The sequence below is a fragment of the Salmo salar genome, chromosome ssa01 (genome assembly GCF_905237065.1).
Source record: "Salmo salar chromosome ssa01, Ssal_v3.1, whole genome shotgun sequence".
Classification (NCBI taxonomy): domain Eukaryota; kingdom Metazoa; phylum Chordata; class Actinopteri; order Salmoniformes; family Salmonidae; genus Salmo; species Salmo salar.
The window spans coordinates 142,463,099-142,573,153 of NC_059442.1; the positions used below are offsets into that span (position 1 = coordinate 142,463,099).

General features: G+C 42.8%; 7 protein-coding genes across 18 annotated transcripts; 2 read left to right on the forward strand and 5 right to left on the reverse strand.

Annotated features, from left to right (window-relative positions):
* Window positions 1-2,228: 2,228 nt before the first annotated feature.
* LOC106566842 (paired box protein Pax-8) lies at window positions 2,229-15,303 on the forward strand. Of its 5 annotated transcripts, none has more exons than XM_014135312.2 (12): window positions 2,245-2,465; window positions 7,027-7,155; window positions 7,959-8,124; window positions 8,366-8,563; window positions 8,770-8,846; window positions 9,207-9,332; window positions 9,521-9,690; window positions 9,883-10,003; window positions 10,612-10,848; window positions 11,296-11,397; window positions 13,142-13,228; window positions 14,172-15,303. In XM_014135312.2, the coding sequence occupies exons 2-12, from the start codon at window positions 7,086-7,088 to the stop codon at window positions 14,240-14,242; spliced, it is 1,425 nt and encodes a 474-aa protein (XP_013990787.1). In that variant the 5' UTR covers window positions 2,245-2,465; window positions 7,027-7,085; the 3' UTR covers window positions 14,243-15,303. The 5 variants fall into 5 exon arrangements, with proteins under 5 accessions (XP_013990824.1, XP_013990787.1, XP_045547272.1 ...); XM_014135331.2 differs by lacking the exon at window positions 7,027-7,155 and adding an exon at window positions 2,906-3,073 and having other exon boundaries at window positions 2,251-2,465; XM_045691306.1 differs by lacking the exon at window positions 2,245-2,465 and adding an exon at window positions 2,906-3,073.
* A 12,665-nt stretch (window positions 15,304-27,968) lies between these two features.
* Window positions 27,969-47,813, reverse strand: LOC106566806 (PH and SEC7 domain-containing protein). 5 transcript variants are annotated; one of them, XM_014135251.2, is made up of 17 exons: window positions 47,778-47,813; window positions 47,053-47,193; window positions 46,812-46,960; window positions 45,711-45,804; window positions 43,163-43,720; window positions 42,765-42,843; window positions 32,916-34,359; window positions 32,657-32,737; window positions 32,356-32,527; window positions 32,134-32,223; window positions 31,973-32,016; window positions 31,581-31,753; window positions 31,312-31,382; window positions 31,038-31,183; window positions 30,635-30,779; window positions 30,211-30,357; window positions 27,969-30,097 (listed from the first exon to the last, which is right to left on the reverse strand). In XM_014135251.2, the coding sequence occupies exons 5-17, from the start codon at window positions 43,697-43,699 to the stop codon at window positions 29,813-29,815; spliced, it is 3,414 nt and encodes a 1,137-aa protein (XP_013990726.2). In that variant the 5' UTR covers window positions 43,700-43,720; window positions 45,711-45,804; window positions 46,812-46,960; window positions 47,053-47,193; window positions 47,778-47,813; the 3' UTR covers window positions 27,969-29,812. The 5 variants fall into 5 exon arrangements, with proteins under 5 accessions (XP_013990726.2, XP_013990699.2, XP_013990708.2 ...); XM_014135224.2 differs by having other exon boundaries at window positions 43,163-43,854; window positions 47,778-47,812; XM_014135233.2 differs by lacking the exons at window positions 45,711-45,804; window positions 46,812-46,960; window positions 47,053-47,193; window positions 47,778-47,813 and adding an exon at window positions 45,111-45,619 and having other exon boundaries at window positions 43,163-43,854.
* Window positions 47,814-47,882: 69 nt separating this feature from the next.
* LOC106566797 (zinc finger protein 664) lies at window positions 47,883-50,733 on the forward strand. 2 transcript variants are annotated; one of them, XM_014135211.2, is made up of 2 exons: window positions 47,883-47,978; window positions 48,489-50,733. In XM_014135211.2, the coding sequence occupies exon 2, from the start codon at window positions 48,635-48,637 to the stop codon at window positions 50,072-50,074; it is 1,440 nt and encodes a 479-aa protein (XP_013990686.1). In that variant the 5' UTR covers window positions 47,883-47,978; window positions 48,489-48,634; the 3' UTR covers window positions 50,075-50,733. The 2 variants fall into 2 exon arrangements, with proteins under 2 accessions (XP_013990686.1, XP_013990677.2); XM_014135202.2 differs by having other exon boundaries at window positions 47,920-48,238.
* On the reverse strand, window positions 50,727-52,210 carry hcar2 (hydroxycarboxylic acid receptor 2-). Its single transcript, XM_045691339.1, has one exon. The coding sequence runs from the start codon at window positions 52,172-52,174 to the stop codon at window positions 51,281-51,283; it is 894 nt and encodes a 297-aa protein (XP_045547295.1). The 5' UTR covers window positions 52,175-52,210; the 3' UTR covers window positions 50,727-51,280.
* A 3,400-nt stretch (window positions 52,211-55,610) lies between these two features.
* LOC106566787 (suppressor APC domain-containing protein 2) lies at window positions 55,611-84,453 on the reverse strand. Of its 2 annotated transcripts, none has more exons than XM_014135188.2 (6): window positions 83,409-84,453; window positions 63,472-63,602; window positions 60,248-60,394; window positions 59,452-59,556; window positions 59,030-59,146; window positions 55,611-58,754 (listed from the first exon to the last, which is right to left on the reverse strand). In XM_014135188.2, the coding sequence occupies exons 1-6, from the start codon at window positions 84,217-84,219 to the stop codon at window positions 58,626-58,628; spliced, it is 1,440 nt and encodes a 479-aa protein (XP_013990663.1). In that variant the 5' UTR covers window positions 84,220-84,453; the 3' UTR covers window positions 55,611-58,625. The 2 variants fall into 2 exon arrangements, with proteins under 2 accessions (XP_013990663.1, XP_013990653.1); XM_014135178.2 differs by having other exon boundaries at window positions 59,030-59,149.
* A 5,627-nt stretch (window positions 84,454-90,080) lies between these two features.
* Window positions 90,081-91,724, reverse strand: tmem141 (transmembrane protein 141). Its single transcript, XM_014135169.2, has 5 exons — window positions 91,497-91,724; window positions 91,146-91,212; window positions 90,943-91,026; window positions 90,683-90,790; window positions 90,081-90,515 (listed from the first exon to the last, which is right to left on the reverse strand). Exons 1-5 carry the CDS (start codon window positions 91,548-91,550, stop codon window positions 90,448-90,450), a joined length of 381 nt encoding a protein of 126 aa, XP_013990644.1. The 5' UTR covers window positions 91,551-91,724; the 3' UTR covers window positions 90,081-90,447.
* A 15,433-nt stretch (window positions 91,725-107,157) lies between these two features.
* On the reverse strand, window positions 107,158-110,025 carry zmynd19 (zinc finger, MYND-type containing 19). Of its 2 annotated transcripts, none has more exons than XM_014135159.2 (6): window positions 109,581-110,025; window positions 108,467-108,526; window positions 108,207-108,313; window positions 107,904-108,044; window positions 107,559-107,739; window positions 107,158-107,356 (listed from the first exon to the last, which is right to left on the reverse strand). In XM_014135159.2, exons 1-6 carry the CDS (start codon window positions 109,629-109,631, stop codon window positions 107,213-107,215), a joined length of 684 nt encoding a protein of 227 aa, XP_013990634.1. In that variant the 5' UTR covers window positions 109,632-110,025; the 3' UTR covers window positions 107,158-107,212. The 2 variants fall into 2 exon arrangements, with proteins under 2 accessions (XP_013990634.1, XP_045547326.1); XM_045691370.1 differs by lacking the exon at window positions 109,581-110,025 and adding an exon at window positions 109,496-109,519.
* Window positions 110,026-110,055: the final 30 nt, after the last annotated feature.

The window sequence follows — 110,055 nt, forward strand, 5'->3', positions numbered from 1 at the left end:
ACATAACAAAACCCCTGAAATTAAACATTATTACAATTTACACCTCTGATCTAGATACCCATCTAGAAGTTTTAATCCCCTGTTAAACTCTCGATAACCTCTGTCTCCCCTCTTTCTTTCTCTCCATCTCTCCCCTCCCCAGGCAATTGCCCTTCGCGCTCTCTCTCTCCACTTTATAGAGGAATTCTCTACTTCCATCTAATGTTATGTTTCGCTTTAGTCCCTCGACAGTTTTTTTTATTTCAAAACACTCGCCCTTTTGTCCCGGAGCGGCACTGATGTAATGGTATTTACATTGCACCGCGGGCCGGGGAAGATGGAGAATGACTTCAGCAATTGTAGCCTAACGAGATAAGGAATTGAGGTGCATTGACCAATGATGTTAAATTGTTTGGGGCGCACAAGGGTCCCCTTCTTCTATCTTCCTTGCCTATAGGTCGTAGTCTAATCTCGCAACTAACAGGCCTAGGTCAATCCAAGTTTCTATTAGATTGTTTTGAAGGAAATATTCTTGCTGCGACCATATTTGTTCTGTTTCCAACCGATTTCCATGGCAAAATGTTGCATTTTTGACTACTCAATTTTGCCATGTTTTCACCTGGCAAAATTGTAAAACAACTGTAAATTGGTGCCACGAGCCATATGGTTAAATAGCCCGTACTTTCTGCTGGGCAGACGACACTGTGGCCATGTTAGGCGACATGGGGCCATAAACGAGAGTCATTAGTGGTGTTGTGTTTGTTTTACAAGCTCATGAGAACAACATTAACAGTGTTGGAACGCAGAGGGACACCGAGACCCTGTTGCGAAGAACCACGCGCATATTTCATGGAGCGCACCCACTTCGATTAAGTGGTGAATGGGTAAAATAAACTAAGGCATTCAATACACACAATCAGAACGCGTTGGCTATATATCATAACCAACATGTTTAAAATAGAACAGACGTGGGATTTTCAGACGTACTGTCTGAACAATGTAAATTAGATAGGCACTTTAACTGGTTTGACCCTAAAGAACTGTCTATAGACTAGTATTACGTAAGAGACCGTCTGCAATTAGAAATGGCATTTACAGCGCTTCTTGATGGTAACTGAAGAGACGAACAGGATGGCTTTGCTCAGGAGCTTAGAGGGATAGAACACACTCCATGTAACACTGTCTGACCTACAACGACAAACAACCACAGAAAGCAATCTAAGGGCAAGTGGGTGAAAGGTAATAGAATAATGTCATCTCATATCAAGTACCGAGCGGTTGTTTTTTGGCTGAAGGTGGCGATAATGTAGAAGATTGGACTATATTGTATGGGATTTACCTTTGCATCTACCAATGTGTAACAACTGAATAAAAACATTCATAATGTGGTTATAATGTAATAATTATTATAATAATAATAGGCAAATAGTAATAAAAACACAATTGAAAAAGGCTATTCTAACAAAGACAATAAGCAATTATATTGAAACAGACATGTTGGCTACTAATGTGTAAAAAGTAATAATGCAAGCAAAATGATTATGGGCAACCAGAACCTATTTGATCCATATTTAATTGGTTGAAAGTTGTGTAAAAAGTAATAAAATACGAACAATAGCCTATGCAACCTTTTATTTGATCCATTATTTTGTCATCCCAATTTAATTCTGTCTCCTGAAACGAAATAATAAACTAGCCTAGATATACTTCAATTATGACTGTAAGTAGGTCTATGTAATACACTATATCTGATGTACTTAAACGTTATGATTTAAACATCTTCAATATATAGGCCATACACCCATGTCCCTGACATGGTATAGGCCTATTTAGTCATCATTTTATCACTCAAATAAGGGGACATAGGCCTATACCTGTTGTGTGATAGCAGAAATTGTGACAGATCACAACAAATCAAATAGGACCTACCAAATTGTGTGTGAAAACGGTGTACTCCAAATGAACCTGAATTCACAGACCCCCGGAAATCGTGTCACATCTTGTACACAATCTAATCAAAGCGAAGCTGTCGCTGGGGGTGAATGAAAACAAACCCGCTCCTTGACGAGTGTTTCCGTAAACGTTGCTGTTTTGCTCAGTCAGTGTGCTGTGTTGGGTGGAATGCCACTCAAACCACAAAATCAGTCATCCATGTGGCTTTGGGAAGGGTGACACCCTCTTTTCAAATAGCCACACCTCATCCTTCGTTCTACTGCACCCCGCTCGACTCCATCATCCAATGGCCGCGGCGCACCGTCTCCACTGCGCGCCTCGGAGAGCATCTGTTGGATAAAACCTCGCACAGAATTAGTAGCAGATCCTAAACAGTTACACCACCTCTTGACTGTTGAGAGAGCATCATAACAGACGCTTTATCAACGATTGACTCGGATCTCCCCAGCCGAGGTTACATTTCCTCCAGTGTGGTCTAGCATTGGATAATAATATAAGGATATCTGCCCGGACCTTTTTTCTGCAAGGCGAAGGTAATTCTTTGCACCAATTATGTGCTTTAGGTTGTAAAAGCAATGTTCAAAAGGCTATTCATGTGATACATCACTGTGTTAGCAAATGTGAATGGTTGTTAAAATATTTAACAAATGGTTGTAAATGTGTAGCTTAACAATGAGCCGTGTATTGGTTGATCGTTTAGCTAGTCTACGGAGTCAGGTTAGATTCGCTGAGTAATGTGAGAGAGTAGTCCCAACAAATATCTAACGGAGTATAGGCTACGATAAGCAGTGAAAAGTGTTTTTTGGTTTGGTTTATTACAGACCTATATATTTTTTTTTTAATATAACGAACGGGGACGGAAGACTCAACTTAAAACTGCAACGCGGGCAATAATATAGGCACACTAAAGAAACACAACATCACTATATATTCATAAGAAACCCATATTAACTATTACAATATCCTCTTGCAGAGCATTTAAGAGTGCACTCAGGAACACATTCATGCCAAGCGATGCCCCACATGGACTAAAAACATCTAATTAACTGGGAGAGAGAGAGAGCGCGTGGGACCCTCTTACATTTGGCAAGGACACCCAACGACCAAGACCTCAGAGATATGTCCAACAACACCGGACGAGGTAAAACACACGAGCTGAGACCCCCTTCCCTCGTATTGCTATATATAGTATTTTGGCCGGTAAAGAGAAGATATCATTCATACATATGAAATATGTAATTGTCAAAGCAAGAAAAATAATGTAATACAGGCATGACTAAATATTTTGGAGGCTGTAGCCTATAAAGACCTAGACAGAAATCAGCCGTCAAAAGTTTATGCTCAACGGAATAAGTTCCTGTCAATATTTTCCAGTTAAGTTTCAGCAGGAATATTTAACATTATTCATGGGGAATTCTAATGGCATGAAAACGAACTGCTTTTCAAGTGATTGGGTGATTAGGTTGATAATAAACTGGATTTGTGTTGGCTTACGGCTGCCTTGAATTACGAAACCTTTAAATATTGTTTGTTGTTTCTTTCTAATAAATGTACATTATTCATGTTGAGTAAGGACTTCATGAACAGAAACAGACTGTTTTGTAGGAATATATTTTACAGAACCCATTAGAATGGTTTCTACAATTATCCCCTGGCTGTTTATACAGTAATTGGTCTCTATGCATGAAAGTAGAGATTGGAAGGCCGATAACTTCAATCAATGAAAGCCATAAGGATCACTAATTGAATAATGTGCACCTGTCCTTATAGGCCTACATTGTTTTTAGATTTATTTTCCTTCATTTCAGGGTCTTTGTAAAAGTTATGTCCATTAATGAACGTAACATTAGGCCTATACGAAAACAAACTATCAGTGATTGACCAACAATTCTGAACTTTGAGCATGGTGTTATAATTCGTGTGTGTGTTCATTATACAGAAAGCCAGGGTGAACTAATAGATTTCCCTTCTCTCGTGGAGGGGTTGGGAAGTTAATTGGACGTTAGTTTAGCTGTCAGATATAGATTTGGGCCAATCCGTGGTCATTGTCACTTCAATCGAGTTAATGATGGAATCGTGGGGAGCTGAATGGTATGGCTTGTTTACGTTTCACCCGGTCTACCCCGCGGCATAAATTATGACACCCTCTTGTCGCTTCAGACGCGCCATCTTCTTTCATGTTATCATAGCACCCTCTGTCAGGGGTTACAATAACCGTTCAGAAGTTATATTTCCGCATTGCACCTCAATTGTTTTTTGGTTTATGGATCTAATCAAATTACGTGACATACAAAGGTGACATAATACATATTGTTTCAAATTGTTGGGAGTATAGGATAGTCAATAGTCAACCAAGGTATCAAATGTAGGCTCGATCTCTACATTAGTGGTTGATAAATAATTGTAGCTTATGGCCTGTGAGCGCAGGAGCAAACACCTGCTTATGTGAAACATAGTCTTCATTTCTTGTGTTATCAGTAATTGTAATGGAAATCAAGCAATGTTGGACAAATCACTGACAAACGATCTTATTTTGAATTTAGACTAAATAATGGGTAAGGCTAATCTTGGCCAGTGTGGTCACACATCGATTCCATAACCTAATGGTGAGTTAGTGGGATATAGCTTACAAAACCAAAGGGTATAGGAACAAAACAGTGTGACAGAAATGCTGCATTATTGAAGTTCTTATGGAACCAACATGGTTTTCATGAAAGTGAGAGGTTCTGCAATATTTCGTGTATATTCTATTTAATATAAGCAACAACAAAACACTTATGGCAGATATTTCCTCAGGCGTTTTGACGGCACCTTATGTTACATTGTAGAGTATGTTCTTGTAAACATGCACCCAAAACGGTAGGCCTATAATAGGCCTATAACATTAGGCTTATTTCCGTATAATTCAAATCAAACCAAATCAAAAATCGAATTGTGTTGGTAGCGTACACATATTTAGCTGATGTTATTGCGGGTGTAGCGAAATGATTGTGTTCCTAGCTCCAACAGTGCAGTAATATCTAACAATATACAACAATACACACGAATCTAAAAAGTAAAATAATGGAATTAAGAAAAATAAAAATATTAGGAGGAGTCGGGAGTATGTATATATATATATATGGCCATCACACATACATATAGATTCGTGTGTATTGTTGTGTATATATATATATATATATTGTATATATTGTATGTGTGATGGGATGTATAGACATTATGAGCAGTATATGGATAGAATATGTAGTATATCTGAAGAAAAGTGTATGTACAGTTGGCTCAGTTAGTAGAGCATGGGGCTTACAACGCCAGGGTTATGGGTTCAATTTCCACCGGGCACCAACACGAAAAATGTACGACAATGTATGAACTCACTACTGCTAAATTACAAAAAATGTAAAATTATTAACTGCACTACAGTATATACATATGAAGTGTGTGAAACATGATTTAAAGTGACCAGTGTTCCATGACTATGTAGCCTCAAAGGTGCTACACAGTGACAAATATGAGGTCTAGAACCAATAAAATAGTACATTTTACAGAGGATTATAAATTCGAATCCATTTTGATGGGGAAACCCATAAAGATGAATTATTTCAAGGGAAACAACCTAAAGAAGAAGTTATGGCATATCTATAAATGGCGCATACATGGAGACCATATCGGCTTATAATTGTGCAATTAGAATAAAAAGTCAGTATGAGGGATGTGTGTGTGTATGTGTGACAGAAAAGAGAGACGAGAGAGTGTGCGCGCGCGCGCGCGTGTATATGCGTGTGTTTATTCCCTTGGGGTTGCTTGGCTTTAATATCCTGCAGGTTGGTGAAGCTTGGCGGGGAGATTTTTACACACTCCGCTAGCACCGTTAATGGTGCTCCTGTTCCCCACCCAGCCTCGTCCGGACTCCGTTTGATGTGGAAATGAAAGCTGGGAAAGGGCTGAGAAAAGAGCCAGGGGAAGTAAGCTGCTGAATGGGTTAAATTAAAAGCAATGGGATTCTTACAAAGTCATTGATGCAGTCCATAGAAAGACAGAGTAGCTGCTGGCAACTTTCAAAATGCAATGGCAAACCTCTCCACAGCTGCATTTCCAAGTCCTCACATAAAGGATAAGTCGATTTTTGTATTTATTTTTTAACGTTAAAATGGCCAACTATACCTAGAACATGTAGCCTATTCCCTGGTGCAGGCCTATGGTATTATGTTCAGCCTGGACACAAGGGAATAAATGTTCTTCTTCAAATGAATATGCGCATTATCCTGAGCGCATAAGTGGTGAAACATGAGAGTTGTATAGGCCTAGGCCAAATAGGAATCACTATTTCATTAAATCCCTATAGTTCAAATACAGACAAATCTCCCATATAACCTACATCACCCTATATTGTCTTTAGAATACTAACCTTATTATACCAACCGACTACCGACAGCCGCCCAGCGATGTGGCTAGATGAGAAGCCTATAGCATTTGTGTGGGGTGAATCAAGTTATTGAAAGCCTATTTGAGCGATATTTGACCTAAACAGTCATTGGAAATGGTCGACTTGCTCACAATGTAAATGTGTCTAATATATAAATAACGAATGGTTAACATTTCTTTTGCGTAATTGTAGTTTTTTTTTTTCAATGGACTCTAAATGTGTTATACATGTCAATCAAAGAGCTGGTTTCACATTGAACTTTGCTGTGTAGGAGGAGCCCGTTGACCTCGCATACATACAACAATTTCAAACGAATAATTAACCAAATCGTAGAAAAACAAACTCCAAAACATAACAAGATGACAAATAATTTACCGTGTTATTTAGACTATAGAATTGTAGCCTAGACAGTATCACTTCAGGGTATGTTGAAATCGAAATTATGGCAATAGGGGATCATTGTGCATGTGAGCTGTTTTTCCACGTCGCGTGCCAGAATATGCCTAAATTATGCCATTTTATAGGCCCCAAACTTCTGACAAAAATAATACATCTAAATCTATCCGCATTATAACGTTTAATGTGACATTAATTTATATCAAAGTTAGGATAAACTTACTTTCTCTGCGAGGAATGACTACCCTGCTCTCGCTGCCTTGTGTGTCCCATAGGAAACCCAAACCCGGAGAGAGGAATCTAGAGGTCAGAACCAGGATTGAGAACATCTAGAATGTGGAAGACATACACAGAGCTGTCTAGACCAGAAGCTGTCAAATTTCTAGCTAGATCCGACTTAATTGGTCAGTTACCCTCTTTTACCACTCTTTTTAAAACAACAATGAATTATGCATGGTACATTTACAAAATATGTTCTGATGTGCATCATTCACATCGCTGAAGTCATCCTTTTTATATAGCCCTACTGAGCTGTATACCCGGGTTAGGGTTACTTATATTTTGATTAACTGTTTTATGATCCAACGTTCATATCAATTATATGTAAACTTGAACTCGCCAGACATGCTTGTCTCCTCTCCTCAACATAAAAAAACGAACTTAAATTAACTTTATTGAAAACAATGCTTTTTAACAAATTCCAGGAAATAAATGGAAATTTTTTGGTTCATGACATCCACAATTTTGTGAAGAAATTAGATAAATAATATATTGTCCTTCACTCATTCTTGTTTACTTTGTGCTGAATTTTCCCAACAGGTTCAATTACATCTTCTCTTACAAATCCAAATGACCCACTTTTTTTATCCTATTTTTTAATGCATTCTGAAAATATTTTTGCCAATAGACACCTAAATAATATTTTATTTATTTCATGAATTAATCTATTTTGTTCTACCTGACTGTAGTATGTTATAGTCCTATCTATGTAAGAACGTTAGGTGCTAAGTCCTGTTTCAGACCAAACAGATAGCCTGAAGAGAAGTAAAACCAGCTCAGAACCCGTTTCAGTCAGTCAGTCAGCCCTCCCTGTGTGTGTGTGTGTATCTTCTGTATGAGGTAGTGCTGAGTGTGGGTGGTAGCGTGGGTGGCAGTGGGCTCAGGTTCCAGGACATTTATGTATGTTTCATCCCCCCTCCTCCCCCAGGTCATGGGGGTCTTAATCAACTAGGCGGAATGTTTGTGAACGGCCGTCCGCTTCCGGAGGTGATCCGGCAGCGCATCGTGGACATGGCCCACCAGGGCGTGCGTCCCTGTGACATCTCCCGCCAGCTCCGTGTCAGCCACGGCTGTGTCAGCAAGATCCTGGGACGGTGAGCACCTCATAGCACCTTTACACCTTTACACAATGGAGTTATACTGTTTATGGCCCTCCATTGTGTTCTCAAGACACTTAGACCAAGAACCACGGTCTCCCATTATTTAAACATTCTGGGTTCACTATACAGTATGGAATTGGTACCGTAAACACTTATTTTTGTTCAATCAAAATGATGACCATCCACATTCACTATATTGCTCTCTTATGTAGCAAACCTCTCTGTCCTTTTCCAGCTACTACGAGACTGGCAGCATCAAGCCAGGTGTGATTGGGGGCTCCAAGCCCAAGGTGGCCACTCCTAAGGTGGTTGATAAAATAGCAGATTACAAACGCCAGAACCCCACCATGTTTGCCTGGGAGATCAGAGACAGGCTGCTGGCAGAGGGGGTGTGTGACAGCGACACAGTGCCCAGCGTCAGCTCCATCAACAGGTACTGACTAACCTCTACATTATGCTATGTGTAAACCAATACATATCACAGAGCGGACCTTTAAAATAACAATTGTGATCTCTTTAGTAATGTAAGACAAGTGTTTAGAAATGAACTAGGCAGAAGAAAAAGAGTTTTCACTGTTCACCCACTGAAGTGGTTCAATTGATTTTACACTGTTCTCTAATCCCGGCTCTTTATTCCAGAATAATTCGAACCAAGGTGCAGCAGCCATTCAATCTGCCTCTGGATGGCAAAGGCCTAAGCCCAGGACACATACTCAGTGAGTTTCTACACAGACACACGTACACACACACACACACACACACACACACACACACACACACACACACACACACACACACACACACACACACACACACACACACACACACACACACACACACACACACACACACACACACACACACTCACATCCACCCTTGTGATTAACAAAGCGCTAACACTCCCCCCACTCTAAGCACAGACACACGCCTTCACTAAGGTCCAGCATTATGATCTGATCATGCAGTATTAAGCCTAAAGAAACTCCATGCTTAATGGTCCGTAAGATTAAGCGCTAATGGTCAATGATAATATTGGAGTAATAATGGTCCGTTTCCCTTGTCTGTCTGTCTGTCAGTCCCCAGTTCAGCCGTCACTCCCCCTGAGTCACCCCAGTCCGACTCCCTGGGCTCCACCTACTCCATCAGTGGCCTGTTGGGGATACCACAACCCAGCCAGGAGGGCAAGAGGAGCCATGACGACAGTAAGTACCCTCAAATTCTCCTGCAATCCCAAATTCTCCTTTCACATTTTAAGATTATTTTATTCAATTACATTCAATAAGATTCACTCTCCCAATTGAATGAGACCTCCCCACAAACTCAAATAGATTCAGCAGCTTCTCAATATGATACTCTCTCTCTCTCTCTCTCTCTCTCTCTCTCTCTCTAGGTGACCAGGAGAGCTGTAGACACAGTGTGGACTCTCAGGGCAGCGGGGGCGTTCCTAGAAAGCAACTGAGACCAGAGCACTTCCCACCGCAGCACCTGGACTGTGGCTTCGACCACCACCACTATCCCCCAGACTCCTTCAGTTCTGCTGCAGCTAGCAAGACCGAGCAGGTACAATAGCCAACATGGCACATTGGCACTGAGAGCTGGTGGATCCTGATTTACTCCACTCCCAAAATTACTCTCTCTATCCCTCTCTTTGTCTTTCTTTAACTTTGTCATTTCTTATTCTCTCCCTCTCTCTCTTTCACACATGCAACACACACTTACAGACAAATAGTTAATCCGATCTATCCTCCACAGACTGTGTACCCTCTCTCGCTCATCAATGGCAGTCTAGAAGACGGGAAGACCAGCCTCTCAACATCGAGTGCTGCTATTGGTCGGAATCTGGCAGCGCACCAGGGCTACACTGTGGTGGCAGGTAAAACTCTTACGATGGATGCTGCCTTCTCACCCTGCACAAATATCAGTTTAAAGATGAAACCGAGGGCAAGCTGAACACGCTGACACATGGGAGCATTGTTTCCCATCAGCATATCTGAAGACCCAATTCACAAAGACAGTTATGTTGAATGTAATAATGCATTCATAATCTGTGAATGTAAAAACAGTCTGTTTAGGCGTGTATACTGTAAACTCTATCAAGTGCGGTTGTCATCAATCTGATTATAGATCTTGGTTTCCGACTGAGCTATCATAGCAGGTGATGTTTATCTCTGCAGTGCAGCCACATTTTAGCTTGCCGTGCCTACTGATGCGTTGTGCAATTAATTTGGCGTATTATCAGGAGCTGCCCAAAGCACCCTTTCAAGTTTAATTTAAAACAGATGTACAAGATGTGCTGTATGTCTATCCGCAGCGCAGTTCGCAAACACATCAAACACGATGTAGTACCCATTCACTCATCATTCATTTCAATCAGCTAACAGGCTATTGCTGCTGTGTATTTGTTAGTCCATTCATATCAGTTAATTCCATTTTATTTCATTTTCTCACCCATCCACCCAACCACTGGCCGTGCCACCTCAGACCCCCTACAGCCCCTCCCACTTTGTCTGAAACAGGAAATGTCCCCAGAGGTGACCAGCACAAGCCCCTCTCCAAATGTGGTGACCAACTCAGCTTTTCTGGAGCTGCAATCGCTGCAAGCCCCTGTGTCTATCAGTAGCAGCTGCAGCAGCTCCAACCATTTCCCCCATGCCTTCAACTCATTCTCCCATCATGCACCAGTGTACAGCCAGTTCAGCAGCCAGTCTCTCATAGCAGGTAATGAAGCATTCATCTCACCCATTGCCACTCCCTGTAGGGGGTTCATATGGACAGTATACCGGTAGACTATACTCTCTTATCATGTCACCTGCCACAACACACCAAACCCCATGTGCAGTACTGTACAGGAACATCAATTGCTGTATATGATGGTAGAATATGGGAGTCCCATAGGGCGGCGCACAACTGGCCCAGAGTCGTCCGGGTAAGGGTTTGGCCGGGGCAGGCCGTCATTGTAAATAAGAATTTGTTCTTAACTGACTTGCCTAGTTAAAGAAAGGTTAAATAAATAAATAATAAAAAAATATGGTGGAAGGGTAACTGGCATGATTTCATGTACATGACATATATTCTTTTGGGGCCCACATTTTTATTTGTTTTTCATGTGTATTTCCACCTCCTGAGAAGAGCTGACATTGTGTGTTTTGTTCTTCTCTGTTTCAGGAAGGGACATGGTTAGCTCCACTCTCCCCGGCTACCCTCCTCACATCCCCTCCAGTGGCCAGACAGGCTACTCAACCTCCGCCATCACTGGCATGGTAGCAGGTAAGACTCCCATCCATTGACATTCACACTGAGACAGGCTATGTCATCCTCAGATGGGGTTTCAGAGAAATAAATGAATGATGTCTCTCCTTTCAGTTGAGCTTACTTAAAGTCCAATGCAGCCCTTTTTATCTCAATATCAAATCATTTTTGGTTAACAATTAAGTACCATATTGTGATTGTTTTAGCAAAGAGCAATTTCTTAAGCCATAATTTTGCTAGGACCGTCTGGGAGTGGTTTGAGTGGGGAGGAGAAAACAGAAAATAAGCTGTTATTGGCAGAGAGGTTTGGAACTTTCTTTCTTATGGGTCTGTTAACTAATTTACCGCCTGGTGATGCCACCATGGAAGGCCAAAACTCCATCCCACCAAAACAGGCTGACATGACAGGCAGTCTTTTCAAACAGCTCTTACACTAAAAGGGAATTCATTTCACAGTATTATTCCAATCTCATATATATATAACACAGGAAATCATGTTTTTGACTGCACTGGGCCCTTAAATGCAGTTCACAGTTTTATTTGTGACCCAAACATGATCCCATCTGGGTTTTCCCTTTGGGGAAAGCTGAAACTGAATATGCTAGGAGGACAAAGCACCACTGAGAAGAATGTAGACAAAAAAACAAAACATTGTTTTGGGGCAAGGCAGTGACCAAAACCAACGTTAAAAAAGCAAGGATGGGAGTGAGAGAGGGAGAGATAAGTGCTGGGAGGGAGGATTGGAGATTAACAGGAAGGCATGGTGGTTAATAAGTAGCCTGCTCGGCTGGTGAACTGCACGGCGGTGCAGCCAGGGCCCAGGGGGTACAGGGAACAGGCTGGGGGTTCCGCCCTGCTGCCCGCACCCCCACGCCGCCCCTCTGACCACACATCGCCATGGGAACCAGGGGCCCCACCAGACGGGGAGAGGGTGGGGGGCCACAGGGTGGCAGAGTGGGCCCGGGTGAGAGGGGGAGAGAGAGCACTTTGTGGTGTGTGTGTGTGTGTGTGTGTGTGTGTGTGTGTGTGTGTGTGTGTGTGTGTGTGTGTGTGTGTGTGTGTGTGTGTGTGTGTGTGTGTGTGTGTGTGTGTGTGTGTGTATGTGCCTTTTTTATTTGAAGTCTGCCCTTCGAAGCGCGAAATGAGAGGGTCTGATTTATTATTTTTCTGGTGGGCTCGCTGTGAGGAAGCGTTCATACACAATTACTCACAGAAAGGGGGGGTCTGGGGGGGAGCGGAGGGATTCAATCCAGCCAACATAATTACCAATTAGATATTGGAATGTAAAAAAAAAGAAGAATAAGAAAAGAGGACAGAGAGAAAGGTAGAAAGGCTGAAGCAGGAAGTGAGGGATAGAGAGGAGAGGAGGGCATTTTGAGGGACAGGGAGGGGAGGGTTAAATGCTATAGAGAGGATGTGGAGACTAGCCACACGCATCAATGAGTCGAGGGATTTTACCCCCAGCCATTCACCTGGCTCATAGATTAATGGTTTACAAGCTACCCTAACCGTTGGTGAATTATGAGCTAAATCTCAGCAGATGCTGGCAAGAGGACAAACACCCTCAAATGAAGGCAAAATAAAACTTTGAGGAAGTCGTGTCTTTTTAAGAAATATAATGCAAAATATTGTCTAGACTGTAATTTAATTTTGTCTATAGGCTACAAGTACGTGTGTAAATTTCTTACCGAATGATGTCGGTTACTGTATATATGTCTCAATGTACATCTGATGTATGTGTTGTTTTTTCCCTGTCCTACAGGTGCAGACTACTCTGGCCAGACCTACACTCACTCCCCCTACACCTCCTACAGTGAAGCTTGGAGATTCACCAACTCCAGCATTTTGGGTGAGTCACAGTCAGTCCGGCACAGTGGTGTTCTATGTTCACACCTTTCATAAGTATTAGAAGCATGTACTGTAGTCAGTGTTGTTTGTGTACTGGAACGATGTATGATTCCACACAGGACCGTACTGTTTATAAAGCTGATGTTATGATTGGATCGAACGTGATCTTCATGAACAAATACAAAATGAAAGTGTTCAGAATATACCTCACGGATCAGACTGAATTGTTGTAAATAAAAGTTCCAGCTTCCAATTAAAATGTTTGTTTAAAGCTTCCCTTTGAAATGCTGAATACAATCCATTCATGTCATGTCAAGTTTATACTTTAAACCTTATTCAATTGCTTTGAATCTAAGATACAATGAATGAACCCAGAGTATCAATGGGAAATTCGCAAATACATATCGTCACTCCAACCAGGAAATCATGTACAGCCAAACTTTTGGTTTCAGTCACATCACATGTATCATGATTTCCCGTAGTCCCCATGGAAACTAGTCACCCAATTACCAGGAGGTCGGCTTCAAACCACTGCCGCCCATTGGTGTACAGTAACTCTCTTGGAGCTGACTAGCCTGAGAACTCGTGTCACCTTGACCCAGCTGATTTCACCAGTTATTAACGACAAAGGGGAAAATAAACAGTATTAATGCTTGTGTGTTGTAAATGCTTAATTCTATGCATAACGCAAAACATTCTGTGACATTTCTTCCATCAAGTAGCAGACCCATCCTTAAAAGAGAGATTGCAAAACAGGCAGCTTTATTCATGGGACAAACTATCCAAGCAGGGCAGATTTCCATCTGAACCATCTGCTATTGTCATGTGGTGGATGGGATAAAGAAAGCCTGCTTTACATTGCATTGTCCCTCCTAACACCATCAAAGCCAAGCTAAAAAACAAACCACAATAGTAAACTCCTTTATGTCTGTCGCCCCCTGCAGGTTCACCCTATTACTATAGCTCGGCCTCCCGCACCGCTCCACCATCCACTGCAGCCTACGACCATCTCTAGCTCCCATGGACCAACCCTCATCAAGAGGACTGGTAATGGGGACCAATAGGCAAATGCAGCAAGGGATAGGAAGCTATGATGAGAATTGGACTGTCTCCCAATAATGGACAGGGAAGTAAAAATATTGAAGGGACTTTGGACACTTTTAATGGCAACACTGGACCAGCAGTGCTTGAGCATGAACTCATGGACAATACCTTCTCATGGCTAACTAATGAATTATTTATTTGTTTTTAATGACAGCCTCATCCAGGATGACTTTACACGTTTACACATGACATTCTAAACACTGTAATAGATTTGGGCAACTGATTTTCAATGACTTTTTCAGTGGCAGCGCCCTGAATCCTGCATCATGTATACATCGCTCTAAAGCTGTTTCACCAAAGACTTTATTTTTAGCACATTTTACAACTCTGACATGCATTTTTGACTTCATGGTGACATCATAGGATGTATTGTGGTGTCACAGTGCAGTAACTGCTTTTATGTGAAGTTAGGCCTAAAATTGCATCAAGTTTACAACAGTTTTATACAATACACATGTCCCTTTTTGCATTATAGGGTATGTTTTTCAGGATTCTCTGTGTTAAATTCAAAATTCAGCCTATTTGAGCTCACCACCCAGCAAAACCTTCCAGATCTTAAATGTAACGCAGTGCCATTAGTTTAAATGAGGAGTACAGTCACACATGGTATCATTAACATAGCAAAATGTCCTCATGTCTTTGTCAAAGAAAATGTGCTACATGAATTGAACTGTCTGGGTTACGCTACTCTTGTTTGGCAATATGTATATGTAGTAAATTGCAAACTGCTCTTAAGAAAAAAATTCAATTTTATCATGAGGATGATTTGGGGGTGAATATCACGGGGATTAATGACTCATGAAAGATTTGGCGTTTTTTTCTTCAATGATATTTCGAGTTTGTTGTAATGCTGATGTTTCGTAAGAACTGTGACTAAACACTTTTTTTCTTATACTGTTATTAATATTATTGAAGATGTAAATACGGAATTTCTAAAGAATTATTTTAATAAAATAAAGCATGACAAAGTGATTCTGCCTTACATATTTTTTGGACATCTTACTAAATCAAGTCAAAACTCCTATTGTGTAATAATCACAAAAGTAGAATATTATGTAGGCTTATGTCACACATGCAGAATTTCGAACTTGTTCCAATTCTGTGGGGTCTAGTATCAGTGAAAATCTTTAGGTGTAAAATAGGTGAAGGCCGTTTAGCCTACAGTCAAAATAGTTGTTCTGCTATAAAATGATCAACACATTATCCGACCATATCTTACTACTGCACAGTCACACTACTTTACTGTGTCCTATTTGTGCTGTTAAATTGTCCACAAAGACAGTAGACCTACTTTGTTGCCATGGATGTAGGACGTAGGGTTCCCATTGTGCACAATAAATACTGTACATAGTGAATTAAATAGTTATAACAGAATACCTTATCATTGTCATCATTATTATTATTATTATTATTATTATTATTATTATTAGTAGTAGTAGTATTAGGGCCTATACGGTTCTACTGCAAAACTCTTAAATGTTACCTATTTTCTGCAACTCAGCAATTTACTTGAAACGTAAGAGGACGAAAGCAATGATCCTGAACACACGCACATCTGTTTCATTTATTATTTTATTTTCTGCATCATGTAGTTTTATTTGCAATTATTTCTCCCCTCTTTGCGGCCTCATTATTATACCCCGGTAACGAGGCCATGGTTCGGCGGTGCCACAGCCCACCTGGACCCACCATCACAGCACATGCCGCGGGACTTGACGGATTGCCTCTCCGCCGTGGATACAGCCAATACGAAATACCAAACCACACCCCACGATGTTGGAGAGTAGACCCATACATAAGGCTATCTCTGGAAAAATTGTATTTTTGTTTCAAAAGGGACCCAATCCCGTTTTGTCTCGAATTGTATTATTTTTAATGTTAGGCTAGGGATCAATTCGTTACTGACTTGATTTTTCCTAGCCCTACTGTTTTATATTCAAATTCATCAGTGAGTTTCCGCGCTATTAACCCTTGAATGTGAGCTGTCGAATGTAATAGGCTACATGCCACATACAGGGCCTTCAGAAAGTATTCACACCTTTTGACTTATTCCACATTTTGTTGTGTTACAGCCTGAATTCAAAATTGATTAAACATATATTTTTTCTCACCCACCTACACACATTACCCCACAAGCATTTCGCTACACCCGCAATAACATCTGCTAATCATGTGTAGGTGACCAATAAAATGTGATTTGATTTGAATGACAAAGTGAAAACATGTTTTATGAAATGTTTGCAATTTTTTGTATTCACACCCGAGTCAATAACTTGTAGAAGCACCTTTGGCTGCAATTACAGCTGTGAGTCTTTCCAGGGTAAGTCTCTAAGAGGTTTCCACATCTGGATTGTGCAACATTTGGCCGTTATTCTTTTCAAAATGCTTCAAGCTCTGTCAAATTGGTTGTTGATCATTGCTACACAACCATTTTCAGGTCTTGCCATTGAATTTTAAGTATAATTAAGTTAAAACTAACTCGGCCACTCAGCAACATTCACTGTCTTCTTGGTAAAAAACTCCAGTGTAGATTTAGCCTTGTGTTTTAGGTTATTGTCCTGCTGAAAGGGGAATTCATCTCCTAGTGTCTGGTGGAAAGCAGACTGAACCAGGTTTTCCTCTAGGATTTTGCCTGTACTTAGCTCCATTCCATTTATTTTTTTATACTGGAAAAATGGAGAGTTGTATTGGATTTGACCCAAACATAACACTTTGTATTCAGGACTAAAAGTGAAATGCTTTGATATTTTTTTTTGCTGTATTACTTTATTGCCTTGTTGCAGACAGGATGCATGTTTTGGAATATTTGTATTCTGTACAGGCTTTCTTCTTTCACTATGTCAATTAGGTTAGTGTGGAGTAACTACAATGTTGTGGATCCATCCTCAGTTTTCTCCTATCACAGCCATTAATCTATGTAACTTTTAAAGTCACCATTGGCCTCATGGTGAAATCCCTGAGTGGTTTCCTTCTTCTCTGGCAACTGAATTAAGAAGGACGCCCGTGTCTTTGTAGAGACTAAGTGTATTGATACACCATCCAAAGTGTAACTAATAACTTGCTCAAAGGGATCATCAATGTCATTTTTTTTTTACCCATCTACCAATAGGTGCCCTCCTTTGCAAGGCATTGGAAACCCTCCCTGGTCTTAGTGGTTGAATCTGTGTTTGAAATTCACTGCTCAACTGAGGGTGGTAGCTTACTTCAGAATAAAGATTCATACATTATAGAATTACAGACTGAAATAGCATTTTGTTTAATTTACTTTAGTTTTACCATAGTTTACTTTAGTTTTACCATAGTTTACTTTAGTTTTACCATAGTTTACTTTAGTTTTACCATAGTTTACTTTAGTTTTACCATAGCACATTTTTTGTTATGTAGGCCTAGTGGTTTTGTTTTACGATATTAATTTATTTCAATACATGTGTTGTTTTTCTTTTGAACATAGGCCTAGGCTACTATACGCCCTTCAAAAACTGAGTGTATCATGGCCTTAATTTACCACTAAAAGAACCATCAAAAATCAAATAAACCTAAGGCTAAGCTGCCTTTTTAAAAATGGTTTTAAGCACACAATATCAATGATAACTGGCAAGCAATACAATGTAATCAGGGCAGTACTCAGCAACTGATGAAGATGAGTCATGACATCTCTTTATTTACTGTATACTCTGTCTCTCTCGCTCCCCTCTCTCTCTCTCCCGCCCTCTCTCATCCCCCCCTCCCTCATTGTATTTACAATTGTGTTTGTTCTTCACTGGGTGCCGATTTTTTTTGTGACAACAGGTCACAAATCTTGCTGCTGTGATGACACACTGTGCTATTTCACCCAATAGATATGGGAGTTTATCGAAATTGGGTTTGTTTTTTAATTCTTTGTGGGTCTGTGTAATCTGAGGGAAATATGTGTCTCTAATATGGTCATACATTTGGCAGGAGGTTAGGAAGTGCAGCTCAGTTTCCATCTCATTTTGTGGGCAGTGTGCACATAGCCTGTCTTCTCTTGAGAGCCAGGTCTGCCTATAGCAGCCTTTCTCAATCGCAATACTATGCTCACTGAGTCTGTACATAGTTAAAGCTTTCCTTAAGTATGGGTCAGTCACATTGGTCAGTTATTCTGCAGCTGTGTACTCTCTGTTTAGGGCCAAATAGCATTCTAGTTTGCTCAGTTTTTTTGTTAATTCTTTCCAATGTGTCAAGTAATTATCTTTTTGATTTTTCATGATTTGGTTGGGTCTAATTGTGTTGCTGTCCTGGGGCTCTGTGTTTGTGTTTGTGAACAGAGCCCCAGGACCAGCTTTCTTAGGGGACTCTTCTCCAGGTTCATCTCTCTGTAGGTGATGGATTTTTTGTGGAAGGTTTGGGAATCACTTCCTTTTAGGTGGTTGTAGAATTTAACGTCCCTTTTCTGGATTTTGATCATTAGCGGGTATCGGCCTGCATTTTTGGGTGTTTTACAATGTACACAGAGGATATTTTTGCTGAATTCTGCATGCAGTCTCAATTTGGTGTTTGTCCCATTTTGTGAATTCTTGGTTGGTGAGCGGACCTCAGACCTCACAACCATAAAGGGCAATGGGTTCTATAACTGATTCAAGTATTTTTTGGTATGTTGAATTTTATGTTCCTTTTGATGGCATAGAAGGCCCTTCTTGCCTTGTCTCTCAGATAGTTCACAGCTTTGTGGAAGTTACCTGTGGCGCTGATGTTAAGGCCGAAGTATGTATAGTTTTTTGTGTGCTCTAGGGCAAAGGTGGAATTTGTATTTGTGGTTCTGGCAACTGGACCTTTTTTGGAACACCATTGTTTTTGGCTTACTGAGATTTACTGTCAGGGCCCAGGTCTGACAGTATCTGTGCAGAATATCTAGCTGCTGCTGTAGGCCCTCCTTGGTTGGGGACAGAAGCACCAGATCATCAGCAAACACTACACATTTTACTTCAAATTCTAGTAGGGTGAGGCCGGGTGCTGCAGTCTGTTCTAGTGCCCTCGCCAATTCGTTGATATATATGTTGAAGAGGGTGGGGCTTAAGCTGCATCCCTGTCTCATCCCATGGCCCTGTGGAAAGAAATGTGTTTTTTGCCAATTTTAACCACACACTTGTTGTTTGTGTACATGGATTTTATAATGTCCTATGTTTTTCCCCCAACACCACTTTCCATCAATTTATATAGCAGACCATCATGCCAAATTGAGTCAAAAGCTTTTTTTGAAATCAACAAAGCATGAGAAGACTTTGCCTTTGTTTTGGTTTGTTTGTCAATTATGGTGTGCGTGGTGAATACGTGGTCTGTCGTATTGTAATTTGGTCAAAAGCCAATTTAACATTTTCTCAGTACATTGTTTTCACTGAGGAAATGTACGTGTCTGCTGTTAATGATAATGCAGAGGATTTTCCCAAGGTTGCTGTTGACGCATATCTCATGGTAGTTATTGAGGTCAAATTTGTCTCCACTTTTGTGGATTGGGGTGATCAGTCCTTGGTTCCAAATGTTGGGGAAGATGCCAGAGCTAAGGATCATGTTTAAGTATAGCCAATTGGAATTTGTGGTCTGTATATTTTATAATTTCATTGAGGATACCATCAACACCCCAGGCCTTTTGGGCTGGAGGAGTTTTATTTTTTCCTGTAGTAAATTGAATGTAATTGGAAAATCCAGTGGGTTCTGGTAGTCTTTAATAGTTGATTCTAAGATTTGTATTTGATCATGTATATGTTTTTGCCTTTTGTTCTTTGTTGTAGGGCCAAAACGATTAGAGAAGTGGTTTACCCATACATCTCTGTTTTGGATAGATAACCCTTTGTGTTGTTGTTTGTTTAGTGTTTTCCAATTTTCCCAGAAGTGGTTAGAGTCTATGGATTCTTCAATTACTTTGAGCTGATTTCTGACGTGCTGTTCCTTCTTTTTCTGTAGTGTATTTCTGTATTGTTTTGGTGATTCACCATAGTGAAGGCGTAGGCTCAGGTTTTCTGTGTCTCTGTGTTTTTGGTTGGATTGTCACGTCCTGACCAGTGAGAAGGGTCATTTTGCCATAGTAGAATGGTCAGGGCGTGGCAGGGGGGTTGTTTTGTGTGTTTTGGGGTTGGTTTGTTTCTAGGGGAATTGGTTCTAGTTTTCTGTTTCTATGTTTCATTTTCCATGTGTGGCCGAGTATGGTTTCCAATCAGAGGCAGGTGTCTTTCGTTGTCTCTGATTGGAAGCCATACTTAGGCAGCCTGTTTTCCTTTGGGTTTTGTGGGTGTTTGTTTTCCATTTAGTTGCTGTACCTGACGGAGCTGTTGGTCGTTTGTTTATTTTGTTTAAGTGTTCTCATATAATAAATTAAGTATGAGCACTATCCACGCTGCGCCTTGGTCTAATCCTTTCGACGCCTGTGACATGGATAGGTTTCTCAATATCTTTCTTAGGTTTTTGCATTCTTCATCAAACCATTTGTCATTGTTGTTAATTTTCTTCGGTTTTCTGTTTGCCATTTTTAGAATTGATAGGGAAGCTGAGAGGTCAAATATACTGTTTAGGTTTTCTACTGCCAAGTTTACACCTTCACTATTACAGTAAAAAAAAAAAAAAAATGTAAATGTAAACGTTTTGTCCAGAAACTAGTCTAAAAGGGATTGAATTGTTCTTGTCTAATTGTTTTTGGGTATGTATCCACACTACTTTCCTTCCATCTATAGCATTTCTTAATATTATTCAGTTCCTTTGGCTTTGATGCCTCATGATTGAGTATTGCTCTGTTCATGTAGACTGTGATGTTGCTGTGATCTGATAGAGGTGTCAGTGGGCTGATTGTGAATGCTCTGAGAGACTCTGGGTAGAGGTCAGTGATAAAGTTGTCTACAGTACTATTGCCAAGACATGAGTTAACGTAGGAGTCCCTTCGAAGCCTACCATTGACTATGTACATACCCAGCGTGCAGTTTTTCTCTCTCTCTCTCTCTCTCTCTCTCTCTCTCTCTCTCTCTCTCTCTCTGTCTCTCTCTCTCTCTCTCTCTCTCTCTCTCTCTCTCTCTCTCTCTCTCTTCACACCTCTCTATCCTATGTCCAAGCTGCAACCCTCACGCTCACTCCCTTTCTCTACAGTCTGTCCTGTCCTGTCTACTTTTGACAATGCTCCCTTCTCCATTGTTGTTGAAGTGGGATGCCACTCTAACATCAATCGAATGGAACACAGTTTTTTCAGTTTCCTTTGCAGGCACACAGAAACACACATCACATCCAGAGACACAGAAGAGCTTTAAAGTATGTCCCCTCTGTTTTTTTAACAGCAGCAAAATGAGGCAATCCCCCAAAGCATCAAATTCAAATTCCAAAGCCTCCACATACAACCAGCTGATGGACTGCCAAGGAAATAATAACAGCAACTGTTAAACATTAACAATCGTACAGCCAAAGAGTCGAAAACAACATAATACTGCCACAAACAACTACAACACAAATACTTAATCTCTCTCTCCCTCCCTCTCTCCCCTTTTCTTTCTCTCTCTCTCTCCCCCTTCTTTCTCTCTCTCTCTCTCTCTCTCTCCCTCCCTCTCTCCCCCTTCTTTCTCGCTCTCTCTCTCTCTCTCTCCCTCTCCCTCTGTCCCTCTGTCCCCCTTCTCTCTCTCTCTCTCTCTCTCTCTCTCTCTCTCTCTCTCTCTCACACACACACACACACACACACACACACACACACACACACACACACACACACACACACACACACACACACACACACACACATCCTCCCCATCCCAATCCTGGTTCTGGGCGACAGTGGGCCTATTAGTGTTGAGGTTTTGGGCCACAGTGCTTCTAGTAATGAGCCCGGCAGCACAATACAGGCACCCGGCCGGAACAGCTGAGGGGAGACAAAGCCAGCAGGATGGGGAGAGCGCTGGGGGCTTGGGGTAACTACATTTAACACAGAGAGGGACAGAGTGGTGTGTGTGTGTGTTTGTGTGGTGTGTGCAGTGCATGTGTGTGGTGCATGTGTGTGTAGCCATTACTGGGACAAACTAAGAGACAGATAGGGGCCCCTGGAGGAGCTGCTGACAAAAAGGCAGTGCAGAGCGGAGTGTGTGGCAATCAGTGGAATGACGGGTCAGAGTTGTCCCGCGCCAGTCAACTGGAAACTTCACCACTTATCTCTGGGCCTGAGACATTGGTGAACCAACTCAGACTCGCAAATAAGCATTGTGCACAAGACAATATTTGTCTGCCTAAATGAAACACAGGCTGCTGTTGTTTTAAACTGTGAATGGCGAGGCTGCAAGGTTGCGCTGAGGGTCTCTTGTCTGCCGGACGCCTTTGTGAGGACAGGCTTTGTGGCTTGGAGAAAAGCACTTAACCCAGACTGTGTGAGTGAACACATCACCTTAATACATTGATTTGGATGGCGCTGCGTTCATTAATGTGAGCCCTGTTGGTCTGTTACATAAAGGTTCCTCCTCTTTCAAACCAACGTGAATAATTGGAACTATTTAAAATGAGCTCATTGTCCTGGAATGACATTTTTATACCAATTCTGAATGGTCTCTATGATGTCACCATTGGCATATTTCCTCTTTGTCAGAATCAACCTAAGAAAAGCTTATGTGATTACTAATCAACAGATTTTAATAAGAGTTTTACTTTCAATTAAACACATGAAAACAGTTCTGCTCCCTCAAACATTTATAATGAACACCATCAGCAACTTTAAGGATCTCATCGGTCCATTAAACCATATAAGGACTTAAAACAATTGCAGTGGTCAAACAGACGGTCTCTGTGAGCCTGTGGTAGATCGGAGGGGAAAGACAGGTGCCCTCTGTTTGACTGGCCTATTAGCACACAGCCCTGAGGGCAGGAAGCACTATTGACTGGAGACATCAAGAGAAACGCACCTTTCAAAGCACACACCTTCCGGACCCAAACACACATGCACCTATATACACCCACCTGGATAAAATCTGCCAGGTATCAGGTACTGCCCCGAGGGAGAGTCCTGAACTCTGGACATGGGGACAGAGTCAACCAAGACCAACACTGCTCTCTCTATCAGACGCTTCAAAACATACCTTCCTCACACTCAACATGTCATTTTCTATAAAGTATCATGAATAACACCAAGATTAAACCCCATCACAACTACTGGTTAAAGATCAGTCAAGCTTAGATTGAAAAGAAAAATACAGTCAACATATATTCAGTGTTGGTCCTGCCTTCCCAGATGAAGAGCTCTAACGGCAGCGTACTGCTGCCTCTAAACGCTATGTATCGTTATGTTTGTCTGCAGCTAGTGTGTCTGAGAAGCACTGAATCCCTGCCCAGGGAGTGTTGTCACAGGCAGGAGTGTGTGGAAGTGGAGAGGGCAAAGTTAGGTCATGCATTGAAATGCCCTTAAGCCAGGCACTTTACTTTAACTGTTCCAGTGAGAGAATCCACGGGTACAAAGGCTTACATTCTAAAGGGTATGGAGGAAAGAGTAGAACATCGAAGTGTTATTCATGTTAGGACTGGGTCTGCTTAGCATATAAAATAAATATGTCTGGTTTGTGAGTCTAAAGGGGTAGAAACAACATATAGAGTGTTGTCTAGGAATAAGAAAAGGATAGATGTAGCTAGTGTTATTTCTGTACTTCCAGCCTCCATGCCCTCTCATCTGGTCACCTATGAAAGAGACGAAAGAGAACAGAAGGAGGAGAGCAATAGGAAATACGATGGTGAACATGAATCTACTGAAATGAAACAATAAAATGGATCAACTATACAGTTACTTAACGAAAGAGCATAACTATGAAATGGAGCCCCTTTTCTCATGCTCCTTGTGTGTATGTGTTACAGTCCAGGGGTCAAGAGGAGCACTAGAGACTCTCTACCTCAAGTGGCATAGAGGGAGCTGACAGAGTGGCTCAGTGAAGGGGGGACCAGGGTCCAAATGGAAAAGAGACTCCTGAAAAGATCACAGGGAGAAAGAGAGAATTCAAGAGCTGGACCACAGAGAAAGCCACGCCACGACGCCAGCAGTCAAGAGTGGAGCGACTGAAAGCCCAAGAATATAAAAGAGGAGGGGGAGAGGTAGAGGGAGTTAAAAGCAAAATCGAATACAGAGGGGTGCGAGAGAGAGAAATAAAGGGTTAGTGTGGATAAAAGATAAAAAGTAACAAGTAGAGCGTGTGAGGCGTCAGCACCAGATGGACAATGTGTGTCGGGAGGGACATAGAGCAGAGGCAGGAGACAGACGGAGAAAAGGAAGCAAAGGGACACATACAGTGTGTGTGTGTATGTGTGTGTGTCTATATTAGAGCTTTTGGAATGTTGTAAGGCGTTCAGAACAGGATGAGTGTTTGTGTGTATGTGTCACACCTTATGTATGGAGGGGCTTATTTTGAGCCTGCTGCCCAATGCAACCGTTGGACAAGCCCCTAATGATCACAACTCTGGCCTGGCCTTTTTAATTACCCAACCAGCCCTGACAGAGCGCCACAAAGCTCTCCAGTCCACAGAATGGGGAGTAGAAGGCGGAACAAAAACAGGACCTTTCCATCTGAAGTATGGCCCTAACCTCTGCTAATGCAAGCCTGAGTCCTGCCTGCCTCACTGCCATGGCCACTCTTTGTGTGGAGTGGAGCAAGATGGCACTCCAACCCAGCACCACTGCTGCTGTCATGGTCCAGAGGCCATGCATAAAGCCTGGGTCAAGACCCATCCATTGATGAAAGCCAAAGTATGCACTGCAATTTCTTCCCTGCATGCATTAAGAAGAAACCATATGTGAATGTATTAAAGTCCATGGGCCTCATTTATCAATATTGCATAGAAACTATTCTACTTAGAACAGAATTTAGAATGGTCATATGCCTAAAAAGTGTGATTTATCAAACAATCCTACCAGCGTCATATGCACACCAGTAGGAGATAACTATTGATACATTCCAATTTGTTCTCAGCCTCAGTGCCCTTGCAGTACCTTGGATGTTTGTATTTCGAAACCCCCCCTAATTAACCATATATGGTCAAAATCATCCCTTTAAAGCCTGTAGGGTATATACAACGCCGTACCATGAAATACAATGGCACAACCAAAAAAAACCTAACTTTTTTTTTGGGGGGGGGGGGCTGAAATAGAGGTGCAAGTGTCCGAGATTGAGTATAACCAAAAGGTGTTATTTGGCTCACTCAGTTGTGGCTTGACCAGTAAAAATAAAAACATACCTACAAAGAGAGGACCATCAGGAAAAATGTATAGACAAATAAGTAGGCAACACTCCACAGCCATCCATCCTCAACAGCCCCCTCCTTTAGGCCAGCCTGGTCTCATACACTAGACGTAACATAGTAAATGTAAATCCGGGACACTCAAATTAGTATGATATGTTATGTTTGGTAGGGTTACATGAAACAGATTGTTACTTAAGGCAAAAACTAAAGTGTGGTGGTTGGGTGGGCATATAACGCAAACGTCTTGCAACTCAAATCTCATCACGTACAACTTTAGAATTGTAGCTAATTAGCAACTCTTTAGCTACTTTGCAACTACTTAGCATGTTAGCTAACCCTTCCCCTAACCTTAACCCTTTTAACTAACCCTTCCCATAACCCTAACTCTTTTCGCTAACCTTAACCCTAAACTTACCCCTTTAACCTAATTCCCATACTTAAACTTAACCTTAACTCTAACCTTAACCCCTAGCCTAGCTAATGCTAGCCAGCTACCTAATGTTACCCACCTAGCTAGAATTCTTAACATATAGCACATTTTGCAAATTCGTAACATTATACTAATAGTAATTTGTAACATATTATATGAAATGGGTGATCGACATCCACAAATTAATACATACCATATGAAACGTAACATATCATACTAAATGGAGGGTCTTGGATTTATGTACAGAATCATATGAAATGCTCTAAGACCTGGTTGCAGCTGTAGGTGTATTGGCCAACATTGCTGTTCTGCAGAATGAACGAGTCGTGCGTTCCACCTGGCCACCACAGTCAGCAGCAGCTTTTCCGCATCAAATATTTCTATCACCTGCACATAAAGAGTGGAAGCCTTTTCTTTTCACATAGTTGAACTTGTTTTGGGATGGTGATTTCATGGCGATGTGAGTGCCGTCTTTTACTCTGTTTGTATTTGGGAACCAATTGATGGCATCATGGCAAAGAAACCCATCTTGACTTCAACATGTTGTGTGATTGTGTATGGAAATTGTGTGTTACTGTTCGTTTTGCTGATGACTGCATCCAAAACATTGTCTCGAGGGCTGTGAGATGCCGATCGGCAAGCTCCCGCTGAAAGCTTTTGCCAAAAACCAGAGGGTGGATTTTATTTCTTTAACCTTTATTTAACTAGTCAAGTCAGTTAAGAACAAATTCTTATTTACAATGATGGCCTACCAAAAGACAAAAGGCCTCGTGCGGGGACGGGGGCTGGGATTAAAATAAAAATATAGGACAAAACACACATCACGACAAGAGAGACAACACAACACTACATAAAGAGAGACCTAAGACAACAACATAGCAAGGCAGCAATACATGACAACACAGCATTGTATCAACACAACATGACAACAACATGGTAGCAACACGACATGACAGCGGCACAACATGGTAGCAGCGCAAAACATGGTACAAACATTATTGGGCAAAGACAACAACATAAAGGGCAAGAAGGTAGAGACACCAATACATCAGGCGAAGCAGCCACAACTGTCAGTAAGAGCGTCCATGATTGAGTCTTTGAATGAAGAGATGGAGATAAAACTGTCCAGTTTGAGTGTTTTTTGCAGCTCGTTCCAGTCGCTAGCTGCAGCAAACTGAAAAGAGTAGCGACCCGGGATGTGTGTGCTTTGGGGACCTTTACCAGAATGTGACTGGCAGAACGGGTGTTGTATGTGGAGGATGAGGGCTGCAGTAGATATCTCAGATAGGGGGGAGTGAGGTCTAAGAGGGTTTTATAAATAAGCACCAACCAGTGGGTCTTGCGATGGGTATACAGAGATGACCAGTTTACAGAGGAGTATAGAGTGCAGTGATGTGTCCTATAAGGAGCTTTGGTGGCAAATCTGATGGCCGAATGGTGAGGATATCTAGCCGCTCGAGAGCACCCTTACCTGCCGACCTATAAATTACGTCTCCTAGCATGGATAGGGTGGTCATCTGAATCAGGGTTAGTTTGGCAGATAAGACTTGGATGTGCACCGGAATAGCACGCGTTTGTCTTTTTAAAGTAGGTCTTAAATCCTCGCAAAAATCCTATAACATTGGTTTTGGGAAATGATATCGAATGATCCAATCTGCACTTTCTGCAGAAAAAATCCCACCTGTCTCTAAAAATGTGCTCTCTGAGAAATGCAGCGTGTGCCAAATCTTCAAACAGAGCCAGATTACCCATCTCTCATACGATTTACCATTATCTGTCTTCTATAGTATTTCAACAATAGTTTCACTTTCACAAGTACCTCTGATTTAACAAATGACTGTACTTTATATGGATTATCGTAACAAATGCACTGATATGTTCCTTGGCCGTCATTGAAAATAAGAATTTGTTCTTAACTGACTTGCCTCGTTAAATAAAGGTAAAAAAAAAAAAAAAGGTCAAATTATAGGCTACAGCATGTCAAGATATTTTGCATGAATTTACAATGGAAATACTATGAAATCGAACATATATTTAATTATTACTCTCACAATTTCACACATTTTCAACATACATTTTCCCCATTCTACTCTTGACAAGGAGTTCCCTTATTCCACCACTTGGCCCTGTGCGTATGCATGGTCATGGCTGTGTGTAAATCTACACACACTCTCAATCAACCAGTCATATTGATAAATCTCACACTTTGCATCGAAATAATCCCACGCATGATTTACACCTAGATTTGTGCCTATGCATGATTGATAAATGAGGTCTCATGTGTTTAACAGGTTAACGCTGCCCCAGAACAGCAGGATTTTGGATTTCTCCTACTGTTACAATTCATGTACAACAGACCAATAACATGAAGGTTTTCCAAGATGGCGTCTTTTCAGTTTATCAGGCAGACACACCTGGAGCATTGCCATGGCCTGATGCTCCTGCCAATCATTTGCGCAATCAATCATCCACATCTTTAGAATCTGACTTCATCTTATTAGTCTGTTGTTATTAAAATAAATGAATAGGAACTATTTTCACAGAGAATACATACACATAAACATTATCACATTAACCCAAGTCCTGTATCAGCAATATCGTAAAATGACATATTTGATGAACCCATGTCTCATAAGAGAAGCCCCTCCTTTATCCTTACCAAGTGACCTGAACAAGAAAAACTCTGGGCCCTAGTAGTTGGTTCCCAATAAAATGATGTATGTATAATTTATTTATGAACGTACGTATGTTCCTGTTAAAGCTACCAATCTTGATCCTGAAGAGACCAGCCCAGTCAGACAAGGTTAGCCCCATCTGTATTGTCTGTGCCCCTAACTGTGTTACTTATTGTCACATCACATTCCTGTGTGTCATCCACAACAGTGACATTAAGGAGCAATGTGGGGGTCTTCTGAAACATCCTGTTCTGTATTGAGACACTCCAGGTTGACCATGGCTGAAGATGTCACTCTGAAAGAGAACAAAATGGCCCAGAATTCCTCCATGTGCCACCGAGAGAGATCAAAAAGTTGTCTTTGTCTGCTAGTAATTCCCTTTATGCCATTCCTATTACCACAAGGGGATATGTGACTGGCAGCTCAAAGAATTGGGATGGATAATTGAGCTAAACTCAAAAAGGCTAATTGGGATTGAAATAAATTAACTATCATAAACTTCTCTGTTCTCAGAAAATAATTGTGATACTTCTAGTGTAATATTATGGTAGTTTTAGTCTTTCATGGAGATGCAATCCAAATATGTTTATATAAAATTACATAAAACATACAAGAACTAAAATGAGCATATTGACATAATGTTGATGATTTTTCAAACTGTACATGCCTTCGTGTGTAATATGCTGTTGTATAGCACCCTCTTGAGGTTACAATTGCACACTGCATACATAGACCATATGGCGCAAACAAGTAACATTTTGTAACTGCAGAGATACATTTCTAATAGAAATAAACACGAATCTCAACATATCACAGCAAATTCAGAGGTGTAGGTATGTTCATGTGGGTTTTAAAGGGAATAAAATCATTCAGAGACAAACATTATCACTCTTCTTGACCTGTCTCAGCAGGGAGCATTGACTTCTGAGGTTTAATTCATTTTGTTCAATTGAAAGTGCACAAATATTAACTAAATACTTGTATGTAAAGCAAATGTAACAAAGAAAAGTACACAAGCAAGTTCCCTGAGATTGAGTCATTCCGTTTTGATGAGTTTTGCCTTCTTGCTGAAAATGAAAACTAAAAGGACAGTGCTTGGAAGTAACACATTGTGTCTATGTCCTAAAAATAGCCATTTAAAAACTCATGTAAGAGTCATATTTGCATCCCTTTTGGGCACCTTTTCTCATATGTCCCGGTTGCGTCGAGGTATGACGATCTTGCGATAGGTCCGTCTTTCCGAGATGTTGCGTTTGACTTTGACCACGTGGGGCGAGGCCATCTCCAGATCCAGGGAGGGGCTGGAGTGGGACTTCTTCAGGGTTCCCTCCTTCCCCTCCTCATCCACTGGGTCCTTACACACAGCTCTGTCAAACAGGCTGAGCTCGCTGGTTCCCACCTCAGTGTCGACTGACTGGTTCAAACCCTTCCAGGCCTCCAGCATCTGGATGTAGGCCTCGTAGCGACATTTCTGTAGGGAGAGGTGGGGTGAGAGGGACTGTGAGTTAAAGACCAAACAAGAACATACTCACACACACAAACCCATACCACCACACCATGCAGACTCATCGTCCTCTCACACACCTCATGCTGCAGGTACTCCTCTCTGACTCGGTGTTCCTCCAGCTCCTTGGCCTTGGCCCTGCGGCTCTCAGGGAGACTCTGCTGTAGGTAGGCCAGGTCCTCCTGGAAGGACAGCAGCATGCGAGCATGGGACTGCAGCTGTCTCTCCTGCAGGGGGCAGCAGAGAGCCAGGCTCAGTGAACAGGCTCACAACACTAGGTACAAGGTGTCCCTAACCATAGATCTAGGATCCCTAACCACAGATCAAGAATCAGATTACCCTACTTGCCACAGCACAACTATAGTACATAACAGTCTCAATGTACTACTAGATCCCAAAATATCACAATTTACAAAGATGAAAACAATGCATTAGATTAGAAAAAAAGAGACAGGGACGATGGGAATGAACCAAGAGTGTGAAAGTGTGTGGTGAGTACAGTACCAGTGTTTGAGCAGACTGGGAGGCAGGCAGGATGGGTCTGCAGAACCTCCTCTGAGAGCCCACGGCAGCAGGGAAGGGAGGAGAAGAGCGCAGGGCTGACACCAGGTTAATACGGCTGATCCATGAACTCATCTCTGCTGTGGAGCTGAAGGACGACAATGGGTCCATGTACATAGAATATACTGTATTAGTTAACATATATACTGTATAAGAACATATCATGTGAATTAAAGGCAAAGTCATGGGATTACCGGACTGTTGCATCCTGATTCATTTGTTTGTTCCTTCACACCATCAAACACATTAGTCTCATGTATAACAAACGTAAATTCACAATTCCAATACTACATAGATATAGTTCTTGTCTCTCTGTGACACTACCACACACACACAGTAGACTCACGAGGCCTGGAAGAGGAAGATCCTCCAGTCGGCAGTCTGCAGACGGAAGACATGTGGTCTCTTGGTGTAGTCTGCTGCCTGCTCTGCCAGGGCATGGTGCACACTGACCACCTCCTCTGTACTCTGCCACTCCATCCTATACTCATCCTGGGGGGGGGACAAGGTAACTAGCAGTGAGGGATTAGTGTGAAAGGCATCCTGGACATTATCAAGAGGCCATTCAATGGAAAGTATGGAAAAGGAGGAGTTGACAAGAAAGAGGAGGAGGATGAGACCTTCTGTAAGTAGAGGACCATTCCCTTCAGAACTCCATAGAAGGTCTTCCAGCTTCTCTTCCCCCAAGGAGCTGTCACACACAGTTACATTACATCACTGCTGAGGTCAAAGGATGCTTCTCAAACACACTCACACACTACATCATTTAGTCAGACTGATGAATCATCAAAAGATTCATCAAAACACTATGATGCTCTTGTACACGGTTTATTGCCCTGACATTTTAGTTCCTATGTTTTTGTGCAAACAGTGTCACAATCTATCTCACTGCGTTTGCCATCGATGTCAGCGTGGGCCTTGCGTTTGAGAAAGCCCTGTTTGAACACTGTGGCCTTCTTGTCATGAGGCACATCTTGGAACGGGTTGCTCTTGGAGCGCAAGGGTGCGTCCTCTTTAGCGTCCTCCACCAACAGCATGGAGCTCTTCAGTTCCTTCTCATCACTGCACAGAGCATATAGAGAGATGAGAGATGAGATGAGGGGAGGAATAAAGAAACAATGGAGATTAAATAAAAGAGGTATTAAAATATGAAAGGTGAGAGGTGAAACAAAATCAAAATATATTGGAGAAACTAACAGGATACTGTGATACTGAACAGCTGGTGGTAAATAATGTAGAATAATGCTACCCATTTCCTTGTTCTTAAGTCAGACTACTTACACTGCCCATTCCAGAGGCTCGTTCTTAATGGTGTTGTAGAGAGCCTGAGAAAGAGACAAGAGAAAGAAGGACACTGAAAGGACACTTAAGTCTTACATAAGGACACTTAACAGTCTCTACTGAAATATTGAGTAGGTGTAGAATGAGGAGTGTAATCTTACCTTTAACAGCTCCTTGTTGAAGTTCTCACCCTCATTCATCCCATCCAGGTTGGACACGAAGCTGGACACAGACATGGCTTTACCCACATTCTGAGGACAGACACAAAACATTATGTTTAAATGTGTACATATCCCACAACCCACACAACCATTTCCTTACAGTGAAAGGCCTAAATATCTACACGTTTGCCACAGTATTTCATCACTGCAGTGGGGACTCACCTGTCCATGCAGATCAGAGTTCAGAAGCATCACAGCACAGGTGAGTGTGAGTACTTCTCCTGAAGAGGAGAAGGTGTGAGGGTTGCACTGCTGGAAGCGACAGGAGAAATGCTGCAGTACTCGCTCTCTCTCCTGGGTCTCACCAATCACCACCACCACCCTCAGGAAAGACCTGGGAGAGGAGAGCAAAATAGAGGAAGTAGAAGATGATTTATCAATGGAATATGTTAATTTAAGAGCATTACTTGTTACTATTATGGTGAACTAGGAGAAATCCCATTAGGACGTGTGAAGGACTTACCTCAGGCCTTGGTCCAGACTCTGACCGGTGAAGTCAAAGAACTTGAGGTACTCCTGCCCAACAGCTTGGCTAAAGCCATTGCTGAATTAGAGAGGAGCAGGGAAACAAGGACAGGTCAAGTTCATGATTCAAGGTGACACCTTCTGCGAAAGAAACTCTGAACGTACTTACTAGATCATTACCCTGATAGTTACTACTGCATAAGAACCATGTAATGTAACGTTTGGCCACTCCATGTTTTGCAGCCTTTAGTTCTTACTCTTTGTCCAGGTGTTTGACCACATCTGTCTTGTGGATCCCATCCAGCCTGTAGAGTCTTTCAGCCAGCCTGCAGGCCTTCTCCCTGTCCAAAACTCCACCATTCATATGGACCACCACTGGTTCTGAGGCCTCTGTTTGCTGTACCTGAGACTCCAGTTGCTCTAAACTTCCTTCCCTGGGCGGCAAACATGAATCCTCTTTATACTCTTTTGGTTCCAATTCTTCTACCTGCTTGAAATGCTCTGTCTGCGCATCCTCTTCTGTCAACTCAGTCAGTTCAGTCTGCGCAGGCTGTTCAATCTCTGACTGTTTCTGCTCTTCTGTATGGTCTGACTGTTCAAGTTCCTCTGTGCATTGGAAACATAGATCTAACTGCTTTGAATGTACTGGTTTGTTATCTGTCTGCTCTGACTGTTCCGTCTGCTCTGACTGTTCCGTCTGCTCTGACTGTTCCGTCTGCTCTGACTGTTCCGTCTGCTCTGACTGTTCCGTCTGCTCTGACTGTTCCGTCTGCTCTGACTGTTCCGTCTGCTCTGACTGTTCCGTCTGCTCTGACTGTTCCGTCTGCTCTGACTGTTCCGTCTGCTCTGACTGTTCCGTCTGCTCTGTCTCCCCTGATTGTTTTGTCTGCTCAGAATCTTCTGAGAGTTCCATTTCCCGTGATGGTTCTGTCTGTGGTTCCGTCTGCACTGAAAATTCTGTCTGCTCTGAGTGCATTGTTTGTTGAGAATGTTGTGTCTGTTGCAATTGTTTTGATTCTAAACATTCTGTCTGCTCTGACTGTTCCGTCTGCTCTGATTCTTTTGATTGTTCTGACTGGTCTATCTCGTCTGACTGGTCTGCATGTTGTAAATGGGTCTCTTCAGTTTGCTGTTCTTCCTCCCCTAACTGATTTGAATGCTCTACCTGGTCGGACTCTACAAGTTGCTCAGACTCTTCTGGCTGCTCTGTTGTCTCGGTGTTGTCTTTGTATTCACTCTGTTTTGTGTGGTTAGGCTCTGACTGCCCACTGTGTTCAGACTTCTCTGTGAGCTCTGACTGTTCTTTCAGTTCAGCTGGCTCAAACAGGTGCTCTAAGAGTTCTATAGTCTCTGATTCCCCCTCACTATCTGACTGTTCCCTCCCCTCTGACTGCTCGGTCTGTTCTGTCAGCTCATCACAATCTCCATTATAAGCTAAATTAGTTACAGCCTGTTCCTTCTCCTCATAGTTCGTAGAGCTTGATCCTTGATCTGAATTGATCGGTATTGTTAGCACTTTGCTAGTCTGTTCCTGTTCCTCTCCCAGTACAGAGTCTAGACTCTCACTATCCAGTCCAGTCTCTGACTCTCCTGTCTGTACAGGGCTAGGAGCTCTGTCAGAGGGTGGGATAGTGTCTTCTGTCACAGGCTGTCCCATCCCTTTCTCTGTCTCTGGCCATGGAGAGCTTTCTGAAAGAGAGTCTGAACACAGAGATACCCATATTAACATTGACCAAGTCACTCAGTACTTTATGAAGTAAAAGTGTCACGAGAAGTCAAAAGCATTTGAAATGGTAGCATCTATCAGAATATGTCAAGAATTGTTCAATAAACTGTACAAAATTCAAATTGGGGTGGAATGATCAGTGTTAGGAAAAATGAAAGCTGTGTGCTAATATAAGTGGTAACGCACATGCCCCACCCACCTAAGGATCTCTCTTTTTCAGCCATATATTTCCTGTGTTTAGGGGGTGCAAAATCCACTTGTCACTTAACTCATCTCTCTGGATTGATTGCTTTCATTTTACTCAGGTGACTCTTTCCCACTCTTGCTTGTGCCATTGTTTTTTTTTCTCTTAACGTAACGACTGTGGAAACTTTTGTAATTACGCATCAAGCACACTCCGGTAATGGCTGAAATTATCTCAATGGATTACATTGACTTTCCGCTGTATCTGAAACAATGCCTCGTCTGAGACTTAACGCACCGTCTCGGCACTTACGTCACAAGAAAGAGGAAAAAAAGAACTTGATTTTGATGGGGTGTTGATTTTTTCAAATTAGATGCACTGAAATGAAAGCAATTTCCAAAAATGAACACTTGGATTATTAAATTGTGTCTGATTTTGCAAATAATGTAAAGAAAGTATTGATAGGTGTAATCTAGAGCCAGGCATTTTTTTTTAAATTGCATAGTATCCTTCTCTTGACACACTTGTTGAATTATGCAAGGTTACATGACAACAACAGTAATGAATAATTAATGAGGCAGTCTAGCCACAGGTATAAGACTAGTGACAGGTATAAGACTAGTGGCAGGTATAAGCCTAGCCACAGGCATAAGACTAGTGACAGGTATAAGCCTAGTGACAGGTATAAGACTAGTGACAGGTATAAGACTAGTGACAGGTATAAGCCTAGTGACAGGTATAAGCCTAGTGACAGGTATAAGACTAGTGACAGGTATAAGACTAGTGACAGGTATAAGCCTAGTGACAGGTATGAGCCTAGTGACAGGTATAAGACTAGTGACAGGTATAAGATAAGCCTAGTGACAGGTATAAGACTAGTGACAGGTATAAGACTAGTGACAGGTATAAGCCTAGCCACAGGTATAAGACTAGTGACATGTATAAGCCTAGTGACAGGTATAAGCCTAGCCACAGGTATAAGACTAGTGACAGGTATAAGATAAGCCTAGTGACAGGTATAAGACTAGTGACAGGTATAAGACTAGTGACAGGTATAAGCCTAGTGACAGGTATAACACTAGTGGCAGGTATAAGACTAGTGACAGGTATAAGCCTATTGACAGGTATAAGCCTAGCCACAGGTATAAGACTAGTGACAGGTATAAGCCTAGTGACAGGTATAAGGCTAGTGACAGGTATAAGACTAGTGACAGGTATAAGACTAGTGACAGGTATAAGCCTAGCCACAGGTATAAGACTAGTGACAGGTATAAGACTAGTGACAGGTATAAGACTAGTGACAGGTATAAGCCTAGCCACAGGTATAAGACTAGTGACAGGTATAAGACTAGTGACTGGTATAAGCCTAGTGACAGGTATAAGCCTAGACACAGGTATAAGACTAGTGACAGGTATAAGACTAGTGACAGGTATAAGACTAGTGACAGGTATAAGACTAGTAACAGGTATAAGCTTAGCCACAGGTATAAGACTAGTGACAGGTATAAGCCTAGTGACAGGTATAAGACTAGTGACAGGTATAAGACTAGTGACAGGTATAAGCCTAGTGACAGGTATAAGCCTAGCCACAGGTATAAGACTAGTGACAGGTATAAGCCTAGTGACAGGTATAAGCCTAGTGACAGGTATAAGACTAGTGACAGGTATAAGACTAGTGACAGGTATAAGCCTAGTGACAGGTATAAGACTAGTGACAGGTATAAGACTAGTGACAGGTATAAGCCTAGCCACAGGTATAAGACTAGTGACAGGTATAAGCCTAGTGACAGGTATAAGACTACTGACAGGTATAAGACTAGTGACACGTATAAGACTAGTAACAGGTATAAGCTTAGCCACAGGTATAAGACTAGTGACAGGTATAAGACTAGTGACAGGTATAAGTCTAGTGACAGGTATAAGACTAGTGACAGGTATAAGCCTAGCCAGAGGTATAAGGCTAGTGACAGGTATAAGACTAGTGACAGGTATAAGACTAGTGACAGGTATAAGACAAGTGACAGGTATAAGCCTAGCCACAGGTATAAGACTAGAGACAGGTATAAAACTAGTGACAGGTATAAGCCTAGCCACAGGTATAAGCCTAGTGACAGGTATAAGACTAGCGACAGGTATAAGACTAGTGACAGGTATAAGCCACAGGTATAAGCCTAGTGACAGGTATAAGACTAGTGACAGGTATAAGACTAGTGACAGGTATAAGCCACAGGTATAAGACTAGTGACAGGTATAAGACTAGTGACAGGTATAAGACTAGTGACAGGTATAAGCCTAGCCACAGGGATAAGACTAGTGACAGGTATAAGCCTAGTGACAGGTATAAGACTAGTGACAGGTATAAGACTAGTGACAGGTATAAGACTAGTGACAGGTATAAGCCTAGCCACAGGTATAAGACTAGCCACAGGTATAAGCCTAGTGACAGGTATAAGCCTAGTGACAGGTATAAGACTAGTGACAGGTATAAGACCAGTGACAGGTATAAGCCTAGCCACAGGTATAAGACTAGTGACAGGTATAAGCCTAGCCACAGGTATAAGACTATTGACAGGTATAAGCCTAGTGACAGGTATAAGACTAGTGACAGGTATAAGACTAGTGACAGGTATAAGCCTAGTGACAGGTATAAGCCTATTGACAGGTATAAGCCTAGCCACAGGTATAAGACTAGTGACAGGTATAAGCCTAGCCACAGGTATAAGCCTAGTGACAGGTATAAGACTAGTGACAGGTATAAGACTAGTGACAGGTATAAGACTAGTAACAGGTATTACATTTACATTTAGCAGACGTTCTTATCCAGAGCGACTTACAGTAGTGAATGCATACATTTCATTATGGATTTTTTTTGTACTGGCCCCCCGTGGGAATCGAACCCACAACCCTGACGTTGCACACACCATGCTGGCGTTGCAAACACCATGCTCTACCAACTGAGCCACAGGGAACCAGTGGCTCATGTATAAGCCTAGTGACAGGTATAAGCCACAGGTATAAGCCTAGCCACAGGTATAAGCCTAGTGACAGGTATAAGCCTAGTGACAGGTATAAGACTAGCCACAGGTATAAGACTGGTGACAGGTATAAGCCTAGTGACAGGTATAAGACTAATGACAGGTGTAAGCCTAGCCACAGGTATAAGACTAGTGACAGGTATAAGCCTAGTGACAGGTATAAGACTAGTGACAGGTATAAGCCTAGTGACAGGTATAAGCCTAGTGACAGGTATAAGACTAGTGACAGGTATAAGACTAGTGGCAGGTATAAGCCTAGCCACAGGTATAAGACTAGTGACAGGTATAAGCCTAGTGACAGGTATAAGACTAGTGACAGGTATAAGACTAGTGACAGGTATAAGCCTAGTGACAGGTATAAGCCTAGTGACAGGTATAAGACTAGTGACAGCTATAAGATAAGCCTAGTGACAGGTATAAGACTAGTGACAGGTATAAGACTAGTGACAGGTATAAGCCTAGCCACAGGTATAAGACTAGTGACAGGTATAAGACTAGTGACAGGTATAAGACTAGTGACAGGTATAAGACTAGTGACAGGTATAAGCCTAGCCACAGGTATAAGACTAGTGACAGGTATAAGACTAGTGACTGGTATAAGCCTAGTGACAGGTATAAGCCTAGCCACAGGTATAAGACTAGTGACAGGTATAAGACTAGTGACAGGTATAAGACTAGTGAAAGGTATAAGCCTAGCCAAAGGTATAAGACTAGTGACAGGTATAAGCCTAGTGACAGGTATAAGACTAGTGACAGGTATAAGACTAGTGACAGGTATAAGCCTAGTGACAGGTATAAGACTAGTGACAGGTATAAGCCTAGCCACAGGTATAAGACTAGCGACAGGTATAAGACTAGTGACAGGTATATGCCTAGTGACAGGTATAAGCCTAGTGACAGGTATAAGCCTAGCCACAGGTATAAGACTAGTGACAGGTATAAGACTAGTGACAGGTATAAGCCTAGCCACAGGTATAAGCCTAGTGACAGGTATAAGACTAGTGACTGGTATAAGCCTAGTGACAGGTATAAGCCTAGCCACAGGTATAAGACTAGTGACAGGTATAAGACTAGTGACAGGTATAAGACTAGTGAAAGGTATAAGCCACAGGTATAAGACTAGTGACAGGTATAAGCCTAGTGACAGGTATAAGACTAGTGACAGGTATAAGACTAGTGACAGGTATAAGCCTAGCCACAGGTATAAGACTAGTGACAGGTATAAGACTAGTGACAGGTATAAGCCTAGTGACAGGTATAAGACTAGTGACAGGTATAAGCCTAGCCACAGGTATAAGACTAGCGACAGGTATAAGACTAGTGACAGGTATATGCCTAGTGACAGGTATAAGCCTAGTGACAGGTATAAGCCTAGCCACAGGTATAAGACTAGTGACAGGTATAAGACTAGTGACAGGTATAAGCCTAGCCACAGGTATAAGCCTAGTGACAGGTATAAGACTAGTGACTGGTATAAGCCTTGTGACAGGTATAAGCCTAGCCACAGGTATAAGACTAGTGACAGGTATAAGACTAGTGACAGGTATAAGACTAGTGAAAGGTATAAGCCACAGGTATAAGACTAGTGACAGGTATAAGCCTAGTGACAGGTATAAGACTAGTGACAGGTATAAGACTAGTGACAGGTATAAGCCTAGTGACAGGTATAAGACTAGTGACAGGTATAAGCCTAGCAACAGGTATAACACTAGTGACAGGTATAAGCCTAGTGACAGGTATAAGCCTAGTGACAGGTATAAGACTAGTGACAGGTATAAGCCTATTGATAGGTATAAGCCTAGCCACAGGTATAAGACTAGTGACAGGTATAAGCCTAGTGACAGGTATAAGGCTAGTGACAGGTATAAGACTAGTGACAGGTATAAGACTAGTGACAGGTATAAGCCTAGCCACAGGTATAAGACTAGTGACAGGTATAAGACTAGTGACAGGTATAAGACTAGTGACAGGTATAAGACTAGTGACAGGTATAAGCCTAGCCACAGGTATAAGACTAGTGACAGGTATAAGACTAGTGACTGGTATAAGCCTAGTGACAGGTATAAGCCTAGCCACAGGTATAAGACTAGTGACAGGTATAAGACTAGTGACAGGTATAAGACTAGTGAAAGGTATAAGCCTAGCCAAAGGTATAAGACTAGTGACAGGTATAAGCCTAGTGACAGGTATAAGACTAGTGACAGGTATAAGACTAGTGACAGGTATAAGCCTAGTGACAGGTATAAGACTAGTGACAGGTATAAGCCTAGCCACAGGTATAAGACTAGCGACAGGTATAAGACTAGTGACAGGTATATGCCTAGTGACAGGTATAAGCCTAGTGACAGGTATAAGCCTAGCCACAGGTATAAGACTAGTGACAGGTATAAGACTAGTGACAGGTATAAGCCTAGCCACAGGTATAAGCCTAGTGACAGGTATAAGACTAGTGACTGGTATAAGCCTAGTGACAGGTATAAGCCTAGCCACAGGTATAAGACTAGTGACAGGTATAAGACTAGTGACAGGTATAAGACTAGTGAAAGGTATAAGCCACAGGTATAAGACTAGTGACAGGTATAAGCCTAGTGACAGGTATAAGACTAGTGACAGGTATAAGACTAGTGACAGGTATAAGCCTAGTGACAGGTATAAGACTAGTGACAGGTATAAGCCTAGCAACAGGTATAACACTAGTGACAGGTATAAGCCTAGTGACAGGTATAAGCCTAGTGACAGGTATAAGACTAGTGACAGGTATAAGACTAGTGACAGGTATAAGCCTAGTGACAGGTATAAGACTAGTGACAGGTATAAGCCTAGCCACAGGTATAAGACTAGTGACAGGTATAAGCCTAGTGACTGGTATAGGACTAGTGACAGGTATAAACCTAGTGACAGGTATAAGACTAGTGACAGGGCAAGTTTTTAGTGGTTGCAGCCCTATTCCACCCCTTTATATTAATTTAGTAATTTATGCAAATAGTGTATACAGTGCATTCGGAAAGTATTTAGACCGCTTCACTTTTTCACACTTCTTATTTTGTAATTTACCAGGTAAGTTGACCTAGAACACATTCTCATTTACAGCAACGACATGGGGAATAGTTACAGGGGAGGTGAGTGAGCTAATTGTAACCTGGGTATGATTAGGTGACCGTGATGGTATGAGGGCCAGATTGGGAATTTAGCCAGGACACCAGGGTTAACATCCCTACTCTTACGATAAGTGCCATGGGATCTTTAGTGACCACAGAGAGTCAGGACACCCGTTTAATAACCCATCCGAAAGACGGCACCCTACACAGACCATTGGGGGAAAGGGTGGCTCCTATTGGCCCTCCAACACCACTTCCAGCAGAATTTGGCCTCCCATCCAGGACCAACCCTGCTTAGCTTCAGAAGCAAGCCAGCAGTGGGATGCAGGGTGGTATTCTGCTGGCACAATGTTATATTAAAGCCTTATTCTAAAATTGATGAAATACATGTTTTCCCTCATCAATCTACACACAATACCCTATAATGACGAAGCAAAAACAGGTTTTTATGCATGTCAGAGCAAAAACCAAGCCATGAGGTCGAAGGAATTGTCCGTAGAGCTCCGAGACAGGATTGTGTCGAGGCACATATCTGTGGAAGCGTACCAAAAAATGTTGGCAGCATTGAAGGTCCCCAAGAACACAGTGGCCTCCATCATTCTAAATGGAAGACGTTTGGAACCACCAAGACTCTTCCTAGAGCTGCCCGCCTGGCCAAACTGAGTAATTGGGGGAGAAGGGCCTTGGTCAGGGAGGTGGCCAAGAACCCGATGGTCACTCTGACAGAGCTCCAGAGTCCCTCTGTGAAGATAGGAGAACCTCCTAAAAGGACAACCATCTCTGCAGCACTCCACCAATCAGGCCTTTATGGTAGAGTGGCCAGACAGAAGTCACTCCTTAGAAAAAGGCACATGACAGCCCGCTTGGAGTTTGCCAAAAGGCACCTAAAGGACTCTCAGACCATGAGAAAGAAATAAGATTCTCTGGTCTGATGAAACTAAGATTGAACTCTTTGGCCTGAATACCAAACCTCACGTCTGGAGGAAACCAGGCACCGCTTATCACCTGGCCAATACCATCCCTACAGTGAAGCATGGTGGTGGCAGCATCATGCTGTGGGGATGTTTTCAGTGGCAGGGACTGGGAGCCTAGTCAGGATCGAGGGAAAGTTGAACGAAGCCAAGTACAGAGAGATCCTTGATGAAAACCTGCTCCAGAAAGCTCAGGACCTCAGACTGTGGAGAAGGTTCACCTTCCAACAGGACAACAACCCTAAGCACACAGCCAAGGCAACACAGGAGTGGCTTTAGGGACAAGTTTCTGAATTTCCTTGAGTGGCCCAGCCAGAGCCCAGACTTGAACCCGATCGAACATGTCTGGAGAGACCTGAAAAAAGCGGTGCAGCAAGACGCTCCCCATCCAACCTGACAGAGCTCTTTGAGGATGTGCAGAGAAGAATAGGAGAAACTCCCCAAATACAGGTGTGCCAAGCTTGTAGCGTCATACCCAAGAAGACTCAAGGCTGTAATCGCTGACAAAGGTGCTTCAACAAAGCACCGAGTAAAGGGTCTGAATACTTATGTAAATGTGATGTTTCATTTTTTTTTATACATTTGCAAAAATATCTAAAAAACAGTTTTTGCTTTGTCATTATGGGGTATAGTGTGTAGATTAATGAGGGAAATCTATTTTTAAATAAGGCTATAACGTAACAAAATGTAAAAAAGGTAAAGTGGTCTGAATACTTTCCGAATGTACTGTATATGCAAATGCGGCACATATAATTTTCTTTATTTTATCACAATGCACTTAAAAAAAAACTGATATAAGAACATTTTTCTATATATGAGTGCATAAAAAAAGTTAAATTCTACTACAAATTGAATACCTGAATTCCCACCAAAATGCCTGAACGTCATTCATTCTTTGTCAGTGCCAGTACAATGTTATATAAGCTATGATTTTTTTATTCTAGAAGTTTGGAGCAACCTCATCTGTTGTCCAACTCATGCATTTAATAGAATCCATTTTTTTTTTTACCTTTTAACAATTTCGATGACCGTTGCTAACATAAGAGTTAGCCTGTGATTCGTTTGTGAACAATGACTAGGGCCTGCACTCACCATGTTCCTCAAATAGCTGTTGTGCTGAAGCCTCCACATCTGGGCTCGGGGTATCACATGCCTGGAATTGCAACAGCGGCTGTCAACAATAAACATCGGGCGGGGAGAACTTGTGATTAAGTAAGACGTGGGATGATCAGCACTCAGACAGAAGGGACCTGGGTCTCAGATGACTGATATGTATAACGGTATATATTCCATCCACCTCTTCTCCGCCTATGACTGAAACCTAAATACTGGTATCTATGAACACAGAAGTATTGGTATTTATCACCCTAAATATTATCTTCCTCTTGCACTCTCGCAGATAGACCAAGACACACACACACACATTGTACCCAATGCTATCATCTCAAACAGACACATAACCACAGTCCCTCCCTATCGGGCTGACGTACCGGATGGGAGTCTTCACTGTCCAGAGGCAACTGCTGTTCAGGTCTATTGTGCTTCTCTGTCTTCTCCTGGACAGACAGCTCTATGTTTATCACTGTCACACAGGATTGATGCTGCTGCTGGTGGTGGTGGTGGTGGAGGGACAGCGGGTTCACAGTCCAGTCCAGACTGGATGCTCCACTGGAATTCAGCTCATCGGCCAAGCTGTTGTCAGTCATGGGGAAGGGTGTGTCAGGGGAAAGGTCAGGCATGTCCCACTGCACTGTGGCAAAGGACAGAAGGACACTGGGACAGGTCATGGGGTACACAGGTAAAGTCATGGAGTCCCAGTGCTCCTCTGGCTCCTCAGAGATCCTTCCAGTTTGAGGAGAGTTGTCCTCTTTCTCCCTGTCTGCCTTGTTCACCTGCTTCTCCATCTCTCCCCACCGAGTAGCCTCCTCCAGGGGCCTGCTCGGTGGTAGGAGCTCCATGGAGGTCCATGTCTGGCTGTCTGGCTCCTTGAGGTCTGGGAGAGGAGAGCACACCATAGCCTCCTCCATAACCTCTCTCTTCACTCAGTCCTAAGCAGAGAGATACGGTTCAACTTAGTTCAGTCTCATTACTCTGTGCAGGGCAGGTTATCCATCTCGGAATTAGGTCACAATGATGCCGTCATGGTAGACTCCTGTGGTTGGTTACAGCTTCCGGTGCTGCCCTAGTAAGCAAGAACATTAATGTACAATAAAATGACTACACAACACACATTCATTCAAACCCCAGAGTAACTATTGACTCCTTGCTCATAAATTCCCAAAGTAGTGTTTGTAGAGTAGGGTGACCAGATGTCCCCAATTTCCAGGGAGAGTCCCTGATTTTGGTGGCCTGTCCCTGTCTAGAGCTGTCCCCAGAAATGTCCCAGATGATCCTTCAGAAAGAAAAAAGCAACTCTAGAAGTTGAGGCTGATATTTCAATTATCAAACGCTGTATACAATCAAATTTGCATGTAAAAATGTCTGTCCCTGTAACAAAATCTTTGAGAACCTTATGAGAACATTTGATCAGTAATACATTGTGACCACCACATGAACAACCATGGCCATGGCCAGAAAGTGTTGCCTCACACAGCATAGGCTACCAAACTTGGGTGATTATGAAATTACTAGATAGGCTAATACTAAGAAAACTGTTGAGAGGTATTTGACCAAGAAGGAGAGTGATGGAGTGCTGTATCAGATGACCTGGCCTCCACAATCACCCGACCTCAACCCAATTGAGATGGTTTGGGATGAGTTGGACCACAGAGTGAAAGAAAAGCAGCCAACAAGTGCACAGCATATGTGGGAACTCCTTCAAGACTGTTGGAAAAGCATTCCCCCTGAAACTGGTTGAGAGAATGCCAAGAGTTTGCAAAGCTGTCATCAAGTCAAAGGGTGGCTACTTTGAAATATCTCAAATATAAAATATATTTTGATTTGTTAAACACTTTTTTGGTTACTACATGATTCCATATGTGTTATTTCATAGTTTTGATGTCTTCACTATTATTCTACAATGTAGAAAATAGTAAAAATGAAGAAAAACCCTTGAATGAGTAGATGTGTCCAAACTTTTGACTGGTACTGTATATATATTCTGCGCGGCTATGAAAGGAAAGACGATCTAAACAGGTACAGTACATCTAAGAGAAAATACCAGTCTGCTGCCTGCTGTCGAAAATCTACTCACCAATACTGTCTACCTGACTAATATATTAAGACTCTTACAGTAAGACATTTAAATTAGTCAATTGTATACATTTTCTAAAAATGGACTAGGGTGTGAGATTAACATTCTTTAAATTGAGAGAAAGACAAAATCCCTAAATGTAGACCAGTGGCAGTTCATGTCACTCTCAGACACAAACAGCCATGGTTCAGTGACAAACAAACCAAGAGCCTCAAAAATATATTAAAACGTAAGCCAACACTCACCATTCACTTCTGTATACCAAACACCGTTCATTTATTTTATAAACCCTGTTTACTTCTCTTTCTTTTGGCGTGGCATGGCGGACGCGCCTTGCAATGACTTTTGCTGAAACATTAAAGAGGCGCATTTACTTCCTGACCACAGAAGAGTATTCTATCCGAATGAGAGAGAGAGAGAAAAGGTGGAGAGCAAAGATAGAGAGAAATTGAGAGCCAGCGGGTTGGGGTGTGAACAGATGTCATGAATATTCATGTCTACTGCTAACCATGAACCTGAGCTATCGCAATGTACATTCATGTCATGTACGTAAATGTATGTACATGTATGTCACTGTACATGGACAATCCCTGAAAATATCAGTGAAGATATACAGTAGTATGTTGTTGATCCATACCAAGGACACTATCTGATGTAAACACAGCATTTTGGTAACGATTCATGTGAAGCCTCATTTTAAGCCTCAAGTCTTCAGAAGTGCGCTGTCATAAAAAGTAGGTTAATGTGGAAATGGTACAAATACTGGACACCTATTCCCTCCATTTTAAACTTTCACTCCATTTCTCTCTGTCACTCTCTCAGTCTTTCTTCAATAGTCTACTCACGTCACATAACCGACATCCGGGACAATGCTTGGCCACACTTCCTGTTTGAGTGCTCATTTCTCATTTCCTGTCAGCTGCTGGGCTGGCGCTCCATCTATCAATACCAAAGAGCGGAAGAAAGTTAGAATGATCAATGGACACTTTCTTTCTGCACCTCATAGTTCCTCATTGAATTTTTGCAATTGAGATTTTCAGATCATTGAGATTGTATAAAGACCCACACGTATTGAACCAACTCTTTTACTCTTACATTGGAGTCTGGATAAAACACTTTACAGTAATCAACTTTCCTTAGGTATACGATTTGAAGCTATTCAGGAGGTCATGGGTTCCACTTGAAATATAATTAGAGGAACATTGTTCCCTTGCAGGCAGAATATAGGCCTATCTATTGTTTGGTGTAATAACAACACTAATCTGTGTACTTAGATTTGAATGATGCTGGTGATTAAGTTTTCAGATTTTTAAAGTTGAGGAATAAACGTACATTGATGAAACAGAGATTTAAGTTGTGTCCTTTAAGGTTACCAACATACTTTAGCCAAATTAGGGAATTAAAGTATAAGGAACAGCGACAAGAAGACAATGGCAAAGGTTTAGGGCAGCTGATGAACCATTACATGAACTTGTGGATGTCCAAGTAATTATGTGGATCTGTTGGTATCCCCTACCAGTGGACCGTTGTATTAGCATACACTTTGCATGAAACTCTAGTCTAGAGGTGTTGAAGCAGCCACAGGCTGTCAGAGTGAGATGCCAAACTGATTGTAACCACATTGACTCTTAAACAACACAACCAAAGCCGCTACATGACATGTACAAATATGCAGAAATTAAACCACAAACTTGAATTAAACCATATATACCAACAGACTATCATGGTTAAAATACAGTATATTATTCATGTGTGCAAAAACTCTAGATAATAAGCACTACTGTTGTCTGGAAAATAGACATAGTAGAACATGGCTGAGATCATGAAAAACTCAAATACATTAAATGCACAGTTAGATCTACAAAGTTAATAATGACCCTAAAAACTACCAAGGTCTCACAGAGTAACACTTGCCAATTTCATAGTAAACTTGGATATCGACTTACCCTTTCAAGCTTTCTCAAGGGGTATCATATGATCAGTTAGCTAGTAGGGCTTTAAGTCAGTCTGGGGGGGAAAAACCTCTTTATTGCCATGTAGATAGACGGTTTACAGCGCACGGCGTAATCCCTCCAGTGACTTGTCAATCTGGGTGCTGCAACACAGACCCACAACAAACAAGTCTTACAGCCTCTCACAGACAGTGCTAGCCTGGGGTGTCTCAGAGAGAGGACGCATGCAACTCACAAGTCCTGATCCACTCCTCTGTGACAGATACCTCTCACCTCCAGGCAACAGATCCCAGACTTCCGCCACTCTCTGCTCATCTGCAACACGGATATGCCTGGGAAAGACAGGGGAAGGGGAAGGAGGAGTGGAATGAGAGAGCTGAAAGAGGCAACAAAAAGGAAGAAAAGGCACATTGTGATTGGCAGTCAGAGAAAGCGCACAAAGACACCTGAGAGCATTGGGCCTCTGCCCACAGCCTAAAGGCACCCACACAGCTTTGGGGAGTGTCTGAACTTCATTCCTGAAACTCAGACTGACACAAGGGAGTGAACTGGTAGAGCCTCAGAACACAGCAGGCATTCTTCTAAGCAAATATTATGTAAGCCATGAGTCCCAGTGGACCCTGTTCCCCAGGTCTTACAGAGGAAGAAGAAGCTGTTCCAAGACAACATTCCCTGTTTTTTCATAAGGATTGTTCCATGTAAACCTCAAAATAACAATAAAGGTAAACAAGCACTTTACATGTGTTGACTTCCTAAATGGTGTTGTTTTGTAGCACTACATACAGTAGGACACTACATGTAGGGCTAGTTGTTGTGACAAGTAGTATAACTTGGATCTATGCTTCTTGAACACTAGCTACTTGAACAGTAAACACGTGTCAAATCACCAAACAACCCCCTACAAGCTTCCCTCGACAGAATGCACTAAATGTATGTCATATTAATGAACATTAAACGTACCTTTACCTGCGAGGTGGCTACTACGCTTGAATAGACGGCCAACACACATGCAATGCGCACTCCTAAACTGCGGAGGCGGTAAAAAGGCACTACGGAAAGATAACAACAACACGAAGGAATGGTACGTCACTTTCACGCGACGATTACTGATTTGCTTTGTTCCGTACACGGCAGCAACATCATACACACCCATCTTGTAAGGTAGTTTAAAAGGTTTTAAAATATGTTTATCGTTTATTTGTATCCTATTTATTAGTAAACTATGGCCAAGTCAAAAGATTTAAAAGTATTCTTGGAGTCGTCTCTGAATGCGATTTTTAAAGCCACAGTGAGTGACATATTGGAGTCAGTGGACCAGACATTGTCTGAGTACAAGGGTAAAATACAAAGAATTGAAACTGAGAATGAAGATCTTAGACAAAGGTTGCACGATCAAGACAACAAGGATTCGATAGTTAAGGGTACGTACATAATGCACAGTTGTTTTAAAAATGTGTGCATCTATCGATGCACACCTGGTTGCATAATGGCGAGGTAGGCCTAGCTGTCCTTTGTTGTCCAAACTTGAGGTACAAGCTGCCCTCAATATGGGCACTGAGCCAAGCTGACCCTCACTCTGTTGTATGTTTACATGTCCTTTTCCAGGCACCCACTGAAACCATGGATAACAGTTTACATTTCTTTTACTTAAACATGTTTTGTTTTGCACAGATCCTGGAAGTAACCAGGATGCTGTTCACCTCCCTGACTTGTCAAGGAAGACCTGTTCCAGCCATTCAGCTGTCGGCCAATCCCAGAAGCCAATCAAAACACAGGGTGATGAGCGAAGGAGCTCCAGGAGACAGCAGAAGGACAAAATGCCTCAGAGCAGAGGATCTGTTTCTTTTACAGATGCAGCAGCTCAGCAGGAACCAGAATGCCTCCAAAACGTTTCTGCCCTAATGTTCAAAAACATAAAGACAGAACCTGATATGGAGGATGACTACGCCATAGACCTCTCAAAGCCCCCGTCTCCTCTCAACCTGGCTTCTAAGCAAATTAAGACAGAGAGTGCTGAGGTGAATTACATCATTCCTGAAGAGTATGATGAACACCTTCAGTCACCACTGGACACAGATGTGGACTCTAGAGACAGCGACAGTGACGTCAAAGTCACCATAGTGTCTGACAGTCACATGGCCATGGAGATGGGAGACGAGTGCGGCCATTTTGTTGAGTCAGAGGGAAGGCTGTGTCATAATGTAACTGGAGAGGCTGAACCAGAAGAAGACCCCTTCCTGACATACTACCCTGACATGGGATCTGACCCTGCTGGGACGAGTGGTGAGGAAATTTTACCCACTTTGAACTCTGCAGAGCCCTCTAAAAACGCACAAGGCTTCTACAACTGCACCCAGTGTGAGAAGACATTTAGTCGAGTGAACTCCCTCAACATCCACCTGAGGACTCATAGTGGCGAGAAGGCCCACTGCTGCAACTACTGCGGCAAACGCTTTGGCCGAGCAGACCTGCTCAAGTCCCACAAACGCACTCACACGGGAGAGAGACCGTTCAGCTGCGACCTCTGTGGTAAGAACTACGGTCACCCGGGCCAGCTCAGGATACACAAGCGTGTTCATACGGGAGAGAGACCGTACTGCTGCCCACACTGTGGGAAACGCTTCAGTGAACACAACCAGCTTAAAGTCCATTTACGAACTCACACAGGAGAGAGGCCATACAGTTGCACTGTGTGCGCCAAAACCTTCAGCAACGCAGGTAACCTGAGGATACACCAAAGAATCCACACTGGTGAGAAGCCTTACTGCTGTGTACAGTGTGGCAAGAGGTTCAATGGTATGGGGGACCTGAAAACACATTACAGGATTCATACAGGGGAGAGGCCGTACCATTGTGACCTGTGTGAGAAGACCTTCAGCCAGGCAGGCCACCTCACCATACACAAGCGGATGCACACAGGAGAGAAACCGTACACATGCTCAGAGTGCGGTAAGAGGTTCAGTGTGGCGAGCAGCCTCAAGCTGCACCTGAGGACTCATACAGGGGAGAAACTCTTCAGCTGCTCTTACTGTGGGAAGAGCTTCAGTAGGTCTGGCCATCTGAAGAGACACGAACAGGTCCACACCAAGGAGAAGGTCTACCCCTGTGACCAGTGTGGGAAGACCTACACCGACCAGTCATCCCTCAAAAAGCACCAGAAGACTCATGGAGCTGAGGAGCTGAGGACTGAGGAGAATGAGAGCAGTACCAGTGGGACTGATGTTCCCCATAACCTGGAAATAAAGACTGAGGACTAAGACTGTTATGTCATATTACTGTATGTGTTACAGTGCACTCTTTATGGCTATTTAATGTTGATGTATCAGTACGTTGTAGAAACACTATGCTGAATTTCACAAGAACTCAAGCTTCGATTTCCCCAAGTAGTAGGACAGGAATCTGCTTTGAGTGTATGTAGCCTAAGAGCCATTCTTGCCAGTAATGAAGTATGGTAATGATTGTCATTCGTGTTAGACTTTCTATGTATAAAGCGATAATGTTATTTTCTAACACTGTACATAGCTTTTAAGGCATATTCTCGATCAACAAAATGTTGATTTTCTTTAAAAGAGTGTCATGCATTTTAGGCTGTGCAAGGTGTAAATAATGATTGGTTGCAATGGCTTTTACCTAGAGACAAACCATTTTATTTAATCTATGAACATGTCACTAATTTTCACAGTTAATGGTTTTAGAAACCATACTTTTAAGACATGAATGTTACGGTAGAATATTGGATTATTTAGATAAGAATGATGCCAAACTTTCGAAATGATTTATTATTCAAAGTGTAATTAATAGGCCGATGTATTGTGGTAAATGATACATAAAAAATTGACTTGTTACTGAGAATCTATCCTTAATATGGAATATATTCTGCTGTTATTCCAAATTAAAATAATTTATCAAAACCAAATACCTCTATTCCTCAGTTTCTACAGTGTTGTATTTATTTCTACAATTTTATTTTTTTACCTTTTATCATTCTGACACCAGCATTCAAATCAGTTGGTATACAGACAACCAAATGCATAATCCTCTAAGACATAATGCAGTATGTGTTAATATTTTTGTTACTAATTCATTACACACCTTTAATACAACAGAAATAACATATGAAATAACATCCGCATACAAACACATTAGCCCACATGTCAAAAGAACTGAGTATGCTCAACATTTTATTGCATTTACTTTCTAGACAGGCTTACTTTCTCGAAGGCATTTCCATCCCCATATATGCAGTATGAAGTAAGTAAAAACAAAGATATAAAGGAAGTTAAAAAAAAAACATTTTGCCCATATGCTAATTTTGTTTCACCTTAAATCTGAGAATAGTTGTCTACTGGTAGTCTACCTACATCTTGTGTCCTCATCAATACCTGACATTGTCAGTTTTGGACCAAAACTACTTCCCACCATAATAACCAGACTTCTACCTGTACAGTATGTGTGTTGAGGGATCATCCTGAGTTGGCTGTATTTCTGGTACAGCAGCAGCCAGGTTTCTGTGGTAGTATTTTCTCTTTTGACAGGTAAAGCACAGGTTGGATACTGCTGCTAATGTCCATGAAGCCAAAGGCAATGTAGTGGATGTAGCACTGGAATACATCTGGGGAGAAGTATTGCTGGAAGGGGAACAGAGCCACGGGAGGGAAGTAGTTAAAAACAATGATTGCCAATATGATGAGGACCATTTTAAAGGCTCTCTTCTTGACAGGGTGCATCTCGTCACGGCCCGGCCCAGACTGCCTCAGGGCCCATAGGATGGCGACATTACAGAATACCATGAAGGTGAATGCTGCCAGGATCATGACTGTGAAGACCTTGTCAAAGTTCACGATGTTGCCCACGCACTTGGCGGTGGAGTAGGCCAGCGTGACAATCCACATGACGGCGGCAAGCATGGGCCGGTGGCTGCGGTCCTTGAGCTCTGTGAAGGTGATTGGGTGGAGCACGGCCATGTAGCGGTCCAGGCAGATGCAGGACAGGAAGAGCGGAGAGGAGTCCTTGACGCCGTAGAAGAAGCGCAGCACGTACCAGGTGCTGCTGGTGGTCAGGTAGACGATGTTGGCCAGCTCCAGAGGGGGGATGAGGCAGAAGAAGGTGTCCAGGATGGCCAGGTGCAGGATGAAGATGTCCGAGGTGGTGGAGTCACTCTTGTTCTTGTGCAGGAGCCACAGCACAATGACGTTGGCTGGGATCCCCAAGAACATGTTGATGAACTGCAGCACCAGGTAGAAGAGAAGCACAGCTGGCATGCCGTCACACTGCTCATATACAGTCTTGTCCCTTATGCTGGAGTTTAATGGTCTGTGTGAGATGAAGAGCAAAGACGAGTTGAAGAACACCTCCATGATGACTGGACTAGTGGGAGACTCAGGGGACACCGGACAAGAACTCTATATCTGGACAAACAAATAATACAAACTTGTCAGATTTAGCACAACTTCATTAACAGCTAATTGGACACTTTGACATATCATTGATCATGCTTTGTAATAAAACAACCTTTCCTGTAGCATCTTCATTTTTCTCTTTACCCACTGAAGAACATCAACATGACTTAATATCTGTCTTAAAAAAGAAATCATGTTACCTAATTCCAGAATCTAGTTGTCTGATATTGAATAATTCCCCTTGCCACATGTTTGTAATATGTACCACTGTTTAAACATAAACTGTGAGTACATCCCGTTTTAGTTTCTAGGCACGTAATAAAGACTGAGTCTTGCCATGACTCCATGCAGTATGTACTCTCTTTCCTAGGAGATATTCCTATATACGGTAGCTAAAGCCCAGACTCATATACTATGCTTGACAATATAATTTAAATATTTGGTTATTTTGTTGGACAAGATATCCTATTTCTAAAAATAGTCTTCATTCTGGACACCTGAGCTGGAGCTCGACTGATAAGAAGCCTATTGATGGTTTATGAAAATATTTGAATGGACAGAAACTCCCAGTATATACAAAACAAAGAGACAGACTTACTGGTATGTTACATGGCTTTTGGTAATAAAACATTTGAATGGAGAGAACCTCCCAGTCTATGCAAAATAAAGAAACAGACTTACCGGTAGGTTACAGGGCTTTTGGTTTGCAGGAACAGTATGTCTTCAGCTGGTTCAGCTCTGTGTTGCAGTGAACGGTGTCTCCACTGTGGTGTCTCCACTGTATGGCGTCTCCACTGTATGGTGTCTCCACTGTGGTGTCTGCACTGTTGCTCATCCTCCTTAGTTCTTCATCTGTGTTCATCTGTGAGTGTGTGAGTATGGACTGAGCCCACACCTCAAAATAAGGTGTAGAGAACACCCCCTCACCGATGACCCAACACTACGGGGATCCTGACGATCCAATCACCACATGAAGATAAGGGTGTGGAAACCTGGGAAATGTTTCCCCTGGCATCCATAGCACGCTTAGCCGTTAACTCACTGTACACACATCACTAAGCCATTTGCATGGCTAAAACACTATGTAACAGTACGGTTTTGTCATTTATTAAACAATTATAGTATAATAAATATGGTAATAATAATACATTTAAAGAGAGGTGTGGTTCCATTGGTTGGTTTGGAGAATATGTCGTGCGAAGCCATTGGTTGGTTTGGAGAATATGTCGTGAGAAGCCATTGCCATTCACACTGATTGGCAATGATGCAATACGCCATTGGAGCCTGACGGAAATTTGGTGGTAAACAACTGATGTAACAATCCAGAAGATCACTTCTGAAATTCAGTGTAACAAAGGGTAATCTGTTACATGGGCATGACATGCATTATTTTGTGATCCGTGAGCCGTGATGACTGTCAGTGGTGTACACAGTACATTGGCAGTGAGGATTTTGTGTGTGGCTTCATTGGCGAAAAAGGCTCCTTGATGATGCATAGCCTGCATGTGCTGTTTGGCCTGTTATCTGTACAGATGTATAGAATAGCTCCTAATAGCCTACTCTTAATGTCAGAAACTGATCTCATAAAGAGTTCATTTGACCTTTCAGATGACCTCTCAAATTACAGAGCACAGATTGTTCTTTCTTCATTTTCATACGATTATGGAAGAACCGTAACATAGAGGAATAACGACATCTACACAAATGTATGACGCTTTTTTCAATTATAAATTAGAATTAAATGACACTTCACTATGATGCCACATATTGGTGGTTATCTTTAAAGTATTTGAATAAACTTTTCATACAATGACAGTCAATCAACTCAACTGGATCCAGTCCAGAAGGATTCACCTGATTCCTTTACTAATTTGTATGTCTGATTTGTTTCTGTCATTTGTTTGGGTGAGTTTGGTTATAACTTCTGTATAACTTTGTGTGTTTATCGTGGTAAATGGTTACAACTCGCCACAGCATCTGTCGAAAGACAACCCAGGTTTGTTCATCGTGACTGAATCCAAGGTTGTGTCTACATTAGTTCTATGTTCATACAGGATATATTGTGGTCGTTTAAGGGAAGACTCCCAGACACGTGACTTTCAGCCGGGGCTCTGAGCTCCACCTGCAGCCACAAGACTGGGTTCTGTTTTTATCAGCAGACAAAACATCTAACCAAAGTTCATTTAAATGTCCCCACATTCAAATATCATATACATTTTCATTATTCCACTCTGATTTTGTTTAATGAAATTTCAGTTATCAGTTTCAGGAAATGTCTCATTAGATTGCCAATTTTGATGAAAATGACAGCAATGAAACTGATAGGTTTAAAAGAGATGCCATTTAGTTGAGTTAAATCCCCTTCTCTTGCAAGTATCTCAGAGAAAATTGACAACCTGAAATCACATAATTGAAGAACACATAATGCCAGACATTGTTTTCATGCTTCTCCTATCCCAGACAGAACGTTGTGTAAAAGTCACGACCCCCACCATGCAGCAGTCAGTCATGCAGACGACATGATGCCCCTGGGATACCATTGCCATTCTGTTTAGTTAGTCTCTGAGAGAGAGATGAACAGCAGAGGAAAACTGCCCTTGGAGTCTCTGACTCAACATGGTTAGTTGTTGCTGCTTTGGGTGCCCTTTTAATTAGTGGGAATTCATGCTTCAAGTGGAATCAGTGGACTCTAAGATAATCGTAATTAATTAGGAATGTTCATGGTTGTTGTTGTTGCCTTTCAAGCTGGTGAAATGTAGTGTAATAAAAAATGGGAATGTCATAAGGGCATTGTTCATTTGCTTATAGTTATTACATATATAATACATTTTAAACTAATGTCTCTAATGAATAAACCCCGCTGTCTCACCGTTTCTAAAACTTTGGAAAGACATTACACCAATTCAATCAAGTTTTTCCTGAGAATTGTATGCCCAGGACAAACAGAATTACATTCCTTATTAAAATCTCCTCCACTGGATCTGACCTAATAAAATCCAAGGGTACAACATGAATATTGGATGAACTATGTCATACTGTGAAAACGTAGTAGGGCATTTCCTAATGTGATGGTTATCTGTGAGGCAAGATCCCACTACTCAACTACAATTGGTGTCATTGAACTGTCAGAGAAGCCACATGTATTATCTCTCAACAGAGAAGATACAAAGATCTCTATCTGAGAGTTGACTATATAGATATTCTTATTGCTAGACAGATCATTAAGCATGGTAGATCTTCTGGTTAGTTACACTGTGTGTCTGTCCATCCCTCCTGTTACAATAACACACCATCAAAGGTTATTCATCTCAACCTGTCCATCATCTTGGCAGTAGTGACTTTTATATTTGATGAGAATAAATTGGAAGCAAAAACAGTCATCATCTGTCAGTGGTCGTGTATATGTGTGGGATTATTTAATGGTGCTATTAACAAGCAACAGACACAAGGAGTTATACAATAGAAGGGGATCAAAGTGTATCAGATGTAGATGCATCAGTCAGTCTCTCTCTAGACAAAGCTTACACAACCTGGCCTCATTCTCTCCACCATGCAGGAGAAACACATGAGCCCTATTACATCTCATGGAATACCTGTTCTCTTCCTCACTGACATACATTCTCATCCAGACATTTGTGTACCAGCAGTTCTAAGATCCTAGATTTTCCATAGACACCCCGCACTGGTTGAGACTACATTGTTCCCATAATGTAAACATTGCATCGTCATGGCTCTTTGACAGATGTTTCCGATTTCTAAATTTAACCCAGGTTCCAACCACAAATCAACAACAAGGTTTGGTTGATTTAGAATTGAATTCATGTTTTCTGACAACTCAATCAAATATTAATAGCAATGTGTCATCTTTTCCCAGTGTTCTGTCCATATAAACATTTGTTTAACCAAAGTAAGTATTCTTTCTATTTTACTTCATTTTCTAAATGTTTGCCGTGCTGGAAAAGAGGTTGGAATATTCATTGAGGAGTAATATGAAAGGTCTAAGCTCCCAACTGTGCCATGTAAAACATGACTTGAAGACACCTGCACCCAACAGCTTTTCAGTCGACATCCTATAACATCTCCCTGAATAGAGGTGACCGCTTTCTAAATCAACTCAACGTTGTGCAGCAAGAGGCAATATATCAAATCTTCAAAACCCTCTACTACTGATGACCACCATCTGGATTGACCCTGTAATACAAAGGAATAGAAGAGCGAAGCCAAAGTGAACCCAAGGTGAAACACTACAAGATAAATGAAAAGGGGACTGATTATAAGACCTTATTGGCACCATATGGTCATGTTTATTTTACTGTTAAGTGGGAATACTTCAATAGAAAGAGGAAAGGATAGGGTGGCATTGACTAACATACAATGTGAAGCAAGATAATCACAAGGCCAAAGACATCCAATCAAACAGGAGAGACAGCTAGGCAGTCAGTCACAGCAGAGAGTATTTATATGCAGACATCACAACAGTACCTAATAAGAGTTGCATTGCAAAATCATCACATAGCTGCGTTAAATAGCAATTACTGCCACTAAAAAACATCTTCTCAATTAGAAATGTAAGAGGATTCAAGATTGAATGGGCCCAGTTGACTACGTGGTTTCTGAGGCCACTGGTTTAGATTCTGGTTTGGTGGGACCTTTATGAGCACAGCATTGAAAGAGCAGCAGTACCTATGCTTGGTTTTAACCTCTCAGCAAACCAGGTCTCACAAAGCACATTCTGTTCATCCTGTACTAACATGGCATTACTCATTTTTGACACAAAGGCTCTGAGACACCTCTGTAGGAAGGTGTCTATGAAGCCAGTCTCGCATGAATCATTACAGCACATTACATTACATTACATTAGAAGTCTATCAACCAAGGAGGAGTCGTTTTTCCCCACTAGCCAATCCAACATTACTCTTCTCTGAACCCTGTCCCGTTCCAGTGGTCCCTCTGCCACCAGGGACCAGGGCTCAAACACATTCAATAAATACCAATCCTTCTCATCTTCAAGTCTCTTCTACATGCAAACTTCTCTCCTACCCTCTCCTCTACTAGGTCTCCTTGGCTTGTAGGACATGTGTCACTTTTCTAGTGCTCTCAATACATTCCCATTAAGGGAAACAAAACAACATTTACATGCTGCTCTTCTGTTCTACTCCTAAGATGATGGGTAATTAAGCAACAAGGCCAGAGGTGGTGTGGTATATTGTCAATATACCACGGCTAAGGGCTGTTCTTAAGCATGACGCAACGCGGAGTGCCTGGACACAGCCCTTAGCCATGGTATATTGGCCATATACCACCAACCCCCGAGGTGTCTTGTTGCTATTATAAACTGGTACCCAATGTAATTAGAGCAGTACAAATAAATGTTTCGTCATACCCCTGGTATACGGTCTGATATACCACAACTGTCAGCCAATCAGCATTCAGGGCTTGAACCACCCATTTTATAATAGACTATATATACTAGTGCTTCACATCATGTGTATTTGGCTCACTTAAAGGGTACAAAGAGTGAGAAACAGTAAATGAGATACTATACAGTCATGTTGTCCTCCTAAGGGAAAGGGGTGATACCGAGTCAGTTGTCCAACTGAATGTATTAACCCAACCCCTCTGAATCAGAAAGGTGCGCGTGGGGGCTGCCTTAATCGACATCCACGTCTTCGGCGCCCGGGTATGGGAAAAGCTCTCTACAAACCAGTAAGCTCTTCCAGGTCAGGAGAGCCCAGCTTCTCATCATACCAACCATTTCAACTAGGTTTGAGATACACAAGTGGATATATTGGAATACAAGGAAATAAATATCTACTAAAGTGTGACTGAGATCAAAGTATCTGGAATAAATGTTTCATAAAATAAATACATTTTGTGTGGTGTGTGTCCAATGGAATCCCTCCAACTGATGCATTTGTACAGGAGCTGTTGTCATGGTGATTGTCAGGGACCCAGGAACTCCATGTAAGGGTTTTAGATTTAGTTCATGATGTCCAATCACATAGCTTATACTGTGATGGAAGGGAGGGTGAATGTAAAGTCTGGTCCAATAAGGTAGGATCCTAGTGGATCACAATAGATCCTTGGAGTATTTGGAGAGAGAGTAGAATCCTGGGCAGGTCCCAGTTAGGAATGGTTAGACTATGGTGTTCCAGGCTTTCTGCCCAGCGGGTGAGGCTGATGGTATCAGAGGACGGTGGACTCGGGAGTCCCTCTACTCTAGGAGGGGTCGGCCCAGATTAGTGTGCAGGCCATTTTAAGTGGAGTTGTCAGTTGGGGAGATCCAGAGGGTGTGGTCAAGTGGGGGGTCAAAGTTCAAGATGCTTCCATCATGCCAGGAGTGGTGAGTTGAGTCTGATACAGTTGTCTTGTTGTGAGTGGGGGGTCAGATAGCATAATCTATCTGTATTCAGATGAAGGTGGAGTCCATGGTGCTGCTGTCGTGCGTGCTCCGGGCGCGAGCCTCAAACAGCTGTTTGATCAGAGCAGACTTCTCCTGCTCCAGCTGAGTGATGCGCTCACTCTTATCAGTCACCTCCTGCACCGGGGCATAGATAGGGATGGAGGGATGGAGAGAGGAGGAGTGGTGGAGGAGGAAATGAGGAGGGGAGACATGGACCGGGGAGAAGAGAGTTTAAACAAGCTTTTATTGTGCATTTAAGGAGTGTACATACAGAGCTTCGATGCAGCAGGGAGAAGAGAAGAGATAGGTAGAGGTTAGACGATCATAGAGGGACAGTGGTGAATGATACATATACAGTATACTGTATATACAGTACATTTAATTGACATCTAACAGTATCTTCAGTTTACCTGGGTGAGAAGGCGGTTCTGGTCCTTCAGTCTCTGAATGGCTTCTGGTGGGGCAGGCGCAGGAGGCTGGGAGCTGGAGGAGATCGCTGTGGGCTGGGTGCCAGAGAATGGGAAAGACTGCTAAGAGGGAGAGAGAGAAATAAATAGATTATTCACTATTATTTACCATGTTTCAGTAAAGACTCCAGTGTTTAGGGTTGACTATACTCTCTGTCTAAAACATAGAACGAACTTTCAACATATAATTGGCACTGAGAGGATTCCAGTAAGAGGAAAACTCTTACTGGAACTTGAACTTAGAAATTGAACTTAGAAATTGACACAATTATATGAGACAACCATTCCTCATAGGGCAGTGAGGAGGCTGAGTTACACACAGTCAGGTAATATGTCTTATTTCAAGGTGAATCATCAATATTCACCATTCCAGAGCAGGAAATGAGGTCATTAAGGCAGTGGTTGGCTTCCTGCAGCTTAGGAAGCAGAACATCCATGCGACTTTGATTCTGGGATTCTGTGAAGAAATCCTGGTGGGAGAGAGAAAGAGAGACAGTAAGAAGAGTTTCAGATCATTTATATATTATCCATACCTATTGTACTGCATTATACTGTAACATGACCTGGGTCATGTTCATTAGGACATATTCATATTTTTTTTCTTGTCATTTAAAATAATTTTTTTTTACTCCCTTTTCCCTCCACAATTTCGATCTTGTCTCATCGCTGCAACTCCCCAACGGGCTCGGGAGGCGAAGGTGTAGGCATGAGTCCTCTGAAACTTGACCCGCTAAACCACGATTCTTAACACCCGCCCGCTTAACCCAGAAGCCGTCCACCCCAATGTGTCAGAGGAAACACTGTCCAACTGACGACCGAGGTCAGCCTGCAGGCGCCCGGCCTCCCACAACAAGTCGCTAGAGCACGATGAGCCAAGTAAAGCCCCCCCGGCCAAACCCTCCCCTCACCCGGACAACGCTGGGCCAATTGTGCGTCGTCCTATGGGACTCCCGATCACGGCCGGTTGTGATACAACCTGGGATGGAACCCGGGTCTGTAGTGACGCCTCTAGCACTGTGATGTAGTGCATTAGACCGCTGTGCCACTTGGGAGGCCCTCGGGACATATTCATTTTAAAATGAAAATGGACAAGTCCAGGAGGTAGTCCCTCCCTGTTTCAGTTTGTTTTCTTCTGTTTGCTGCCTAATGAACAGTCCTTACCGTGCAGTGGTTGCTCTGGCCCACGTGTCTCTGTCTCTCTGTGACATTGTGGATCTGGGTCTGGTACCACTCTCTAGCCCGCTCCACCACGTCCAGACCAGCCAGCAGAGAGTCCTTCTCCTGTTCCAACTCCTTCATCTGCTTCAGCTGGAGCAAGAGGGAGTCAACATCTATCTCACTATGATCAGCAATTCTGGTCACTAACCTGAAGTCATTTGGCGACTCTGTATGCTTGCTGCTTGCTCCTCAAACTTATACTCATCCTGAGCCCCAAAAAAGGGGTCCCTAATTTACAATCATCTCAGGGTAAATGTTGTGTATTAGCTAGGCTTGCATGTCACATTTATGATGGTCAAAAAGCTACATCTCTACATGTTGTCCTGAGACAATGGCCCAGGGCCAATTGTGCCAGAATTGTTCCCCGACCTCAAAAGGAAGAGCAATATTCACAGGAGCAATCAGCCCGGCGCCATGGCAACCGTGCAGAGACCTAAGAATGGGTAAACAGTAGCCACTCCAACAGGCCGTCCTGTCCCAGTGGCAGGCAGACAGCATTGAGTTCTGCTGACCATCTTATCCTCCAGTACCACAGCACAGGCCCCATTCCTGGCATCCAGCCGCCTGATGTGTCATCCACTCTCTCTATACACTATCACTGTTGGGAAAACCATCTGTACAAAGGCCTATTTCCCAATGACATAAACCAACCAGCATTGTCAAAGTGTGCTGATACTGTTGTTGTTATCTGATCTGGACTATAACCAGCCAGGATAAACCTCTTGTGCCATCACTGCATACTAAACACATTTCCCCTTTCAGCTCTGGCCCTGCTGGGTTGAATGGGACCTGCAAACAGAGGACAGAGGAGAGGAGAAAGAGAGATGAAAGAGAGAGCGAGCAGAGAAAGACGGGGAGGGGTGGGGGGTTTTGTGGCTGGAATTAAGCGTGACCCAGTGTCAGGCTGTGTGTTTGTGTGGTGGGCCACAGGCAGGGCAGCTCTGTAGAGAGGGGGGGGGTGCATGGGGAATGATAGAAAAGTTAGAGAGGGGAGAGGGGGGTGCATGGGGAATGATAGAAAAGTTAGAGAGGGGAGAGGGGGGGTACATGTCCCAGCTGGCTAACATCACCAGTGTTAAAATGACAAAGCATACAACACCAACAACGGCATGACACTGATGATGTCGTCTTATCTAAAATCACAAAGTCCAATATCATCTTAATTTAGAATGTTTTATTTAACCTTTATTTAACTAGGCAAGTCAGTTAAGAACAAATTCTTATTTACAATGACGGCCTACCAGGGAACAGTGGGTTAACTGCCTTGGTCAGGGACAGAACGACAGATTTTTATCTTGTCAGTTCGGGGATTCAATCCAGCAACCTTTCGGTTACTGGCCCAACACTCTAACCACTGGGCTACCTGCCGCCCCAGAGTTCACTGCAGTTATATGTTCTGGTGTCAGTCAGGCTGTTTAAATGATTGATTGAGGACCTCTATGTAGTTGAATGTGATTGCTTTTATTAAATATGTTTATTTGTTATTGTGTGCTGAAATATATTGTTTCATACACACACACACACACACATATACAGATATGTATATATATATATATATATATATATATATATATATATATATATATATATATATATATATATGTATGTTTTATTATTGTTTTTATTGTAATGTACACAGGGCTCTCTTGGAAAATATATTTTTAATCGCAATGTGACTCCCTGTTTAAATAAAGGTTAAACAAATAAAACTCAGCAGGTTGTTCCACAAAAATCTGGAGACTGAAAGGCTCTCTAGCGTTATCCATTCCTGAGAATGGGTTTAACTTAATTAATGAAGTTACATATGAAGGGAGTTTCTGTAAGATCGCTTTGTAAATAAATAAACAAGTATGCAGCTCTCTTCTTACAGACAGAGGTCCATCTCACATTTTTATACAGACTACAATGATGAGTTCTAAAATTGTCCCCTGTGATAAAACGGATTGCGGGAGTTGCCACATGCATGTAAACAATATCACCAAAATCCAATACAGGGACAAGCTTTGTTTGAACAATCTCCTATTTTCAATACTGAGGCATGATTTATTTCTATATAATGTGCATGGGGCTAGTCTACACAGCAGCTCCAAACAGTACAAACTACCATACGACTGCTACAGCAACAACATGCCAACATGCCAACTAGTTTACAGGTTATCAACAAGACACAACCTGATACAAACCCACACTAGCACTGTTCACTAGCTTCAACAACTCATTAACCACAGACACACAACAGAACTGTCAAACATTCAGCTACTTGACAACTTGTTATCTCTCTCTGACTCTGCTCATAACCCCATAGTTAAATATTGACACAGCTCGACATGCATCTGCTGCGGGTAGTAGACATGTATATACATGGAAACTCCTCAATGGCCCAACAAGACTTTCCTCCAGTCTAAATATCCTTCCTTCTCTTCCTCTCTCCTGTAAATGTTCTCACTCACCCAAAGGAAAAAGTGCAGTGCCTTGCTGCTGTACAGACTGCTGCTGAGAGGGATGAAGACAGTGGTGTAGGCTGCCCAAACGGTTGTCCAGGCTGGGCCGGGTGGACCAAGCGAGTCCCCTGCTTCCAGGCCCCTGGGTCCGACCCGGCTCATTACCATGTGGACAGGCAATCAGAGGAGGGAGGGGGAGGGGGAGCAGCTCCCTCTACAACTCAACAGAGAAAGAGTGGAAGGAGAGAGGAAAAGACAGAGAGAGAGGGAGAGAGAGAGTAGGCCTCAGAGAAATGAGAGGCAGGGGGATAGAGAAAAAGAGAGAGAGGAAGAGAGAGAGAGAGAGAGAGAGAGAGAGAGAGAGGCATGGAAGGGAGAGAGAGGAGGCATGGAAGGGGGGCAGGAGATTGGGAGGGCAACAGAGGAAGAGGGGTTGGACTGAGAAAAAAGGGGGAGGGAAGTAGGGAGAGGGGTGGAATGAGGGAGTGAATGGTGGGTGTTGGCCAACAGAAACAAAGTGCCAGAGAGCAGTAGAAGTCTGCACAGAGCAGAAAGGCCTGTTTATCCATGGAACTGTTCTCAGCTCCACCCTCTAGATAAAATGACCCTAACATGAACACCATCACTGAACATCACTAGCGGTGAGAACATGGTTGTTTCACTGCCCCTCTTAAATCTGTGCATATGCAACAGTGTGTGTGTGTGTGTGTGTACGCATGTACGTACCATTCCGTAACCCACTCCGTTGGTGATGGTGTGGCGTCTCTGCTCATCCCGGCTCCGCCCATGGCGTCTGGAGGCAGTAAATCCCGTGGCTGATTCACTCTGGGACCTCGGCAAACCAGCCTCCACAATACCTGGACCAGAGAGAGGGCAGGAAGGGGTGGTTACCAACTGACTTCCAGATCTTGTCTGGAACACGGGTATCAACTGTCTGGTTAGTACATTGTACAGTGAGCTCCAAAACTATTGGGACAGTGAAAATTCTGTTGTTTTGGCTCTGTACTCCAGCACTTTGGATACAATGACTATGAGGTTAAAGTGCAGACTGTCAGCTTTAATTTGATGGTATTTTCATCCATATTGGGTGAAATGTTAAGAAATTACAACACTTTTTGTACATAGTCCCCTCATTTTAGGGGACCAAAAGAATTGAGACAAATTCACTTATATGTGTATTAAAGTAGTAAAAAGTTAAGCATTTAGTTTCATATTCATAGCACACAATGACTACATCAAGCTTGTGACTCGACTCATTTTTTTGGGGGGAAGTGGATCAGCTTTAATATTGCAGATAGATTGTTGCTTACATCAATGTAATTGTCTGCATCATTTCCAATCTCCCAAATATATTTTTGATATATATACACTGCTCAAAAAAATAAAGGGAACACTTAAACAACACAATGTAACTCCAAGTCAATCACACTTCTGTGAAACCAAACTGTCCACTTAGGAAGCAACACTGATTGACAATACATTTCACATGCTGTTGTGCAAATGGAATAGACAACAGGTGGAACTTATAGGCAATTAGCAAGACACCCCCAATAAAGGAGTGGTTCTGCAGGTGGTGACCACAGACCACTTCTCAGTTCCTATGCTTCCTGGCTGATGTTTTGGTCACTTTTGAATGCTGGCAGTGCTTTCACTCTAGTGGTAGCATGAGACGGAGTCTACAACCCACACAAGTGGCTCAGGTAGTGCAGCTCATCCAGGATGGCACATCAATGCGAGCTGTGGCAAGAAGGTTTGCTGTGTCTGTCAGCGTAGTGTCCAGAGCATGGAGGCGCTACCAGGAGACAGGCCAGTACATCAGGAGACGTGGAGGAGGCCATAGGAGGGCAACAACCCAGCAGCAGGACCGCTACCTCCGCCTTTGTGCAAGGAGGAGCAGGGGGAGCACTGCCAGAGCCCTGCAAAATGACCTCCAGCAGGCCACAAATGTGCATGTGTCTGCTCAAACGGTCAGAAACAGACTCCATGAGGGTGGTATGAGGGCCCGACATCCACAGGTGGGGGTTGTGCTTACAGCCCAACACCGTGCAGGACGTTTGGCATTTGCCAGAGAACACCAAGATTGGCAAATTCGCCACTGGCGTCCTGTGCTCTTCACAGATGAAAGCAGGTTCACACTGAGCACATGTGACAGACGTGACAGTCTGGAGACGCCGTGGAGAACGTTCTGCTGCCTGCAACATCCTCCAGCATGACCGGTTTGGCAGTGGGTCAGTCATGGTGTGGGGTGGCATTTCTTTGGGGGGCCGCAAAGCCCTCCATGTGCTCGCCAGAGGTAGCCTGACTGCCATTAGGTACCGAGATGAGATCCTCAGACCCCTTGTGAGACCATATGCTGGTGCGGTTGGCCCTGGGTTCCTCCTAATGCAAGACAATTCTAGACCTCATGTGGCTGGAGTGTGTCAGCAGTTCCTGCAAGAGGAAGGCATTGATGCTATGGACTGGCCCGCCCGTTCCCCAGACCTGAATCCAATTGAGCACATCTGGGACATCATGTCTCGCTCTATCCACCAACGCCACGTTGCACCACAGACTGTTCATGAGTTGGCGGATGCTTTAGTCCAGGTCTGGGAGGAGATCCCTCAGGAGACCATCAGCCACCTCATCAGGAGCATGCCCAGGCATTGTAGGGAGGTCATACAGGCACGTGGAGGCCACACACACTACTGAGCCTCATTTTGACTTGTTTTAAGGACATTACATCAAAGTTGGATCAGCCTGTAGTGTGGTTTTCCACTTAAATTTTTAGTGTGACTCCAAATCCAGACTTCCATGGGTTGATAAATTGGATTTCCATTGATTATTTTTGTGTGATTTTGTTGTCAGCACATTCAACTATGTAAATAAAAAAGTATTTAATAAGATTATTTCATTCATTCAGATCTAGGATGTGTTATTTTAGCGTTCCCTTTATTTTTTGGAGCAGTGTATATATATACACAGTACATACCCACATATATATGTATCTATATAAGCATTCATACATATATATATATATACATACATTTACATTTTAGTCACTTAGCAGACACTCTTATCCAGAGCAACTTACAGTAGTGAACGCATACATTTCATTTCATGCATTTTTATTTTTTTGTACTGGCCCCCTGTGGGAATCGAACCCACAACCCTGGCGTTGCAAACACCATGCTCTACCAACTGAGCCACAGGGAAGAAATGTATATATACAGTTGAAGTCAGAAGTTTACATACACTTAGGTTGGAGTCAAATTAAAACTCTTTTTTCACCCACTCCACAAATTTCTTGTTAACAAACTATAGTTTTGGCATGTCAGTTAGGACATCTACTTTGTGCATGACACAAGTATTTTTTCCTACAATTGTTTAAAGACAGATTATTTCACTTATAATTCACTGTATCACAAATCCAGTGGGTCAGACGTTTACATAAACTAAGTTGACTGTGCCTTTAAACAGCTTGGAAAATTCCAGAAAATGATTTAATGGCTTTAGAAGCTTCTGATAGGCTAATTGACATCATTTGAGTCAATTGGAGGTGTACCTGTGGATGTATTTCAAGGCCTACCTTCAAACTCAGTGCCTCTTTGTTTGACATCATGGGAAAATCAAAATAAATCAGCCAAGACCTCCAATAAATTGTAGACCTCCACAAGTCTGGTTCATCACTGGGAGCAATTTCCAAACACCTGAAGGTACCGCATCCATCTGTACAAACAATAGTACGCAAGTATAAACACCATGGGACCATGCAGACCATCATGCCGCTCAGGTAGGAGACGCGTTCTGTCTCCTAGAGATGAATGTACTTTGGTGCAAAAAGCGCAAATCAATCCCAGAACAACAGCAAAGGACCTTGTGAAGCTGCTGGAGGAAACAGGTACACAAATATCTATAGCCACAGTAAAACGAGTCCTATATAAACATTACCTGAAAGGCCACTCAGCAAGGAAGAAGCCACTGCTCCAAAACCGCCATAAAAAAGCCAGACTACGGTTTGCAACTGCACATGGGGACAAAGATGGTGCTTTTTGGAGAAATGTCCTCTGGTCTGATGAAAAAAAATAGAACTGTTTGGCCATAATGACCATCATATGTTTGGAGGAAAAATGGAGAGGCTTGCAAGCCGAAGAACACCATCCCAACCGTGAAGCACGGGGGTGGCAGCATCATGTTGTGGGGGTGCTTTGCTGCAGGGGGGACTGGTGCACTTCACAAAATAGATAGCAGCAGCATCATCAGGAAGGAAATTGATGTGGATATATTGAAGCAACATCTCAAGACATCAGTCAGGAAGTTAAAGCTTGGTCGCAAATGGGTCTTCCAAATGGACAATGACCCCAAGCATACTTTCAAAGTTGTGGCAAAATGGCTTAAGGACAACAAAGTCAAGGTATTGGTGTTACCATCACAAAGCCCTGACCTCAATTCTATAGAATATTTGTGGGCAGAACTGAAAAAAACGTGTGCGAGCAAGGAGGCCTACAAACCTGACTCAGTTACACCAGCTCTGTCAGGAGGAATGGGCCAAAATTCACCCACCTTATTGTTGGAAGCTTGTGGAAGGCTACCCGAAATGTTTGACCCAAGTTAAACATTTTAAAAGCAATGCTACCAAATACTAATTGAGTGCATGTAAACTTCTGACCCACTGGGAATGTGATGAAAGAAATAAAAGCTGAAATAAATAATTCTCTCAACTATTATTCTGACATTTCACATTCTTAAAATAAAGTGGTGATCCTAACTGACCTAAGACAGGGAATTTTTACTAGGATTAGATGTCAGGAATTGTGAAAAACTGAGTTTACGTGTATTTGGCTAAGGTGTATGTAAACTTCCGACTTCAACTGTATATACACATTGTCCTGTGTATATGCCTTTTGTCCTGTAGCCCATCCCAGGCTGGTGCAGGTCTACAATTTTATCCCTGATGTCCTTACACAGCTCTCTGGTCTTGGCCATTGTGGAGAGGTTGGAGTCTGTTTGATTGAGTGTGTGGACAGGTGTCTTTTATACAGGTAACGAGTACAAACAGGTGCAGTTAATACAGGTAATGAGTGGAGAACAGGAGGGCTTCTTAAAGAAAAACTAACAGGTCTGTGAGAGCCGGAATTCTTACTGGTTGGTAGGTGATCAAATACTTATGTCATGCAATAAAATGCAAATTAATTACTTAAAAATCATACAATGTGATTTTCTGGATTTTTGTTTTAAATTCCGTCTCTCACAGTTGAAGTGTACCTATGATAAAAAATTACAGACCTCTACATGCTTTGTAAGTAGGAAAACCTGCCAAATCGGCAGTGTATCAAATACTTGTTCTCCCCACTGTATATAACATTCTATTGGTTGCAAGAATTTTGTATAATCATTTAAATAGAAAAATTCTACGTTTTAAATCCGGCGTCATTTTGCATGTCAATTCATAAACCATGTGCCATGGAATCGGTACATGGAAAATCTGTTCCCAACTATTTTGCAATTTATATGGGACAGCTGTCAATTTTTTGGTCCTTAAATGAAACTGGTATATATTTTTATTTATCACAGTTTTCTTTAACCAATTTTGGTCTTTAATGCAGGCCCGACAGACAAGTTCCTTACTTTTTCCCCCTACTACCTGCCTCCTCCATTTCTTGTGGTAATGCTGCAACTAGTTGGTTGTAATTTTGGATAGAGCCGATATTTCCATATGTCTATGGAAATGTTGCTTGTTTTATTTGTGTTTCAGATTATTTTGTGCCAAATAGAAATTAATGGTAAATAATGTATTGTGTCATTTTGGAATCACTTTTATTGTAAATAAGAATAGAATATGTTTCTAAACACTTCTACATTCATGTGGATGCTACCATGATTACGGATAATCCTGAATGAATCATGAATAATGATGAGTGAGAAAGTTACAGATGCACAAATATCATACCCCTTCAAATAATTCTAACCTCCCTGTTATTGTAATGGTGAGAGGTTAGCATGTCTTTGGGGTATGATACTTGTGCGTCTGTAACTTTCTCACTCGTCATTATTTAAGATTCATTCAAATAACAGCTGACAGTCTGCACTTTAACCTCATAGTCATTGTATCATTTCAAACCCAAAGTGCTGGAGTACAGAGCCAAAACAACAAGAAAAATGTGTCACTGTCCCAATACTGTTGGAACTCTGTATATTCTTCTGGGTACCCATCACCTAACACATCAAATGAAAACATGACCATTTGCTGTAAGGAATAACATAAACATTAGGTACATGTTAGTGTTTGGGTATCTTTGTTCTTATATAATGTTAGTATCAAATACATAGAGCTTGGTGGACATGAAAGCCAGAGACGAGAGAAGTTCTGACTCACTCTGTTGTGTTCAGTGGATGAAGGTTTGTATCTACAGTGGCAAGAAAAAGTATGTGAACCCTTTGGAAATACCTGGATTTCTGCATAAATTGGTCATACAATTTGATCTGATCTTGATCTAGGTCACAACAATAGACAAACACAGTCTGCTTAAACTAATATCACACAAACAATTATACGTTTTCATGTCTTTATTGAACACACCATGTAAACATTCACAGTGCAGGGTGGAAAAAGTATGTGAACCCTTGGATTTAATAACTGGTTGACTCTCCTTTGGCAGCAATAACCTCAACCAAATGTTTTCTGTAGTTTTGGATCAGACCTGCACAACGGTCAGGAGGAATTGGACCATTCCTCTTTACAAAACTGTTTCAGTTCAGCAATATTCTTGGGATGTCTGGTGTGAACCGCTCTCTTGAGGTCATGCCACAGCATCTCAATCGGGTTGAGGTCAGGACTCTGACTGGGCCACTCCAGAAGGCGTATTTTATTCTGTTGAAGCCATTCTGTTGTTACGTCTGTGTTTTGCGTAGTTGTCCTGTTGCATCACCCAACTTCTGTTGAGCTTCAATTGGCAGACAGATAGCCTAACATTCTCCTGCAACATGTAATGGCGCCAGAAAGGATGGCTACCGTTACATAGGCTCTTTACCAACCATGCTATTTTGTTTGTTTTTTCACATTTTTTTTAACTTATTTTGTACATAATGTTGCTGCTACCGTCTCTTATGACCGAAAAGAGCCTCTGGAAATCAGAAGAGCGATTACTCACCTTGAAATGGATGAAGAATTTCTCTTTAATGAGTCGGACGAGAGGGATTTACTCCAGACACCCGAACAGGCCATCATCCCCGTCATTCACAGGAGAAAGAGACGGAAAAGATATCGCGGAAAGAGATCAGGCTGCTTTGTGAGGATCCGCCGACGAGTGGCTAATCTGTCCTTGCCATCCATACTACTGACCAACGCACAATCGCTGGAAAATAAATTGGACGAGCTAAATGCACATATATCCTACCAACGGGACATTAAAAACTGTAATATCTTATGTTTCACCGAGTTGTGGCTGAACAACAACATGATTAACATACAGATGGCGGGTTACACACTGCATCGGCAGGATAGAACAGCAGTCTATGCATATTTGTAAACAAAAGCTGGTGCACGATATCTAAGCAAGTCTCAAGGTTTTGCTCGCCTGAGGTAGAGTATCTCATGATAAGCTGTAAACCACACTATCTACCTAGAAAATTTCATCTGTATTTTTTGTAGCTGTCTACATACCACCACAGACCGATGCTGGACACTAAAACCGCACAACGAGCTGTATGCCGCCATAACCAAACAGGAAAATTAAATCTGTTTTACCTAAATCTGTTTTACCTAATTTCTATCAGCATGTTAAATGTGCAACCAGATGGGGAAAAAAACTCTAAACCACATTTACCACATCCACACACATAGACGTGTACAAAGCTCTCGCCCTCCATTTGGAAAATCTGACCATAATTCTATCCTCCTAATTCTGCTTACAAGCAAAAATTAAAGCAGGAAGCATCAGTGACTCGGTCAATACAAAAGTGGTCAGATGAAGCAGATGCTAAGCTACAGGACTGTTTTCCTAGCACAGACTGGAAAATGTTCCGGGATTATTCCGATGGCATTGAGGAGTACACCACATCGGTCACTGGTTTCATCAATAAGTGCATCGATGACGTCGTCCCTACAGTGACCGTACATACCCCAACCAGAAGCCATGGATTACAGGCAACATTCGCACTGAGCTAAAGGGTAGAGCTGCCGCTTTCAAGGAGCGGGACTCTAACCCGGAAGCTTATAAGAAATCCTGCTATGCCCTCCGACGAATCATCAAACAGGCAAAGCTTCAACACAGGACAAAGATCGAATCATACTACACCGGCTCCGACACTCATCGGATGTGACAGGGCTTGCAAACTATTACAGACTACAAAGGGAAGCACAGCTGAGAGCTGCCCAGTGACACGAGCCTACCAGACGAGCTAAATAACTTCTATGCTCGCTTCGAGGCAAGTAACACTGAAACATGCATGAGACCATCAGCTGTTCTGGACGACTGTGTGATCACGCTCTCCGCAGCCGATTTGAGTAAGACCTTTAAACAGGTCAACATTCACAAAGCCGCAGGGCCAGACGGATTACCAGGACATGTACTCTGAGCATGCGATGACCAACTGACAAGTGTCTTCACTGACATTTTCAACCTCTCCCTGTCTGAGTCTGTAATACCAACATGTTTCAAGCAGACCACCATAGTCCCTGTGTCCAAGAGCACTAAGGTAACCTGCCTAAATGACTACTGACCCGTAGCACACACATCTGTAGTCATGAAGTGCTTTGAAAGGCTGGTCATGGCTCACATCAACACCATTATCCCAGAAACCCTAGACCCACTCCAATTTGCATACCGCCTCAACCGATCCACAGATGATGTAATCTCTATTGCACTCCACACTGCCCTTTCACATTGCACTCCACACTGCCCTTTCATCTATGTGAGAATGCTATTCATTGACTACAGCTCAGCGTTCAACACCATAGTGCCCTCAAAGCTCATCACTAAGCTAAGGACCCTGGGACTAAACACCTCCCTCTGCAACTGGATCCTGGACTTTCTGCATGCTCAGTCCCCTCCTGTACTCCCTGTTCACTCATGACGGCACGGCCAGGCACGACTCCAACACCATCATTAAGTTTACCGATGACAAAACAGTGGTTGGCCTGATCACCAACAACAACGACACAGCCTATATGGAGGAGGTCAGAGACCTGGCAGTGTGGTGCCAGGAAAACAACCTCTCCCTCAATGTGATCAAGAATAAGGAGATGATTGTATACTACAGGAAAAGGAGTCATCAACGGGGCTGTAATGGAGCAGGTTGAGAGCTTCAAGTTCCTTGGTGTCCACATCACCAACAAACTAACATGGCCCAAGCACACCAAGACAGTCGTGAAGAGGGCACGACAAAACTTATTCCCCCTCAGGAGACTGTAAAGATTTGGCATGGGTCCTCAGATCCTCAAAAGGTTCTACAGCTGCACCATCGAGAGCATCCTGACTGGTTGAATCACTGCCTGGTATGGCAACTGCTTGGCCTCCGACCGCAAGAGGGTAGTGCGTACGGCCCAGTACATCACTGGGGCCAAGCTTCCTGCCATCCAGGACCTCTATATTAGGTGATGTCAGAGGAAGGACCAAAAAATTGTCAAAGACTCCAGCCACCCTAGCCATAGACTGTTCCCTCTGCTACCACACGGCATGCGGTACCGGAGTGCCAAGTCTAGGACCAAGAGGCTTTTAAACAGCTTCTACCCCCAAGCCATAAGACTCCTGAACATCCAATCAAATGGCTACCCAGACTATTTGCATTCCCCCCCCCTCCTCTTTTATGCTGCTGCTACTCTCTGTTATTATCTATGCATAAGTCACTTTAATAACTCTACGCACGTGTATATATTACGTCAATTACCTTGACTAACCGGTGCCCCCGCACATTGACTCTATACTGGTGCCCCCTGTATATAGCCTCGCTATTGTTATTTTACTGCTGCTTTTTAATGATTTTTTACTTCTTAAAACGGCATTGTTGGTTAAGGGCTTGTGAGTAAGCATTTTACTGTAAGGTTTTACATTTTACTGTTGTATTCGGCGCATGCGACAAATACAATTTTATTTTATTTTATTAGAAAATGTCTTGATAAACTTGGGAATTCATTTTTCCGTCAATGATAGCAAGCTGTCCAGGCCCTAAGGCAGCAAAGCAGCCCCAAACCATGATGCTCCCTCCACCATACTTTACAGTTGGGATGAGGTTTTGATGTTGGTGTGCTGTGCCTTTTTTTCTCCACACATAGTGTTGTGTTCCTTCCAAACAACTCAACTGTAGTTTCATCTGTCCACAAAATATTCTGCCCGTAGTGCTGTGGAACATCCAGGTGACTATTGCAAACTTCCGACGTGCAGCAATTGTCACAAATAATGTCGTTGTGTTGAAGGGAGGACCAATACGCAGCGGGAATGTGGATACTCATCTTTTTAATAAAACACGAGTAAAGCATCCACAGGAAAAAACTATACTCACGACAAGAACAGTGTGGCAGGCTAAACAAAAGCAGTGCTCACAAACAACTACCCACAACCACAAAGAAAAACACACACCTGTTTATAGGACTCCCAATCAGAGGCAACTAGAAACACCTGCCTCTAATTGAGAGTCCAGCACCCAACCTACACATAGAAAACCTACCTAGAACCTACACACAACACAAACCCTCTGCCACATCCTGACCAAAACTAATACAATTACTCCCTCTGCTGGCCAGGACGTGACAGTACCCCCCCCAAGAAAAGACAAAAACCCCCAAACAACAAAAAATATCCCCCTAAACTAAAGGGAGGGAAGGGAGGGTGGCTGCCGTCAACGACGGCACTGTGCTACACCCCCCCTCCCCACCTATATAGGAGGCGGCTCAGTTGCGGGACGTGGACCTCGCTCCACCTTCGGCGTCGCCCACTTAGGTGGCGCCGATGGCTGCGCCGGAGGACAGGCGGGCCGCTCGGGCTGGGCCGGAGGACAGGCGGGCCGCTCGGGCTGGGCCGGAGGACAGGCGGGCAGCTCGGGCTGGGCCGGAGGACAGGCGGGCAGCTCGGGCTGGGCCGGAGGACAGGCGGGCAGCTCTGGCGACTCCTGACTGGCGGGCAGCTCTGGCGACTCCTGACTGGCGAGACTGGGCTGACGCACTAGATGCCTGATGCGTGGGGCTGGTACAGGACGTGCCAGCCTGGAGACACGCACCTCAAGGCTAGTGCGTGTAGCGGGAAACATTGGACCGTAGAGGCGCACTGGCGGTCTCGAGCGCAGGGTTGACATCACCTCTTCAGGCTCGATGCCCACTCTCCCCTGGCACATGCGGGGCACTGGTACTGCGCATACCGGCCTGAAAATACCAGGCCTCACCACAGCACCTACCCCAAAGCACGGGACCTGTCCAGTCTGTTTCTGTCCAAAAAGGGTACGGGGAGCTGGCCTGGGTCTCCAACCTCGCCCCGCCAAACAGCCCTTGTGCCCCCCCAAAATGTTTTATTGGGGCTGCCTCTCGGGCTCCCTTACCCGCCGTGTTCCCCAGTCCTCACCAGAATTCCTCCGCTGCTTGGTCCTGGTATGGTGGGTAGTTCTGTCACAAATAATGTCGTTGTGTTGAAGGGAGGACCAATACGCAGCGGGAATGTGGATACTCATCTTTTTAATAAAACACGAGTAAAGCATCCACAGGAAAAAACAATAAACAATACTCACGATAAGACCAGTGTGGCAGGCTAAACAAAAGCAGTGCTCACAAACAACTACCCACAACCACAAAGAAAAACACACACCTGTTTATAGGACTCCCAATCAGAGGCAACTAGAAACACCTGCCTCCAATTGAGAGTCCAGCACCCAACCTACACATAGAAAACCTACCTAGAACCTACACACAACACAAACCCTCTGCCACATCCTGACCAAAACTAATACAATTACTCCCTCTGCTGGTCAGTGGTGTCCTCCCATGAACACCATTCTTGTTTAGTGTTTTACGTATCGTAGACTCGCCAACAGAGATGTTAGCATGTTCCAGAGACTTCTGTAAGTCTTTAGCTGACACTCAAGAATTCTTCTAAACCTCACTGAGGATTCTGCGCTGTGCTTTTGCAGTCATCTTTGCAGGACGGCCACTCCTAGGGAGAGTAGCAACAGTGCTGAACTTTCTCCATTTATAGACAATTTGTCTTACCGTGGACTGATGAACATCAAGGCTTTTAAAGATACTTTTGTAACCCTTTCCAGCTTTGTGCAAGTCAACCATTCTTAATCTTAGGTATTCTGAGATCTCTTTTGTTTGAAGCATGGTTCACATCAGGCAAATTTGAATAGTTTGAATAGTAAACTCAAATTTTGTGAGTGTTTTTTATTGGGCAAGGCAGCTCTAACCAACATCTCCAATCTCGTCTCATTGATTGGACTCTAGGTTAGCTGACTCCTGACTCCAATTAGCTTTTGGAGAAGTCATTAGCCTAGGGGTTCACATTCTTTTTCCAACCTACACTGTGAATGTTTAAATTATGTATTCAATATAGACAACAAAAATACAATAATTTGTGTGTTATTAGTTTAAGCACAGTATGTCTGTCTATTGTTGTGACTTAGATGAAGATCAGATCAAACTTGATGACCAATTTATGTAGAAATACAGGTAATTCCAAAGGGTTCACATACTTTTTATTGCCACTGTATGATAGAACTGAACTGTGTCTCCCAGCCTAGAATCACCAGAGATAACATCAGACTAACACATTATCACCACAAATCCACCCCAAATCTTGTGAGTGTGTGTGTGTCTCACTGACAACGATGAGACAGCCTATAGAGAGGAGGTCAGAGACCTGGCAGTGTGGTGCCAGGATAACAACCTCTCCCTCAACGTAATCAAGACAAAGGAGAAGAATGTGGACTACAGGTAAAGGAGGACCAAGCACGCCCCCATTCTCATCGACGGGGCTGTAGTGGAGCAGGTTGAGAGCTTCAAGTTCCTTGGTGTCCACATCACCAATGAACTATCATGGTCCAAACACACCAAGACAGTCGTGAAGAGGGCACGACATGTCCTATTCCCCCTCAGGAGACTGAAAAGATTTGTATGGGTCCTCAGATCCTCAAAAAGTTCTACAGCTGCACCATCAAGAGCATCCTGACTGGTTGCATCACCAACTGGTATGGCAACTGCTCGGCCTCCGATCGCAAGGCACTACAGAGGATAGTGCATAAGGCCCAGTACATCACTGTGGCCAAGCTTCCTGTCATCCAGGAACTCTATACCAGGCGGTGTTAGAGGAACCCCATAACATTTGCCAAAGTCTCCAGCAAGCGGTACCGGATTGCCAAGTCTAGGTCCAAAAGGCTTCTTAACAGCTTCTACCCCCAAGCCATAAGACTCCTGAACAGCTAATCAAATGGCTACCTGGACTATTTGCATTGTCGTCCCATATTTGCATTATGCTGCTGCTACTCTCTGTTTAATATCTATGCATAGTTACTTTACCTCTACCTACATGTACATATTACCTCAATTACCTCGATTAACCTGTGCCCCCGCACATTGACTCATTGATTTTCTTAAAACTGCATTGTTGGTTAAGGGCTTGTAAATAAGAATTTCACTGTAAGGTCTACACCTATTGTATTCAGCACATGTGACAAATACAATTTGATTTGATTTTGTGTGAGAGACATCCTGCAGTGCCTATGGTTGCCACACGAGGAAGCTAACCTCCCTGCTAACCAATATCAACTGAGAGAAAAGAGGTTTCTCTCTGGTTGTATTGAATGTGGACAAATTACAATTCTGAGGGGGGAGATGAGAAGAAAATGCAAGTTCAGGTGATAGTAGATAACAGAGCAGAACAAACATGATACTCTTCCATGTTGTATCATGACTCCCAGAAATCCTGTTAATCGGTAACTGGATATAATTCCTTGAGGGCAGAAGTATGTGGGGTTCAGAGTGGCCAAATATGTAAGGGGAAATATGTAAAGCCCCTAGTTTAGTGTTTCTAGATAGTCTTCAAGTTGGACTCTGCCACCCAAAGAGGATATTGTTTACCGGTGTATGTAAGCCTCATTTGCACATCTTATAACAGCATTGCTAATTGCAATGGTTTCACCTGTCGATGTGCCATTTCCCATTTGGTCTGAACACATAAACACAACAGGTGTTGTTTTTCCATTCCAGCAGCAAGAAATTGTGATGAAAAATGGTTTTGATTGTACAGCAGAGGAGAGGTTAGGTTGAGGGAGCATGTGAGAAAGAGCCAGTCAGTGAGAGAGAGCATAGAGAAGAGAAAGAGCGAGACAGTGAGAGAGACAGTAAGAAAGATAGTTAGTTAGTATTGAAATCATCATATCAGGGTCAGAATCTGCCCTACAGAGCATGAATGCTGCTCAGCTGAAGATAAGATGGTGACCCACGGGGAACCTGTAGGCTTATTCTATCACACTCAACCGATCTAGACTCGGGTCATTTTATTTGCCCTCATTATAGTCTCTTTAACGCTTGGATAGAAGGCTAACAATAGTTTTACATTTACTGTAGCATTGTCTATTATAACCTCAGTGTTGATGGAAATATTGACATGATCACATACGGCACTGACTATGCCTCTGCTACATTCCTAACTCTGTTGTGCTGTGAATGAATAACATTCCAGGAAGTTGAGGGGTGTCTTCATAGCAGTTTCTATTGCTCCATCCATCCACAGGTGATGTCATGTTGTCTTGAGCAGTAACGGCTGACAAAGAATGTCCCTCCTGTACTCTGCACCTCCCCTGTTTTGTGTGTGTGTGTGTGTGTGTGTGTGTGTGTGTGTGTGTGTGTGTGTGTGTGTGTGTGTGTGTGTGTGTGTGTGTGTGTGTGTGTGTGTGTGTGTGTGTGTGTGTGTGTGTGTGTGTGTGTGTGTGTGTGTGTGTGTGTGTGTCTGTCTGGCTCCAGAGCCAGTTTTTCCTGAGGTGAGTTGTTCCTCACAGCTAATCTGCAGTCAGACAGGTCAGGAAGGCAAGCTCTGACAGGCTCTCTCTCTCTCTCTCTCTCTCTCTCTCTCTCTGTCCAACCTCTTCCACACAGCCTCCTCCGCCTGTCTGACTGCCTACAGCTCACTGCTCAGCTACACAGAGATAGAACAGCAGGAACTGCAGCCATGAAAAATGTTAAATCTTTCCTAATGTTTAGAGCATCGTATAGCATGGATGTAATTTCACCCACACAGTGATGCTGTCCAGAAGCTGCCTTTAAAAGCGTGGGAATTATTATCCAGTGCTCCAGAGGAGTGATAATTGTTATTATGCCTTTAATTCAGCATAACCTTGGCAGGACACTAAAGCATTGGGGTCAGCAGCTCTGTAAACCATAGCCCACAATCCAGCACCAGCCGCTGGCCCATTACCCTGCTCCAATACCACATCAGCCTCTTCACTGAGTACCACAGCGGCAGCCGTGACCTCTATCCATGGTTTTGGACATCCCCCAAGAAGAGACTGCATCCTAAATGTCACTCTATTCCCTATATAGTGCACTATGTAGAGAATAGGGTGCCAGAGAGAGAGGGAGTGCAGGGTAATGGCCGCTTCTTCAGGGGTGGGCAGGATTTCACAGCTGCCGTGCCTCAATTACCCTGCATGTGGTAATCTGCGCTAATCCAGCGGGTTTGCTGGGGGAGTTAACATCACCATTCACCACACTTTCCAATCGCATGTACAGTGGCTCTGTGGCACTGACGAAGGTAGCTAGCCAGGGCCTCCAGGCTGCTTCTTCACGGACATGGACATGTCACAGTTATAGCTTCAGACATTCCCAGTTATACAGACAGACAGGCTTGGATTTAGCAAGGCCATTAGAGAGAGAGAGAGAGAGAGAGAGAGAGAGAGAGAGAGAGAGAGAGCTTGCGTGATGCATGTGACAAAGCAGGATTTTCTCCATGGCTTTCCCGACCTCGGTGAACACAGGCCAGTCTAATGAGGGAACCAGGAAAGGACAGAAAATGACCAGGAAAGGACCAGGAAATGTGGGCTGATGATCCTGTTAGCAGCAGTCCAGACCCCATTCAAAACTCTGGCTAAGCATCCTGAGGAATTTGAGACATGATCTGTGACTCACGCTGGACAAGCTGGAGGCCAGTTACACACTCTTCACTGGAGCGGAGAGATTTAAAAGGCATACCAGGGCTTTGAAATAATGGTGGTTAGTTAGCTGAGCTCACCCATTAGTAAAATACCAGCGAGTGTGGAAGGATTGACCCCTAGCTGTGGCCCCTAGCTGTGGGCTCTGGTTCTCTGTTCTAATGTGGCAATTTGGCAGTGGTTCCAGTGGTTCCAGGGCTAGAAAATGTACAGCAGCGGTGTGGCTGGTCTTATCATCTTCACATAGAGGGAGAGAACAAACAGCTACATTATTGAAGAGAGCTGTCCATAAACACTGACACTAGCAGTATGTGTGTAGTGTAGGGTTAGGTTTGGTGTTAGCATGTGTGTAGGTGAGGTCAAATTAGAAGTTACAAGGCTGTGATGACAAGCTCAGAGTAGGCACCTTCACACTAAATGAAAGGATGTGATCAAAAGATCTGTTGCTGGGAATCAATTAGCTGACTCAAAATGGTTCCTATTGCACAGTACTTGTCATGCACTGTAAAAAGTAAGACGGCACAGTTCTTCATCTGAAGTGCTTTTTCTGATTGGTATGATCCAAAATTACGCTTTGGTTCTTTCAACCTATTCTATTCAATTAGTCTGAAATCAAATAACGACGTTGACAGATCAATGTCATTTTTTTTTTTATTGAATGAAAGATTCTAAATTGTTTTCAACACGTCATGCACATTCACATTGCATAGCGGTGCGTGCAATGTAGTGGCAGCAGCCTATCAGAAGAGTTGGAGGCGTGGCCTATTGGGGCTGTGGCTTTCAGTTTGTTATTTTTGGCCACCTGTGAGGGTGAATGTCATTCCAGGTAATGTGTTCAGTTTTTTATTATTATATGTTGACTGCCAGCACTGAATCTTAAATGGAAAATCCACTCAAAAACTAACTTTTGGTATCTTTTTCATTAGTCCACTGTTGATACAGTCCCAAAATGTTTTGCATGTCAGCAGTCAAGATTTTAAGGTATTGGACTTTCAAGAAGCAAAGTGTCACCGGCAACATCATCATGATGATGCAAAATGAGTGGATATGAGTAGACTAATGAGATGGTCACCATTTGGTTACAATATTTTAACCAGTTCATTTGAAAGTCTTATGCAAAGAAAGTGTCATTATTTCATGTTATGGAACCAACTTAATATCTTGATTAACAATAAATTGATGTAACTGCTTGTAACCAAATTGAAGAAATGTAGATAGGTGATTCCAAAGTGAAAAATCAACTAAAATGTGTTATTTATATACTGTAATCATTTGCATTTATAACATTTTTTTGTAAGTTGAGTGTTTAAAGAAACAGGTTGCAACTTGAAACATACTGTAGGTTTGTTAATAATGAAATATAACAGTTGGCATTGAGTCATAGATTTGGTTTCAACAAATGTAGTTTTTTTCAATTGAGAAAACCTAACTCATGTAATTGTAACCAGTTGACGCAATTCCTTTTAAATTCAAATCACTTTTTATAGTGTGTTCACTCCACTGTGCAATGCATGATGGAATTGGTATGGAGCTGATGCGGCAGGTAACCTAACGGTTAAGAGAATTGTGACTATAACCGAAAAGTTGTTTCTTATGTATATTTAAGTAAGGACATGTAATCCCTAATCAGCCTGACGAGATCAACAAATCAAAAACAAACTGTATAACCACAAACTGCCTGGAACTTATATGGATGACTAAGGTATGAATGAGACTGCAGCAGGTTGGCATTTATTGTCATGAATCTTGCCTTGGAGGCAGCTCTGCATAGTGGTCACTAGCTGGCACAGCCACAAAGTAATAAAATCTGATTTTAAACCTAACACTAACCTTAACCCTAACCTTAACCACACTGCTAACCTTATGCCTAACCTTAACCTTAAATTACGACCAAAAACAAAATGTTTGTTTACATGAATTGTTACAATATGTGACTCGTTTCAATAATCGAACCGTATTTGGTGCGGCAGGTAGCCTAGTGGTTAGAGTATTGCGCCAGCAACCAAAAGGTTGTTGGATCAAATCCCCGAGCTGACAAGGTGAAAATCTGTCATTCTGCCCCTGAACAAGGCAGTTAACCCACTGTTCGTAGGCTGTCCTTGTAAATAAGAATTTGTTCTTAACTGACTTGCCTAGTTAAATAAAGGTTCAATAAAAAATGGCAGAAGTCACTACTTCACAGGAGAGGCATTTGAATTTTATCAAAATGCATTTTTTGGCAGAAATGCCTTCTGAAACATGCAAACTTTAATGTGCCTTAATAACAAACTTGTATGCCATCTGTAAATATGAATTGTTGGATTACGAATCTAGTTAGTTTAGCTACGGAAAAAGACAGAAATCTTTCCACTAGCCAGGGCGGCGCACAATTGGCCCAGCATCGTCCAGGTTTGCCCGGGGTAGGCCGTCATTGTAAATAAGAATTTGTTCTTAACTGACTTGCCTAGTTAAATAAAGGTTATATAAAATTTTAAAATACTGTTAGTTAGCTAGCAAACATTAGCTTGCTGGCTAGCTAGCTAACATTACAAGTATGATCAGTGTAGTAATATTATTTGTATCTCAGAAAGCCATGTGCATTGCTAGTTATAGCCTAATGTTAGCTAGCTAGCTAACATTGACCCTAGTTGGTTCGTTTTAGCTACCTGCAGATTCATACTCTAGCATTTCATGCATAGTGGCTAGCTATGACAATCCATTTGTACTGTAGCTATGGGCTGGGATTATGGTTCATTGTTTAGCTAGCTAACTGGCTACATGTCTAAACAAAAGACTCTACTTCGCAAGAGAATGATTACATGACCCATCAAGTTAGCCAGGTATGCCTGGGGGTGCTTACGGACATCTATTGCATATCATGAACATGTGTACTGTACATGTCTAGACAATAGTGACCCCTCCACTTTTCTAGATGTGGTTGGGGGTGGTTAGAGCATTTCTTTCACATGACCCATCAATTTAGACTAGTGTCTGGGTAAGCATCATCTAATAGGCTAATTATAAAATATAAATAAAATATTTTTATCTGGACACTTTCAAAGTCAGATTAGGATATAGGCCAAGTACTAGATGAAGTGTATTTTTACTTGGAGTTTTGTAAAGAGATAGGTGGGGCTAAGGCTTAAGGGTGTGTGAACGATGCTGAATAGGTGTAGACAAAGACGAGCTCTCCAGTAGGTGTACCAAAACATTCAAGGGACATTTTCTCAAAAGTGGGGTTACAAGTTTATCAACTTTCAAAGCAGAATTACTTTCTCATTGTTCCTCAACTGCAGTGTATGATATACAATTTTGTAGCTCTGAATCACTACTTTTATCCAATGTAAAAAAACAAAAGCAATTTTAAATGTTACTAGTCTACATAAGACCGAATGGAGGCGGTGGATCACACATAGCCAATATTGACTTTGCAGCTGACCCATCTAGAGGAAATCGCTCAGTTCTGCCTCCAGGGCAAGATTCATGACAATAAACGTCAACCTGCGAGACTGCATGCATCAAGAGCTCAGAGGGCAGCTGACACTTAGTCCAGTGGTGGAAAAAGTACCCAATTGTCCTACTTCTGTAAAAGTAAAGATACATTAATATAAAATGACTCAAGTAAAAGTGAAAGTCACCCAGTAAAATACTACTTGAATAAAAGTCTAAAAGTATTTGGTTTTAAAAATACTTAACTATCAAAAGTAAATGTATTTGCTAAAATATTCTTAAGTATCAAAATTAAAAGTAAAAGTATAAATAATTTCAAATTCCTTATATTAAGCAAACCAGAAGGCACCATTTTAGTGTTTTTAAAATGTACAGATAGCCAGGGGCACACTCCAACACACAGACATAATTTACAAACTAAGCATGTGTGTTTAGTGTGCCCAGAGGATCAGAGGCAGTAGGGATGACCAGGGATGTTCTCTTGATAATTGTGTGACTTGGGCCATTTTCCTGTCCTGCTAAGCATTCAAAATGTAATGACTACTTTTGGTGTCAGGGAAAATGTATGGAGTAAAAAGTACATTATTTTCTTAAGAAATGTAGTTAAGTAAAAGCAGTCAAAAATATAAATCGTTAAGTACAGATATCTCAAAAAGCAACTTAAGTAGATACTTTAATGTATTTTAACTTAAGTACTTTACACCACTGATTTAGTTTGATGCTAAACATTTTGTAACCTGGAACTTAACCTGTTGTGCTGCAGAGGTTTAGTGAGAGGATGTCTGTGTGTCTGGTATGGCGATGATAAGTGCTCGTGTGTGTGTTTCATACTCCTCTATGTCCACAGCTGGGTCAATGAGACTGAGGCAGCAGAATAGTCCTGACCTGTTTACAACCCACTTTATCTTATTACTGAGAGACGATCAATGAGCATTACATCCTTGAGTCTTTCCTGATCGCTTACCCTAGTGAGAAACAAAATACACCCATGGAGAGAGACAGCGAGAGAGAGAGATGGATGACTGGTCCTGATTTAGATAATTCATCTCTCCTGCAGACCCACTCAATACTCATTCAGATATTTAATTTATCACCATGTGAAATCAATCAAGAGTGACATTCAAACTTACTTGGTTTTTGGAGGTTTGGTGACTCGAGCGCAAGGGACTCTATGGACCTCACCCGACTCTGCTGTGGATGCGCTTGCTTCACCATTCGAACCGAATCTGCTCGATACGAACCGTTATCGAGCACAATGGGAATCCGTTCCAAACTTCTGCCTGATCTCTCATAACCCGCATTGGTGTACCGCATGGGGCCACCTGCGGCAGAGGTGACTGGGTATCCAGTGTTCCCCTCCTCATGTCTGGACCGACTCTGAAGTGAGGACGCGCGGTTGTGATGTGTATGGTTGGTCCCGTTGCTCGGATCCAGTGGAATAACTTTGTTTTCAATCCGAGTTCCGACAGAGCAGGCAGAGAGCGGGGCTGGTTTTTGCGCTGGCAGATGGTGCTGTTTAGAGTGCGGGTGTTCCGGGTGCACGGCAGACTGGCCCTTCATTTGGTTGTTGTTGTCCGGGTTCAGCATGGAGTATCGCAACCCCGCCACGAAGCGCTCAAATGTCAGGCAACCATGCGGTGGGGCCATCCGCCTCAGGCACTCCAGCACCCCGCCGGGCAAATCATGAGTATCTGCCCCTTGCCATCGACTCTCAATCTCCGATATGTGCACATACCCTCGCTTCCCGTCATCAAGGATGTCAAAGAGTGTCCTCAAACTGTGTAAAAATGCTTTGGGTAACCCATCTGTTGAATATTCCGTGTCTTTAGGCTGCATTTTACCGGTTTTGCTTGTCTTGCCTTCTCTTCTTGTGCCAATCCTACCGTAAATTGTCGATGACCCGTTCAATTTGCAGCTCCGATCAGTCACTATCAGAGCCATTCATTTATCAATCGTTGAGCTGAATAATGGCAAACTCAAACCTCACCAAGATATATCTTATAACGTGGTTATAAAGTCTTATTCATGTGCGCGTGATACAACAACTATTCGTTTGTAATAAGCCTAGCCTACTATATTTTTCAAAATTGATTAGAAATTCTACCAACTTGTCTTTATGCCTTCCATTGACGAAACACTGCTTTCCCTCTCCGGATTTGCAGCTCCAGGATACTTTCTTTCAACTGGACAGTCCTTCAAACGTCTGCGCAGATTTGTCTAGGGACGCAGCCATTGGTCATCGTCAGAATTGCCGTGCGCTTATTGGTAGGAGCTTGTGGAAGGCAGAAGTTTGAGTTGTGCTTTTGTTATTCATAGAGCCGGACGTTATTAGCCCAAGGATTCATACCCTACCCACTTTATGAGTGAGGAAATATGTGTGTGTTTACCCTACATGTGGGTCTAATTGTTTAAAAAAAGAGAGGCAGTCTTTATCCAAGATGTTTACAATAATGTTTATACATAGTAATAGGCTTATGATACATTGTAGATTAGAACATTGTATCACAGCTATATTCCATAAATGAAAGTGTTTTAACTGACTAAGCAACTTATATTTCATAACGTTTAACATATAGGGCTTTGTAAGCTTTATATGACCAAACATATCATAAAATATCTTTAGAAAAAAAGTTCTTATAACTAACACAAGTCACAGCAATCTCCTCTTTTCCTCCATGTAGATACATCATTAGAGAAGAGCAGTCACTTCCATTTCATCCTCAAGCCTCACTTGCTCAGACTTGAATTCTTCTCTCATCCCTTGAGGACAACTTTTAATTTGATGTAATTTAAGTTTCACCCTGTCACAGGGAATGCTGTAACTTATATAGGCTACATTTATGATGCTTCCCTGTTTCTACTCTCTCCTCGCCTCTCACTGTAAACCAACCAACACAGTACTACTCATTAGTCATAACATATTGATTTTGGGAACAGAATCACTGAATGCCTGAGGGTGAGATCAAATTGATTGTCATAGTAAAGGATCTGACAATTGCATAGAGTAGAAAGTCCTACACAGTGGCTTTGGTCATTAATGGAGGGAATTATCCTAACAGTAAACCCTCTTTGGCTACTCCACCGGGGGTCAGCTAGTGCACCCTCCTGTGTAGTAGCATATCTAGAGAAAAAGATGGTGTATGTGCGTGCGTGTGCATGCTCATGTGTGTGTGCACGTGACAGAGATAGACTGCACTGCCAATCTGAATGGTGTTTTACTGATCGGCAGGTTCACAGAGTCAGACAATTTAATCCTCAATTCTCTACCAGCCTCCCTCCCCTCCTTCTTTTCCTTTCACTCTGTCTCTCTCTCCCTGTCACGCACATACACCGCCACAGTCACACAAACACATAAGCCTGCGCGTGCGCGCGCACACACACACTACAGTGCCCACAGTTCATGAGTGGAAGCTAAACCATGAGTGCACTGAGGGAATTATCCCTGACCCTGCTATTGTTTATCTTACTTATTAGAATCATAGGTTTACCCTCACCCCACTGGCCAACTCACACGCTCACACATTATATATATATTTTACTTGTGCTCTGTATCTCTGTCTCTCCCTTCAGCAATATCACTGTGCATGTGGCAAACCATTTGAGAGCTGGGTCACCACATTATTTTCGGGAAGTGCTTCAAATCTTAGGCTTTTATTCAAAGTTAAGTCACAGTGGAAGACAGAGAGGAAGTGGAAGTACATTTAAGCGATGGAGGCTAAAGGAGGGAACAGATAGTGCCAAGTCTTTCTCTCATTTAGCCTTCAGATTAGACTGTGTATGTCTATTCCCAAATAATGAAACCAATCCAATCCTCATCTATGACAAGGATTGCCTAGTGGTTAGAGCGTTGGGCCAGTAACCCGAAAGGTTGTTGGATCAAATCCCTGAGCTGACGAGGTAAAAATCTGCCGCTCTGCCCCTGAGCAAGGCAACCCACTGTTCCCTGGGCATTTAAGATGTGGATGTCGATTAAGGCAGCCCCCCGCACCTCTCTGATTCAGAGGGGTTGGGTTAAATGTGGAAGACATTTCAGTTGAAGACATTCAGTTGTACAACTGACTAGGTATCCCCCATTTCCAAGCCTTCATTCTGTTCCTGCTTTTCTGGTGTTTCTGGAGCCTAGTATTGTTAAGAGGGTTTATTTAAGCACTTCTCTGGGTGCCTAAGGGAATGGACTTCGGTCACCTAGTTTCTCTGGATAGTTATGTGTAAAAAGACTATTGTTTCACTGGCCTCCATTAAGTGAGAAAAACATATACTTGCACAAATTTGAAAAGGAAACTAGTTCAGCTATGCAAATGGTGCCACGGTAGGGTTTTTAGATACAATACAATCGCATTGTGTTCTATTTACACACATACTGATTTTTACCACCTATGAAGCTGATCCTGTCTTTTTTATAACAATAATGATGCAAAGGACTGATATCTTAGCCAAATCCTTCAGACTCCTATAAATACATGCAGTATGTATTTATAGATTGTAATGCATGTCTTGCTCTAGTCTAAGCCATCTATCGAATTCATCATGTGACAGGGGGCTTATGAAGAATGTGTCCTTGTTCTTGGAAGCATTGTTAATCAGTACAAATACCAAACTACATAGTAATGACACACTGTGCCTCTAGTATGTATGAAGCCAGAAATATCAGACCAATTCCAATATGCCTGTTAGCACTAGTTCAAGTATGATTTTTAAATGGCCTTGAGAAAAGGAGCTTGAACCATGCTACATCTTCATGTTTTACTCAGCATCAGTATATTTTGAATCCTTACAAACTCTACTCCAGAGAAGGCTAGTAACAGTGACTAAAGTTCAGGGCAGGGTACTGGGCCATGGCCATCTAGTGAAACTATTTAACAGTCTGATGGCCTGGAGATAGAGAATGTTTGTCTCGCAGTCCCAACTTTGATTCACCTATACTGTCTCCGCCTTCTAGATGGTAGCGGGGTGAACAGGCTGTGGCTCGGCTGGCTGAGATCCTTGACGATCTTCAAATCAAATACAATTTTATTGGTCACATACACGTGTTTAGCAGATGTTATTGCGGGTGTAGCAAAGTGCTTGTAAAAGTGTATACCTATAGGAAGGGAGGAGCAAAATGGTGTCGTGGCCACTACTACACCGGATCCAGCTTGGTGTTGTCGTTTTTGGATTATCAGCTAATGCATTGTGTGGGACGTACACATTGTCTTGAATGTCCTGAAAAGTCATTCAGAGTCAATAGAATGGTCATTTGGGACATGAGAAGATTAAGACTATAGGCCGTTACTGCAATGAGACAGGACATGAGGTAGAATACACTGACTTGAAGTGTCAAATGGTCACAGTTTCACACTCTCATGCCTCTTCTTCAACCAAATGAGCAAATTCGCACAAGAGATGTGAGCGGCTTTACATATACGTGAGCCAGCTAGTGGTGGCATGTCTAAATAATGGTGACCAAAGCCCCCTCTCCAGACGCGCAGCATTTACTATATATATATATACACTGTAAGTGACAAAGGCAAACATGATCTGTTTAATGGATGTTTCAGAGGTAAATCCTGTACGTCGTTAACACTAACGCTTATCACTAACCGGAAATCAACACATTGTGCTAATCTGTTTTAGCCTATTCATTTTAAACTGCTTCAGTTCATTGAACATTATGTCATGTATCATTACAGACATCTTCACATTAGCGTACCCTCGTCTGTGTGGACTTCCCTTCCCTCCGGTCATCACTTCTTTGCCATCTCTCATCAACGCAAATTCCATTGACTTTATATTGCACAGAATTAGGCAAATCATGCAAAGTACTCACAAATGTGTTAATAAAAAAAATCCACTAAGGATTAAAAGCTATAATCATAAACTATATTGATGTAGTATTAGCCTACATAAAGTGTGAGACACATTCACCAAGTGGATGTATACAGACGGTACAGTCCTTACAACGCAATTCTAGAAGACCTTTGTCAAACAGTATCGCATCCTGTTAGGCATCCTGCTCATACCCTCTGTTGACTCGAAGTAAAGTTGAGGATTTGCTAAATAAAGTTGATTCTGAATGAAAGAGAAACAAAGCATTATACCTAGTGATATACAGTATGTACTGTATGTTATGCTGCTAGTATAACCTGTTCCAAACTGTGTTAAATGCGCAGGAATTCTACAAAACCTCAATGATCCATACTAACCACTAGTGGCAATTTAGGAAACTATTGGTTTGTTTCAGCCGTACAGCATGCCAACCAAGGCATAAAAAATAATACAGGATCATGAGCTTAAAATTTGAATCCCCCCCCAAAAGTGAAAACAAATTTGTGGAACTCTGTCAAAATGCAACATTTGCCCTCGTATCCTGCTCCAGGGATTTTTCTGCCATTGTAATCCTTGGGCGGGACGCCTAAGCGTTTTTTCGGGTCACCTAAGTGCAAACAGTGTAAAAAATAATTAAAACTAAGTGTAAACTTAAACGACTAAAACCAGATATAAAGTATGTAGAAAAGATAATGGACCTATATATTTTAAATAATATAATCTCTGAGAACTAACAATCACCAAAATGAAAACTAGATTGCAGGGAGAAAGGAACATTCCCAAAACAATTTAGCAGTATTCGTTTTTTTTATTGTTTGAGCAAAAGAAACTCGCTTTAAAACTGCAAAAAAAAATCCTCAGCTCCATGGCGGAATATGTAGAATCGTGGGAAATTAGCTTTAAACCTCTTAAGGATTAGCCCCTTTTTTTTCTATTTTCATCAAAAATGACTTCAAAGGAAACACTTTGAAGTTTATGGAAATGTGAAAGGAATGTAGTAGAATATAACACTATAGATCTGGTAAAAGATAATACATCATCTTTGAAATGCAAGAGAAAGGCCGTAATGTATTATTCCAGCCAAGGTGCAATTTAGATTCTGTCCACTAGATGGCATGTGTATGTGCAGCATTTTAGATGAACCATTGAATGAACCATTGAATTTCTGTTGAAAATGTTGAATCAAGACTGCCCAAATGTGCCTAATTTGTTTATTAATAACATTTCATGTTCAAAATTCTGCACTCTCCTCAAACAATAGCATGGTATTCTTTCACTGTAATAGCTACTGTAAATTGGACAGCGCAGTTAGATTAACAAGAATTTAAGCTTTCTGCCAATATCAGATATGTCTATGTCCTGGGAAATGTTCTTGTTACTTACAACCTCATGCTAATCGATTTAGCTCAACCATCCCGTGGAAGGGACACCGATCCCGAAGAAGTTTTAAACTGCAACATTTTCCCTCAGCTGCATGACAAAAGGCGCCTGGCTCGCCACAAGGAGTCACTAGAGAGTGATGAGCCAAGTAAAGCCCCCCCTGGCCAAACCCTCCCCTAACCCAGACGACACTGGGCCAATTGTGCGCCGCCCTGTGATACAGCCTGGGATTGAACCCGGGTCTGTAGTGATGTCGCAAGCACTGTGATGCGCTGCCTTAGACCGCTGCGCCACTCAGGAAGCCCTAGATAAATAGCTTTACGCTCTCATCTCCAAGATGGGAGCCTCTAAAATGTGTTATAAGATGTTGCCACGCTCTTTGCCACACCCCCTACCAACCCCCCTTTTTGATCCAGAAAAAAACCTGCACTCCAAATCCAAATCTCACAGCCTATTGGCCTGGAAATCTGACCCTTACTCATGTGTCAACAGTGGTTTACCTTTGAGGAGATAAAAGCTTAATGATAGACATGATTTCTATTGCATTAAACCCAGTAAATCAAATCAAATTTGATTTGTCACATGCGCCAAATACAAGAGGTGAACTATTTACAGGATATGATCAAATGGACATTGTTTATTCAACCCTCAAGCCCCAAGGACCACTCTTTAACAGATGTTTTTCCCATACCTTTTCCATATATTAAATAAACTATGCACTATACAGTACTCATCTGGACACAAGTCAGGGTGGCCCAATCTGACAAAATGCCATGATCAACTAAAACCCTTACAAGGTTTTCTGATCTATATAAAGGGTTCAATCACTGAACCCACGTGAAACTAAGTCCAGCATGGCAGAACATTGTCCAATGGTGACACAGTTGAACCATAACACATAATACATGTGTTTATTGATAGGGTTGAGTGGGTGAGATGTGAAGCAGAGGACTGGGGTTGCCTGTACATGAGAATGTCCTGTGGTCATTCCATCACATCTCCATATGGGGTCTTCTTAGGCCCAGCTGGTTCCTCAGGGGCAGGCTCTGCTACTGCAATACAGACAGACTCAGAGAGATGTCAGAGACCTGAGAGCTGAATAAACCGCTGACCTAATGTCAACCCTTCTTATTTTGTGTCCGTCTTCACAACCAGCATTGAGATTAAGTCCACGTAGTATAGAATGCATAGCATAGAGTAGAACCACTGCTATACTCACTGTGTGGTGTTCGGTCTGGTACTTTCCCTGTCTCTATTAGCATCCATAGGTCAGTGCACTTCATTGTCTCCCAGCGTGTCACTGCATAGCTGCCCACTGACGAAGCCGCTGAAGGGGAGTAGAGGGGGCAATGAAAGGAACAAGGTGAGACAAAGTGGTAGACATGATTGACGTTTAGACAATCATTCTAAACTCTATATTACTGCAAGTTATAGCTAAACATCACATTCTGTAATTTGAGTACACAGGCACACTCTCACCTGTTGAAATCAGCAGGTTCCACTGCAAAGGATATGGAAGCCTCTTCTGAATAACTTTTTGTATGAGAAATAATCCACTTGTCCCTACAATAGAGAGTACAGGAAATGTTAGGGTACATGAAAGAGGCTCCACGATGCATTCATGCATAAATAAATAGTTATTATATGAAGTGAAAACAAAGCATTGGGAGAGTGTCACTCACCCAATATAAAGGTCCCTGTCCCTTTCATAAAGGCATGAGACTGACAGGCAGCATACTGCTGTAAACCCTGAGAGAGAAGAAAGATCGCAAATGGGTTGAATACAAAATGCAATCATCATTTGAGAGATTATTTTATGTTCAATATGTGTCCCAGGTTAGGTAGCTCTGGTCAGAAATCTGAGAACACAACTAGCAAGGAAGAACAAGGAAGGCTGTAAAACCTAGCAAATGTATATAATCGTGTTTAAAATGTCAAAACACAAAGCACGTGTAATCTACAGCTGAGCTACAGCAACCATTCAGCAGTGTCTTGCGTAAAAGGTTGAAGCAGTAGAAAGAGAAAGGACCAACCGGATGTTTTGCTGCAAGCGCATCGTCCACTTTTGTGAGTCCAAGGTTGACCATTTCGTCAATAAACACTTTAATTAAGTTGACGTATTTATTATACCACTACAATATCCAACATATACAAGCCAATGTGTACATAACTGTTATGAAACTTGCAACTTCCGCATAGAGTAAAACAAATCCCGAAGAGTATAATTTTATGAAGTTTTCTGTGATACTAAATGACTCACGACGCCTCGTGGTGTGGGGGCGTCAGTGCAGCTCTTAACTAATGACTGTTGAGAGGCAAAAAGTGTGCATTACTGTATTCACTGTTATGGGTAGATAAATCGTTTTGCTTAGTGGTATTGGTATAATTTATTTTCTGCTGTGTAAACATTTTGAATTTATATATTATGCAAAAGTTTAAGATTTAGTATACAAAAAAAAATTAAAGACCCATTATCAAAACTACAATAGAACAAGCTTGTCACAGTCTTGATTATTTTTTGCTCTGAACATGTAAGATTTTTCAGTGTGATCCAATGCTTTACTCTACTGGTCATAGTCAGCTTTTATTTAGGCAAGTCAGTTAAGAATAAATTCTTATTTACAATGATGGCCTACCAAAAGGACTCCTGCGGGGACGGGGGCTGGGATTAAAAATAAAATAATAGGACAAAACACACATCATGACAAGAGAGACAACACAACGCTACATAAAAGAGAAACCAAAGACAGCAACATAGCAAGGCAACAACACATGATAAAACAGCATAGCAGCAACACAACATGACAGCAGCACAACATGGTAGCAGCACAAAACATGGTACAAACATTATTGGGCACAGACAACAGCACAAAGGGCAAGAAGGTAGAGACAATAATACATCATGCAAAGCAGCCACAACTGTCAGTAAGAGTGTACATGATTGAGTCTTTGAATGAAGAGATTGAGATGAAACTGTCCAGTTTAAGTGATTGTTGCAGCCCGTTCCAGTCGCTAGCTGCAGCGAACTGAAAAGATGAGCGACCCAGGGATGTGTGTGCTTTGGGGATCTTTAACAGAATGTGACTGGCAGAACGGGTGTTGTATGTGGAGGATGAGGGCTGCAGTAGATATCTCAGATAGGGGGGGAGTGAGGCCTAAGAGGGTTTTATAAATAAGCATCAACCAGTGGGTCATGCGACGGGTATACAGAGATGACCAGTTTACAGAGGAGTATAGAGTGCAGTGATGTGTCCTATAAGGAGCATTGGTGGCAAATCTGATGGCCGAATGGTAAAGAACAACTAGCCGCTCGAGAGCACCCTTACCTGCCGATCTATAAATTACGTCTCCGTAATCTAGCATGGGTAGGATGGTCATCTTAATCAGGGTTAGTTTGGCAGCTGGGGTGAAAGAGGAGCGATTACGATAGAGGAAACCAAGTCTAGATTGAACTTTAGCCTGTAGCTTTGATATGTGCTGAGAGAAGGACAGTGTTACCATCTGACCATACTCCCAAGTACTTGTATGAGGTGACTAGCTCAATCTCTAAACCCTCAGAGTTAGTAATCACACCTGTGGGGAGATTCTTCTTACCAAACCACATGACCTTTGTTTTGGAGGTGTTCAGAACAAGGTGAAAGGCAGAAAAAGCTTGTTGGACACTAAGAAAGCTTTGTTGTAGAGCGTTTAACACAAAATCCGGGGAGGGGCCAGCTGAGTATAAGACTATCAACTGCATATACATGGATGAGAGAGCTTCCTACTGCCTGAGCTATGTTGTTGATGTAAATTGAGAAGAGCGTGGGGCCTAGGATCGAGCCTTGGGGTATTCCCTTGGTGACAGGCAGTGGCTGAGACAGCAGATGTTCTGATTTTATACACTGCACTCTTTGAGAGAGGTAGTTAGCCAACCAGGCCAAAAAGCCCTCAGAGACACCAATACTCCTTAGCTGGCCCACAAGAATTGAATGGTCTATCATATCAAAAGCTTTGGCCAAGTCAATAAAAATAGCAGCACAACATTCCTTAATATCAAGGGCAATGGTAACATAATTGAGGACCTTTAAGGTTACAGTGACACATCCATAACCTGAGCGGAAACCAGATTGCATACCCGAGAGAATACTTTAGGCATTAAGAAAGCCAGTCAGTTGATTAGTGTAACAGCTGTCGTGAGAGAGAGTAGACCAAGGTGCAGCGGAGTTAGTGTTCATCATTGAATCTTTAATAGACAAAAGAACACGATACAAAAATAAGAAAACCAACAGCCAAACAGTCCTGTCAGGTGCAAAACACTAACAGAAACTATTACCCACAAAACCCAAAGGAAAAACATGCTCCTTATGTGTGACTCCCAATCAGCAACAACGACCTTCAGCTGTGCCTGATTGGGAGCCACACACGGCCCAAAACAAAGAAATACAAAAACATAGAAAAAGGAACATAGAACGCCCACCCAATGTAACACCCTGGCCTAACCAAAATAAAGAACAAAAACCCCTCTCTATGGCCAGGGCGTTACAATTGGACAAGTTTTTCCAATACTTTTGATAAAAAGGTCAAAATAGAAATAGGCCTATAACAGTTAGGATCAGCTTGATCTCCCCCTATAAATAAAGAATGAACCATGGCTGCCTTCCAAGCAATGGGAACCTCCCCAGAGAGGAGAGACAGGTTAAAAAGTTTGTAGATAGGCTTGGCGATGATAGGAGCAGCAACCTTAATTAAGAAGAAAGGGTCTAAACCATCTGACCCAGATGTTTTTTGGGGGTCAAGTTTAAGAAGCTCCTTTAGCACCTTGGACTCAGTGACCGCCTGCAGGGAGAAACTTTGTAGCGGGACAGGGGAAAAATAGGGAGAAGCATCGGGGATAGTCACATTAGAAGGGGTGGGAGATGAGGAAATGTTGAATGGACAAGGTGGCATGGCAGAGTCAAATAGGAATCCTGACTTAATGAAGTGGTGATTAAAGAGCTCAGCCATGTGCTTCTTGTCAGTAACAATCACATCATCAACATTTAGGGACATGGGCAGCTGTGAGGAAGAGGGTTTATTCTCCAGGTCTTTAACCATTTTCCAGAACTTCTTGGGGTTAGACCCACAGAGAGAGAACTGCTCCTTAAAGTAACTAACTTTGGCCTTCCAGATAGCCTGAGTGCACTTATTTCTCATTTGCCTGAACGGGAGCCAGTTAGCCGGAGTATGCATGTGCCTGAGTATGCATGTAACTCCGCAAGATCACGGTCGAACCAGGGGCTGAACCTGTTTTTAATTCTCATTTTCTTTATGTTTGTTAACAATACCACTGAAAATATAAAAAAATGTCCAAGCGTCTTCGACAGAGGGGAATCAAGCTGATTCTATACCATTTTACAGAGGCCAGTTCGTGAAGGTTTGCTCATTCAAGTTTTTTAAGCAAGCGTCTATGACAAATCAGGAAAGCTCGTTTCACTGAGTAGCCATTATGAACACAGGCTGTAATACAGTGATCACTAAGGTCATTACAGAAAACACCAGACTGATACCCATCAGGATTATTTGTGAGGATAACATAGAGGAGAGTAGCCTTTTCTGGGTGTTTGGAGTCATACCTTGTGGGATTGGTAATAATCTGAGAAAGATTTATGGAGTCCCATTGCTTTAGGACTTGGTCAGGTGGTTTAAGCATGTCCCAGTTTAGGTCACCTAGCAGGACACATTCAGACTTAGTGTAAGGGGTCAGGAGAGAGCTTAGGGCAGGTAGGGTACAGGCCGGTGCTGGAAGAGGACGATAGCACCCAGCATCAGTCAACAAAGAGCTATTTGAAAGTTTAATACTTAAAACCAGCAAATCAAATTGTTTGGGGACAGACTTGGTGGAGACAACTGAGCACTGAAGGTGATCGTTGGTAAAGATTGCCACTCCCCCACCTTTGGAAGATGTCTTGTCGAAAAAGGTTACAACCAGAAAGGTTAACATTAGTATTCAAAATACTCTTCCTTAACCACGTCTCAGTAATGACCAACACATCTGGCTTGGAGCTGTGAACCCACGCTTTGAATTGATCCATTTTAGGTAATAAGCTTCTAGTGTTAACATGCAGAAAACCCAGGCTTTTCCGAGAGCAGAAATCAGTGTAGCAGATATCAGAGCACAAGTCAGAATTGTGGCTAGCAACCGTAGATGGGTCAGGGTGTACATGCACATTTCCAGATATCATCAGCAGTAATACAATCAGGGCAAGGCAGAGGACAGGGAGAGCTCTGCAGTGTTGATTTATAACATTTGAATGTGCATTAGATGACAACAAGATCATATTATACAGCAATTTCAGTAACATGAATACAAAGCCGGCGAGAGGTGGTTAGAATAGGATGGAAGGCCAAAAGTCAGTGTAACCAATAGAGAGTCAGAGTCCCGAGTGTGGGAACAAACAGTCTGTCCCACGGTTAGGTAAACAAGAAAGTTCATAGTCAACAAAGCATGCAGGAGTCATGAGGCAAAAAACAAAATAGCAAAATGCACAAGATTTTTTTTAAATATATAACGACTTGGGACTAGTCATTGTAAGTTCAGAGTCACTCGCCCCAACAGTGCGTGTGTGCTGGAGGCGAGCGACAGCTTGGGAGAGAGGGGAGGGGGGCGGTACCTGTACCAGACAGGGGGAGACAGGCCAAGACAGAAGGTGAACAGATCGCCAGGTGGAATTCAAGCAGCAGTGCAGCAGGCAACGGGAGTAGATGTCACCCACTTGGGAGAAGCTTTTATTTCTGGAGGCAGATTTCTTGTAGAAAATGCCAGTGGATGGTCTCTGAACAGCAGGAGGGGGCTTCAAAGACCTCTGGATTTGGGTGGGGCAGGCTGCGAGAGACTCTTGCACTTGTTGGGCCCAAAGGCCTCGACACCTCTCACTTCACACCTCAGTGCTAATTGAAGTTGCATCTGGTCTGTCCTAGCAAGCCTGGCAGCCTTAACTCAGCATTCAGTCCCCATAAAGTTTGGTCAAGTTTGTTGTTAGAGAATGGCTTCCTCTGATTTCGCTCTGTACTCTTGATCCTGTTATAAGTCTGGTCCTAGAACAGAAATCGACTCAGAGAGGGTTATTGTTATAGGAAGGGATTTCAAGGCATAATACACGACACGACGATGAGACAGCCTACATGGAGGTCAGAGACCCGGCAATGTGGTGCCAGGATAACCTCTCCCTCAACGTCACTAAGACAATGGAACTGATCGTGGCATGGACTCAATAAGGTGCTGAAAGCATTCCACAGGGATGCCGGCCCATGTTGACTCCAAAGTTTCCCACAGTTGTCCTTTGGGTGGTAGACCATTCTTGATACACAGGAAACTGTTGAGCGTGAAACACCCAGCAGCATTGCAGTTCTTGACACTAACCAGTGTGCCTGGCACCTACTACCATACCCAGTTCAAAGGCACTTAAATATTGTGTCTTTCCCATTCACCCTCTCAATGGCCCAAATACACAATCCATGTCTCAATTGACTCAAGTCTTAAAAAAATCCTTCTTTAACCTGTCTTCTCCCCTTCATCTTCACACTCCCTAAGTCCAGAACAGACTCCGGGAAACACACAGTACTACATGGAACTCTATTCCACACCAAGTTACTCATGCAAGAAGTAAAATCAGATTGAAAAAAAAAACACCTTATGGAACAACAAACTGTGAGGAGACACATGCTAGCACACGCACTCCACACATAATAGTATTGTTGTATGGTGGTATTGTACATTTTGTGTTGTGGATAAGTAGTGGTGTAGTAATGTTATATGATCTGTTTTATTTGTAATTTTTTGTGTGATGTGCCTTAATGTGTTTGGACCACAGGAAGAATAGCCGCTGCCTTGGCAACAGCTAATTGGGATCCCTAATAAAATACATGGATTGAAGTGGATTTAACAAGTGACATCAATAAGGTATCATAGATTTCACCTGGACAGTCATGGAAAGAGCAGGTGTTCTTAATATGTTGTACACTCTATGTACACATCTACCTCCCTGTACCCCTGCACGTCGACTCGGTACTGGTACCCCATGTATAGTAGAGTTATTGTTAATCATTGGGAATTTATTTATTGCGTTATTATTTTTCTATTTTTTCTCTGCATTATTGGGAAGGGCCCATAAGTAAGAATCACTGTTAGTCTATACCTGTTGTTTTTGAAAACGTGACATATAAAATTAGATATGATATTTGTAACATGCTCTGATACTCACCAACAGGTCATTCAGAAAGTATTCAGACCCCTTGACTTTTTCCACATTTTGTTACATTACAGCCTTATTGAAAAATTGATTAAATTGCCCCCCCCCCCCATCAATCTACAGACAATACACCATAATAACAAAGCAAAAACAGCTTTAGAAATTTGTGCAAATGTATAATAAATAAAAAACAGAAATTTCACATTTACATAAGTATTCAGACCCTTTACTCAGTACTTTGTTGAAGCACCTTTGGCAGCGATTACAGCTTCAAGTCTTCTTGGGTATGACACTACAAGCTTGGCACACCTCTATTTGGGGAGTTTCTCCCATTCTTCTCTGTGGATCCTATCAAGCTCTGTCAGGTTGGATGGAGAGCGTTTCTGCACGGCTATTTTCAAGTCTCTCCAGAGATGTTCGATCGGGTTCAAGTCCGGGCTCATTTACTCAAGGACATTCAGAGACTTGTCCCAAAGCCACTCCTGCATTGTCTTGGCTGCGTGCTTAGGGTCATTGTCCTGTTTGACCTCTTGTCCTGTCGGTCCTCTTGGTGATGGGCAGGCTCTAACAGCACCCTTTGGAAGTGATGGCCGTTACAGTACAGGTATAGGCTGTGTTGGTGGCCTCGGCTGTACGGACCTTCACCGCCACACAGGGGCCAACCTCTTCCCCAGGCCCCAATGCACACACACTCAGCTGGTACAGGGTTCCTGGGGACAGACCACCCACTATAGCCCTAGCAAAGAGAAATGTACAAAATACATTTGGTGTTATGGTAAATGTTTAAGGCTGCTGTTAGTAAAATCTGCATTGACTGGAGTAGCATAATTTACCCCAGCTCTATTAGCGCTTGACCACGATACAGTTGATACACCTTGGGCTTTAGCTTGCCCGCCGGTGAAACCCAACTCCGTCGCACATGAGACGCTGTGCATCCAATCACATGCAGCTCCTGTGGAGGACCAGGCCTTGTCCCTCCATCCTCTGATTCTATGGCCAATAGCACAGGGTCACTGCAGGTGCCCCCATCAGAGGTAGAGTGGAGCAGTCAATGAGAGTTCATGTCCATGTTTGAGGATGAAGACAGACATGGTCACATGACTTAGGGTTCCAAGATAGAGAACAGTCTCTGTCCAGAAGGCTGAGGACCGAAAAAGAGTATCAGGCAACTGCTTACACAATGATACCTTTTGATATTGGTTGACTATTTCCAATTCTACATTGAATGACACAATGTTGCTTGTCCATGTAACAATTTTTATTTTTTCATTTATGTTTCCTCTAAAAATATTATGATCCTTGGAGTGGGTCTATTTGGTGAAAAGGTCCCTATAATAAAACTCCTTAACGTTCCTGCAGTCAGCTGACCTGTATATGATCTCTAGCCCATTCTCAAGGAAACACTTCTCCTAGGACACAGTGCAGGCCCCCAATGGGAGGAGTCTAGTTGTCAGGGGTTTGGAAAGCAGCTACAGGTTCCTAAGACATGAGTTCACTTCCTCCCTGAGCTCCTGGCCAATGGAGGGAGAGCTGGAGAGAGACTGGAGGGGAGTCAGAATGGGATTGAGACCACAGGAGGTTGGTAGTACCTTAATTGGGGAGGATGGGCACGTAGTAATGGATGGAGCAGAATGGTATGAAATACATCAAACATTGTTTCCATGTGCTTGATGCCATTCGTTCCGTTCCAGCCATTATTATGAGCCGTCCTCCCCTCAGCAGCCTCCCCTGATTGAGACATAAATGTAAGTAACAACAAAATGTACATTTCATTGGTTGAGGTGTTGTTTATCCCTATTGAAAAGAGTATGCCATTGTCATTTTAATGTAATTATACCACCAATAATTGATAACTAATGGATATTGATATATAATCAAACTTATATAGTAATATGATCAATACAGTAATAGACATCCTATTGATATTAGCCTATTTTTCAAGCTATGTAATAACTGACCAACCAAGCATACATGGCATTCCAAGTTTGTTGGAATAACCTGGTTCAACAGAGATGTTCCAGAGAGTACTGTAATGAGCCAATATTCAGTCGCTACTCGACAAACCTGTGCTCTCACGTGTAACATTCCAGCTGTTCGTGACAATACTTTCACTGCCTTGTGAGAGTGTCACGTCCTGACCATAGAGAGCTCTTATTTTCTATGGTAGAGTAGGTCAGGGCGTGACTGGGGGGGTTTATCTAGTTTATTTATTTCTATGTTGTGGTTTTTGTATGATTCCCAATTAGAGGCAGCTGGTCATCGTTGTCTCTAATTGGGGATCATATTTAAGTAGTTGTTTTTCCCCACCTGTGTTTGTGGGGTATTATTTTGAGTTAGTGCATGTAGCACCTCTTTAGTCACGTTTTGTTTATTCTTTATTGTTTTTGTATTTTGGCTAAGTTTCACATATTAATAAAGATGTGGAACGATACTCACGCTGCGCCTTGGTCCTTCTCTACACACAAACGTGACAGAATATCCCACCACCCACGGACCAAGCAGCATGCCCAGGAGGAGCAGGGATCCTGGGCATGGGAGGAAAGCCAGGAGTGGAGGACATCCTGGATTTGGGATGAAATAATGGCAGGAGACAAAAGCCTGCCCTGGAAGCAGGCGGAAGCAGCGAGGGAGGAGAATCTGCGACTCCGGGGTTCACGACCACGAAGACAGCCCGAAAGACACGCCACATTTTTTGGGGGGGGGGCACACGGGTTGGTCGGCGAAGCCGAGGGGTGAGTCTGAGAGCAAAGAGGAATATTGGGAGAGACTGAGCGAGGAGTACTGTGAGATAGTTGAGGGGTGTGATGAGAGAGAGCTGTTGGTTTGGCGTAGTATGTACGCCATTTTCCCTGAGGAGCATGTCAGCCGTCAGATGCCACCTGAGTCAGCTCCCCGTACTCATCCCGAGAAGTGTGTTAAAGTTCCAGTACAAATGAGGCCGGCTATACGCACCAGGTCTCCAGTGCGCCTTCACAGCCCAGTACGTCCTGTGCCAACTCTCCGTACTCACCGTGGGGAGCGTGTGACCGGTCAGGCACCATGTTTTGCGGTGATACGCACGGTGTCTCCAGTGCGTATTCACAGCCCAGTGCGTCCTGTGCCAGCGCCCCACACTTGCCGGGCTAAAGTGAGCATCCAGCCAGGACGGATTGTGCCAGCTCTACGCTCCAGACCTCCAGTGAGCCTCCACAGCCCAGTATGTCCTGTGCCTGCTCCTCGCACTCTCACTGAAGTGCGTGTGCCCAGTCGGGTACGTCCTGTGCCTGCTCCTCGCACTCGCCCTGAAGTGCGTGTCACCATTCTGGCGCTACCTGTTCCAGCTCCACGCACCAAGCCTCCAGTGCGCCTTCCCAGTCCAGAGCTTCCAGCAACAGTTCCCGGTCCGAAGCTTCCCGGTGACGGTTCCCGGTCCAGAGCTTCCGGCGACGGTTCACGGTCCGGAGCCTCCTGAGACGGTCCACGGTCCGGACCCTCCTGGTTTTGCGGTCTTGGGGGGGGGGGGGGGTACTGTCATGTCCTGACCATAGAGAGCTCTTATTTTGTATGGTAGAGTAGGTCAGGGCGTGACTGGGGGGTTTATCTAGTTTATTTATTTCTGTGTTGGGTTTTTTGTCTGATTCCCAATTAGAGGCAGCTGGTCATCGTTGTCTCTAATTGGGGATCATATTTAAGTAGTTGTTTTTCCCACCTGTGTTTGTGGGATATTATTTTGAGTTAGTGCATGTAGCACCTCTTTAGTCACGTTTTGTTTATTCTTTATTGTTTTTGTATTTTGGCTAAGTTCACATATTAATAAAGATGTGGAACGATACTCACACTGTGCCTTGGTCCTTCTCTACACACAAATGTGACAGAGAGAGAATGGAAAGGGTGAGGGGCTGTGCTTCAGCCAGGAATCTATCTGGCTACACTATGATAGACTGTGAAATATTTTCCATGTTCTCTAATGGTACAGTGATAGCGAGATGAATGCTTCTTGATGACAGAATGAGCCAGGCCCTAGGGTGTCAGATGGAGTGACGTACATACATGGCAGCGAACCAGGAACTGTCCTGGTCTTCTGTTTGTAAGCAGTAAAGAAGGGAATCAAGCAGACTGGGGAAGGAGGGGCTATCCAGCACCAGAGCGTGTCCATCTTCTGTTACTAGGCAACTCAATGCAAAACAGGCTGTCTGTCCCGCCTCTGGCTCAGCCACCTCACTCATCAGGGCTTGTAGACGGTGAACCTGGAGAGATTAACAAAACAATACCCCTTTGAATAACAGAGCTTGGTGTGGATTCAAAATCAAGATAACCTGTCAGTGTCAATCTTTGATTAAACAATCTGAGGTAGTGAAGCAATAACACAATTCCTACTGGCATGGCATTCTGAGATGAGTAGCGCAGTATCATGGCAGCGCTGTGTTTTGCCACACAAGACCTTATCCCCCTGTGTCCTTGCCTCTGTCCGATGTGGCTTTGTGCCAGGAGGCTTAAGGTGCTGGGGACTGAGGGGTGGCGTAACAAGCCTTGGCAGGCCACCTTACACAGGGACAGCCTGGCCAGGATCAGGGCAGCAGAGTTGACTGTTCTCCCGTCCTTGGTCCAGCAGGTTCAACAGGCTGGTCAAAACCTGCCCAAACACAGCCTGGTCTCTCTGTAGCCACCCACGCCCAGCCAAGCTCTCAACCTGAGAGAGAGGGATGATTCAAGTCAGAGGGTTACTGGTAAGGCTGCCACACCCACACACCAAAGAGGCTAAGGCACCAGCAGCATTCATCACAATGTCTGGATCATGTCTGGTTAGGAGTTGCCCTAGAGTCCCAACAAGGCCGTTGCTCCACTTTGGAGCCATGGCCTGCAGCTGCTGCACAACCTCTTTCCACCAGGACTCCAAGAAGATAGGCTGCAGTACTGCAAAGCCTGAATGAGCAGAGGGAAAAAACATTAACCACCGGTCAAGAGCTGCCACATTGTAAAGCCAGACATTAATATACTTTAGAGATTATGTATGTGCGTCTCAGAACCATGGTAATACAAATTACAAACAGTAGCAGTAAACATTATTATTTTCAGTAGTCACAATAAACTCAGGCGTAGTCAAGGGAAGCCAGCTTCCAGCCTCCATATGACTTATTGGTGTGACATGGGTCAGGACAGGCCATCAGTTGTCATGTGTGGTATTATTTCAGGACTTTAGTGCCTTTGTGGTTAATATAACCTTTATTTAAAAAGGCAAGTCAGTTAAGAACAAATTCTTATTTACAATGACGGCCTACCCCAGCCAACGCTGGGCCAATTGTGCACCGCCCTATGGGACTCCCAATCACAGCCATATGTGATACAGCCTGGATTCAAACCAGGGACTGTAGTGACGCCGCTTGCAGTGAGATGCAGTGCCTTAGACTGCTGTGCCACTCGGGAGCCCTATAAAAAGGGAGTCTAAGTTTAATGATTTGGATATGATTGCCTGTGTAGCGTTCCAACAAGATGCAGTCTGTCTTACAATAATACCCATTTAATTCTATTAACATAAGCTTTAAATACTCACTGGGTCGGTGCTGAGTGAGAGTTGTGGCTCAGATACAGACGTGTGAAATCCATAAAGGCTGTCCATTAAGTCCAGTTAAATATCCACTGTGCTCAGGTGTGCAAAAATATTGTTCTGTTGAAAGCATTGCAATCTGTCCGTTAGTGCTATGATAACACCATTCGAGCATCTGGGCAAATTGTACCGCAACTAAGATAGACTTGTGACATTTTCTAGTAGCAGTCGCAGTGTTTTTCCACAAAAAAATGTTTATCCTTTAACCGCTTTTTCACATCGGCCCTAATTCAATATAGTGAGGGTTTCTCACTCCTCTGCCTGGGTTGGGTTCGCTTGGGGAATGTTAAGGAGGGGATAAACATCACAGGCTCCTTATGCTCCTATCTCTGGTCCCAGAGAGCTGCACAGTACCAGACCAGCCCACTGATCACCATGTTGACATTGAGTAAAGGTTATTCATTCCATTTTACTTAGACACACATTAAACTGTCCAGGCTCCTTTATTTGTACATTTGCCCACTGTCCCCTTTTTACTCTAGTTTATTCACACCTGCAAATAGACTTAGGCAATAGCCTACATTTTCAAGGGGTAAGGATCTGATTTTACAAGCTCCACAATAAATTCCCTGCTCTCATTTTCTGAGCCTAACCCTGATATGCAGCCCCTAAAAATTGCCTCTATGTAAAACCATTATAATATGCTAAATGAAAGATTGACCGTTTCGTAAATATACAGTACATTCGGAAAGTATTGAGTCCCCTGGATTTTTCCCACATTTTGATGCATAACAGCCTTATTCTAAAATTGATTAAATATCATCTGTCAGGTTGGATGGGGAGCGTCGCTGCACTGCTATTTTCAGGTCTCTCCAGAGATGTTCGATCAGGTTCAAGTCCGGGCCACTCAAGGACATTGAGACTTGTCCTGTAGCCTCTCCTGCGTTGACTTGGCTGTGTGCCTAGGGACCATCGCCCCAGTCTGAGGTCCTGCACACTCTGGAGCAGGTTTTCATCAAGGATCTCTCTGTACTTTACTTGATTGATCTTTCCCACGATCCTGACTAATCTCCCAGTCCCTGCCGCTGAAAAACTGTTGCACCACCATGCTTCACCGTAGGGGTGGTGCCAGGTTTCCTCCAGATGTAGCGCTTGGCATTCAATCTTGGTTTCATCAGACCAGAGAATCTTGTTTCTCATGGTCTGAGTCCTTTAGGTGCCTTTTGGCAAACACCAAGCAGGCTGTCATGTGCTTTTTACTGAGGAGTGGCTTCCATCTGGCCACTTTACCAGGCTTTACAAGGCCTTATTGGTGGAGTGCTGCAGAGATGGTTGTCCTTCTGGAAGGTTCTCCCATCTCCACAGAGGAACTCTGGAGCTGTCAGAGTGACCATCGTGTTCTTGGTCACCTCCATGACAAAGGCTCTTCTCCCCCGATTGCTCAGTTTGGCCGGGCGTCCAGCTCTAGGAAGTCTTGGTGGTGCCAAACTTCTTCCATTTAAGAATGATGGAGGCCAGTGTGTTCTTGGGGACCTTCAATGCTGCAGACATTTTTTGATACCCTTCCCCAGATCTGTACCTCGACACAATCCTGTCTCGGCACTCTATGGACAATTCCTTTGACCCAATGGCTTGGTTTTTGCTCTGACATGCATGGTCAACTGTGGGACCTTACATAGACAGTTGTGTTCCTTCCAAATCATGTCCAATCAATTGAATTTACTACAGGTGGACTCCAATCAAGTTGTAGAAACATCTCAAGGATGATCGATGGAAACAGGATGCAACTGAGCTCAATTTCAAGTCTCATAGCAAAGGGTCTGAATACTTATGTAAATAAGGTATTTCTGTTTTTATTTTTAATACATTTGCAAACATTTCTAAAAACCTGTTTTCATTTTGTCATTATGGGGTATTGTGTGTAGATTGATGAGGAACAAAAATATTTAATACATTTTAGAATAAGGCTGTAGCGTAACAAAATGTGGAAAAAGTCAAGGGGTCTGAATACTTTCCGAATGCACTGTATCCAAATGAACCAACATCATAAATCATAGGCAAGTGAAAAACAGACATTTTTGTGGTGTCATACCAAGAGGGTCTCTTAAACTCCCACAAGGGTCATACATCAATGTGAAACATTTTATTTCATTTTACAGTTATCCCCAACTTTAGTCTTTATTCTGATTAATGCTTTTTCCTTTACCAATTAAAAAAAATAATAATTTAGACACCCAATGGTCCAAACTCTCCCTCCCCCTAAAAAAATATAATAGTGGGGTATGTTAAAACAACTCAGTGCAGTGTTATGAACCGGTCTACATACATAACTAACAATCAACGTGTTGCATGTATTACATCTGTCTGCTTGTTACATGCTAGATCTGTGAATGTTTGTCAGGATTCATCATCAACTAAAGAGACAACAGGAAGACTAATGCCACATTCAAAACAACTGGGAAATCTCAGACTTCCGACTTCAGTGCATTCAAGAAAACTGGGAAGTCAGAAAAAAACTAGCTCCAATTGGGAAAATAATTTTGAATGGTCATGGAACTCAATTCCAAGTCGTAAGCTGGCATCTTTCTAGAGCTCCGACTTTCCGACCTAAAGATCACCAATGTCATGATTGGACCTTGGTTATTTCTGAATTCCCAGTTGTCTTGAAAGCACCTTAATCTCATTCCCAGACACTTCTGCCCAAATGTGCAAAGAGCCCGGTAGACCAACGGTTCAAACTTCTCCAGCCAACACAGAAAAACCAAGAGAAACTCCCAGCGCATAGGCATTGGCTTAATTTACCAATCATCTCCCACAACACCTTCTCCTAATTCTACCCTGTATGCTAGCACAACCCAAGCACAGAGTCAGACGACTAGCTAAAATTAAACTACAAGTACTTTACTCAGGTCACTCCCATAAAATGCTATGGTCACTACCACTAAAAGCCAACTTTGAATCATTGATGTACCAGGCTTATATTCACTGTGTGGAATAGCATGGGAGCGAGGTTACAGGAAGACAAACTTTGAGCAGGTGTGCATGAATAGTACACTGAGGGGGTGATCTGTAAAATGTATTATTTCATCTACGATCACTTGGACATAGAACAGATCTCTTTAATGACTGATGTGTAGAAAACAAAACATTAGGGCCATTTCATACAATCCAAGAACAAACTGACGTAGCCTGTCCAATGGCCAACCTGGGTTTAAGTTGTTCCCAGGACATCCCTTAAACGTTAGCGACAGGGTGTGAGCGTCTGGAAGGGAAACCGAACAGATCGCATCAAGAGACAGATTCATTCAGGGATGTTCAACACAGGAAAGTAACAATGCCTCTACAAGTGATCAAGTCCAAAAATCAATAACCCCTTCCCACCCTCCCCAAAAACTAAGTGACAAAATAATAATACACAGACAAAAGCACCCCCCCCCCAATGTTCAACACTTTATCTATATCCTTCAGTCCATAATGGCAGCACACACAATACTGCTAGTGTGAAACAGCATGGAAAATCTGTTTTATGTTGGTCTTGGAGCATGACAGGAAGGTGTCTTGAGTATGTGCACCAAAGGTCCAAGAGGGAGTAGTAGTACAGTGGAAAGGTCCATGTCCATTGTACCAGGTGAACAGCAGGCACTGTCATCCCTATATCCCTGTACACACGGCATTACTGGTTGGTGGGTGGGAGTAAGGAGAAAGCTGATGACAACTGTAATCAATTGTAGTCCAAAAGAAGCATGGACAGTTTCATCCATGTGACCTCTTCTTACTCAAACATACAAATTCATAGCAGCAGGTAGAGCTCCAGGAGGATCTCCCTCTCCAAAAAAAAGCAAGTTATGGAGATTTGTCAGTTCTGTGAACTGGTTGTAGTTTTTTTTTTTTATCTTCCCACCCTTTCAACCAACCAACATTGTCCTCTGTCATTCGTCTCTGTCAGCAGATTCTTCTCCCCCCCCCCGCACTTCATTTCCACCCCCCAATTCCCCTATTCTGGTGATTGATTCAGAGATCATCGCTCAGGTTCAGACTCCAGGGCTAGGACCCTCTTGCGCTCCCGACACTGCTTCTTGTGGGCGGGCCAGTCCCTCTGCTGGCATTGGGAGCCACAGTAGCGAGCCACCTGACAGCGGCCACAGATGTTGAACTCTCTAAGCTGTGGGCAGATGGAATACAAAGTCAGACTGGTGGAACGACACTATACTGAGACTATTATATTAAACACCTCAAAATAGCAACAATAATCTATGTTAGCCTCTGATCACAAATATCCTCAAAGCCATGTACTTCAGCACTCCCTTCCCAAGAGTGAGTGAAAATAACAGAAAAGAGCAGAATATATGGGTAGCAGTACATACTCTCCTCTCGATGAGCGAGCAGGGTGGGTAGTGACACTCGTAGTAAGTACAGGAGCACTCCTCCTCCTCCACCAGCTCTCCGTTAGCATTGTAGTAGCGGGTACGACTGAGCTCCAGGTACTGCTCCTCTACGGGGTCAGCTGGTACCTGCTGGATGGCCAGCCAGTACAAAGACTGCTCTCTACAGGGATAGAAAAAAAGACAAGTTCAAAGTTATGCCAAGTCTGAATAATCTTGTATTTTCTCAATATTATGTTGTCTTTTCCTCAGTAAAGAAGTGATGAGTACTAGAAGAGCAGAATATAGCTCTAGTAATTGTAGTGGTGAAGTGCACAGCTGTAATACCTTTGCTTGCTGGAGATTTCCTCTGGTTTGGGGCTCCAACCCACGGGGACCAGTCGCAAGTTGTCCAGACGGTTATCCACTGTAACAGAGTTTATGTGGACTACTTGGAAGCTGGGAGCGATGCCTCCTCTGTGTTTCTCCCTGGATAAACATTAAAATCGCCTTTTGACTCAACCAGTCTGCCAGCATCACACACTGAATATGAAGCACGTAGTTTGTTTGATAAAGGCAAAAATCTGCCCTAACCGACAGACTATGAGGATGTATTTAGGAGCAGATTGTGGGGATGGGACACCAACTCACCAGAGCAGCTCGTGCAGTGGCCTGCCAGCCCAGCGCCCTTTGCCAATGTCGAAGGCATAAGCAAAGATCTTTGCCCCATTGCCATCTGCATCTACCTCCATGCGTGCCTGAAAAATATAGTGTAACATAGATTTATTTATCCCAGGCCTCATAGTCAAGACAAGTGCAGTTGTTTATACCAGGGCCAGGATAGAGTGGGAATGGTCTCTGACTAGAATGACCCTCACACACAACCTCCACATAAATCCTCACCCACTTACCTCAAAAGCATAGTTCTCCACCAATGGTATGTCCTGTTCATCGATCAGTGTGTACTTTGTCTGCAAAATAATGTACAGTTATTGCCACATGTAATGTGGGTTTACACAATTATTGTGTGGAATTAACAACAATGGGGCGAGATTACAACAATGAGGTGTGTGAGATGACCCCAAAATCAGATGACCTAACACATGTGATGGTATAATCAAGACCCTGAGTCAAGTTACATTTGCTTTGAGTATGTTAGCATTCATGAAACATTGCTATCGATCACACTGACTGGCACGCAAAAGCACAACGTTGTTGGACTATTATATATGGTCTCTAGGTGAATGTTCCAGGGGGTCACTCCATTACACGTGATATGTCCAAGTGGTTCTCATTTCTACAAGTGACATTTCAATGTTTACCAACTGTCCTAGCTAAAAACATGAGGAGACAAATATTCAAGTCACTGTTCAAATTCGTCTGGTAAAAACTGTTTGACGTAGCTACCCTAAACAAAACACTAGCTAGGCGTAGCTACATGTCAATAATGGCACATAGGAGACTAAGTTTGGCAGCCTTCAAATGTAAAGACAAAAATTAAGATCGTTTTTTAAATAAAATAAATACCGTTGTTAGCTAAAACAAAGGTAACAAACGTTACTTGAGAGCTGTCATGCCGGTGTTTCTTATAGAGCGTGGCAATGGCTTCCTACTACTTCACTAGCCAGTGTCGCCAGTTAGCTACATTACAATTTGCTTGACCGTTTGTGAAGTGTGCATTTGGATGCCAGGATATTTTTTACTTTTTTAACATTGACCCATGCCATCGTTGCGTCCATAAATGAGCTAGTTAGCTACGAACGTTGGTTAAATGTAACTAGCTTCAGCATGGCTAGCTAATTAATAGGTTGTTCTGGACGGCTTCGAGAGAAAACAAATCCAGCGAAACATTTATATTAGGCCACCTAGAATTCTAAAAGGATCCACGACTTATGTCTGTCTGTTTTCCATATTAAAACATATTCAATGCCAGCCATCACCTATCTCAACGAGCCATTTTGTAAGCACTTTTGTGATCCCCTCCCCTTCTTGTCGCACACATGGCAGTCCCCGGATCCAGCTCACCTTCCCGGCCACACGGCCAAGTCGAACAATCCCGAGCTTGAAATCCGACATTGGAAGAGCGGTCGATCAAGGGGCGAAATGTAAGAACAGGCGAGGCGATTTACTCGTGTAAAAGTCGTCAGGGCGACCCCCCAGACCCGACTTACTGCCAGTTTGGTTAAATAGGGTCAATCGATGGCCGAATTTGGTCCTCCCCACCGGCTAACAAACCTCCGTGACACACCGCTGGCGTAGAAGAAAGCAAGGCAAGATTTGGGGGAGGGTACGAAGAAGCTAAACATTTTTCAACCACTGAGAATACAGCTTTGCAAAGCTTCAGTCCAATCCAAAAAAGCGTTACATAGTTTGTGTTCTTAATCTATTGTCCTATCCGATTCTCCAATCAAAGACGGGGATTTATTTTGAGCACCACTCATTTCTCTCCTGACGCCATCAAGTTTCTACTGCTTGTTCCTGTGTATTCCGACAGTGCTCT

Coding starts and splice junctions, on each gene's coding strand:
- LOC106566806 (XM_014135251.2), bottom strand. CDS start 43,699: ATGGAGGAGGCTATGGTGTGCTCTCCTCTCCCAGACCTCAAGGAGCCA. Junction 32,017..32,133: donor TCAACAAGGAGCTGTTAAAG/GTAAGATTACAC, acceptor TCTCTTTCTCAG/GCTCTCTACAACACCATTAA. Junction 31,184..31,311: donor TGGTCCTCTACTTACAGAAG/GTCTCATCCTCC, acceptor TCCCCCCCCCAG/GATGAGTATAGGATGGAGTG.
- LOC106566797 (XM_014135202.2), top strand. CDS start 48,040: ATGGCCAAGTCAAAAGATTTAAAAGTATTCTTGGAGTCGTCTCTGAAT. Junction 48,239..48,488: donor CAAGGATTCGATAGTTAAGG/GTACGTACATAA, acceptor TGTTTTGCACAG/ATCCTGGAAGTAACCAGGAT.
- hcar2 (XM_045691339.1), bottom strand. CDS start 52,174: ATGGAGGTGTTCTTCAACTCGTCTTTGCTCTTCATCTCACACAGACCA.
- LOC106566842 (XM_014135312.2), top strand. CDS start 7,086: ATGTGGAAGACATACACAGAGCTGTCTAGACCAGAAGCTGTCAAATTT. Junction 8,125..8,365: donor GTCAGCAAGATCCTGGGACG/GTGAGCACCTCA, acceptor GTCCTTTTCCAG/CTACTACGAGACTGGCAGCA. Junction 9,691..9,882: donor CAGCTAGCAAGACCGAGCAG/GTACAATAGCCA, acceptor TATCCTCCACAG/ACTGTGTACCCTCTCTCGCT.
- zmynd19 (XM_014135159.2), bottom strand. CDS start 109,631: ATGTCGGATTTCAAGCTCGGGATTGTTCGACTTGGCCGTGTGGCCGGG. Junction 108,527..109,580: donor TTGGCCGTGTGGCCGGGAAG/GTGAGCTGGATC, acceptor ATTATTTTGCAG/ACAAAGTACACACTGATCGA. Junction 107,740..107,903: donor GAAATCTCCAGCAAGCAAAG/GTATTACAGCTG, acceptor CTATCCCTGTAG/AGAGCAGTCTTTGTACTGGC.
- tmem141 (XM_014135169.2), bottom strand. CDS start 91,550: ATGGTCAACCTTGGACTCACAAAAGTGGACGATGCGCTTGCAGCAAAA. Junction 91,213..91,496: donor CGCTTGCAGCAAAACATCCG/GTTGGTCCTTTC, acceptor CTTCTCTCTCAG/GGTTTACAGCAGTATGCTGC. Junction 90,516..90,682: donor ACCAGACCGAACACCACACA/GTGAGTATAGCA, acceptor TCTGTATTGCAG/TAGCAGAGCCTGCCCCTGAG.
- LOC106566787 (XM_014135178.2), bottom strand. CDS start 84,219: ATGGCTCTGATAGTGACTGATCGGAGCTGCAAATTGAACGGGTCATCG. Junction 63,603..83,408: donor ACCAAACCTCCAAAAACCAA/GTAAGTTTGAAT, acceptor TCTCTGGTCCAG/GTATTGTGGAGGCTGGTTTG. Junction 58,755..59,029: donor AGAACCGCCTTCTCACCCAG/GTAAACTGAAGA, acceptor GCCCCGGTGCAG/GAGGTGACTGATAAGAGTGA.